Source organism: Punica granatum, chromosome 8 (genome assembly GCF_007655135.1).
Source record: "Punica granatum isolate Tunisia-2019 chromosome 8, ASM765513v2, whole genome shotgun sequence".
NCBI lineage: Eukaryota > Viridiplantae > Streptophyta > Magnoliopsida > Myrtales > Lythraceae > Punica > Punica granatum.
In genome coordinates this window covers 2,872,206-3,006,644 of record NC_045134.1, presented here as the reverse complement: position 1 = coordinate 3,006,644, position 134,439 = coordinate 2,872,206, and the positions used below count along the sequence as shown (strand labels likewise).

General features: G+C 39.3%; 24 protein-coding genes, 1 long non-coding RNA gene, 3 other non-coding genes and 2 pseudogenes across 43 annotated transcripts; 16 read left to right on the top strand and 14 right to left on the bottom strand.

The window, feature by feature from the left end:
- Positions 1–36: 36 nt before the first annotated feature.
- On the bottom strand, positions 37–2,256 carry LOC116188611 (adenine/guanine permease AZG1). The gene has a single exon (XM_031518074.1). It carries the CDS (start codon positions 2,063–2,065, stop codon positions 305–307), a length of 1,761 nt encoding a protein of 586 aa, XP_031373934.1. The 5' UTR covers positions 2,066–2,256; the 3' UTR covers positions 37–304.
- Positions 2,257–16,873: 14,617 nt separating this feature from the next.
- On the top strand, positions 16,874–17,906 carry LOC116187319. The gene has a single exon (XM_031515973.1). It carries the CDS (start codon positions 17,021–17,023, stop codon positions 17,720–17,722), a length of 702 nt encoding a protein of 233 aa, XP_031371833.1. The 5' UTR covers positions 16,874–17,020; the 3' UTR covers positions 17,723–17,906.
- A 4,589-nt stretch (positions 17,907–22,495) lies between these two features.
- LOC116189082 (LOB domain-containing protein 15-like) lies at positions 22,496–23,721 on the top strand. The gene is made up of 2 exons (XM_031518608.1): positions 22,496–22,833; positions 23,297–23,721. The coding sequence occupies exons 1-2, from the start codon at positions 22,588–22,590 to the stop codon at positions 23,693–23,695; spliced, it is 645 nt and encodes a 214-aa protein (XP_031374468.1). The 5' UTR covers positions 22,496–22,587; the 3' UTR covers positions 23,696–23,721.
- A 639-nt stretch (positions 23,722–24,360) lies between these two features.
- On the bottom strand, positions 24,361–26,702 carry LOC116189030. Of its 6 annotated transcripts, none has more exons than XM_031518515.1 (6): positions 26,558–26,702; positions 26,298–26,406; positions 25,796–26,209; positions 25,385–25,480; positions 25,058–25,117; positions 24,361–24,941 (listed from the first exon to the last, which is right to left on the bottom strand). In XM_031518515.1, exons 2-6 carry the CDS (start codon positions 26,361–26,363, stop codon positions 24,717–24,719), a joined length of 861 nt encoding a protein of 286 aa, XP_031374375.1. In that variant the 5' UTR covers positions 26,364–26,406; positions 26,558–26,702; the 3' UTR covers positions 24,361–24,716. The 6 variants fall into 6 exon arrangements, with proteins under 6 accessions (XP_031374375.1, XP_031374377.1, XP_031374376.1 ...); XM_031518517.1 differs by having other exon boundaries at positions 26,298–26,400; positions 26,558–26,658; XM_031518516.1 differs by having other exon boundaries at positions 26,474–26,624.
- Positions 26,703–27,242: 540 nt separating this feature from the next.
- Positions 27,243–29,537, bottom strand: LOC116189031 (serine/arginine repetitive matrix protein 1-like). Of its 2 annotated transcripts, none has more exons than XM_031518523.1 (4): positions 29,045–29,537; positions 28,460–28,559; positions 27,966–28,029; positions 27,243–27,618 (listed from the first exon to the last, which is right to left on the bottom strand). In XM_031518523.1, the coding sequence occupies exons 1-4, from the start codon at positions 29,358–29,360 to the stop codon at positions 27,478–27,480; spliced, it is 621 nt and encodes a 206-aa protein (XP_031374383.1). In that variant the 5' UTR covers positions 29,361–29,537; the 3' UTR covers positions 27,243–27,477. The 2 variants fall into 2 exon arrangements, with proteins under 2 accessions (XP_031374383.1, XP_031374382.1); XM_031518522.1 differs by having other exon boundaries at positions 28,460–28,592; positions 29,045–29,532.
- A 5,000-nt stretch (positions 29,538–34,537) lies between these two features.
- LOC116216090 (BTB/POZ domain-containing protein At3g56230-like) lies at positions 34,538–36,624 on the top strand. Its single transcript, XM_031552017.1, has 3 exons — positions 34,538–34,920; positions 35,485–35,658; positions 35,895–36,624. The coding sequence occupies exons 1-3, from the start codon at positions 34,750–34,752 to the stop codon at positions 36,411–36,413; spliced, it is 864 nt and encodes a 287-aa protein (XP_031407877.1). The 5' UTR covers positions 34,538–34,749; the 3' UTR covers positions 36,414–36,624.
- Positions 36,625–36,647: 23 nt separating this feature from the next.
- LOC116216091 lies at positions 36,648–38,257 on the bottom strand. 3 transcript variants are annotated; one of them, XM_031552021.1, is made up of 5 exons: positions 38,091–38,257; positions 37,799–38,006; positions 37,412–37,540; positions 37,116–37,291; positions 36,648–36,956 (listed from the first exon to the last, which is right to left on the bottom strand). In XM_031552021.1, exons 1-5 carry the CDS (start codon positions 38,138–38,140, stop codon positions 36,932–36,934), a joined length of 588 nt encoding a protein of 195 aa, XP_031407881.1. In that variant the 5' UTR covers positions 38,141–38,257; the 3' UTR covers positions 36,648–36,931. The 3 variants fall into 3 exon arrangements, with proteins under 3 accessions (XP_031407881.1, XP_031407880.1, XP_031407878.1); XM_031552020.1 differs by having other exon boundaries at positions 37,121–37,288; positions 38,091–38,239; XM_031552018.1 differs by having other exon boundaries at positions 37,121–37,291; positions 38,091–38,235.
- Positions 38,258–47,445: 9,188 nt separating this feature from the next.
- Positions 47,446–51,251, top strand: LOC116189309 (ribosome biogenesis protein NOP53). Of its 2 annotated transcripts, none has more exons than XM_031518912.1 (11): positions 47,446–47,666; positions 49,138–49,310; positions 49,381–49,423; positions 49,510–49,535; positions 49,694–49,771; positions 49,857–49,967; positions 50,050–50,258; positions 50,355–50,477; positions 50,564–50,630; positions 50,734–50,813; positions 50,902–51,251. In XM_031518912.1, the coding sequence occupies exons 1-11, from the start codon at positions 47,498–47,500 to the stop codon at positions 50,906–50,908; spliced, it is 1,086 nt and encodes a 361-aa protein (XP_031374772.1). In that variant the 5' UTR covers positions 47,446–47,497; the 3' UTR covers positions 50,909–51,251. The 2 variants fall into 2 exon arrangements, with proteins under 2 accessions (XP_031374772.1, XP_031374771.1); XM_031518911.1 differs by having other exon boundaries at positions 49,691–49,771.
- Positions 47,864–47,975, top strand: LOC116189687. Its single transcript, XR_004152458.1, has one exon. It is a non-coding gene; the product is annotated as a small nucleolar RNA snoR100 (small nucleolar RNA).
- On the top strand, positions 48,455–48,568 carry LOC116189688. Its single transcript, XR_004152459.1, has one exon. It is a non-coding gene; the product is annotated as a small nucleolar RNA snoR100 (small nucleolar RNA).
- LOC116189689 lies at positions 48,893–49,003 on the top strand. Its single transcript, XR_004152460.1, has one exon. It is a non-coding gene; the product is annotated as a small nucleolar RNA snoR100 (small nucleolar RNA).
- Positions 51,252–54,942: 3,691 nt separating the features above from the next.
- Positions 54,943–56,013, top strand: LOC116189464 (wound-induced protein 1). The gene is made up of 2 exons (XM_031519139.1): positions 54,943–55,384; positions 55,503–56,013. Exons 1-2 carry the CDS (start codon positions 55,226–55,228, stop codon positions 55,722–55,724), a joined length of 381 nt encoding a protein of 126 aa, XP_031374999.1. The 5' UTR covers positions 54,943–55,225; the 3' UTR covers positions 55,725–56,013.
- A 942-nt stretch (positions 56,014–56,955) lies between these two features.
- On the top strand, positions 56,956–58,145 carry LOC116189463. 2 transcript variants are annotated; one of them, XM_031519138.1, is made up of 3 exons: positions 56,956–57,417; positions 57,722–57,791; positions 57,859–58,145. In XM_031519138.1, the coding sequence occupies exons 1-3, from the start codon at positions 57,025–57,027 to the stop codon at positions 57,879–57,881; spliced, it is 486 nt and encodes a 161-aa protein (XP_031374998.1). In that variant the 5' UTR covers positions 56,956–57,024; the 3' UTR covers positions 57,882–58,145. The 2 variants fall into 2 exon arrangements, with proteins under 2 accessions (XP_031374998.1, XP_031374997.1); XM_031519137.1 differs by having other exon boundaries at positions 56,959–57,417; positions 57,902–58,145.
- LOC116189467 lies at positions 58,137–58,984 on the bottom strand. The gene is made up of 2 exons (XR_004152405.1): positions 58,462–58,984; positions 58,137–58,374 (listed from the first exon to the last, which is right to left on the bottom strand). It is a non-coding gene; the product is annotated as an uncharacterized LOC116189467 (long non-coding RNA).
- Positions 58,985–59,041: 57 nt separating this feature from the next.
- LOC116189465 lies at positions 59,042–60,507 on the top strand (annotated as a pseudogene).
- A 43-nt stretch (positions 60,508–60,550) lies between these two features.
- On the bottom strand, positions 60,551–62,942 carry LOC116189461 (staphylococcal-like nuclease CAN2). The gene is made up of 9 exons (XM_031519131.1): positions 62,610–62,942; positions 62,287–62,342; positions 62,094–62,208; positions 61,889–61,999; positions 61,598–61,785; positions 61,390–61,449; positions 61,122–61,281; positions 60,880–60,948; positions 60,551–60,792 (listed from the first exon to the last, which is right to left on the bottom strand). The coding sequence occupies exons 1-9, from the start codon at positions 62,760–62,762 to the stop codon at positions 60,694–60,696; spliced, it is 1,011 nt and encodes a 336-aa protein (XP_031374991.1). The 5' UTR covers positions 62,763–62,942; the 3' UTR covers positions 60,551–60,693.
- A 1,836-nt stretch (positions 62,943–64,778) lies between these two features.
- Positions 64,779–66,335, top strand: LOC116189462 (arogenate dehydrogenase 1, chloroplastic-like). 4 transcript variants are annotated; one of them, XM_031519134.1, is made up of 5 exons: positions 64,779–65,238; positions 65,355–65,523; positions 65,620–65,893; positions 65,959–66,031; positions 66,152–66,335. In XM_031519134.1, exons 1-4 carry the CDS (start codon positions 65,057–65,059, stop codon positions 65,997–65,999), a joined length of 666 nt encoding a protein of 221 aa, XP_031374994.1. In that variant the 5' UTR covers positions 64,779–65,056; the 3' UTR covers positions 66,000–66,031; positions 66,152–66,335. The 4 variants fall into 4 exon arrangements, with proteins under 4 accessions (XP_031374994.1, XP_031374993.1, XP_031374996.1 ...); XM_031519133.1 differs by having other exon boundaries at positions 64,780–65,238; positions 66,119–66,335; XM_031519136.1 differs by having other exon boundaries at positions 64,961–65,238; positions 65,962–66,031; positions 66,152–66,330.
- LOC116189460 (staphylococcal-like nuclease CAN2) lies at positions 66,307–68,815 on the bottom strand. Its single transcript, XM_031519130.1, has 9 exons — positions 68,558–68,815; positions 68,231–68,286; positions 68,038–68,152; positions 67,833–67,943; positions 67,542–67,729; positions 67,333–67,392; positions 67,065–67,224; positions 66,823–66,891; positions 66,307–66,735 (listed from the first exon to the last, which is right to left on the bottom strand). Exons 1-9 carry the CDS (start codon positions 68,798–68,800, stop codon positions 66,637–66,639), a joined length of 1,101 nt encoding a protein of 366 aa, XP_031374990.1. The 5' UTR covers positions 68,801–68,815; the 3' UTR covers positions 66,307–66,636.
- A 2,302-nt stretch (positions 68,816–71,117) lies between these two features.
- On the top strand, positions 71,118–72,869 carry LOC116188572 (annotated as a pseudogene).
- LOC116188569 (staphylococcal-like nuclease CAN2) lies at positions 72,657–75,428 on the bottom strand. Its single transcript, XM_031518016.1, has 9 exons — positions 75,099–75,428; positions 74,795–74,850; positions 74,602–74,716; positions 74,397–74,507; positions 74,107–74,294; positions 73,899–73,958; positions 73,631–73,790; positions 73,158–73,226; positions 72,657–73,070 (listed from the first exon to the last, which is right to left on the bottom strand). The coding sequence occupies exons 1-9, from the start codon at positions 75,246–75,248 to the stop codon at positions 72,972–72,974; spliced, it is 1,008 nt and encodes a 335-aa protein (XP_031373876.1). The 5' UTR covers positions 75,249–75,428; the 3' UTR covers positions 72,657–72,971.
- A 1,171-nt stretch (positions 75,429–76,599) lies between these two features.
- LOC116188568 (arogenate dehydrogenase 1, chloroplastic-like) lies at positions 76,600–78,601 on the top strand. Its single transcript, XM_031518015.1, has 7 exons — positions 76,600–77,083; positions 77,179–77,347; positions 77,445–77,600; positions 77,688–77,770; positions 77,838–77,907; positions 78,029–78,103; positions 78,186–78,601. The coding sequence occupies exons 1-7, from the start codon at positions 76,746–76,748 to the stop codon at positions 78,294–78,296; spliced, it is 1,002 nt and encodes a 333-aa protein (XP_031373875.1). The 5' UTR covers positions 76,600–76,745; the 3' UTR covers positions 78,297–78,601.
- LOC116188566 (protein RETICULATA-RELATED 5, chloroplastic-like) lies at positions 78,346–81,801 on the bottom strand. Its single transcript, XM_031518013.1, has 7 exons — positions 80,906–81,801; positions 80,519–80,648; positions 79,878–80,408; positions 79,669–79,776; positions 79,037–79,585; positions 78,844–78,957; positions 78,346–78,734 (listed from the first exon to the last, which is right to left on the bottom strand). Exons 1-7 carry the CDS (start codon positions 81,577–81,579, stop codon positions 78,588–78,590), a joined length of 2,253 nt encoding a protein of 750 aa, XP_031373873.1. The 5' UTR covers positions 81,580–81,801; the 3' UTR covers positions 78,346–78,587.
- Positions 81,802–82,041: 240 nt separating this feature from the next.
- Positions 82,042–85,962, bottom strand: LOC116188570 (biotin carboxyl carrier protein of acetyl-CoA carboxylase). 2 transcript variants are annotated; one of them, XM_031518018.1, is made up of 9 exons: positions 85,726–85,962; positions 84,970–85,176; positions 84,532–84,599; positions 83,855–83,908; positions 83,426–83,689; positions 83,293–83,355; positions 82,686–82,754; positions 82,557–82,602; positions 82,042–82,395 (listed from the first exon to the last, which is right to left on the bottom strand). In XM_031518018.1, exons 1-9 carry the CDS (start codon positions 85,754–85,756, stop codon positions 82,334–82,336), a joined length of 864 nt encoding a protein of 287 aa, XP_031373878.1. In that variant the 5' UTR covers positions 85,757–85,962; the 3' UTR covers positions 82,042–82,333. The 2 variants fall into 2 exon arrangements, with proteins under 2 accessions (XP_031373878.1, XP_031373877.1); XM_031518017.1 differs by having other exon boundaries at positions 84,532–84,608; positions 85,726–85,961.
- A 1,050-nt stretch (positions 85,963–87,012) lies between these two features.
- LOC116188567 lies at positions 87,013–88,858 on the bottom strand. The gene is made up of 2 exons (XM_031518014.1): positions 87,941–88,858; positions 87,013–87,842 (listed from the first exon to the last, which is right to left on the bottom strand). The coding sequence occupies exons 1-2, from the start codon at positions 88,852–88,854 to the stop codon at positions 87,203–87,205; spliced, it is 1,554 nt and encodes a 517-aa protein (XP_031373874.1). The 5' UTR covers positions 88,855–88,858; the 3' UTR covers positions 87,013–87,202.
- A 10,159-nt stretch (positions 88,859–99,017) lies between these two features.
- Positions 99,018–102,677, top strand: LOC116189420 (laccase-12-like). 2 transcript variants are annotated; one of them, XM_031519074.1, is made up of 6 exons: positions 99,018–99,211; positions 99,599–99,750; positions 100,368–100,612; positions 100,832–100,960; positions 101,047–102,003; positions 102,175–102,677. In XM_031519074.1, exons 1-6 carry the CDS (start codon positions 99,095–99,097, stop codon positions 102,303–102,305), a joined length of 1,731 nt encoding a protein of 576 aa, XP_031374934.1. In that variant the 5' UTR covers positions 99,018–99,094; the 3' UTR covers positions 102,306–102,677. The 2 variants fall into 2 exon arrangements, with proteins under 2 accessions (XP_031374934.1, XP_031374936.1); XM_031519076.1 differs by having other exon boundaries at positions 99,020–99,113.
- Positions 102,678–102,761: 84 nt separating this feature from the next.
- On the bottom strand, positions 102,762–105,985 carry LOC116187804 (cation/H(+) antiporter 15-like). Its single transcript, XM_031516744.1, has 3 exons — positions 105,770–105,985; positions 104,335–105,357; positions 102,762–104,284 (listed from the first exon to the last, which is right to left on the bottom strand). Exons 1-3 carry the CDS (start codon positions 105,983–105,985, stop codon positions 103,181–103,183), a joined length of 2,343 nt encoding a protein of 780 aa, XP_031372604.1. The 3' UTR covers positions 102,762–103,180.
- A 5,906-nt stretch (positions 105,986–111,891) lies between these two features.
- Positions 111,892–114,745, bottom strand: LOC116187803 (cation/H(+) antiporter 15-like). The gene is made up of 3 exons (XM_031516743.1): positions 114,530–114,745; positions 113,086–114,069; positions 111,892–112,992 (listed from the first exon to the last, which is right to left on the bottom strand). The coding sequence occupies exons 1-3, from the start codon at positions 114,743–114,745 to the stop codon at positions 111,892–111,894; spliced, it is 2,301 nt and encodes a 766-aa protein (XP_031372603.1).
- A 1,310-nt stretch (positions 114,746–116,055) lies between these two features.
- Positions 116,056–119,405, bottom strand: LOC116187801 (cation/H(+) antiporter 15-like). The gene is made up of 3 exons (XM_031516741.1): positions 119,172–119,405; positions 117,929–118,918; positions 116,056–117,804 (listed from the first exon to the last, which is right to left on the bottom strand). The coding sequence occupies exons 1-3, from the start codon at positions 119,403–119,405 to the stop codon at positions 116,683–116,685; spliced, it is 2,346 nt and encodes a 781-aa protein (XP_031372601.1). The 3' UTR covers positions 116,056–116,682.
- A 1,808-nt stretch (positions 119,406–121,213) lies between these two features.
- LOC116187042 (chorismate mutase 2) lies at positions 121,214–123,534 on the top strand. The gene is made up of 6 exons (XM_031515621.1): positions 121,214–121,594; positions 122,041–122,269; positions 122,354–122,440; positions 122,537–122,680; positions 122,853–122,945; positions 123,126–123,534. Exons 2-6 carry the CDS (start codon positions 122,060–122,062, stop codon positions 123,360–123,362), a joined length of 771 nt encoding a protein of 256 aa, XP_031371481.1. The 5' UTR covers positions 121,214–121,594; positions 122,041–122,059; the 3' UTR covers positions 123,363–123,534.
- A 1,990-nt stretch (positions 123,535–125,524) lies between these two features.
- On the top strand, positions 125,525–131,495 carry LOC116187641 (SNF2 domain-containing protein CLASSY 2-like). The gene is made up of 7 exons (XM_031516501.1): positions 125,525–125,885; positions 126,903–126,983; positions 127,070–127,293; positions 127,380–128,852; positions 128,951–129,097; positions 129,210–131,129; positions 131,232–131,495. The coding sequence occupies exons 2-6, from the start codon at positions 126,932–126,934 to the stop codon at positions 131,115–131,117; spliced, it is 3,804 nt and encodes a 1,267-aa protein (XP_031372361.1). The 5' UTR covers positions 125,525–125,885; positions 126,903–126,931; the 3' UTR covers positions 131,118–131,129; positions 131,232–131,495.
- The last annotated feature ends 2,944 nt before the right edge of the window (positions 131,496–134,439 follow it).

The following is a 134,439-nucleotide window of genomic DNA, read 5'->3' as shown; positions in this document are numbered from 1 at the left end:
GCCTTTTCAATCATATTAACCAAAAAAAAAAATCCATCAAACAAGAAAGGGTGAAAGATGCAAATAGTGAATTAAAGAAAAAAGAAGAGCTACATATATGACACGAGAAATTCTTTAAAAAAATGGACTTATTTACATCTCGATAGCCTGTTTACGAATTAATCCTTCTTCTCTAATCGCCCCATAATTTCATCAAAAAATCACAAGAACTTGAATACACCAACAGTCGAATTAATACCGAAAATCAAAGCTGTATCCTACACTGTCGTTCCAATATGATGCAGAGAGCTGCCAATCGAGTCCGTCATGGTTGATTCAGCGGAATAGCCGGTTTCGCACTCCCGTCCTCGATCGAATCAGGATGGGCATCCCGGTTGACCACGCCGCTCCTCCTTTTGAATAATCCGAAGCGGCCTAGGAATTCCTCTCCCCAGTCCCATAGGTGCAGGACAATGTAAGTCCCGATTCCGCCAATAAGCCCGTAGGCTATGGAATAGCTAAGCGGCATAAGGATTAGAGTAACAAACGCCGGAATAGCTTGCCTCATGTCGTCCCACTCAATCTCCACCACGGCCTTCATCATCAGCACCCCGACCAACACGAGGGGCGGCCCGACCGCCCAGGCCGGGATTGACGCCAGCAGCGGCGTAATGAAGAAGGCCAGGAAAAAGTAGCACGCCACAGTGATGGCCGTCAGCCCTGTCCTTCCGCCCTCCCTGATCCCCGTCGACGACTCGATGAAGGCCGTCACCGGCGATGTCCCGAGGAGCGATCCCACCACTATTGAGGACGCGTCCGACATGAAGGCAAAGTACTGCCCCTCGAAGTCCCCACTGGGGCTCGCGAACCCTGCGAACCGCGCCATTGAATAGAGCGTCCCCGTAGTGTCGAGGATGTCCACGTAGAGGAACGTTATGAGAGCTTCCCAGAAGGACCCCTTCCCAATGCTCGCGAAGCTAAGGGCGCCTGCCGTCTTCTCGATCGTGTGGATGTCCACGACCTTCTTGAAGTACGCGTATGCAGAATTCCCCGATTCCGTGTTCGGGAATGCCGTGACAGAAGTGTTGCGGAACCATGAGACCGCGGTGACAAACACGATGCCGTAAATCATAGCGCCCTTGATGTTCTTTACTAAGCAGTAGGCTATGATCACGAAGCCTACGATCCCGAGCCAGAGCGTCGGGCTCTCCATACGATCCTTGAGGCAGAGGATGTCTCCTGAGACAGTCCCGCCAGGGATCAGGCTTACGGTTCCATTGGCAGCGGCGATCACGGGTGCTAGTGAGGCCCGGGATGAACTCGGGCAGCCCCCTAGGGTGACTAGAGTTGAAGAGCTGTAACCGATCAGCCCGATCCCCTCGCTGTTCTGCAGCCCAATGAAGGCCAGGAACAGCCCGATGCCAGCCGATGAGCTGATCCGGACAGGTTTTGGGATGAGCTTCGCAAGCTTCGCCCGGAGACCAACCGCGGAGATTAGAAGAAAGAGTAGGCCTTCTATGAACACAGCCGCAAGGGCGCTCTGATACGAGATGCTGCCGGACCCGTGATACCCGACCACGGTGTAGGCAAAATAAGCGTTCGTGCCCATCCCGGGGGCAAGGGCGAGGGGAAGGTTAGCAAAGGTGCCCATGATGATGCACCCGATGAGGGACGAGGCCACGGTGGCGACTATCAGGTCCTTTCGGACCCGGTCGAGGCAGGCTTCATAGCCCGGGTTGACCGGATTGAACTTGCACGACACATCGGGCTGGGTGACCGAGAGGCCAGGACCGGTGCAGTTCGAGACCGCTATGGACGGGTCAGAGCAGAGCGGAACGCAGTCGGAGACAGAGCAGGGGCCCCCGGAGTCGGCGAGGATGGAGGCATTCACAGCGAGGATGTACGCCATGGTGAGGAAGGTGGCAGTCCCGGCCCTCAGCTCTGTCGTGAAGGTGCTACCGCGCTCCGAAAGCTTGAACCGCTTCCCCACCCAACTGTCCACCACGTATGAGTTGAGTCGGGTAACCACCGTCGGCCTCTCCGGCCGTGGTGGTTGAGGCAGCTGAGACTCCACCTCCATGACCATATGGGGGAGGCTGGGGGATTGGGTTTATGGGGGGGCGATGGGAACAATTTTAATGGGTCGGTATAGTTTTGGACTTTCTTATTTTTTCTTGTAGGGGTTATGTGAATATATAAATGGAAGAAAGAAATCTGGGATACATGGAAGGGAGATTCTAAGGGGAATGGGAGGATCCGTTCTATAAATATATGTGAGAAAAAGTATCTTATTCGGGACTTGATGTTCTTTGGCTCGTCAATTATGTCCTTAACATCAATTATATCTTTAACAATATATATAATTAATAATTAATAATTAGTAATATATATTAGCTTTGCGGGAAAAAAAAAATCCTAGTGTCAAGTGGGATCGTTTTAATCTCATAAGACCAAAGAAGGTTTTTCAGATGATTCTACATCATCATGTTTGTCGGAATTCACTACAATTTCATTAAATGTATATTAACCACATTGGCAATATATGACATAATTTTTTAGGAATAATAAGATTTTATTTGATTTCTTCTCACCATGTATGAGGACGTAAAAATATACTACGAGGAGACAAATTTTGACCGCGGTATATTAGGATTTCGTATATTAGGTTTGAGTGTTTCGACTTCAGAACAAAACATGATCAGTGCTCGTCATCCTTGTCTCCGACAATGCAATATTATTTAAATTTTTGGGTCACGAGATTGCGAAACTTCCTATATAAAATGCAGCCGCAGCTAAATAACATTGCTATCGGATATTCTATATCATATGGGATATGTGACTGTCTTGGGTGATTTTCATGTGGTAGGGTGTTTTTCATGTGGTAATAAATAATAAAATAGGATCACTTGAATTTTTTGGAAATTAATATGAATATATGTATATATAGTATTCTTTGAGGCACTTAGCTACAAAACGCATTGAAGAAACGTAATCATCTTGATTTTTTGGACACAACCGTCATTGACTGGGTATGAACTTAACTGGTCCGACTATAATGCAATTTTCCATCTCAATTTATTTTCATGCTTTGTCACTGAAATTTTGCGTTCCTATTATTTGCTCTCACGCACACTTTACACGCTCGCAAGATCTATTTTGTATTTTTCTTCCAATCTCGATTTTGACTTTTACGAAAGATTTTTTTAGATATATGGAAATTTTTAAAATGGAAGAACAAATAGGAGTGGGATCTATATCTATCTATCTATCTACGTATAAATATATATATATATATATACACATATGTATATATATGAAGGCATGATCAAGGTGAGCCCGGTCAGATGGCTACAGAACACTCCGTTTTTAAATGGAATTTTTTTTTCGGTATTTTGAGTTCTTTTAATAAAATAACTTTTAAAATATATAAATATAGATTTTGTGGGACCGTTCATTATATTATCGCTTTTTAAGTTTTTCTAAAAAAGAATTTTAAAAATTTTAATTTTTTAAAGATAAAATAAAGATAAAATCAAATTATCATGTCCTTGTACTTCCTAAGCTTTTATAGGTATGAGATACAATATTACTGTACGATATAATAAATAAAGCTCATATTTTAAGATTGATAATAAAGATAATGAATTTGTGAGTATATTTTTATAGATATATGAATGAATCATATCTATCTATAAAATAAATTAGAATGTAATTTTTAAATTTTACATGATACTTTTTTTTTATGATACCATATAAGGAGAAAGTACTACTCACATAAATAATTGCTTATTCAATTCTCAAATTCAATTCTCTAAGAATACAACCACCACACGCATGCATCTACCACTAAACGCAAAGGTGAGTTATTCAATTGTTATTGTTTCATGTCAAATTCCTTCCTCATGCAATTAAATTTATACAAGTAGATGTTGTGCTTGAAATTTTTTTCTTTCATTCTTATGGATTTATGAAACTTTTTTCATGTAAAGAATAAGCATATGGCCAAGGAATTAGGGATTGGCTCCATCATTCTCTTCAGGTGTGTCCGCTAATCATGAGGATTAATTAGTGGAAGTTTTTTGTATCCTTCTGATGTTGAAGAACTGTTAAAAGATAAACAAACAACACTGACATTCAGAAAAAAAAGCAGTTCTATAATTTTTCCTTTGACCAGTGCTCTCTTTGATTGTCCACATGCTCAATCTCATCTTATTAATTTATTTTTTCACTTTTATAATATTTTTTATTTTTTATTTCATTATTAATTCATTTGTAGGGTCAATTTCATCTCAATTGTTATTTACTTGGTTTTTTATTTTTTTAGAAAACGAATTTTATTTCTATTTTAATTTTTTTTAAACATATATATACATATTTTGTGACTGATTGTCATTTTTTCGAGTTTTGAGCTTTTTTAAAAAACGAATTTTAATGTTTTTAAAACATATAGACATAAATTTATTTTTTATAGATATGATTTTTTTATATATTTGTTCTTCAAAAATAAGTCAAATCATATTTTTGTTATAGATAATATGATATGATGCACTATTGTATTATATTATATATGATACACTAGCAATAGCGGATGTACCACATAATCTTCACCGATATGATTTTGAAAAATATTGCTATCATTATATTTCTTTAATTTCTTGCACGCGCACAGGTTTATTTTAGTTACGTCCATAGGTAGACTTTTGGAGGTGAATTCTTCAACCTTTTACTTTTTTCTCATAGCAAACTTTTGTAAAATTTTTGGATTTTTTTCAAATTTATGTATGTAATTTCAGAGTCAAGTTTTGATAATGTTGAATATAAAAATCCATGCTACCATGATTGGAGCTTTCCTTTTAATCTTAAAAATGTTGGATTTTTTAGGACATATATTGAGTTTTTTATGTAATTTTTTTCATTTTCTTATTTGAAAATTAAATTATCATTCGTCTTAATATGTCTAATAATATACCATAATTGATTGTAAACTATTATTTTTAAAAAATTGCATATTTTATATCATAAAACTAACAAAGAAAAGAACACGTCTTATCCCATGAAACTCACGGACTCCATGACTAGTTTTACAATAGAATCAAACAAGAAAAAATAGAAGTGGTTGCAACATGAGATTTTAGCTTAAATAAGAGTATAAGATAAAATATACTATTAACCTAATTGGGCATTTAATATGAAATAATCCATGTGGATTATTGGGAATCTAATTTTAATTTCTCTAAACCCACCAGATTACAATATTTGACTAAAATAGATTACTGTAATTTCTATTCCACTTAGCTCGTAATATACTTTCTCAGATTACCAGTAATATATAACATTACCCGTTCATACCAAACATGATAATGAACATTACCACTATTTTCGTTTTTTTTTTTGGTAAAAACATTACTACTAATTTTAAAAGTGAGAATCTAAAGTAATATAAAAAAGTAATGCACCAAACTCCACTTATAACTTGCTTTTACCAAGTACCTTTAATTTTAGGTAATAAAGTTTTAATCTTGGAAATGGAAAAATGAAATTTGTTATTATTTAAAAAAGAATTGATGGAAGGTTATTTACGCTTCGTAAATTTATAATAAATAAATAAATTCCTGTGACTTGATCAAAAATGAAATGTGAATGAAGAATAGATATTAGTGTAGTGGCACAAAACATCAAATTGGAATCAAGAGATCCTTATTCTTACCGGTGGGACTATGTGCTCCTTTATTTCAATGTCTCTCAATAGTCCTTTTTCAAGACATATATTGAGTTCATCTTTTATGAAAATTTTTTCCTTTTCTTTTTTGTGAAATTAAATTATCATTAGTCTTAGTATGTCTAGTAATATACTGTTATTGATTGTAAACTATTATTTCTAAAAATTCGTGTATTTTGTATAATAAAACTGACGAAGAAAAGAACACGTCTAATCCCATAAAATGCGCAGACTCCATGACTAGTTTTACGATAATATCAAACAATAAAAAAATAAAAGTGGTTACAACATGAGATTTTGGCATAAATAAGAGTATAAGATAAAATAACCTATTGACCTAATTGGGCATTTGGCAGGAGATAATCCACGTGGATTATTGTGAATCTGATTTTAAAATCTCTAAGCCCTCCTGATTACTATGTTTTGCTAAATAGATTACTGTAATTACTGTTCCACTAAACTGGTGATATACCTTCTCAGATTACCAGTAATATATAACATTACCCGTTCATACCAAACATGGTAATATCACTATTTTGTCTTTTTTAATAAAAACATTACCACTAATTTTAAAAGTGAGAATCTATCTTAATGAGAATCTAAATTACCAGTAATTTCAAAAAGTAATGCACCAAACACCACCTAGAACTTGCTTTACCAAGTACCTTTTGTTTTCGGTAATAAAGTTCTAATCTTGGAAATGAAAAAATGAAATTTGCAATTATTTGGGATCTAATTAATGGAAAGTTAATTACGTTTCGTAAATTTACTAAAAATAAATAAATGGCTTGATCAAAAAATGAAATGTGATTGAAGAATTTTTATTATTGCAGTGGCATAAGACGTCGATTCAGAATCAAGAGGTCCTGAGTTTGATTATCACGAGTGAGACTATGTGCTCCTTTATTTCAATTTCTCTCGTATCCTTATATTAGATTTCTGAACTTTCATCGTAATGAAAAGAAAATAAAATGTGAATTTTAAAATTTTAATGAAAGTCAAAGACCCAATTATTCAATGCCTTTACTTTTATACGTGCAATGGATGTCAACTTTGGCCAATTTGTATTTTCTTTTGGTTTGAATTTTGGCACTTTGCCGACTAATCCCTTCCCTTTGCTCAAAGTACGGCTAAGGGATGAATTGTGAACAGAATCAATCGAGGGCTTTGGCGACTGCTTACAGCCTGCAATTAGTTGCAAACATTGAAAATATGTAATTTTTTTCGGCGAATTCAAAATATGTAATTAAGGGGACACATATGGACAAACAGAAATTTTTCCTTATAATTAATTAATTAATCAAATCCGCAAAAATCAAAGTCCAACCTAGCGATAGTTTCATCCATTTTGTCTCCTCCAATTCGTCTCCACAGCTGGTGACGATTAATTTTTATAACATGTGATAATATTTCCTCATTGCACTGATTAATATCTTGTGAATTCAGTCTTACAATGTAGTACTGGAGTACTGACATGCACGATAACTTATCATTAAGAATAAGCAATAAACTCGATTCGGATATATTCGGAATCGATTTGTGCAGTCACATTTGAGGGTGGAGCATTTGTTGTTCTCGGTGTTAAATTTTTTTTTTTCGGTGTACACCATGTTATCTTGAAGTCTGATAGATCTCGACTAATCCAGCTCGAGCCAAGTCGATCCATTAAATGTTAAAAAATTTTCAATCATGAATTTTTTCTATTAACAAAATCAAAACTTAAAAATTTATTTAAGTGGAGCGAACCAACCTTTATTGGTTTTTAAATGCTTTTCAACCTACCACGAAAATATTTAAAAAATAATAATAAGAAGAAAATAATTTCTAATGTCGCACAGTCTCCAAGTTGGGATTAATTAAATGAAAAATAAAACATTATGAGTAGTAATCGTCTTTTTTTTTTAATTTTATAAATAAAAAGGATCGAGGCAACCAATATAATAATTTTAAATGGGCATGGGCTCAAATCTCGAAGCGGAATGTCCAATTTGCATCACAATTACACTAACAGTCAAGAATCTGGAATCGTCACCGAGATTAATCGTCCTCAAGTCCATGGTGAGTGTATTAGTGCTGCAAGTGCATTTGACAAGTAAATCTTCCCTCCTTATTTTTTTATCTCAAATTTCTTAGGAGACTTGAATCCTTAATCCAAAAATTTCAGCGCGTTACGAAGTAAATTACCACCTGATTAGTGTGATTAGTGACGGTCACATAATCGGAGACCTATATCCATTTTCTTACTTATGTGTGGTTTCTTTTATTTCATTCGTGTTCCCTTTTCAACTACCCCCATTTTTTTTATTGACAAATTTCACATGTATATTCTGGGGTGGTGGCTCCCCACCGTGAAAATTTGATCAATTGCATAGGAAAAAGAATAATTCTGCAAAAATTATATTTTGATTTCAACCGAAAGGAAAAAAAAATATTATCTTGAGAATCCATTGCCATGCACAGGGCAGTGAAATTCTTGTTCTTTACCCTCTTTTCGTGGATCTGGTAACAGATTTCCTCGTTTTTCTCTGAAACGTTATTGGTTCTTTAATTACTATTCTAGACCCCAAGTTCAATGTATTTCGTAGAGGAAAGGGCACGATATTTAATTCAAATTCATTGATGATAGGCAGAATAGAACATAAGTAGTGATTCGTAGTTGTACATGATCGAATATCTGAATCACTTCCTTTCTTTTCCCAGAGTTGTATCTGATTCATCGGAGATGTGTTAAATAATTAAGAAATTATCCCCGAACATGACTACCGGGAACATTGAAAAGATTATCGTTCGGCACACTAAGAAACAATCCAGTCCGATCAGATCGTTGGTTACATATCAAATTTTTGGTAGGAGAAAGCGTTAGATGTAATCATTAAATCGTACGTGGGGTGGTCAAGTGATGAATTCAAAAACTTTTCTTGAAATGAAGATCATTTAATGAGACAGATATGGAGTTATGATCGGGTAGGAACTTCACGGGATCTTGTGGTGCTTCTTACTAGAATAGACATATGGGTACCTACGTACTCCATTTCATTCAATGCCTCATCTACTTGATTTGATTGTAAGAAAATGATTCATCGGCCACAAAAATAATATCTATTACACATCGGACGCCTATTCGTTTATTTAACTATTTTCTTTTATATATAGTGTTTTTCTTGATGACTCATTAGTCATTAATGACGATGAGCAAAAATAATAATAAGAAAAAACTTGCAACAATAAATAATTTTACCCAAACGATAATATAGGTTAGTTAATCACATCCTTATCTGCTTCGTATTGTATTTGAACGCATATGTCACTATATAATTCATTTGGGACGATAAACCAAAAGTATATATGAAATTTAGTAAACTATACTTTAGAGTTTGTTAATTAGTATCAATTGAATAATGATATTTCCATGATCCTCTTATCAGTGAATAGTAGGGAAAATTAGCATTTCCTAATCAAATTTAAGTTATACATGTATTTGTACAAATAACACGCTCCCAATTTACCCTAATAAGCGTTATTATATTATCTTTTTTTGCATGAAAGAAAATTTATTATTTATTTTTGGTATGTATCATGATATTCCTAAGTTCAAAGGGCCCCGACTAATTCAATTCGAGACAAGTCAGCCCATTAAGGGACAAAACTCTCTCAATCAAGAATTTCTCAATTTATAAGATTTGAACCCGATATTCATTTAAGATAAATAAATATCGAACAGTTTGAACTAATTTTTATCGGTGAAAATTTATTATTTTTAACGTAAAAAAACAGCTGTTAAGGGAATTTTCTTTTTCCTTTTCCCAAAATATCAATGCAATTTTTTTAGTGGTTTTTTAGGTGGAAAAAAATTCTTACTTCAGGGTCTGCAGTGGTTCTGGCAATTTGGCACAAATGTAAAAGCTTTCTGTACGGGAACTTTATTGGGGGCATAAAGTCATAAGATATACATCTCCAAATTTTCCTTTAAGGTGATTACGACAAGCGCACAAGTACTCAAAAGATCCCAGTTGGATCCATCAAATCCCTCCCCAAAAATATTTCTTTCTTTATGTTTTACGATTGGTCTTCACCAATTTAGTAGGCTGGTTAACTAAAATAACATGGCCAGCCGCTCCTCATCATCCCATCCCATGGACATCTTTCCATATAAAACGTAGCACAGAATAATAAACATGTCTATATATGTGTGTGTGCACGCACTCATAAAATGTTATAAAGATATATTAGCATGCATGTTCGAGTAGCCATATATATATATATATATGTGTGTGTGTGTGTGTTTTAATCTATAGGGCATTCGGAATCGGCCCATGCATGTACCGAGTTCGTGAACGGAAAACGACGACGATCACCTGGCCCAGGGCTTGGAAATGCGAAACAACCAATAGGCTTTTTGTAACAAGGGATGGGCAAATGCGCACGAACTGATCCGATGGTTGGAGGTTGTTCTCGATGGGTCCCATGAAAGTATCTCGATTCCTATAATTAGGCCATTGTTGGGGTTACAGGAGACGTAAATGTCTTGTAAAGGGTTTGGCAAAGGTTTTAAGGTTGGACCCCCCATGTCTTCCCAACTTGCAGTAATGCTGCCACGCTTCATTTGTTTAATTCAATTTAACTTTTGGGGGGAGATCAAGTCCTTTGCACGATCTAGAGCTGCTCCTTAACCAATGACCTAGACACATATTTTATTATTCCCTTAATCATGATTAAGGGTCTCGCTGAATAAATCAATAACTTTTGGCAAAAGTTGGAAAGGGGAGTGCAACTCAATCAGTACCCAATATTTTGGAGGATAAATACCAAACTATCCGGATTTAATTCTCACCCGATATTCATCTCAAAATCTAACATTAAATCATTATCTAACATTGATCATTTAAACAGCATAATGTACTGAAAAATATTTTCTCGGTATATTCGATATGATACTATTGCGGCCCGGTTGAACTCTCTCTTAGTTTGGTTGAGTTAGTGAATAGTTTCATCGTCTTCTTCGATCACTTAGGTAGTCGTTGCTGCTGCTTCAGGAAATCAATGGTGTCGCTGACTACAATGCCACCGGGCCCGTTTGTGGTGTCGACCTAGCTGTTCATGACTGCTTTTGTTTCCCATGTCTAGCTTCCTGTGGATCCGATTTGCCTGAAAACAACGTTTTCAATAATGGATACAAATAAAGTAAGAAGAATTTCATGTTCATGACACACATTGCCCAACGCGAGGATGGGAAGGGAACTGTGCGTGCTATATTTGCATTATAAATATTCGCAAAAACACTAAAAGCAGTAGTACGTTATAGTCAGAGTTAAATCGATATCCGAATGGAGAATAATTTTAATCAATAAATGACTAAGTATTGTCTCGTGTTCTCGCCGAAAAAGTAAAGGAGTGGGGAGTGGGATTGAGATTGAGATAAGAGAGAGTGGTCTCTCTTTTGTTTCTTTATATGTAGAGTTAGAAAGCTGTGGACAAAGGAAAGAAATGCATGCATGGGGTGCTTTTTTTTCAGGGGTAAGTGAAAGCTGATGTGAGAGGCAAAGTACAATAAGTTTGCCCTGATCAAGTTGGGTTTCAATTCCCTCCATTCCATCGATCAGTCACTTGCTGGTTCTATTCTATTCTATTCGGGGCATGAATTTATTTTAATTTATTTTCTTTTTTTAAAAAACATTTTTCTTACGCGGGGAGGCCCCTATCCATTTCCATATGCTCTATTATCTTCTTCCGCAATTGCTTGGCACGAGCCCAATTGATTTTTGAGGTGGAGACTTCATTCCTTTTTAACCCTCTTTAAGGTTGCTTTTTTCCTTTGTCCCTCTCATGATAAAGGGGGTGCCTTTGCCCATGTGTCCTTCCCTTGTGGATGGCACGTTTAACAACATACAAGATGTTTTGATTCAATGAGCATTTGCATATATGTTTGGCATAGATTCTATTTTGCACCCGAGTTCAATAATTAGTTGGATGCTCTCCATGCGACGTTATACGAGCCTTATCCAAACGAGTCAAAATCAAAATATCTACGCCTTGCATTATTTTTCTGAAGCGAGATGTACTGTCACGATTATGAATTATTTCCATATAATAAACTAGTGCAATAATAAAAATAAGAAAAGTAAGCACTTTCATGATACGTTAATTAATATCCTGTAAAAGAGGTTATTTTGAAAATCGGTATTGTCCACTGACGAAGTTGAATTTGCCGTGTGCAAGGAAATTGAGAATCGGATTAAAGCATGAGAATCAAATGGCATTATTGGGTACTGCAATGCCCAAGTAGCTGTCGACTTTTAACTCAAAGTTCATGTCCATTACTCAACCTTCACTGTCAGAAAATTGTGCAAGAAAGATCGCATAAAAGATTAGGAATCTGCCGTTTGATGTGAATGTATGCAAGTGAAATGGACAGTCACAGCATCTTTTAAGGGCATGTCAACAACAAAGTATATGGATGTCGTTAAATTCAGAGGCTTATCCACATGGATATTTACAAAATATATAATTAATATAATATTTTGATATAAATGTCACTGTAGCAAACTAGAGCATTCATATTTGGCCTTAGCTAAGAGCCAAGTGGATGCATGGAAACTCAAAACCTCTCTCACTCTCTCTTTTCTTTTTGTGTTTCTCTTTTTTGTTTGCAAGTTAGTGAGAACAGTAGCAGACACCAAATGATTAGATTCATTGTATTATGAGAGATTACATTAATTGACTTACAAGTCATTGTCATCTATTGGGATGTGAAGGTTCTTTGGCGATGATTGATTTCATTGGCAAAGTCGGGGGCCCTCTCTTCTAATTAATTATTCATAAATAAATTTCTAACACTCTCGGAAATAACGTTTTTCATACACACAATGATGAAATGCAAGATACTTATTATATATAAAAAAAAAAGATGAAATGAAAAGACATGAAATAGTATACGTATGTTTTGAACCGAGCGATAAATCTTGATAATTAATTTCCTTGCCTTCTTGGATTGGAAAACAATGCAAGGGGGATGAGATTTTCTTCCATTCGTCTGCACTCTTTTAACATGAATGAGACAATGGGAGAACGATTTCAATTCCCTTTTGCCCTTTTCTTTTACCTTTTCTAATTGCTATTGATGTGCGTGTCTTGTGGGTTCCCTTTGGTATTTTAGCATTTTGTGTCCAGGTGGGATACATTACCAATTAGTCACCAAGTTTCTGATTTGGACTATTGATTTGGAATTGGGAACCCATGGAAGATAAGAGAGAGATTGGAGACATAAAATCCAAGAAAGTTGAAACCAAAGGAGCAGTTGAAGATAAACCCCCCTGTGATTGAAGTGTTCGAGCAAGCCGAGCTTCTAGTAGCGCGCGCATCCCCCATATGTTGAATAGTCCGACATCAAAGTGTCGATGCAATACTTAAGACTTTTGATATTTTTCTTTGCAACAATACATACTGCCTTCGACTATTTTCATAGTTGTGAACCATTTTTCTAGGAGAGGAGGTAATATTGTCATGGCTGAGTGCAACGTATATGCATAGGCCTAAGTTTACAAGTAGAGGCCCAATTAAACTAATTAGGCCCGGCCCAATTGAACTAATTAGGCCCGGCCCAACAATGCCAATGGTAGCCCAATCAAGCTAGAAGGAAAACGGATTAACAGAAATTCTAACACGAGATTGAGTGGACAATCTCTTGAACCCCTAAATTAACAATATCGTCAATTATTCACCCAAAAAAAAATATCGTTGATTTTTTTGCACTACGGAGCTCATTTTTATTTAGTTCGACTCTTGTTCGGGTAAGATATGTTCAATATGATAACATACCGTTAATTAATTTGAATCATCTACCGTTCAAAATTACGAATAAGAGCCTTACACGTCCTTATGAGATAATGCAATTGTAAGAACTTCCCTCTAGCTCAAAGTTAGTACTAGCAATCATATGTCAGAGGAATTATTATCTGTTGTGTTCTATATTTAATAAAATGGACGATCAACTTCTGAGTCCTGATGAGTATAGTTTGATAAGATTTTCAATTTTTCTTTAAACTTTATATTTTGGCAGATGTTTGGCCAATGATGGAGATTTGTTTAATTATGCATTGTGGAAGGAACACGTTGATACAAAAAGACTTTGAATCTCATTGGAGACAATATTGAATCAGACGCTGCATATGACATGTAGTTTTTTCACGTGCCATCATCTTCTTCCCCCGTTTATTCCGCAGCAAGACCTGGCCTCTGGATAGCTTAAAGAACCAGCAAATTCCTCCCATTATTAATCCTTCCAATTATGTTATAAATGCACATGATTAGATCGATGTACGTATCGCCGGATATAAGGAAAGAAACCCGAAATAGAAAACAAAGAAAATCGAAACAGAAGATGAAACACATCTTAGCTATATTGATCTTTGTGGAATTCCGAAACATGTGCAGGTAAAAGTAGGTACATGTCTAGCCAGTGTGACACTTAATCTTGTCGTGCCATGACGACATTTTCTTGTTTGTTGGGTACGTACACGGCCACAAGGAATCGATCTAATAACGACCATAGACGATGAGACTTACCGGTGGGACGATGGGCCGGGTTGAAGTAATTGCCCCGACCAAATCTCTCTGATCCATCCGTGCAGACTTTTATGAGCCTCCTTAAGTTTGCTGCACTTTAATTGCACCCGAAAATGGTTAGAAATTGAGCCCAGAAATTATTCAAGAAATTACCCGCAGAAAGGGGAAACAGATCGGTACTTACCTAATTGCCGGCGACAAATTAAACAAAGGCCGTCTTCTTCTTCCATGAACCCCGCGGCCTTGTCATGCGCAGTCCCTAATGAGATAGGTTCTGCTCTCCGATTATCGATATCTCTTTCTAAGCACAGTAGATCAAACATCGAGTCCCCTATTCAAAAATGCTTCTAGTGAGTTTCAAACTTCTGTGTGATATTAAAGTCTGCCAGTATGAATCTGCTATGATATGTCAAACATCTTGTACCTTATAATTTATAGATGTAAATTTATACCATAGGCTTCGCTGGGGGACGTCGAGAGTACGAGCTCGTATTAAAAGCACATCTATATATAAGTAAAATTTACTTGGGTGCATAATAAATGAGATTGGGTGCACAAGAAATGCTTAGAATAAAATTTTAAAAATAGATAATAATTAAATATTTTTAGAAAATGTAATTAATGTATCTAAATGTCCGGCTCACTATATAATGATTATCATAAAATTAAATGAATATGAAAAAACCTAAAAAGCAAAGGTTATAATTAAAAGTATTAATAAATGCAATTAAATGTACATAAATCTCTTACTAAATACAATTGAGAGAAATTTTTCGTTTAATATTTTAATTATATATAGGTGATAAATGTATATAAATAGTTAACTTACCGATATTATAAAAATTGAGCCTAACTTATAAAAATTTTGATATTATTCTGAAAATTAATGAAGTATATATATAATTTTTCATAAAAACTAAATATATATATATATATGTATGAACATATTGAAAAGTAAAATTTTAAAAATATGAACAAAAATAATCAACAAAGACAATAATTAAATATTTTTAATAAATGCAATTAATGTATCTAAATCTCTAGCTCACTATATAATAATTAAAATAAAATTAGAAGAATAATGAAAAAATTTTAAAAACAAAGATAATAATTAAAATTATTTAATAAGTGTAATTAAATGTACATAAATCTCTTACTAAATACAATTAAGAGAAAGTTTTTGTTGTAATATTTTAAGTATATGTATCACTTACGAAAATTAATGAAGCATATATATAATTTACCATAAAAAATAAACATATATATGTATGAGCATATTGAAAAGTAAAATTTGACGTGTTAAAAATAAAAATCATGAATCAAAGAAATTACCTTTAATAAATTCTAAAATACTAAGAAATATATTTAAAGGATATTAAAAAATAGAGTTAATATACATATAAAAAAAAATATAATATCTCATTATATATAGAACAATAACAATCCTTATACACGAAAGAAGATTATATAAACTGAATAAATGATATTATATAGAAAAATAAAAATCTTTATCCAGAAGGAAGATTCCATAAATTTAAAGTAATATAAAAGAATAAAAATATATAAAATAAATAAATAAATATAACACAAGCTAATATTGTGAAAAAAATTAAATAAATTCATAAGATATAATAAAAATGTTTATTATAAAATGACATTGCATCATTCAAAAGCATTCACACAACTCTATTAAAACTTATTTTTGAGAATTGATTATTGAGATTTTTTATTTTCAATAATAATAACTAAATGAATATTTTAAACTGTGATAACTATTACTCATAAAAAATATAAATATATGAACACAAACTCATGCAATACACAAGATTGGATGCTAGTACAAGTGAATGTACACTTATTGGTTTCATTTTTATGGAGTCATGGACCACACGCATGCATCTCATTTATTGTCCGCAAGATACTCCAAGTTTAATTAGCTTAGGACGATCTAGTTTTGATCTCATCCCCAGCCCCCAACTGTTTTCCCCATATTATTACACCGCAACACCTAGGAATTTTATTTAACCCGGAGCTTAGCATGTTGATGCCGCAGTCGCTTCCTATGACTTTCTCGACACGACTCGAATTCAGTGACTATGAGAACGACATGGTGTGTGCAGATTCCTTTTACCGTATGAAAAACCTAGCAGGACTGTCATAGAAAACATTTATAAATTCCGTGAAACTGCTTCGCATAACCCGGCTGGGTCGAGTATATGTCAAATTTAATATCTATGAAGTTCTATAGCTAAGCTAAGCATTTTCCCGTTAAGTTTCCTTATTTCCAGTAATGAATATTGAATATTTCCGCATATTTGATTGAAAGTGCTATTCCCAACAAGTCACGTAATGAGATGCCCAAACAATGTGCCATATAACCATAAATTAATCCCCGGAAACTTCTACCCGCCCCCCACCCCAGTAGTAACATGACTCAATATCACCATATAAGCCTTTTTTTTATAAGGACATACAGTATTCTGATCTCTGTGTGAGCGTCAATCTGACATAATCATGAGATGCTTCTAGTGAGCTTATAATATCTACACTGACTATTGAAAATTTAATTTCCCATTGAATCACTGCTCATTATTTTAGATTTCTTTATTTAATAATTTCAAACAAACAGCTTCATCACCGGATCTTGATCTTTGACTCCATTAGCTCTTCTTCTTCTTCTTCTTATTCTACTACTACTTCTCCTTCCTCCTCTGGATCTCTGCAAAGTCTCAGCTAAGTCCCGAGAAGAACAGAAAAACAATGCAGCGCAGCAATGGCAGAAGGCAGCAGCTCCCTCGAAACGTTGACGACAAGGTCTTCTCCAGGCAGCTGACGAAAGAGTCCTCGGCCGCCAACACCTCCTCCCGCATATTCTACTATGGCGGTGCAGCCGGCTCTGTTCCCTTCCGGTGGGAGTCCAGCCCTGGAACCCCGAAGCACCCCTCGTCCTCCTGCACATCCCTCATCCCTTCCCTCACTCCTCCCCCTTCCTACCATGCGAAAATCTTGAGTACAACTCCAGACTCCGGGTGGAGAAGCAAGCCAAAGGTCGTAAGGGCGATCCTCTCAAAGCTCAGCATGCTGCCTGCTTCCCCGAGGCGGTCCTGCCACATTTCCCCTGCGTCCTCGGTATCCTCCTCCTCTTCCTCATCCTCTTCCATATGGTCATTATCGTCTCCCTCGAGGCTTCGTCGTGGCGGCCAGGGTGAGAACTTGTCATGGAAGAGATTTCCTCTCAAGTTCGAGCTGGAAGACAATGAGATGGAGGTTGTCAACAGGCACCAGGAGGAGGAAGACGAGCTGGATGAATATTTCAGGCCTCCGTCTCCGACTTCTACATTGAGTTTTCGCACCAGGAGGAGCAACTCGACCAGTACCGGAAGTCGGTTTCGAGGGTGCTACCCGGTGAAGAGTGTGCGCAACAGGCTCTTCTCCATCATAGGGCACCAAGGCAGTGTATAGCGGCCTTACCAAGTTCGAGTTTACAAGGGAGATGGATTACTCGTATGCGATCAAGACGGTTTGATAATCCTTAATATGTGTTCCTATATTCCCGTGATATTTAGGCCATGTTACATGTGATCAATGCAAGTCACTGATTGAAACGTCTATTTCAATGAATGTTCACCTTGTTATCCCCCTCTCATTTTGTTCTATATCTTACGTATTGCAAATGAGGTTAATTCTATTTTCGTTTTGGGTTGAACATGAATTTGATGTGCCAAGTTGCAGGGAAATCAATTATTATTTTCCAGACTTACAATTTACTGCGTCCAAATTTTCTAGGTAACAGTATGCAAAACTTCCTAGCTACCAGTCCATGTCGAACTATTGAACATTCCAGCTGGAACAACTCCAACCTACAGAATCATTTCGCGAAAAATAAAGACTCGCGCTCTCCTGAAGTAATTACTAGAAGCTGACATAAGCTGGCCGTATATAAGATAGAAATCACCCGACTATAACTATGAAGCCTCCAAGATGTTAATAGAATTGGTTAGGAGTGATGAACAATTAATGCCACTGGCCCTAAACAAAGAAAGCGAAGGCTCCAACTAATCTATGTTCGAGCCAAGTTAGTTCACTAAAGGGTTAAATTGTACCATTTGTTTAATTTCATCATTTACAAGACTTGAACTCGAGATTTTCCTTATGAAAAAGGGCGCATTGAACCACTTAAAACAACTTCCTTAGCAGACTTCCCCCCCTTTAGTTCTTTGTCTCTGTCAGCGAATGAGAAATGGGTATATGGATAGCTGGTGTAAGGAATTGCACTGTTTGATTCTGATGTTAGGCATTGAACATTAATATTCCATGTGGTCTATCACGCGACACATATGCCCCATATCATAGGGTGGCGTCGCGTAATCGCACGATCTCAGTTAAGAGAACTACGCACAAATTTATATCTTTGAGTATGCGGGGCATGTATTGAATGTTGCAAGAGCACTTGCATCCTACCTACCCATCGGAGCGGTCCATATCTCTTCACATTTATACCTCGTTACCAGACCCTAATAGTACGCAAGAGCTGATCGGGTTCAATTTTTGTCAGATCCAGCTAGAGTTGGTCCGACCTAAATCTCATGGAGAATCTTATGATAAACTAGCAAAACAAAAGAGTTGCTATTCAATTCACCAAAAAAAAAAAGGAGTTGCTGAATTCTTTTAATAATTCACTGCATTATTTTTCATTATATTCTTGCATATATTGGGCCAATATTTCCAAACATGCCAGCCCAAATGTTTTTTTACAAAAGCTCAGCCCGATTATCAAGCCCAGTGCAGTCCAATAAACTTGTACATCAAACTTGCCTAAATCAGGCAAGATCTTCTGACGAGATAGATGGCGATGTCGATAGGCAGATGGACTTGGAGCTTCAAGATCTTGACAAAACCCTAAGCTATTTTAATTGATTGGAAAATAATATATAAACAGCTAGGTACCCTACCATGCCCACATTTGAGATGAGACATTTATATAAAAGGTACATTATGATTATTATGAGATAAAGAAACATTCTTATTGTCGTAGTTAGACCGGTCAAAAAGGCGCCAATATCAAATATTTCTGTCATTTCAGTCGACGGCGCATTGTTATCCGCCAACCAGGAGGGAAATCAAATGGAGAATTAAGTTCATACGGTAAGATAACTAGATTTGATTTGGGAAAAAAACAGAAAGTATTCGTGCAAAGTGCAGTAAAACCGTTCCACGTCATGCGTTTTGTAAAGTTCCACTAAGACTATAAGTAATTCAATACATCTTCAACTCCAAAACCTACAAAAAAAAATAGAATGGTAAATCTAATCACCTTCTATATTGAGGATTTTTTTTTGAAAAATAAATTTGATGTGGGATTAACGACTCTCGACCGGATCTATGCAATCATATGTATCGACTGTGCAGGGTTTTGAAAGGAAGAACATGAATGTCGACCAATTATGCAGCAGAAGTCTAATTTTAGGTTTGTTGGAGGCAAACTTAAGTCATTGACTGCATGTATCGTATCCTATGATTGCGTTCACTGTTCAGGAGGTCAAGGAGAGAGCGAAAGCAACAGTGCGGCTTATTGGCCACAAAATACGGGTCAAACAAGAAAAACCAGGGGAATGTATTGGGCCCCAACCAAGGCAAAATCTTTTTATAATTTTTTTTTTCGGTGGTAATCTTTTTCACAATTTGAATGAACTCATGAATACTGCGGTTCCATTCTCACTAGCAACCGCATGTAAAACTTATTTTCTTTATTTTTTGTTCTTTTTCTTGTAAACAATCACTAAATCATTTATAAGTTTTGTTGGGAAAAAATGAGAAAAACGAAAATTCGCTCCGTTTGATTTCAGAGTCGCGGTTTAAAATTTTAACTTTAACTTTAACTCAATACACTACACAACAAAACATACTTTTTCAAAGTCAAATTGATGGGCTCCATATATTATTTAATATACAATCACATACACTACCCAATACACTACACAACAAAACTGGTGGGGTCCACAGGCCCTATATTTTTTTTGTCTTTTTCCATAATCAAAATCAAAGTTACAAATTCAAAACTTTAACTCTAAACCCACTGTTAATAACATAAGTAAATCAATTTTATCTGAACTTATATAAAAAAAAGCTGTCATATCAATTAAGGAGATCCATGAGTATAGTTTGGGACGGCTGGATCTTTTCCAAACCATTACAAAACTTATTTATAGAGAAATTGCCAAATATTTTTCACCACTAAATTAATGAGCCCGTTTTTTACCCGTTAATGGACTTTTAACTATAATAAAAAAATAAATAGCAGTAAAAACAAAATGAATATTGAATCACATGAGTTTTCAAGAATAAAAGTACCAATAAATTAACATAACCATCAAAGAGTTTTATCACATCGAGTTTATCAATAACACATAAAATGAAGTCAATGCTCGTTAGTCCCCAAAAAAAAAAAGAACCAGAAAATCTTCAATACAATTTTTTATAAGTTAGAACTATTCACTAAAACAACACACGAAGAGGAGGCACGAGGTACAATAGAATATGGTAGTAAACAGTGAAGATGAACCCTAATCGGAATTGAATGTTATTAATGGTAAAATTAATGAATGATAGGGGGCATTTTAGTAATTTGAGTCTTAAAGGTTCAGGACGAGTTTAATGCAAAATATTGAATCCTTATCGCGCTCTAACGAGCAAAACCTTTTTAACTGCTTATTGGGATTATAAAAGGACTAGTTACGAACCTATTAATTACAGAAACTCATGAGCATGCCTAATATCAACATTCTTTTAAGATGGCATAACATAATTTTAAAATTACCAAAAAGTAAGAATGGATCCAGAAACAAGAAGAAATTATTCTAAGTCGTTCATCGCGTTGGGATGACGATATGCTTAACGTCAATATTACTAGGGATCAAGCAAACAAAAAGAGCTACTTTCTGATGGGACAGTAACCGAAAAAAGAAATCAGAACTGTGGAATAAAGTCAATGACTTAACTTGAAGGGTATCCTAACTATATCTATCTCCTTCTTTATATACAAAAAAAAAAAATGTTAGTCCATTGATTGATACTTCTTTATGCTCTCCCCCACGGGTGATACCATCTCGGAAATGTGAAACTTAACACGAAGTTGAAAGCATATGTATGTGTATATATAGATATATATTTTTTTGGGCAAAAATATTATATATTTATATATCGTCCAAATTGTAGCAAAAATATATCGTCCAAATTTGTAGTTTCTTACCAAATTTAGCAGATAGGAAATATTGATAAAGGAGTCAAAAATATCCGTGCGTGTGTATATATAAATTTATTTATATAATAAGACAAATCCTCATAATTTTTGCAATGCAATTGAATCCATCATCTGATGCAACTATAATTAATTTCCGAGAGCAAGGAGATAGCCAATGAATCTGAACAACTAATTACCTTGTTCAATTATATTCTTCCTCTAATTAATTAATTCTCTTGAATGTGCTGTGCTATACGGTAATGAAGATATGTAGATGGCTGACTGGTCCACTGTACCCATTAGTTTCGTATAGAACTAAAATTCCATGGTAACCTCGTAGTCTTAGACAAAATAAAATACCGTTGTAGCACACTGCTATATAAGTTTCCCTCTTGAGCTTGTTCAATATTGGGGCGTAGAATAACTACATAGTACCATCTTTGGAGCTATGATGTCCGGAGAAAGGTATAGATTTATCGAGTTACTTCTCTTTTTTTTCTTTTTTTTTTCCCTTCTCGAACTTGATCGTGTTCATATATACCTTCTTTTATTATCTCTATATCTTCTTTTCTTTTTTCGATGTCTCTTCGACTCTCTCCGAAGTTCTAAATTAATCAGTACATTCTGATTAATAATTTCGTGTTTTTATCACAAGTGTGTATGCATACAATCATCTTGATTCAAACCGTGAGGTCCTTTTTAGGCTTTTTGAATTCAAAAGGCTGAAGCCCCGCCGGCAGTATTTAACAGGGGCTTAGGTTTTTTCTTTGCTAATTATTATGTTAGGGTTTATCAAAGAGGCGAGTGCACATGGGCAGATCAACAATATATATATATATATGGTAGATACTATCGAATATCGATACAAACTGTGCATTCAGGAATGTGTAAAACATTTGTTGTGCCTGTTTTGCCTATTGTCAACTAATTAACATATGCAGTCATTATATGTATCATTTTCTAATGGCTTCAGGCTGCTTTTCTATCTAGGGAGGTCAAACAAGATGTTCATACACTGTTAACAGGTAGGAAGGTTATCAAGAGGGAGACCATCGATGCCCGTTCTCATCATCGTCATGAAGAGACGATGAGTAGGGAGCAAATGATGTTAAAGAGCGCACCTTCAGCGGCAGCGGCAAGTGGAGGAGGAGGAGGAGGAGAAACCCTAATGACGAAAACAAACACAATCACGCCTTGTGCAGCATGCAGGTTATTGAGGAGGAGGTGTGCACCAGAATGTCCTTTCTCTCCCTACTTCTCCCCAAACGAACCCCACAAATTTGCTTGCGTGCACAAAGTTTTCGGTGCCAGCAATGTCTCCAAGATGCTCATGGTATGTACAATATATATTTTGTAAACCCGAGAAGGGTTCTTTTGTGGTTATAATTGAGATGTTCAACTTCATTTTATTGATTAAGGGCATATCGATTTTATGCTCCGGGCATAGGACGGGCCTAGAACTTGGGCATGGCATAGGTGAAACCTTGACGGGCGTAGCAAATAATAATAGAATTAAACGAATTGATGTTGAAGCTCGGATAATTAAGCTTAGTATTTAACCGTTTCAGCTGTGCTTTTCTAGCTCGTTGGATTAATTGTGCTTGTATATATATATAAGCTTTGACCGTTTACTACTCGAGAATTCATGGATTGGAGTTTGTCTATCCCCAAAATGCCAACATCAAGTGACCTACTCAATCTGTGATTGATTCTCGTCATCTAGATAAAGTGGTTCTTGTTTTCAAATATACCTCTTGCGGCAATGGTTGATATATTTGATCGTGGTTTAATTTCAGGAGGTGCCTGAGGACCAACGAGCCGATACAGCCGACAGTCTCGTGTACGAAGCAACGTTGAGACTCAAAGACCCTGTGTATGGATGTGTCGGCGCAATCTCGGTTTTACAACACCAAGTTCAATGCCTAGAAACTGAACTCAATGCAGTTAGGGCTGAAATTCTCAGATACAAGCTAAGGAACGCAAGAATAATGGCTCCTCCTTCCCCTCCAACCCATGAATCTATTAATGTACCAATTTCAAGACCTTTTTCCATGGACGCGCCACCATCCGCACCACCACTACCTCCATCACTGCCGCCTGCAGCATACTCCGGTTTATCCGTCTTCACACACGCAAACACGAGCTCGTCCCAATACAGCACCGTTTCTGGAAAAAATCTAGCTTATTTCGGTTAAATTCCTATACCACTTTATTCATGTATTCATCCAAATAGATATAAAACTGAAATAATGATAGAGATTATGTATTTGTTTTGATATTGTCGATTTGAATTTTCTTAATTAATCATTTTAATTAATTATTAGGGGGATCAAATTTATCCTCTTCATCTTTTGTAGGCTTAAAAGTTGCTTATCATGTAATGCATCCGTCAACTAATACCATAAATCACTTTACTTCGTGGGTGAGCATGCATTATGCCGAGTCTGGCATGTTGGTTGTTTGTCAACGAAGCCGGCTAGAACTCAAAAGAATTAGTAGTAATCCGAGAGACGGTAAATTACTAGCCTGATGCTGTACCATTGAGCTAGCAGAGAGCTAAAGCATGGAGGACTTGTCCGTCGTGCCAGCAATTTGCCCCAGGTTCCGACACTCCAAATGTACTCGTAGTCCCGAAATTGTTGGGCCTGGTCGGCCCAAATACGTGCCGAGGTTTATAACAATTGGGCCACAGAGCAGCCCAGCAATATCGTGAAGAGCCTCCGCATTCGCAACAGTCCTGTCATCCCCAAGACGACTATCCAGGCTTTACCTTTTCAGCGCAAGTTGTTTACGATGACGGAACTTTGCTAAATGGTTGTTCGATCATCGTCAGAGAAAACAAGTACAGAAACAACCGGAGTATGAATCCAGCGCGAGTCAGGTTCGGCTGGCCAAGTTCGAGATTCCAAGGTTTAAGCTCGGAACAAATAAGATAAGTCCATGTGAATGACTTACACGCACAATTTCTATATTCGCAACTTCAATATAGCATGAAACTTCCTCAATTTATTGCAGCTATAAACTCACATCCTCCTATCTTCAGCACTGGAATGTTTACGAACAGAAGATCCCTAGTAGTTGACAATAATTGTGAAGCCGTTTCATTCCCCAAGTGCACCATTTTTTCTACGCCATTCTCTGTTGCCCGGTTTCAGCGCTCAAAACTGTGAGGGTGAGGAGAGAGTGAGGTCATAGGGGTCAGACCACAGAAAAACCTTAGAGCACGCCTTGGCGCCTATTCGGAGCCTCGAAAACACCATCCACCTCTGCGTCGTCACGGCTACCGTAGGTCTCGTACTCGTAGTCTGCATCAACATTCTCCATGGACTTTCCAAAAGCAAAAGATTTTGTCCCCATAGTTGTGAAGGGCATGAGACCGAATGCTCGAGCTGTTTTGATCTCCCTCGCAATCTTCCTCTGAGCCTTGGCACTGATGCCAGTCTACACCAAAAAAAGGCGAGAATTACAGACGACCGAGAGCAATGCACCACAAAACTGCTTCAAAAAAGTGAGATTAAGGTTTATACAATCAGATCGTTTGACTAAGAAACGATTACCTTGCTTCTTTTGATAATGATTCCAGCCTCAGTTATGAAATTTGCAAGGAATCTCACATTCTGCAAACAAATGCGACAAACAAATCCTAAGCATTGGATCATAAAGCCTGGGAACAGCAGATTCCCAATATAGTTGCCTACTGCACTCCAAAGAAGAATGTGATGGAAATGGAGTTCATAACATAAAAATCAGAACAAACACAAATTTACTCAATCATCCCTCCTATTGGGCAATAGCTATCATTTGTACTACGAGGTAATTAAGTTCGTAACTGAGACAAGCGCTGATACATTACACAGGATCATGATGACCAAACTGAAGCTTACCCTGAAATCAGCTTTCCTGAGAACTTCCCTCGTCGTAACTTCAAACTCCGGTCTTTCAGTTGGCTTGAACACTCCTGGTCGTCTGAGGTCAAGATCCTGCAGAAAGTGTGGCGAAAAGAGATATTCAACTAAGATGCCATTATATGATGTCAACGGACTAAGCCTCTAATGGCAAGAACGGGAATCCGATACATAAATAGCTTTGAGAAAATAACACACAGGAGGACATTACTTTGGTAACTCTACACCCGTAATCACTTGCAATCTGCGAATTGCCACGACATAGATCGACTAATTCCTACTTCATCCATCGTAGAAAGGTTCAGAATATCTATGTCTTTAGTCCTAACACTTTGTCCAAAATATTTGGCGTTATCGACTTCAGATTACAGAGGACTAGGCATCACTCACCTGCACATCATAAGTCATCCCGGGCTGAAAGTTCATATCCGGTCGGAACGAGTAGTCCTCCTCGTCACATTCATCAGAATTGTATTCGAAGTAAGTCGCCTCTCGCTTCAACTTATCATCCATCCCGTCGTCTAACGAGTCATAACTGTCCCCCCAATCCCACGTTCCAGAGTCCCCTTCACTGTCCACTCTCGAATCAGATCTGCCCTGGTGGAGTTGGTCAAATTTCCGGAAGAAAGCATCATTTTTGGAACCGCTTTCGGTGACATCGCCGAACATACGCCTTGTAAAGTCATTAATCGACTCCGATGAATCAGAGTTCGGCTTATCACCGTCTCTATCACCTGCCAAACAGCAAAGGATGGCAAGACACTCACACACATCGGTACAAGACATCAAATTATACAGAGAAACCTGCAGACGAAATTACACATGAATTGAAGCTGCTAACTCGAATACAATCCAAATACGTTTTTGGCAGGCAAATACGTGTTAGCAGTACCTGAATCGGCAAAGACAGAGAAATGTCTAGTAACAGGGGGACGGTGTAATTGGCGAGAAACGCCATAGCTGAGGGACCGAAGCACAGCTCGAGCCACCTTCATCTGCTTCTGCATTGGAACACATCAAGAGTGAGCCATCGTACCAACCCAGTACACCGAACTGATTAAAATCGACCTGAGCTCGAGCGGAGAGAGCTGAAGCTTAATCAAATGAAGGCTTTGCTCTGGTTGATGCGTGAAATGAGGGCAAAAGCATAACCTGTAAGAAGTGCCAGCACGGGGGAGAGACAAGACTGAAGCTAGGGTTTTGGGATGAGCGGACTGAGGAAGAAGGAGGAGACGATGCAGAGAGGTCAGGTTAATTGCAAACATGCCCCTGAGCTTTTGGTCCTATGCAATGTCTAGTTAAGGTTTGCCCTTTAGCAATTAGGCCCCCACTTTCAGCCTCAAAGTTAATTGTGAAATGCTGCAAACTACTGCCCCAAATCATAGACCGTCGGATAAAAAATCCTCCCTTCTTCAGTACCTATACTTTCATATTTAGTTCAATTGCATCACTTTTCGAGGGAATAAATTGCATCATCTATAACTAGTGGTTCTTCTTTTCATGTATTCGAACTCAAAGTATTCACTATGATGACCAAAGCGTTATGATTTGTTCAGCAACTACTGTGGAGTAGACTTTACTCGAACCGGGTTCATCCTCGAAATATCAATCAAGTCAACATTTCAATGGCTGCCAAATTCAGTCAAAGGAGAGGTTTTCCAGAAAAAAGGTGTTAGTAAAGTACTTCGAGAAGACCCCGTCTTGTGCACATTATAATCCTGAGCAACCGACCGACTACGGGCACCAAAAATAGCTTCAATGGCATCAAGATGCCAATTAACATACAGGTATTTGAGCAAATAGACACAGCAAAACAAGTCACTGATTGCTTCGGAAGCCACCAGAAATGTTACGAACTAGCTTTTACTATTGGAATGAGCCGCAAAAGTTTACTCTTCTTGTCCAAGATGAACTATATGCATCTCATTTACATCTCGGCATTAAGTAAAGTGTCTAGGACTTCAGCACTGATGTTAGAATCTAGCTACCATATCTGCTATGAGTTGTTAATGTACACTGGGTGTTGACATCTTATATATAGTGGGATAAGGTGATCCTTCACCAGAGGAAACTCACTCCAAAGCTGCAATTGAGTCTACCTCCTCCTCTGGCAGTTCGAATGCATCAATCTCTGCATAATACGATCTCTGCTGCTGGATATAGTCTTCGAAGGCCTTCTTGGAATCATCCTCTTCTCGTTTGCAGTGCTGCTTCTGCAGAAACCCAACAGAAGATTATAATAAAATTCCAAGCAAGTCTGAGTAAAGAGGCAACAGACCAAATAAAGCCAATACTGTGGATATGATCAATAACTGTGTATGCACATTGACAACTTTGCTTCGTGTGGGCCAGAATTAATCTTACTTCTCAAATCGAAAATGGTAATGACTGAGGGAAGCTCTAGTAACAGAGACAACAGTCCTTTACTACTTGTGGTCTATGCTACAAAGGCCATTCATCAATATTCAAAACTGTTGGATTTCAAGCTCGATGGATTCCACACAGTGGATGAGGTCCAACAAGGGCTAAATTTTATCGGTAACTAATCTTCCATACATACCCTTTTCTTGGGCAAAGCACATGATTTGGATATACTGCCCTCTTCACCTTGATCAAGCTTGTCACTGTTGAGAAGGCAAGGACAATTAGTGACAATCATTAAACAAGTAACACAAGAACAGATAGTGTACAATATAACTCGGCACAAGAGGTTCAGAGCACTAATCACAACTATCGACATATAGATGTTCTGAGAGATCATAATCACCCAGTAGAAAAGCAGCGGAATGATTTTCCACACGAATAAGTAAATCATATGTCAACAGACCAAATTCAGATCCTCAAGAACTACAAATTTCACCTCGATGACCATGACATTTCCATATTATCTCTATAAGTTAGCTGCACGTTAACAGGCACTACATCATGCCGGGGGCAAGTGCATAGAGTAGCTGTGACGCAATTATTCAGACAACAGTTCTTGCATCAAACATCTTGATCTGAGGATAATGAGAAAATTAAAACCATAGCAGGAAGATCAGTATGATAATTTACCCCGTTCTCCTATTCCTTTTTGTAAGAGAGCTGCTCACAGGCACCATAGCTGTCTTCCCTTCGGTCCTAGCGTTTTGCACAGCTCGACCTTGAATCTGAGCTGCATGAGGGTCAAATGTTTTACACTCTCGCCCTATACAAGCAACCCATTATCTCATAGTTAGTAATGGTAATTGGGCAATCCATGTCCGGCTCAATACAAACTAGAATTCATACATGCATATGTTTTGAACAACATCCTAATGAACTTAGCTCCCTGAAAGTGATGAACGCCGGTAAAGCGTTATGGCATAATGACACCCATCAGAATCAGAGCCAAAAGAAAATTACCAAACAATCCGGACAATGCCATGAGATCAACAGTCAGAGGATCGAGGCATGGAACAATTATGTCATCAGAGCTACAATTCTATCACCAGTTTTGAGTGGAAGCTCCAAAAAATTACTAAACTTAGAAGATGCAACATTTGCCCACAATTGATCATACCCATTGAAGTAAAACGAGCTGAAAAGGAAGCTCCATCATACCAGAAGAAAGTACGAACTAAAAGAGGAGGAATCTCAGTTTTGCAATCAGCTAATCACCAGAAGCAGAAGCGGATTTGGTGGGAGGCCGAGGAGGTACGGCGGAAGCGGCAGCAACAGGGGAGGGGCTAGGGTTCCGAGCTCTGGTCTTGCTGGTTTTGCTGCAGAGCCGCGAATTGGAGTGGGGGACCGAGAAATCGGGCTTCGGTTGTGGCTTGAGAACAGACGCCGTATAAGAAGAAGAGGACTGGGAGGAGTTGCGAGCGGTGTTGGTGCAGTCGGAGAGGGGCTTCCTCATTCTGCGGCTGCTACCGCCCCCGCCATTGCCGGGAAGAAGCAGTGGCCCCATTCTCCTCCGGACTTCTTCCATTTCCATGAACACGAGAGAGAGAGATGTGTGAGAGCAGAGAGTAACTAATTGTGGAGAGAGGAGAAGGGGTGTGAGGGAGAAGCCATTGGCGTGAGTCTTTTGGCGCCAAATTCTGGTGACAGTACGTACGGCTTCTTCTGGACGGTTCGTGGCGAGATGGCCATCAACAAAATTAAATAAATAAATAATGAAAAATAGATCCATATGGACAGGTCTATAAAGGAAAACCGGCGGTGCCTTAATCGTTAGATCAACGCGTAGTGGTGCATTCCACGTTGATTCAACGGCCTTGAGGTGACCATCAAAGATGATAGTTTAGTGATTACAAATTTATTTTGATGTGATTTGGTAATTTTAAGGTTTTAAGTTCGAATTTTTTTTAAACGTCCATATCAAAATATTTATTAAAAGTGTGATTTTCGCTTATGCTTGGGGACGTGGGACTTTGTTAATTATACTGGGCTTTTAATAGGCGGGCAAAATTGCTATGGCTACTGCCATCATATTTACACATAAAAAAAAAATTTCCTCGGTATAATTACATTGGTTGATATAGAAGATGTTTCTGGAATGTCGTGAAGATTATAACATATCTTATCGAGAGAATTATGAAGACGAATATACAATAGAAGTGGATAATAAAATTAGCAACGGGGAATCTAAGTCCGTCGACCATCTCAAATTCAAATAAATTAATCGTGAGGCTGGTGCATTGCATAGGAGGTTTTACCAATTTAAAAAAATTATAATTAAAAATTAAAAAGAAAAAGTACTGAAAAAATCAAAAGCGAAATAAAAATAATAAAATAAACAAACAACCTTAACGTGCAGTGATAAAAGAGCTTACTTTCTGAGAACTTGTATATAGAGGTATTAATACATTTCGAGATATGAAGCTCGCATCACTAATTTTAAAAAATAATATGAAAAATAAAAAAACTAAAGAAAAATAAAGAGATGAAAAATTTCGATAAACATGAGGATAAATTTAATCAACTCAATGACATTTAGAGTTATACATAATTTCAAGAGCTCACGTCTAGCCGTAGACGTACTCTTTGAGAGCGGAATATGCTTTTATATATGTGTGTGATAATTCATACTTATAACTATCATTCAAAATAAGAAAAAAAATATGCTTTGACTTTTTTAAGTGAACAAATCTAATTTATTTTTTGAAAAGAAAATATAATTTATATATATAATCTATTTTTAAAAATAGATATCCGTAAAAACTATATGCTTTTTCTTACTACGTGTATATATATATATATATATATTGAAAGTTGTCCACAATCATCATATATTAACATATTTTATATTATGTATGAATATATACTAATATATATACTTATTTTGATGTTAATATTTATTTATGAAATATTAATTTTTATTTTAAAATTTTGAGATTATTAAATAATATATGTCAATACTTCTAAAAAAATGTTTTCATTTATTTCAAATACATTATGTTATATAGATTATAAAAATTAAAGAATCAAGAAATTGAATTTTATGATGAGATATCTTTAAAAAATAATTTTTAATGAAAATAATTCTGAAAAATAAAAAATTCAAAAAATTTAGAAAATTTCGTATATATATAAAAAATATTATCTAATCTATTTTTAAAAAATAATATAATTCATAGATGGTTTTTCCTATTATATATACTACAAGTTGTTTGCATAACCATATATTAATATATCTATAGTCTGTATGAATATAAAATAATATATACTTAATTTGATGAAATATTATTTTTGATTTTTAAAAAATTCAAGATTATTAAATAATATATAGATTACAAAAATTTTAAAAAAATCAAGAAATAATATTTTATGATGAGACATCTTTCTAAAGATTTTTTTTATTAAGAATAATTTCTAAAATTAAAAAATTCTAAAAAACCTAGAAAGTTCCATTTAGAAAATAAGTATTGCATTCAACGGAGATCACCGTATTGTTCAAAAAAATTTATGGTTTATTAATAAGATATTATTTCAGAAGATTTTGTTGCTAATTTTATAATTTAGTATAATTTAAAAATTTTAGAAAACCCAAAAAATAAGAAAATTTTATTTAGAAATGGAGCGTTCTAAGGCCATTTGGAATGAAATATTAACTTTCATATTAGAAAATTCAGGATTGTTAAATAATATATAAATTATAAGAATTAAAGAAATCAAGAAATTAGATTTTATGATGAGATATCTTTTATTAAAAATAATTCCGAAAATTAAAAATGAATTAAAAACCAAGGAAGTCCATTTAGAAAATTCATACTGCCTTCAATTGGAGATCATTGTAGTATCTAAAGGATTTTATGGTATTTTCGGTTTTTTTAATGGAATATTATTTCAGTGTTGCTAATTTTACTAGAAATTCAGGATTATAAAATAACATCTAAATTATAGAAATTAAAGAAATTGAGAAATTAGATTTTATGATGAAATATTTCTTTAACTTTTTTTTATTAAAAATAATTTCGAAAATTTAAAATATTTAAATACTGGGAAAGTCCATTTAGAAATTTCATATTGCTTTCAATTGGAGATACTAAAAGATTTTATGGTATTTTTTATTTTTAAAATGGTATATTATTTTTGAAGATTTTGTTGCTACTTTTATAATCAAAGATAATTTAAAATTTTAAAAACTCAAAAAATCGAGAAAATTCCATTCATAAACGGTGCTTTTTGAAGCCATTCGACCGAGCCCACGTCGCATCTTGCTTTCATATATATTAGTCGTGAAACACGTGCGTTGCACGAGATAGTTTCCACTGATTTGAAAAATAATATAATTAAAAATTAAAAATAAAAATTAATTAGGAATTAAAAGTGAAACAAAATAATAAAATAAATAAACAACATTTACGTTTAGTGGTAGAAGGGTAGCAATATCTTCGCGTTTCTGAGAACTTGTGTATAAGGGTAATAATATATTTCGAGCGATGAAACTCATCTCATCAATATTGAAAAAGAAGATGAAAAAAGCAAAAAATTAGAGAAAAATAAAGGAACGAAATTTTTCTGATAAAAATTAGAGAAAATTAAAGTATAAATTTAATCAACTCATTGCATCTAAAGAGAGATAGAGTTTCAAGAGCTCGCGTTTAGTTGTAAACATATTATTTGATAGTTGAATATGCTCTTATTTATGTGTGCGATAATTCATATTTATAACTATCATGCAAAATATAGATAAAATATAATCTAATTTATTTTCTTTTTTTCAATGAATAAAGCTGATTTGCTTTCTGAAAAGAAAATATAATTTATATATCTATAAATATTATCTAATCTAATTTTAAAAATAGATATCTGCAAAAACATATAATTCGTATGTACTTTTTCTTACTATATATATTAAAAGCTGTCCACATAGCAATATATTAACATATTTTATATTATGTATGAATATATACTAATATATATTTACTTATCTTGAAGTTAATATTTATTTGTGAAATATTAACTTTTATTTTAAAATTATTTGAGATGATTAAACAATATCTATACATATAATAAAATCTTCTCATTTATTTCAAACATATTATGTTAAAAAATTCAAGAAATTAAATTAATATATTAATATATTTCAAAAAATCAAGAGAATTTAATTCAAAAACAAAGGATTTTAATGCCATCATGGATGAAATATTAACTTTTATATTAAAAAATTCAAGATTGTTAAATAATATATAAGTTATAAGAATTAAAGAAACCAACAAATCATATTTTTTGATAAGATATTTTTTTTAAAAATATTATTAAAAATAATTCGGAAAATTTAAAAAAATTAATTTTTTTAAAAAAATCTAGAACGTTCATTTAGAAAAATCATATTGTGATCACTATAAAATCCAAAAAAAATTTATGGTATTTTCAATTTTTAAAATGGAAAATTATTTCATAAGATTTTGTTGCTAATTTTATAATAAATAATAAATTAAAATTTTAAAAACTCAAAAAACCGAAAAAATTTCATTTAGAAACAAAATATTATGATGTCATACCACCCCATAGCTTGTTTTCATATATATATATGTGTGTGTATGTGTGCGCGCACGCGTGTGGATATATAGATATAGATTATGCTGGATCAATTTTACTAGACGTCGATACAATTATATATAGGCCTACGACTATAGAATATTCATAGTGTCTCATAAAAATTCATCAAAAGCATATCGTCTCATTAAAGCCCCTCATGGTGTCATTCATTCACATCATTATTGGATTCCCGCACGTATGCACTTCTTTACCAGCACAAGCATGATCGGACTCATCAGAGATGGAGCCTTGATCTGTTTCGATTATATCTCGATTATCCTGAAAAGACATTATCCAGAGAAAACCTATCCGCACCAATGAAGATCACCTATTCATCATGTTGCTCCAGATTAAGTCAATTCTTGGATATTAAGTTCGCATGGAACGGTATCAGAACACGTACTCTTCAGTTCTGTATAGATGATCTCGTGATTAAAGTGTAGTACGTGAACGAAGGAGAATGGTGCAGAAAGGTTGTCGCCGAAAAGTACAGAGTGCCCTTGAACCATGTATATGTATATCATTTGGTGGATCTCTTTGTTAGGTCCCCACATCAACAAACGAAGGAGAATGACCAAATTAAGCAGCTGGGAGGGTGCTTGCATTGTAGATATAAGCTGTTGTGAGGTTGGAAAGTCATTTTCTTTTCCCTACCTTCCTCAAAATATTCTTCGCTATAATTAACACCATAATATTCCCCCTTTTGGGGTGCATTATTCAATTGAAAAGAAGCCAAAAGGCATACTCTAAAGTAAACAGACACACACCAACCACCTCCCAAATTGTTTTTCCACAACACATATGCTGCATTGACAACATTGACCCTTGCACCAATATCTTCAATTGATCTTCCAAACAACAAATTATGCAGCCGAGAAGGGTTTTTTTTGTCAATCCACCTCCTAATAATGCAGATGTAGCGCAATTGACAAATTACGAGCTTCACGTGGGCAAACTTTACCAGCAATGTAAGAGTATGGATCTATTACAAGTATCCCGTGGTCATGATCAAATCGATGCTTGAGAAGAAGTTAGTTTCGACTCATAACATATTGAAACCATCTCATAAACTGACCAGTGTACATAACCTCATGATTGATGACAATTATAGAAGTTGCTTCAAGAACTTAAAAAAAAAAAAGTGAGCTAGGTGAGGTTCTAACGAACCCCTTAGCATTAAAAAAAACCACATGAATAGTATACTATTTAACAAATGAATCATAACGTGCGAGTTGAGTTGTGAAGAGGAAACCTTTCAGCTTCTCTTCTTTCTCCTTTTTCCTTCTTCTTCTTCAAAATCTTTGCAGGAAAGATCAAGAAGGTCGATTAAACAGAGTATGGACTGCACAATCTGCAGTTCGTTTCCGATGATCATAAGACCCCCGAGGAACACGATATGTGGAGCTTGCTTCGAAGGAATCAAGTGTGCATTGGCTCTCGTAAGCAGCTCCGAATTAGAATCAAGACTGGCAGACCGAAAGTTGAGCAACCTCACCGCTCCAAATAAGGCAAGCCTGACTGCCCGAGCCCTTCTGTTATTCCACATCCCTCATTTGATTCCTCTCTCTTTAGCTCATCATTCATTTGGTACGTATTTCATCAATGCCGATTTTATAAGCCTTTGAGATGTGATCAGCAATTCAGTGATATTACGAGTCTCTCAATATATGTTATTGTGCCGACACGGCAGATTTTCTGGCACGAAATTAGAGAAATGGTTGCAGCAAAAGTCACTTGCAGCAGAGATATGGGCATGTTCTTACTATTTTTTTTTATGATATTTCCTAATTTGGAACCTCCAAAGGGTTCGTTCCGACCTCCTCGACGTCCTAGTGACCAACCTGGGTCCGTCCTAGTTGTTGGCGGACCACGATGCATCACTTGAGTTGTTAATGGCCTATGTTTAGATTATGAACCAGGGAAGTCGATCGGCGGTCTCAATAGGTCCTAATTTGGAAACATTGGGTGGGCCCAAATCAATTTCGTTATGTGCCTAGTACTCAATCTTGAAAGCCCAAAAAGGATTTTTAGGCTATCTCCACTTGTAATGTTGATGTATTATTCAATTTTAGGGACTTGGAGATCTTGTGGAATGGATAAAGTACATGAAGAATGTAGAACGTGAGCTGAACGAGAGGATTTGCTTTCTTGCGGGGTCTCTTACGGCCTTCGCTGATCAAATCCACACGGATATACTCATCAAGCCAGGCGATGGCTCATCTATATCCACCCATAGAAGCATACTGGTGAGATTCTATATACTTGCACGATCGATGTAAATCATCTGTACAGCGATATTATTTGATAATACTGCGAGATTCATGCAGACTTATCAATTAGCTGCTCGAAATGTGATATCGGATTTTAGTTTATGATAAGTGTCGCACCCCTAATTACTCAGCATCTGAATATTACTTAAATTGTACGATTCATATATTCATGTAATCATTTTTGGCGAATGGCAAATTTGGATTTGACACAGGCAACAAGATCAGGAATCTTCAAGAACATGCTTGACTCGGACATATGCAAGGCTCCTCCACAGGACAGCACCATTCCAATCCCGGAACTCACCCATGACGAGCTCGAGTCCCTGTTGGAATTCCTCTACACGGGAGACTTACCTCCCGAGAAGATTGAAAAACATGCCTATCCCCTCTCCCTTGCCGCCCACAAGTTTGAGATCCTGTACCTGGAGAAGTTCTGTGAGCGCCACATGCTCCGGTCTTTAAACGTGAACTCCGCCCTCGATGTGCTGGAGATATCGGACATATGTTTGAACCAGAAGATGAAGGAGAGGGTGCTGGGATTTATAGTTCGGAACTTCGAGGAGGTTGCCTTCTCGGAGAAGTATGAAACATTTTGTAGCAAGAATCCCCATTTGAGTGTTCAGATTACTAGGGCTACCTTAGCTGAGGCAAGGAGCAACAGGCGGCCGAGCGGTGAAGTTTGCTCGCCCAAAGTTGTGGGTCGGGATCATGGCGGCGTGTTCAGAATCTGAGATGTGGAATAAGTAGTTTAAGGGAGTGAGAATACAAAATAGGACTGGTTTAATGTTTGTATCGGTAAATTATATGAAAGAGGCTGAGATTTTACTTTGGCACCATTTTGAATGGCTGCATTTCCTTACCATATTTGGGTTCCAAACTCTGAAACGGACCGACTATATGTATTTTCAACGATTCAACATAGTAAAATTTTTGCTTGTTAAATATAGGTAACAAGGTTTCCAATATACGCTATCCAACTTTCTCCTTTATTAATCCGAATAAGCCTGATCTCTTACACTCGGGATAATTTCTCCTCTAAACGTATAACCGTAAACAAACTTTCAGAAGGTTGGATCTTCCTGATCAACTGCATTGACAAAACCCTTGATTGGAACTGATACTTCGAGACCAATCGATGATGAAGGTGACTGTACATATAGATGGCCATCGAACTTTTAATCTTGATCATCGTTACTCACACCCCAGCTCCGGATTGCCTGTACTACTGCGCTTCGAACTGTTTGCGAATCTATACTTCCATCTCCTTCTTCATTCTGTAAAATAAAAATCGTCATTCAATTAAAGCTATAGCAAATCCCTAGATGTCCATTGATAATCTCTGATAGCTAGGTATATATGTATATATTATGAATGTTCTAATTTATGTATATATAGTGAGTGATATCGTGATTAGGGATGGTATATTGGTGAACCTTACTTCTGCAATCACTTGTAGTTGGAAGCTCTCCATACAAGAAACCCTAGCTTCGAGGACATTGAGGCCAAGTTCTTCGAAAGATTCCAAGACCGAACACAGCAGGACCTGACTGCTTATCTCTGAAATTACAGTGATTAGAAAACCCTTCTCGAGGGTTTCTACTGTTACCTGCTGCAGTAACATATAACAAACATGATGATGCATATATCCATATATAATCAACATCGGAAACAAGCAAAATTCACTAATTAATCAACAGGTTGATGATAACCAGGATGACAAATTGAGTACCACTGGCAAAGATGACTGGTTATAGCTCGAGTGTTGTGCTGTAGATGTATCTTGGTCGAGGCTTTCGACTCTGTGCTGCAACTCTTGAATGTATCTGGATGCGTCGAGGACGACTGAAGCCTCGTTCAGCTGCCAAATGGATCGCCGACTATACATTAAACCTAAACTCGCAGGATTCTGTAATCAATGGTCTACAGTGACTAAACTCAAAGTACGCAAGGGAAGACGCTGGAAAGATGACGGAAAACATGTGTTTGGAATTAACTAAGATTCGATAGATGTAATCGCACTCCAAGCTAGCGCCGGAAAGAAAGAAGGGAACCATCGATATATCTCTATACATATAAATGGGGAGAGAGAGAGAGAGAGAGAGAGAAGAATTAGTACTGCATGTGAATGAGTGATGGAACGAAGGAGTTGGAGCTTCTCATGCAGTTCTGCTGCTTTCTTATCATTATTCTTATTCTTCTTCTCCTTGTTCTTCTTCCCTTCTGATGATGATGAAGTCACCATTTTCACTTTTCTCTTTATCACAAGCCTCACTTTTGGGGGGAGCTCTTGAATGCTTTCCTTGCTATATAATGATAACCTTTTCCTGTGTTTCCACATGACTGCTCTGTCAGTTTCTTTCACAAGATTACATATACAATGCAAGCTGCTAGGTTGGCAATGAGATTACCATAACGCCCTTCTCATGCATATTCCAAGCACGCAGGCCTGTATCGACATGTACCAACTATATATGTCGGTTATAAGAGAGATAGATGGGAGCAAAAGGGAAATGTGAGCTAAATAAAATGTTACAAGAAGTCTTACTAAAGAGAAATAATTCCGATCCAAAACCTTTTGATTTTTAGGTGATGACATCTACCACTGCATGCACCTCTTTTTTTGTTTTATATATTTTTTATGATGAGTGATGAAAATGACCTTTTAAAACAATATTGGAAATGGTCCAAAGGCCATCGTTTTCCCTGAATCTATGGACTCATGGCAGACAGCTTAGCAGAGATGAATTAGAACCGGCCATGAGTAATAAAAGAAAGAAAAAGATCCGACATACTTTACAAACACATATAATTTGATGATTCGTCGGGTTCAACATGCCATATATCGAATTCAAAACAATAATACATGCATGTATGTCCCATCACTAGCTGATGAAGAGACCACATGTGTTCCGTGGCCAAAAGAATCTCATATCGGATAGATCTATATAAAAGAGACATGATATTTGTAAAACGTGTAACATCCTAAATTCTTTAAACGTCATAATTAGAGGAAAGAAAGCGGAGATCATTGAAAGAAGGATCACATGAAAGCAGTTCGTCTGAAAACAAGAGGTTATATGGGACGAACTCTTACAATATTATTTTCTTTTATCCTTTTATTAGGAATATGAGCCTCCTTGATATTCCGTATCTGGAAGAAAATAAATTAAGAAGGTTCACGATGGGTAAAAGTGAAAAGGAAGAAAAGAATGGTGTGGGCAAGGTGGAATGTATATAGAAGCTGGGAATCAAGTAGAAAAAGAGAGCTCGCGATGAACGATTAAGCAAGGGGAATGGTGAGGAGGGAATTTGTCCATCGAAAAGAGTGAAGAGAAAAAGAGAATGCAACAAAATTATTTGCCTTTATATTAGTTGTAATTTTGGAATGACTCCAAGCATTCCTCACGGGAGGCCCCTTATTGTTCTACATAATATATATATATATATATATGTATTATATCTCATCTCACACGTACCACTTTGTCATCAAACGTATTCTCTCTCTCGTCTAAGAATGAAAATGTAGCACGGGAAAAGCCTCTCGAGCTCGAGTTATATGGCACCGAACTCTAATCAGTCTTCAGATAAGAAAAGATCCGACACGCATTTAATGTCGTAGTACCTAACGTGGCAAAGCGAGGGCAACAAACATGGGCCAATCATGCTATAATAGCAAATATTGGGGCGGAGCGAGTACGTGGAGTGAGTTCTCATCGCGAACCACCTGCCTATGTACGATTTGGATTCCGAAAAAGAGATTGATCGTCACGGGGATCGTTGCAATGATCAGAGAGATAAGAGTTGCCTGAAATGAGATTCTGAATAACGTCTTATTAGCTATGGGGTTGCTTCCTTAGCTATACATATATATTGTCGACATTCAACAAGGACAAATTATACGTACAACCCCCCCACAGAAATCACGTGTCTGCCCATTCGATCATTGCAATCAAACAATTCTCTCCATATATTTCTCACACCTTCCCTTTGCTTAGACACACTGATATTCTTGTCCCTTTGCCTGTCCTTCCATGCATGAAATATTTTCATATATCCCTTCTCATTTATTCTCAAAAAATTTTATTGCGTTGTCTCTGTGTTCTAGTAATTGGTATGAAAATGTTTCGAAACATAACAATAATTCGACCATAAGATAATTTCACAGGTCCAAACAATTTGAGCAGTCTTTATATATGTGTGTGTGTATATATATATATATATATCACAAGGGGATTTATGGAGCAACCATAATGTTTATCATATATATTTTATATTGAATAAACTTATCAAAAAAAATTTATATTGAATAAATCTTAGTCCATTTAGTAATTAATTCTTGCCCAGAAATTTTGAATCAAACAGTACAGTTGTTTCATGATATGATATATATAAATTACATATATATATATATATATATGTATATGTGAGAGCTCTATACATAAGCTCACGTGAGTTCTTCTTCGGGAAGTACATTCACGTGCAAAAGTGGGCATCGATGCATACAAAATTCCATAAATGTCTAAAGTTTCCTATATGATAAGTGTGTGGTCGTCTTGTTATGCGTGTATATAAGAATCAACAGATCGAACAGATGTTTCTATTATTTTGAAATTTGAGATAAACGAAGCTTTGTACGTATGATATTACTGCAAGTTAAGGACCCACGCCTAAATAACTAAAGTGTTAATTAGGGCAAGAAAATATATTTGATTACAGTGTAATCAGTGAATTTTTTCCCTCTAATTTCTTTATAAGAAAGGTTCAAGATTTAATACAATGAAATGAAAAATTAAATAAAAGAGTACAATCAGTTCCATTAACAACAACCAAATATAAAACTTCTTGATTTTTAGGCGAGCACAAGTATGTCACCGTCTTACCTTGCTTTCACTTTTTTTTCCCTGTAATTTTAATCCATGGATTTTGTAAAAACAATATGTATGCTATCGTCACTTATATTAACCTTAAAAATTTCATCTAAACGAAACTGGAAGACGGTCTTCATTTGCTAATCTTAAAGTTTCTTTTAGGCAAGTTTGTGACTTCAATAGTCCAATCTTTTTGGTTGAGTTGCAAGTGTTTTTATTATTATTTTTTTCCCTTCTTTCGGAAAGAGGATCCCACTCATGAGAATCAACCTTTTGATCTTTTAGTTCTGCTTTAAAGACTACCGCTACTGTATTAAACTCCAATTTTCAGATAAATCTATCCTAAGAGGAGATGTGAAGTATTATTTTCAGAATATGGTTGATCATTAGAAAACGTACTAGTGTTCCAAATTGTACGTAGAGATTCAAAACTTACTATAGTTTTGGGAGCAGATAGAGAAAGGGGGTCTCCCTATTTGTTTTCCAATCAGCTTGTAGTAGTAGTATTCTGATTATGGGTGTGCAGATGAATGGTGTTACTATGAATTTTTTTTGCGATTGCGGTGACGAGCCCAACCATTTAGTACCTGGTATAGTTATGGTCCAAATCGAATATTCTACAGTGAGATTTGGACGCAGCATGGTTATGCTCGTGAGAGTTGTTTTACCAATCTCCCCCAAACTCTTTTTACTTATCAAAGCAAAAGTGGTTGGTTATGAGATGAGTTGAGTGTGGTTTTGGTCCCTAAAAGATTTCAAAGCCTTGGGTTCAGTCCCTAAAAAAAATTTGCCATTGTTTTCGTCCCTCAATATCGATTCCGTCTTCTGTTTTAGTCCTCCCGTCATCTTTCGCATGCCAACCGTGACGGAAATCTCACGTGGTGGATGACATGGATTTAACGTCGTTAACCACCCTGCAAAATTGACAAAAACGGCGTCGTCGTCTTCGTCGATCGAAGGCTGCCCTAAACGACGTCGTTCCCCCCTCTTACTCAACAACATAAACGGTGCGTTGAATGCCCCTTGAACCTAGAATCCCTAATTGCGATTTTGCTCCCCCAAATTCGAAACCCTAACCGCAATTGCAAATCTAGTGCAGAGGAAGAAAGAGGTTCGAGGCTTTGAAGGAAGAAATTCGAGGCTGGGCAATCGATTTAAGGTTCAATCGCAAAGGAGCACCTAGAATTACCCAACAATCGGAAGAAGTACGAGGCTTTGGAGGAAGAAATTGGAGACTGTTCACTCGAAATCACAACTCAATCGAAGAGGAAGGAAGAAATTCAGGTGAGGGAAAGAAGCCTTAATCATTTGCCACTCCAATTACAATTCAATTGCAGAGGAAAGAGATGAACAAAGATCAGAAATCGAGTGTGAGCTGTCATTCCAATTGCAGTACCAGCATCTCCGGAGCTGGGTCGATTCTTTGTTATTGTGGACAAAGAGCACGTCGGATGATCTCAAAGACCATTGCAAATCCTGATCGACCATTTTATAGGTGTCCTTTATGGAAGGATGAAGCTCATACCTGCGGTTATTTTCAGTGGAAAGACCAGCTTGACACTTCTTCAGTTGAAGTCCAACTTCAGAGGAATGTGTTGTTGTTAAAAAACAGGATTGTGGAGTGTGAGAGTCAATTGAAGAAGCTGGCTCGACTGTGGTGGATTTTAACGATTGTAGTGTGTGTGTTGGTAGTGAGGATAGCTATTTTCTGAGCTTCCTCTCAGTCGGCTGAGCTTGTTGATTGTGAGGATTGCTGTGGGTGGTCCTGAGCTTGGTTATGGATGGATTGTGGGTAGTTTTAATTAGCTAGGATATGTTGGATTGATATGGTACTGTTAAAGCAATGAGTTGGAAGTTTTTTGCAAGTTGCTATCCAACTCAGCCCTGTGTATGACTTGGCCTATATTGATGTTGGTTAGTGAAATTCGTTTGCCATCAGTTCTTGTCCATTTGTCCATCTTCATTTGCATTTTTCATCCGTTTAGCATATGCAATTTGATTTCACTGCTCTAGAACATGCATACTACTATGGAATTTGCATTTGGATTTTACCTGACTGTATAGCAAATGCAAGCACAATACAATTTCCACAAAAGTCTCTATACCATATGAAACTTGTAACCAGTATACCAAATGAAACTTGCAATCAATATACTAACTTGCAAGATGTAAACCATATATACCATAAAAACTGACATTATCGAGTGACCATTCATTAACATTCTTGTCTATACAAAAATGTATCAAAATCTTCTCTATACAAAAGGTATCAAAAGCCAATGGCCACAATGTCACCTAACATTATCAAAAATATTCACAAACCACAGTATTCTCTATACAAAATGGACTACTTCTTTCGCTTCCTTGAATTCTTTTTTGGCTTGTTTGCTTGCTTCTTAGATTCGCTGGGTCCTGAGATAACATGAGCATTAGAGGGGCCACTAGCCAAATGCTGACACATCGATGGTGACATTCCCTGCAAAGTTCATTAGCACAAGCACAACAAAGATCAATAGCTTGAACTTACACAAGCACTAAAAGCACAAGCACATCACTGAGCACATGAAAACACACCAGCACAGGCAGATGAGCACAATAAAACACACCAGCACAGGCATATGAGCACACTAAACAAAATAGTAAGGGAAGAACCATCACTAAGCACATAAAAACACACCAGCACAGGCAGATGAGCACACTAAAACACACCAGCACAAACAGATGAGCACACTAAAACACACCAGCACAAGCACAGGCACATAAGAACAATAACCCACCTCTACAATTGAATGCTGAGTCTGATTTGGTGAAATTGACGTTGGTGCACCATTGTCAACTGTTTTTGTTGTTGATTTTCTCATACTTGATCTGATTGCTAGCTCCTGAGGTCTCCTTGGTTCTGGATGAGTCATGCTAGGCTGAGAAATGTTGTCTACTTCTTGAGACATCATCTCTGGCTGCTGGACCACACTTGATGCCACTCCCTAAAGGCAATAGTTTGTCAATTTCACATATCAACAGTACAAATGGGGAAAATATGCAGTTGAAAGTCAGTATACCTGCAATTCTTCTCCTGTAACTCGAGTCTCAGAGGGTAAAGCTGAGGCATTTTAGGGGCTGGTATCAGTCCTAGCCTTCTTCCTTTGCTTATCATTCGATACTGTACCCTTGCATCTCTTCACATTGTGTCCTTTCTCACCACACCTTCCACATTGTATTTCATTGTACTTCCTTTTAGACTTATATGGGTTTTGAAGCACATCATTAACCTTGGACCTTTTCTTTTTTGGACGACCACCACCCTTGGCAAATCTTGGAGCCTCAACAGGTTCTGCACCTGACTTAATCCATTGATCTTCACCTCTTAGTGGAGCAATATACGGAATATAAATCCTCTCCCATGTTTCCTTAGAATAACATGGATTGATGTGCTTCTCTGCATCAATGCCAACCGAGTGCATACATGCTACTGCATGCTTACAAGGGATCCCACACAAATCTCATTCTCTACATGAACAGGTCGACATTTTCAAGTCAACAACATGCTGATGGTTGTTGCTGTATATATGTTGCACCTGAAACCTTGCAAGCTCAGGGTCTCCAGCCCAAAGAGCATGCCATTTGTGACTATCCCTCTTTGCTATTTCTAACTTAGACTGTGCAGTTGGTGTGATTGGACCTTTGTATCTTGCAATTTGATTCCTACTATAGTTCATCTTCCTCATTAAATATAACCTGATCTCTTCCAACATGTTGATGATAGGTCTTGCTCGATACTTTACTATAGCAGCATTAAACTGCCCAGACATGTTATTGCACAGGTTTTGGTTCTTGGTATGTACTTTGAAGGCTGCCCTGGTCCAGCTATGCTTGTTTAACAACCCGAGATATTCATAGGCTTCCTCACTGATACATCTAAACATCTAAGCTCCTCAAAATACCTTTCAAACTCTCCCATGGTATTTGATCTAGCACACTGCCATAGCTTTTTCCTAAGATCTACACGGTGCCAATTTTTCCATACATTTGCTTCTAGATGTTTCACACAAAACCTGTGAATTATGTCTGGGCATAATTCCTTAATTGTCTACCTAAGGCCCTGTGAAAGAAAATTTGGAGAAAAATATTTAGATCCATACAGGAAGATATGGAAAATGAAAATGCAATATAAAACAAAATATAATTACCATTTGCATGTCTGATATAAATTCCCAACCATGTTCCTTTGGATCTCCAATGTCTTCAAGTAGCCTTCTCAAGAACCAACTCCAACTGTCTTTAGTCTCCTGTTCCACAACTCCATATGCTATTACATAGAATGCGTGGTTCGGATCCTGTGTGACAGCAGCTAGCAAGGTGCCTCCATAATAGCCCTTTAAGAAGCACCCATCTAACCCTATCAGTGATCTGCACCCAGCTAGTAACCCCCTTTTACTGGCATCAAAGCATATGTACATCCTATCAAAAATGGGAGGGAAGCTCAAGTCTGGTCTCTCTACCCCAATTACTGCACTGGAACCTGGGTTGCTTGCTATAATCTCTCCACAGTAGTCCCTTAATCTGCCATATTGCTTCTCTTCACTTCCTTCAACTTGTTTTTTTGCAATTCGTAAGGCATTGTATATCTTCCATTCACCAACTTTAATGGAGAATACCTCAGATAAATATTTATATGCATCCCCTGTAGTCATATTAGGCATCCTTCTCAGTTGGTTTACCAGTTTCTCAGCAATCCATTTGCTGTCTGCTTGCTTATTCTTCAACTTCCTGGAGCAACTGTGATTGGGAATCAACTTCTTCAGCTGAAAAGCACCATATGGTTCTGACCAAGAACAGAAAGCCTCCCACTCATAGCCAAGTTGACACTTGAATCTACACCTGACCTTATCATTCTTCTTCATAACCACTTCCCTCCCAATTGAAATTGTATAATCTTTCACAGCCTTTTTGAAAACTTGCAAGCTAGGAAATAACATATCTAGTGCAAGCTGTACTTGACCATATTCTGCATTCTCGTGAAAGAAAGCAGGCCTCTCATCAGATTCATCATCGCTTCCCTTCAAGTTTTGCAAGTCTTCAGAGTGATACTCGGTTTCCTCTACAAATTCATCAGTACCTTGATGATCAGATGGTTCTTCCCTTACTGTTCTGCTCAGTGCATTGCAAGGTCTCCATTTAGGTCTTCTCACACGAGAAGATTCAGCCCTGTTAGTTCCTTCCCCACCATGTTCCCTTGCTTCTTCCCCTGTTTCTTCCCCTGCGAATATAATTGGAACTTCCCCTGCTTCTTGAACTGGAACTTCCACTGCAGCTTCAACTTCCACTACAGCTTCCACTGTTTTGTCCACTGCTGCACCCCCTCCACCTTCCCCTGCATCACAATCATCGCCAGTACAGTCATCATGTTCATCCCCATCTTGCCCTGGTACCCATGCATCATCTGAATCATCTAAACCATCAGACTCAAGCTCCAGTGCATCTTCATCTCGTTCTTCATCTTCACTGTCATCTTCATCAGAAACTACAAATTGCATAACTTGATTTGCAAGTTCTGCTGCAACAATCTCTTCTTCATTTTGGATGAAGAAAAACTCGATTTCTCTGACATTTCTAACTGATGCATATAGTGTATGAGCATCTTGGTCTGTCTCAAAATCCCTCAGCCCTTCATGCACTTCTAAACCGGGAACCAACCACAAGATCTTCTTTGGTTTTCTATATCCATGCTCAACATATAAGTTTTCAATGGTGGGTTTTGATACTAGGTCAATATCTACATCCCCCCATACATCAATTTCTCCACCAACATATTGCACGCGGGGTTCAGAGATTAACTCACCCCCATGGTGAAAAATCAACGTGTACAAGTCCCCATCCATTATCTGTACATGTATTAAAAAAAAAAGAACATCACTGTTGCTTAGAACTAAAAGCAGTGAACCACATAACGGTGGACAAGAAGAAGGGACCACAGATAAAAAGTGACGACAAGAACCAAGAAGGGGATAATAACAAAGAGCAGTGAACACAAATGGGACGACAAGAAGGGACCACAGCAGACAACAAATTGGAAGTTTCCCACTGGCATTCGACAACATTTGCTTCACAACCGTACGGGACAACAACCAAAGTCGGCTTTTTTGCCATTCCCAAATATTCCAACTGCCATTCAACAACAAAAAGTGAAAAGGGGAAGGAATTTTCACTGACCGACCGATGCCAACAAACGGAAATTGCTTCGATCGAGTATACTGTTGTTGAAACTTCGCCTCTTCAATGTGCGAATAGCAAATCTTCCGCCCAATTTCAACTCACCCAAATCGATTTGTACAACGGTTATAGCATTTGGGGCTCTTGGTTTGACCTAGAAGTCCGAACGACAACATCAGAGAGTGATTTTGGCGGGAATGGATGCATCGGCTTGGGTTTTTGGGAGACCTTCGACTGAGGAAGACGACGACGCCGTTTTTTGGCAATTTGGGGGTGTTTAACGGCGTTACGTCCAGGTCATTTGCCTCGTGAGATTTCCGTCACGGTTGGCACGCGAAAGATGACGGGAGGACTAAAACATAAGACGGAATGGATATTGAGGGACGAAAACAATGGCAAATTTTTTTTAGGGACTGAACCCAAGGTTTTGGAATCTTTTAGGGACCAAAACCACACTCAACTCTTATGAGATATTAAACAATGGCAATAGAAGAGTTATTATGGAGAAGGGCTTTTCCCACACCATCGGCCCATTTGTTCTTGCTACAGCCCAAATACGTGTCCATCGCCTTTATCACGGGCCTCACGTTGGCCCAATTTCATCAAGGAGCCCTAACTTCTTCTTTTTTTTTATTGGTCTGGAAACCCTAATTCCATTGGCACGATATAAAGCTCTGAGCCACCATCGCGCTTCACTACTCGCACACCCGAGAGACTGAAAGAGAGTAGAGGAGAAGATGGGGAAGAGAGCGAAGAGCTCGAGGAAGGGGAAGAAGGCATGGAGGGCGAACATCAGCACCGAGGACATCGATGACTTCTACGAGAATTCCACCAAGGACGCCCTCACCGGCGGCTCCGTCGCTGATCACGCCAACGACTCCCTCTTCTTCGTCGATAAGTCCCGAGGTATCGATTGCTCCTCATTTCAGCTTGTCGGTTGTGAGACATTGAAGTTGTGAAAGAAAGTTCGCCTTTTTAGCTTTTGAACTTTGAACTGAGCTCGTTGGGGTATCAAAAATGGAGCTTTCTTGACTTGTAGTTTGGTTAAAGAAAACACCAGCATGGATCCCGTGTACAATAAGCCGATGCTCTGGATGTATGTTGAATGAAGGAAGCATGGTAATGTGCACGGATATTCTGTTCTTGGGTCAACATGTCTGCTCTCTCTGATGCTTTATTGGCTTTGATTTGAGGGCCTGGTTGCGACCTACATTCTAATGTGAAATCCTTGTAAAATGTACGGTGTAGTAGATAGAGAACATGGTAACATACGTTTGTTTTTAGTCTTAGCAGTGCTTATGTATGTGTTAAGTGATATATTTAATAATAATTAGATAAAAAGCAAAAATCTAATAGTTATGTTCTGTTTACATGATTTGTTAGTATTGATATTGAGCTTTTGGGTGACATTTGCGCTCCTTGGTATATTTTCAGTCACTTCCTTGAACTTGATATATTTTCAGTTACTTCCTTGAGCTTTCTGGTATATTTTGCTCTGAAGGAGCAGGAAAGAGCTTCCTTTAAGATTACCAACATGAACTGCTGTACCTTGTCTGCTCCACTTATGCCATTTACTCGTAGTTGTTTATCCAGTTTGTTGATAACATTCTGTGAATGCCCTGTAACTCTCTGATCCTTTATATGAGTTAAAAGTATAAGAATCTGTGTTCAATAAGCCGATGCTCTGGAATTGTAGATGAATGAAGCATGGTAATGTGCACAAAAAATGAACCTTGCGGGTTAACATGTCTGTCCTCTCTGATGCCCTTTGAGGCTCTGATTTGAGGACCTGGTTACAACCTACATCTTTTGTGACTCTTTTGTAGTTATCATGGTTTTTTTCAAATGTACTCTGAAGGAACATGTTAATCTACATTAATCTTTGGGCGAAACTGGTCACTTTATTTTGTATTTTGGTATCCAGGAAATGATGTATAAGGAATTTTAGTTACAATGGTTACTGTAGAATCAATTATGAATTAGAGTGATATTATCAGGTGTAATTAATGTGGCTCTGGCTCCCTTGGAGCGCTTACTTGGTTTTCTTAAATTTATTAGTTTGAAATTTTTGTTTGTGCTGGAACCCAACTCTGCATTCTGCGTACAATAAGCCGATGCTCTGGATATTTGTTCGATGAAGGAAGCATGGTAATGTGCGCAAAGATTGAATTTCAGGTTAACATGTCTGCTCTCTGTGATGCCTTTCGCGCTATGATCTGAGGGCCTGGTTCATACCTATATTTATTTATCCTACACCTTACTAAGAAATATTTAAACTTTCCTTTGATTAATTATGTTGATATTGTGTGCTGCCCAGCTTTTACTATTTTTTGCCTAGATGGGTATGGTTTTGACCTATACTGGTTCTGTTGATTAGATCTCTCTGTGAAGCGAAAAATTGAGAAGCACAGAGATAAGGTGCTCCGCTATGAGAGTGCGCTGCAGAAGAACCCTTTTGTTCAAGCAGTTCCATCTTCAATTAGAAAGAAATCCAAGACAGAAAGGGAAGCTGGATCCAAGTTCAAAGAAAATACTCAAGAAGGTGTCGAGGTTGGCTGTTCACTAGAGAAGTTCTCTCTTTAATATTGAGCGGCACTGATTCTTTCTTGTTTTGTCTCAGAATTTTCCTGTTATGGATTCTTCCATGGTTGATCTGTGGGAAGGTAATTGAAATTTTCATTGCTTTTCGTCCTCTCCATCTGTTTACTGGAGCTGTGTCTCATGCTGGTTGAATATGACAATCTTTCAGGTGAAAATGAAGGCAAGGGCAAAAAGGTAAAACAATTTGCCCCTAACATGTGGTGTTCTCTATATGTGTTTGAATCTAAAAACAGGAACCCTCCTCATTTTACATTTTAATTAATGTGTACTGTAACATTTCTTTGCTTTGTTGGACTGTGCTGATATGATTACAATCTGCTTTTTGTTAGAAGTCCAAGCCTTCAATTATACCTGCTGTGGAAGTTGAGCCTTCAGGCTGCTCATTTAATCCCTCATCTGAAAGTCACCAAGTAAATCTCGACCCCTCTTGATCTCTTTAAAGTTCCACGTCATATGGAATATCTATACTAAATATTTTCTTCTGAATGAATGTAGGATGTTTTGGCTTGTGCTGTAGCTGATGAAATGCAGAAAATCTATAAGGACGAATTGGGACCTGAACCTGTTCCAGTGACTGTGGTGGGTAAAGCTATTGATGAGGAAGAGGTAATTCCTTCTACAATTGCAGTTTTTGATACCTTTTATGCCTTATAAGATGGTAACTAATTATTGCTTTTTACTTTCATAGATGTACTTCCTAGATGCAGATGATGGAAGTGATGTTGAGGAGACTCCAGATAATGAAAATGATGAGGGTAATGTGCCTCCTGAGAAGAAGTCTTTGAAATTGAAGCGGATTACTCGAGTTGAGTTGAACAAGAGGGCTAGACGGAAGGCGCTATTGAAGAAGGAAGCTGAAATGAAAAAAGTAGAGCAACTTTCAAAAGAAATTGACAGGTATTTAACTGCTTGCGTACCCTGTGTAAGCTCCTGCTTCTTTGTTTCAACGAGCATGTGTTTTGAGAAAATCTCTATATGTTCTTTGGGCAACAGCATATCTGATATAATGCAAGAAATTGCAAAAGACGATGAAGAGAAGCAGAAAAGGCACCTTAGACGGATTGTTGCAAAGCAGGAGAGACTAAAACAATGCCCACCGCGTCTAGGAAAGCACAAGTATGATTGAAGCTAGTCTCCCTATTTTTTCTAGAAAAATGTTTTTGCTGTAGGATAGCAGATTTTTACTTTGTACTCCATTGCAGATATGAACCTGCTCCTATGCAAGTCCTTTTATCCGAAGAAATCACAGGATCACTACGCCAGCTTAAGGTGTGCTGATTGCTCAATCCTGAGAACCACTTTCAAGTTCAGTTGCTCTGTTAATTATCCATACCAATGTTTAGATTATAACCTATTTACTTGGGGGATGAAGGGCTGCTGCACCTTGGCCAAAGATCGGTTTAAAAGCCTCGAGAAGAGAGGACTTATTGTCCCTACAGCCAAGCGTAGAAGGTTGTCTCGTTTTCACCATGCGTCATTGCTGACTGTTTCTCCTGGGCAAAGCACACATTAACAATCTCATTCTCATTTTATTCTGCAGAAGCTAGTAAGCGGCTGTACGTGAGCTTCAAGCTTTTTGACACAAGTGATCTCAACCACAGAATTCCAAGTAAAAACACTGGGGGTTGTCTCAACAGGCTGAAGTTACCGTAGGAGCTTTTGAATGAGAGACTTGAAGTTGCCCGGCGGTGGAAAGAGATGGATTAACCAGATTAGGCTATGTATATTTAATTATTTATTATCGGAGTTAATCCTTGTTTTTTTTTTTTTTGACAAGGGAGGCATATGGCTTATACCGGCTCCCAGTTTTGTCCACATCGTGATACTACACCTTTGTGTATATTAATTACGACCAGTACTAATAAAATCCACTTCGAGGTTTTGATGCTATCGGTCCATGAACGTATCACATGATTAATCATTCAGTTGATTAAATCCAAGTTATGAGGATCGCCGAGTGCCTGGAATTAACCTAGGTTTGATTTCTCCATAGGTAAAATGAAAGTAATAACACTAGTTCTTTTAGCCGGCAGACCTGACTAGGCTTGATAAAAAACTCCGTTCTTTCAAGTTGATTGTTTAAAGCATACTTTTCCTCGGGAATGGATTCAATTGGCATCAGCCTGGCCCCGCTGGTCCAAAACGTAATGCCTCACTGGCGGATAAGGTGAAGTTTCGGATTAAGTATGGATACGTCGAAGTATCGATGGTGTTTCGAGGTTAAATGTGACTGAGTTGGATCCATCTTGGCAACTGCCACTTGGATTTGGATACATCGGTGGACAATTATTGGGAGAAGGTGTCCAGTCATGAACCGGTCAGCTTCAGAGAGATGATCCGTCGCCCAACTGGGCTGGATCAGATAGATGACTTCATTCAGCCACTACTGCTGTGTGAATAGTTGTTGGTTTTGATATGAGAAGACGACATCACATTTGCATAGTGGATCACTTGTCCTTATTGTCGACCACTTGATTTTACCCTTGTCGTGTCCTCTAGGGTCGACATCTTCGATATAGTTTACGTTTGACAAGGAAACAATTGGCCACTGAAGTTGAAACGACCTCCTTTTGTCGTCTGCCTCCTCAGAGCTGGCACCCATTTCCAAGCATCTGTCTTTCCATCTACATTCTTCCTCGTCCTCTTCATGGTATATTAAAGCAAATGCTTCATTATTTGATCATGGTATGGATTGAATCGAAGATGGTATGATGTTCTGCATCGAAGCGAATCCGTACTGTGGATCCCTATTATAGCATGTTTGATCAATTGTTTTCTTAAGCATCCGTTATAGGCGGCGGCCGGGCTAAATATTAGGTGAAAAATTACGAGCCTACGAGGACATGCGAGGGGAGTCCATTATTCTCAAAAGTCAACAAGTGAGCTTAGTTTGTTACCGGGCCAACTAGTGCCAACCCCGATGCCATCGCCTCCATCTTTATTATTCCGAATTAAGTTGAGGCCTCGAGGTCCCAATTAATTTGGGCTCTTTCCGAAGTCAAAATGAATCACCTTTTCCGAAAGTACTACATTTTTATCAAGCTAGAAAGATCGTTAACTTCATGAACCGGACGATGGGCCGCGAGTGTATATATATAATATATATATATATATATATATTCACACCCCCAGGATGGAGTGGTATCGGCAAAGTATTATGTCGGAATCCTGTCCTATCCTATATAATGTTATGGCAGGCATGTCCTACATTTTTTAACAATCCTCTTGAGACAAAATAAAATATTACACATTTTCAACATTTCCGAGACGGACATATAGCCTTGAAAAGCTCTGTTTGCGCCACGTGTAGTGACCATGCACGTGAACACCTGTCTTGGATAACAATAACATGGTTAAGAGTGTCGACTCAGAGATGTATTGCATGCACATAAAAAATTTGATGCACGAATCATATGAAATAATTAACGATATATTACAGATCGATTTATAATATGCTTTTAATGGCACGTGTACCCAGCATATATGAATAAATACAAGATGAGGACGTCGAAAAATAATCGAGAAAGAAATTACCCATATCCTTTCTCTTAATTATCCAAAATTATCATCCGGTAATATATGTTTGGAAAGTTGATGAGAAGGGAGATAAAACCCATATTTAATATGTGCAATTAATTCCACCGAAAAAATATATGTGTGCGATTAATACAGTTATTACTCATTATGTGTAGAATTATCCGAAAGCAATCATTTGGGCAACCAATTACAAACCTCGGAGGTCCGTCGAATTCATGCATGACGCAAGCACACGCGTTTATCTAGGGTTTGGTCAAAATGAGGCGGCCTGACTTATTAGATCCCCCATTCACCTCTGGCGGGTCCCCCCACTTCCTAACACTTTTGACTTTTTGACCGAAGTTTGTCACAGATTTAATGGCGGTTGATCCCTATTACTATGAGATATATAATATAGATATAGATCAAATCATGAGTCAACTATAAAAGAAAAGCCCCCGCATTTTTTCCCTGAAAAACAAAACATGGTAACTCCAAAAAAAAAAATTCTGTAAGCATCGCGTTTTAAAAAAAAATTATATATTAATATATATATATATATATGTTATTAAAAGCAATTTACTAGTCTAATTTCTATCACTTCAAAAATCTCTTCTATTATCTCCATCACTATTTATTTTTAAGAAACAACAAATTTTATGAAGTTTAAAAATTTCAAAATGATTTTCTGAACATATATGAGAATCCTAAAATTGGAGCAAGGAGGCCGAGAATAATCTCGTACAAGTGAAAAGCGTTTAATTCTCTATACCAAACTTTTACCTGCCATTGACTTTAATTTCATCTAACTGCTCCTAATTACTTGGTAAAAAAGAGGATAATCCTCCATATCTAAGTAAGAACTGGTCTATATTCCAGTTTGGACTTGATAGAACTCCTTTCTCAATGGAGGTTGCATCTCTTAAATTCTTCTGGATTTACATGGGTTTAATAATATTAACAAATAATTCGCGTTCTCACCGTGAGTTTTCTAATTGAATGATTTAACTTTCAACTCAAAAATTCGAGCTAATAAATTATGAGACTCAATTTCATACAAACCATTATATTTTCTTTTATACTTTCGATATGGGATTAGCCTTGTTCAATTGATTTTTATATTCTCAATACTCGCCCTCATGTTGTACCGCGTGGTCTTTCTCACGATTTTGCCTATATATGCCACATAAACCTTAAACTCTCGCCCTCAATAACTTACATTGAGCTAGTCGCTCCTCTCTTCTAGACTTGAACCTTAACTACCTCAAGGTGGACTTTTTCTTCCACACTCGGGTGAGGGGATCAACTACTACGAGCGGGATTCTATTTCCGACTCGAACTTCACTGACGTGGTGTGAGCTCTTGCTCATACGCGCCCCTATGATCATTACCATGAGCTCTAATACCATCTAAAATTATACTGAATTTACATGGACTTTGACTCAACTTTTAACTCAAAAGTTCGAACTAATAAATTGTGAGATCTAATTCTATATAAATCATTTTATTTTCTTTTATGCTTTCGATTTGGAATTAGCTTTTCCCAATTGACTTTTATATTCCCAACAGCATCGAAATTCATCACTAAACCACTGTATTGACAAAAGAAGAGGGACGAAGCACCATTCTCGATCCGTAAATCAGTTCTTGATCCACGGACAAATCTGGCATTCGAGACCTAATTTTATATTTCGATACAACTTGTTGAGGTTATTAATCTCACATAGAAAAGATAAAACAAAATTCATTGATTTATATGAGATTTGGGTCAGTAAATCAAATGTCGATCAACACATACATACAAGTTCATGGCATATTCTGAAAATTCTATCAAAAGTTTTGGACGTTATACTTAGGTGAAGCCTCCCCCGGTCTAAGCCTACCCGTGAAACGAAATTGAACACACTGGCCCCACTTCTGATTCCAAATGACGGAAATACCCCTGCTTAGGCCACGTGGCGAGCTGTATTCACTCTGGCGGTAAGTGTTTACCCTGAGCCCCGGTTGCAGCGGATCGAAGAACTCCCGCCACAGCCTATGTCTATATATATATATATCTCGGTCGGACCTTCGTCAAATCCTGAGCGAAGACCCATTGCTCTCCTCTTCCTCCTCTACCACTACTTCCCACATTTTTCCCACAGACACTCTCACTCCCCGCGCGTGGGCTCACTCTCTCTACCCGGAAAGAACTGGCTAACACTGGCGGGGAAGCTCTGGAGGAAGGAGAAAGGGTGGTCCGCACCCTATACGAGGCCCTACGGTCGCAGGACGTAGCCACCGTGCAGCGGATCCTCGCCCCCGACCTCGAGTGGTGGTTCCACGGCCCGCCCTCCCACCAGTTCTTGATGCGCCTCCTCACCGGGTCCTCATCGACCGAGAGCTTCGAGTTCGTCCCCGACTCCATCACCTCCTTCGGGTCCACCATCCTCTCCGAGGGCTGCGATCCTAGCCGCTCGATATCCTGGGTCCACGCCTGGACGGTCTCCGATGGGATAATCACACAGGTGCGTGTGCCATCGAGCCCATCGATTCATTGTTATATCATGCTTCAATTATGGAAACAATCACAATGTACAAAATTATAATAAAGTGTGAACCATTAATTAATATGTACTAATGCAGGTGAGGGAGTACTTCAACACGTCCCTTACAGTGACAAGGTTCGGCGAGGCCTCAAAGTCGAGCCGCTCATCGTCCTCACCATCGGAATTCGCAGCGTCTTCGGCTTCCTCGACGGCCGGGATCAAATCCGTGGCATCTCTCCGCAAGTGCCCGTCCGTGTGGGAGAGCAGCCTATCGGACCGGGTCGGGAAGTCCGTGCCCGGTCTAGTCCTGGCGATATAATCGTCTCCGGCCGACGCTTCTACAATAGTATTGAATAAATCCTGCTTGCGTGGCGGGTCGTGATTGGTTCCTGCTCCTGCTGCTGCATGGGCTGACGTGTTCTCTCTTTTTTTTTTGGGGGTCGTTGTTAAGTGTGTGCTTTTTTGTTTGGTTGCGGGGACGGAGCTATCCGTGATGTGGATAGGTGTGGCGTCCAGTCCGGATTTATTTGTCCTTGTCCTTGTGTGGAGCCGCCTCTGGGCGACAATGGTAATAAAATCATGCACCCATCAGTGCCTTCTTATGAGTAGTATGAATCCTATCCTCCACGAGATTCTTTTGGTTCAATCACAAAAAGAAAAAAGCGACAAGAAAATAACCCATCGGAAAAATTATTCTCGGCTCAATTGAGTATTCTAAAACCAAATAACTATAATCATACAACTCCACCTCTCAAGCGGAGGGGAGACGGGTCGCGGGCGATCTAGTCGACACCGAAACTCTCTGGGGGATAATATGGATTGAAAATTTGCACCCGGGACGTAGCGCTGCGAGATGGACCATTAGTCCAAATTGAACAGTTTTGTTCATTTAGGACCTAAAAAGGGAAACCTCTGAGCCATGGAGGGATGATGCAGGAAGGGAGACAGCGACCATTCCAGATTGTGGAAGCTCGTGCCATGCTATCCACACTCCTCTTATTAATTTTATTAATAATTAATTATATATATATAATATAATTAAAAAAAAACCTTATCATGAAATTGTGGTCACAGGTTCCCAAATTTCCAGGAAAACTTGGGCCACCTCAAGTAAATGCAAAGAGAGTCCAGCCCAAGGATGGGCTCGACTAGTTCCAGGTCCCGTACTCGAAGGAGCGTGCAAAAGTTAAAAACGTTCTTTTAGATCGATGGAATGAGCTGTCAGGTTTTTCTCGACATCGGCCGTATCTTGGTTAGAAAGGCCATTCACGACTTAAGTTCTGCAGAGCTATATGTTCGTGAACGCGCCGAAGCCGTAACAATCTCTTATTCCGGGATGTGGTTATATGACCACATATGAATTGAAGTTAGGAGTGGCTATTGAGCTCATTCTTGGCATAAAATGTGAAAAGTTTCCTCTGTGGAAGTAGGGATAGCTCCGTTCAACATTTTCTTTGGGCTTCATAGGCCCAATTTCTCAGTGAACGTGGGGGCCCATTTCACAATAATCCGGCCCATTTAGTGACGGAAGGAAACAGATAAAGAGGAAGATTGAAGGAAAGGGTGAGCTCTGCAGCTGCAGGGTACGTACAGTTACAGAGGAGAAAGCTTCCATTTTCATGGGAAAATCAATCTCTTCGTCTGTCAGGCTTCAAGGACTCACCCGCATCTTCTCCTCCTCGACCGATAAGCTCCACCGCCAATCCCCCAGGCAGGCGAAGCCGCCCCGGGTCGAGCCCCGCAAGAGCTCCAGGCCCGCCGGGGCCCTGCAGAAGCAAATCTTGAACCAGCCGGCGAAGAAGGAGTCCACCACCATGAAGGGGGCCGGTACCGCGGCCTCCCCAGACCCGGACGGCGTGGGCCGGTCCAAGCTGTCCCAAGTGGTGTCGGACTGCGTGCGGCGGTGGTTCCTCGACACCCTGAAGGAGGCCAAGGCCGGAAACAGCGGAATGCAGGTCCTGGTCGGTCAGATGTACAACAGCGGCTATGGCGTCGCCAAGGACCCCCAGAAGGTTGAATGACTGATCTTTTCTTTAATTGCGGGACTTTTTTTCGTGTTGTTGCTACGTTGCGAAATGCCGTCGTAGACTCGGTCTTGTTCTTGTTGGCATCTTGAGTTAGTGATGGTCTATAAATGAGGGGAATTGGTGTTCAATCATGCTATTGTTCAGCTGAATCTTGTCATTTTGTGTACTTTCCGTCTCAGTCCAGTGGTTCCCTTTAACTCTAGGGATGATCTCCGGGATGGTTAATCCAATCAGCGATGTTGAGTTCTTGAAAATTGTCTGAGTACGTGCTGCATTTTTGTCGATGAAGGGGCGTGCTTGGATTAATAAAGCTTTGAAGAATCGGTCTTCGGGCTGGAAAGTAGGCGAGAAACAACCTGGTAACCATCCCTTTCTATCTCTTGCATTTCTCATCCTCAAAAGTGAGTTTGTCCGTGACCAATGCAGGTTATTCACTTCACTACTCTTGATGTCGTGGGGTTTCCTTTAGGTTATAATGCGAGTGACTCAGACTCAGATGTGAAGGGCGACGCCGACTAGGCTCAAATCGCGATATTCGAGCAGATGGAGTTTTGTCTTATGGTAATTGATTCTAAGTTCTGTGGACAGAGGAAGACGTGTTGTTATGTTACTCAGCCTTTCTTGTTTGAGTCTATGATTGATCGCGGAATGGAATGAACCAAAATTGGTTGCAAACAATGTAAAGAGGAATAATACTTGTTGAATTTCCGCCACTCCCATGGTTCTTCGGGGTTCCTCGAAGCCCACAACCCCAGTCTCTTTGCTCGCGCCTCCTTCTCCCACTGATATTTTCATGGATATTAGACGAACATCAGTAAACATTTTGTTATACAAAGTGGAAAAATTGATTAGAATCAGTAAATTTTTCCGCCACTCCCATGGTTCTTCGGGGTTCCTCGAAGCCCACAACCCCAGTCTCTTTGCTCGCGCCTCCTTCTCCCACTGATATTTTCATGGATATTAGACGAACATCAGTAAACATTTTGTTATACAAAGTGGAAAAATTGATTAGAATCAGTAAATTTTTACCTTGGTAAATTCAGCGCGTTGGTCATATGCTACATAATGCCATGCCATCCCTTTCTTGAGCATCATTTCCTGTTATTTGTAGAACAACAATTGCATATTTATAAGAACTATGACAATAACCGAAGACGTCCTCGAAGTGGATGAATAGATACAAAATTGATACCAAAATTGTTCCCATAGTTTTAAGCCAGGTTTAGTCTAGGGCAAAAGTATGAGTTTGCCCTCATTCATTCCCAATTTTCCAGCCGTCATAAGTTCTCTCATTAAGTCAGTCAAACAAGCCATACCCTCACATCGAAACACACTCATCTCCCAAGTACTTCGCAATTTATCACCTCTACGACTTGAATAAAAGCTCATTATATATTTTCACTGTACTAGGCCTATGAACTTTCTTTATAATAATAAAAAATAAAAAAGCTCATCGTATATGAGACCACCCCAAATTTACGGGGTGAAATAATTTACTATACATCAGGCCGGATGAATTTCTTGAATCCTAATTTAATGGATCATGTTTCCATAAGATCCTTTTTTTTCTCCTTCCTGCCCTCTTAAACATCCATCCATCCATCCATCCATCGCAACCTCCTCCCAGAGCCATGTCTTCATCTTCCACCACCACTAACTCATCATCGAGAGCCCTGAGAATCTGAATAATCGGGTTCGGCCCCATTCGCCCAATTCCTGTCGAAGACCATAACCAAGCAATGCCACCAGCTGCAAGCTACTTCAAGGACCGACCACTCCAGGCTCTGTGCCCGTAGGGGCATCGCATTCTTCAGGGAATAAAGGGGGCCCCGTTTGTGTAAAAGCAAAAGTACCGTAAGTTTTACGTTCGTACCGAAGAGACTGAGATTCGTTGAGCTCTGAATAAGTTCGGTCGAACAAAATGATGCAGTGATGTGGGTGAGTTTCTGGAATCGGGTAACGACGTGATAATGATCTGCAAGTCGATTTTATCCCCGTCGGAAGTTCTGAAAACGATTCCGTTCCACCGCCTCAGAAGGCCAACTCTGTTTGTTGATGTTCTTTCGGTGAAAGAGTACCCCAGAGCATCTCTCCTGCAAGTAATATAGTTTTTCTCCATAGCTGATGCTTTATCAATGCTACCGATGCTCTCGGTGTCATGTTCGAAATAACTTGCTCCTTTCATCGTGAAACTAGGTCGTGCCAGAGGCTTCAGATATTCTTTGCACTCACCCGATGTTCGGTCCTGAGAGCGGGAAAGACGGCTGGGAAGGTCTCAACTTCATGTACGAAAGAGTCCGTGTAAGGGACCATGAAACCTGCTCGAGCTGCCTGCAGATTTTCAAGAAAGAGGTACGAGTTTTCCCGATTCATTTATAACTTGGTCTAGGAAGAGAGGTGTCGAGCACTGAATTTGGGTAATCACTGGAAACATCTCAGGGATGCAGGATGCTCGAAATGTCCTGCCAGAAACACGATAAGCTCCCAGCTCAGAGCCAATTCATCGCCCACACTATCAGCAGGTCTCGATCCTTCACGACTTAGTGAATATCCTATGATAAATGAAAATTTACCTTCTTCGTTACAGCAGGGTCTTGGCAGAAATGGATGTCGACTCCACAGATATAGATACCAAGGGCTTCGAAAGTCTCGTCCAGCTGGTGAGTGCAATTCGGTTCTTTAACGACTGCGCTCGTCCAATTCTCCATTTTCGTCTGCTGCATAGCGTAACCGTGGGGCCTGGACAGGATTAATCTGATCGGCATTTCCAAAATATGCAGAAAAGAGGCTCAGTAAGAGACAGCTTCGATCTGTTTTCCGGATTGTTCATCCATAATTGGTTTGCCAAGCAAGAGGTATCGAACTTTTTTACAATCATTCAATTTTGCACAAAAGATATGAAGTATGCGCTTGGGTCACTAATAAAAAGGATTTATATTTAATTTTATATGTAAACTCGTTGAGCTCGTGAGCTCAACGAGTCAAGTACTATTGAGCTTGTGCTCGGCTTGCTCAAATAAAAAGCTCGACTCGAGCTTGGCTGGAGCTCAACAAGGCCGAGCTGAGTTCAAGTTATCATCGAGTCGATCCCGAATAGCTCACGAATGACTCATCTCACTTACACCCCTAATTGGGATCAAGACTGGTATATAATACAAAAGCCAAATAAACACATCCACTCGTTGCTTTTAAAGCCCTATCTTGGGTGATGTTATGTTACATATTTTTTCTGAATGCCATTGCTTGAAACTAAAGAATTAACTATGCCGCTTCTCGTTTATTTTTCCGCCACTCCCATGGTTCTTCGGGGTTCCTCGAAGCCCACAACCCCAGTCTCTTTGCTCGCGCCTCCTTCTCCCACTGATATTTTCGTGGATATTTGACAAACATCAGAAAACATTTTGTTATAAAAAGTGGAAAAATTGATTAGAATCAGTAAATTTTTACCTTGGCAAATTCAGCGCGTTGGTCATATGCTACATAATGCCATGCCATCCCTTTCTTGAGCATCATTTCCTGTTATTTGTACAACAACAATTGCATATTTATAAGAACTACGACAGTAACCGAAGTCATCCTCGAAGTGGATCGAATAGATACAAAATTGATATCAAAAGTGTTCCCATAGTTTTAAACCTGCAATACAACAATCCCAAGGCACTTTGGGTCTGGGAAGGGAAACATAGTACCTGAACAAAAATTCCATTGCAGTACACGTCCCCAACACATCGACCATATTGATCTTGTCCGTACGCGAGAACTGTCAACATCTTGCCCTGAACTATACTCCTGAGCTCCTCTGTTGCTTCTTTGCCGTGAGGCATCAAACCCTCTGGTGCATCGATTCCCCTATTCCCCCCTTCACAAGCCATTAGAATTTGCATCTCCACTGGACCAACAACTCGACACCAAAAGTGCATCATTACAAAATCAGGGAAGGAAATAAATTCCTTTTACCTTAAACGGATCCGGTACTTCCGGGCAAGGACTTCCTCGCCATTTTGGAGGTAGATTACTCTGGGTGTGGCACAGGTTTATGATGGGAGCCATGAGTGCAAGGTTAGAGAGTAATAAGGTGAAAATTACGCAGGTGAACCCAACCCTACTTTGTTTTTTGATTGCTCACTTAGAAGAGTGGTCAAAAAGGTTTTAAGATTTCATCCACCTGTATCCAGAGTTGATAATTGTCTGGTGGAGCGCATCAGCACGAGCATAGTCTCGGACAGCACGGGCAGCTGATCTCTCGACGGCAGCAATTTGCACATCTTGTGGAACTGAGCATGACTCACGCGGGTCTGAGGTGCTGACGTAAACCGATATTGTGTCTCCATCTGCTACAGCCTTTGGATCGACCTAATCAATATGGCGTTCCCAACGGAAACACTGGATCAAACTCAAATGAAACCATCTAAGATCATTAATGAGCACATTAGCCATAGTTTTTTTTGGGATTAACCGGTAGTGTCTGGAACTGGAACTGCACTCTGTGTGGCAACGAGGCAGGGACCTCAACTGAGGTTTCGACGAGCGTGTGCGGGAGAGGAAGACCATAGAAAGTCAATAAACCCTGTAAGATGAGAACAATTGGCAACTTCATACTTCTATTAGTTTATCTATTTCCATTAGCAATTCAAAGACAAACTTGGATTGATATAATTAACCTCAACATCAGCTTTCTGATGCCACTTTAATGTGTTAATGATGAGCCTCGAGGCCTCTTCAGGTGTTCGTGGTGGGGGCTGAGCTTCCTTCCATGCCTCTAACAGCTTTCGGCACCTTCATTTTAGTTGCAAGATAACTTCAAATTACTTAAATGGGATATAAGAATTGATCAATTTGTTGTCGGATAATTACCACTTGGCTTGAGCTTTCCTGGATGAGACCACATGGCTGCTTAGCCCAGCAGGAACCTTAAACCATCAAAAAATTTCTTAAACACATCAGGGCACGGAAACATTTTGTTGCTTCGTCCTCTTAAACTTTGCCCATTCTCTCAGTCTAGCCTAGAGCGCCAAACGGCAACAATGGAAAAAATATTCTATTTCGATCGTATAATCGGAACCCTCCAACTTTGAAGTTCACAGCTCACAAGTAGCAATCTTTGATTGAATCAATGTTCTCCACGAAAAGGAAAGGAAGGAAGGGGAATGGGAAGAATTGATGATATCCATAATTACTTGGGAGGTGATCTCGAAGTTGAAGAGATCGTGGGCGAGGGCAGAGACGCCCACGGTGGAAGCCGAAACTCCGTGGGGACCAAGGGAGCCGGAGTCCCCCTCGGCCGAGGGCTTGCAGCATTGCCCGTACAGGAACCTCAGAGCGTTCCCCATTCTTGATCCTCCGTCGCCGGGAAGAGGGAATCTGACCTGGTGCTTCTTCTTCTTCTTCTTCTTCTTCTCTGGGATTAGCTTTCCGGGAAGATAAGTTTAATTAAGAATGAAGAAGCCAAAAGCAAGCAGAGGAAAGGAAAGCAATTGGTGGTTTCATTGTTTCATGACTCCTTCCTCTGCTTTGACTTTCGGCAGATGGATTGTAAACTTGCAGTTAATTAAAACGTCTACACGTCTCGTGTCGTATTGTGATTATGCAGATTATTTCACCCAATTCGATGAAGGCCACATTTTCACTTTTCACTTGGGCAATTTCCATCCTCCCATCGAGGAAACTATCAATTTCGTCTTATGACTTATGCATATTACATCAATCGAGCCTCCGATAAAATATTATATTAATTTGATCTGTGATCATATTAATTTGATCTCTAATTACATCAATTTCATCCATGATCACATCATTTTAGCCACTGGATATATCAATTTTTGTCTTTGATCATATCAATGAACCATAAAGTTTTCTCTCTTTAAAATACGGGAATAAATTCTTATGAAGTCAATATTTATCCGAAAAATTTATATAGGCAGATTCCTCATATCGTAAGGAAGTTACAATACTTGACGGCTCCTAATTTTATTGCACGGTTTGAAAGATATAGCCCTTCGAAATTTCTACATTGTGAGTGAAAATCGAATTTTAACAGCATTTTTCTAACTTATTTCTCTACTTTTTGGCTCGAAATTTGATCCTAAATAGTAGTGCTATGTATAAGCTTTCTATAGTCTCTAAGAACAAGAGAATCAGATATCCGAGCAATGAGAACGAATGCTCCAAAGTCGATTTGGAAACAAGAGTAGTAAAAAGGAGGGAGAGACCGGATAGACCTATTTGATGTAAATAATTGATGTTAACAAGGACCAAAATAATGTGATCAAGGAAAAACTGAATTGATGTGATCAAAGACGGAATCGATGTGCCTGAAGACTAAATTGATTTGATCATAGACCGGATTGATGTGATATTTTTTTCTTAGGAACCCCATTGATGCAATTTGAATAAGTATACAGACGAAATTGATAATTTACACTCCTTCCATCAGCAAAAATCATTGTGTTAAAATTCCGGAATTATATTAAAATTTTAGTTGGCCATTGAGAAATGTACATAAGTTAATCATGAGTCTTCCGATAGATAATTCAATATCTACGAGATCTTGATCATTGCAGCAACTCGAAAACTCGGCATAGCCTATGGCAAACATTTGGCTCAGGTCAGATCTCATGCCAATTAGTCTAAGCCAGGTTTAGTCTACGGCAAAAGTAGGGGTGATCGGTTTCGGATACCCTGTATTTTTCATAATACCCGGATCCTACCCCGTAAAAGACAGGTTTCAAGATTTTGGAACCAGATCCTACCCTATTAAATAATGGAACTGGAACCTACCCGGAACCTATATTATATTACAGTTTCCGGATACCCTGTTGGAACTTGTAAATTTTTTTATCTCGCTAAATTAAATTGAAAATGTCATATCGGTAATCACGCCAAAATATCAACAAAATTTAGATTAATCTATAATAATGAAATAATAATAAGTCTCATCAATCCATCGACAAAATTATATATCCATAATACGATCTCACACAACAAAGTGCTTATGTTCTGATTCATTAGAGGAGACAATAGCTTTACCTTTTTTTTTTAATAAATAACCGGTTCCGAGTATCCTGTAGACAAGAACCGGAACCGAAACCGATTTTCACAGGTTCCTAATTTTAATACCCGAAATTTACTCTATTTTCAATACTAACTACCCGGACTCTACTTGTTAGGGTAGTTTCCGACTGATTCCGAGTATACCCGGTACTCGTGCACATCCCTAGGCAAAAGTATGAGTTTGCCCTCATTCATTCCCAATTTTCTAGCCGTCATAAGTTCTCTCATTAAGTCAGTCAAACAAGCCATACCCTCACATCGAAACACACTAATCTCCCAAGTACTTCGCAATTTATCACCTCTACTGCTTGAATAAAAGCTCATCATATACTTTCAATGTACTACGCCTATGAACTTTCCTTATAACGAAATAAAAAATAAAAAAAACTCATCATATACGAGACCATCCCAAATTTACGGGGTGAAATAATTTACTATATATCAGGTCGGATGAATTTCTTGAATCGTAATTTAATGGATCGTGTTTCCATAAGATCCTTTTTTTTTCTCCTTCCTGCCCTCTTAAACATCCATCCATCCATCCATCCATCCATCGCAACCTCCTCCCAGAGCCATGTCTTCTTCTTCCACCACCACTAACTCACCATCGAGAGCCCTGAGAATCGGAATAATCGGGTTCGGCCCGTTCGCCCAATTCCTGTTGAAGACCAAAACCAAGCAATGCCACCAGCTGCAAGCTACTTCAAGGACCGACCACTCCAGGCTCTGTGCCCGTATGGGCATCGCATTCTTCAGGTAATAAAGGGGGCCCCGTTTGTGTAAAAGCAAAAGTACCGTAAGTTTTACGTTCGTACCGAAGAGACTGAGATTCGTTGAGCTCTGAATAAGTTCGGTCGAACAAAATGATGCAGTGATGTGGGTGAGTTTCTGGAATCGGGTAACGACGTGATAATGATCTGCAAGTCGATTTTATCCCCGTCGGAAGTTCTGAAAACGATTCCGTTCCACCGCCTCAGAAGGCCAAATCTGTTTGTTGATGCTCTTTCGGTGAAAGAGTACCCCAGAGCATCTCTCCTGCAAGTAATATAGCTTTCCTCCATAGCTGATGCTTTATCAATGCTCCCGATGCACTCGGTTTTATGTTCGAAATAACTTCTCCTTTCATCACGAAACTAGGTCGTGCCAGAGGATTCAGATATTCTTTGCACTCACCCGATGTTCGGTCCTGAGAGCGGGAAAGACGGCTGGGAAGGTCTCAACTTCATGTACGAAAGAGTCCGTGTAAGGGACCATGAAACCTGCTCGAGCTGCCTGCAGATTTTCAAGAAAGAGGCACTGAATTTGGGTAATCACTGGAAACATCTCAGGGATGCAGGATGCTTGAAATGTCCTGCCAGAAACTCGATAAGCTCGCAGCTCGGAGCCAATTCATCGCCCACACAATCAGCAGGTCTCGATCCTTCACGACTTAGTGAATATCCTATGATAAATGAAAATTTACCTTCTTCGTTACAGCAGGGTCTTGGCAGAAATGGATGTCGACTCAACAGATATAGATACCAAGGGCTTCGAAAGTCTCGTCCAGTTGGTGAGTGCAATTCGGTTCTTTAACGACTGCGCTCGTCCAATTCTCCATTTTCGTCTGCTGCATAACGTAACCGTGGGGCCTGGACAGGATTAATCTGATCGGCATTTCCAACAAATGCAGAAAAGAGGCTCAGTAAGAGACAGCTTCGATCTGTTTTCCAGATTGTTCATCCATAATCGGTTTGCCAAGCAAGAGGTATCGAACTTATCTGGTATCGAACTTTTCTACAATCATTCAATTTTTGCACAAAAGATATGAAGTATGCGCTTGGGTCATTAATAAAAAGGATTTATATTTAATTTTACATGTAAACTCGTTCAGCTCGTGAGCTCAACGTGTCAAGTACTATTGAGCTTGTGCTCGGCTTGCTCAAATAAAAAGCTCGACTCGAGCTTGGCTGGAGCTCAACAAGGCCGAGCAGAGTTCAAGTTATCATCGAGTCGATCCTGAATAGCTCACGAGTGACTCATCTCACTTACACCCCTAATTGGGATCAATACATACAAAAGCCAAACAAATACATCCACTCGTAGCTTCTAAAGCCCTTCTTGGGTGATGTTATGTTACATCTTTTTTTCTGAATGCCATTGCTTGAACCTAAAGAACTATGTCGCGTCTCGTTTATTTTTCCGCCACTCCCATGGTTCATCGGGGTTCCTCGAAGCCCACAACCCCAGTCTCTTTGCTCGCGCCTCCTTCTCCCACTGATATGTTCGTGGATATTTGACAAACATCAGTAAACATTTTGTTATAAAAAGGGGAAAAATTGATTAGAATCAGTAAATTTTTACCTTGGCAAATTCAGCGCGTTGGTCATATGCTACATAATGCCATGCCATCCCTTTCTTGAGCATCATTTCCTGTTATTTGCAGAACAACAATTGCATATTTATAAGAACTATGACAATAACCGAAGACGTCCTCGAAGTGGATCGGATAGATAAAAAATTGATACCAAAAGTGTTCCCATAGTTTTAAACCTGCAATATAACAATCCCAAGGCCCTTTGGGTCTGGGAAGGGAAACATAGTACCTGAACAAAAATTCCATTGCAGTACACGTCCCCAACACATCGACCATATTGATCTTGTCCGTACGCGAGAACTGTCAACATCTTGCCCTGAACTATACTCCTGAGCTCCTCTGTTGCTTCTTTGCCGTGAGGCATCAAACCCTCTGGTGCATCAATTCCCCTATTCCCTCCTTCACAAGCCATTAGAACTTGCATCTCCACTGGACCAACAACTCGACACCAAAAGTGCATCATTACAAAATCAGGGAAGGAAATAAATTTCTTTTACCTTAAACGGATCCGGTACTTCCGGGCAAGGACTTCCTCACCGTTTTGGAGATGGATTACTCTGGGTGTGGCACCGGTTTATGATAGGAGCCATGAGTGCAAGGTTAGAGAGTAATAAGGTGAAAATTACGCAGGTGAACCCAACGCTACTTTGTTTTTTGATTGCTCACTTAGAAGTGTGGTAAAAAAGGTCTTAAGATTTTCATCCACCTGTATCCAGAGTTGATAATTGTCTGGTGGAGCGCATCAGCACGAGCATTGTCTCGGACAGCACGGGCATCTGATCTCTCGACGGCAGCAATTTGCACATCTTGTGGAAATGAGCATGACTCACGCGGGTCTGCGGTGCTGACGTAAACCGATATTGTGTCTCCATCTGCTACAGCCTTTGGATCGACCTAATCAATATGGCGTTCCCAACGGAAACACTGGATCAAACTCAAATGAAACCATCTAAGATCATTAATGAGCACATTAGCCATAGTTTTTTTTGGGATTAACCGGTAGTGTCTGGAACTGGAACTGCACTCCATGTGGCAACGAGGCAGGGACCTCGACTGAGGTTTCGACGAGCGTGTGCGGGAGAGGAAGACCATAGAAAGCCAATAAACCCTGTGAGATGAGAACAAGTGGCAACTTCATACTTCTATTAGTTTATCTATTTCCATTAGCAATTCAAAGACAAACTGGGACTGATATAATTAACCTCAACATCAGCTTCCTGATGCCACTTTAATGTGTTAATGATGAGCCTCGAGGCCTCTTCAGGTGTTCGTGGTGGGGGCTTAGCTACCTTCCAGGCCTCTAACAGCTCTCCGTACCTTCATTTTAGTTGCAAGATAACTTCAAATTACTTAAAAAGGATACAAGATTTGAACAATTTGTCGTCGGATAATTACCAGTTGGCTTGAGCTTGCCTGGATGAGACCACGTGGCTGCTTAGCCCAGCAGGAACCTTAAACCATCAAAAAATTTCTTAAACACATGAGTGCACGGAAAACATTTTGTTGCTTCGTCCTCTTAAACTTTGCGCACTCTTTCAGTCTAGCCTAGATCGCCAAACGGCAACAATGGAAAAATCTTCTATTTAGATGGGATGGATAATCGGAACCCTCCAACTTTGGAGTTCAGAGCTCACAAGTAGCAATCTTTAATTGAATCAATGGTCTCCATGAAAAGAAAAGAAAGGAAGGGGGATGGGAAGAGTTGATGGTATCAACAATTACTTGGGAGGTGATCTCGAAGTTGAAGAGATCGTGGGCGAGGGCAGAGACGCCCACGGTGGAAACCGAGACTCCGTGGGGACCGAGGGGCACGTTCCCCATTCTTGATCCTCCACCTGATGCCTCTTCTTCTTCTTCTTCTTCTTCTATGGGAGGATTAGCTTTCTGGGAAGATAGTTTAACTAAGAAAGAAGAAGGAAAAGGAAGCAGAGGAAAGGAAAGCAATTGCTGGTTTCTTCTCTGCATGGACTTTCGGTAGATAAGACTGCAAAGTAGTTTTTTTTTTTTTTTCGGTTACCACAGAAACCACATATCTTAATAAAAAAATAAATAAAAATTTAAATAAAGGGACATAGATAGTCCAGAATCGAACCTGAAATTTCTAAATTACTGAGCGAGGGTGTTAATCACTGCACCACATCCCTTTTTCGACTGCAAGCTAGTCTTGGCCTTTTTTGTTTTTTTTTTCCTCTGCGCAGTTAATTAAGACGAGCAAATGCTTACACGCCACGCGTCATGTTGTGGTTGGCCTATCTGTCGCCGCCGACATTTGCACTTTTCACTTGGGTAATTTCCATCCATCCATCTATCGAGAAAACGATGAATCAATTTTCATCCTTCATTTATACAAAGTTACATTAATTGGGTCCCTGCAAAGAATGTTATACCAATTTAATTTCTGATCACATTAATTTGGTACCTGATTACTTCAATTTTGTCCCTAGTCTCATTAATTTAGTCCTTAATCATATCAATTTTGTCATTATTCACTTCAATTCAGTCATTCCTTGATCTCATCAATTTAATCTCCGCTTGACCACATGAATTCAATCTTTCCTTGATAACATCATTTGGTCATTATTAACATCAATTTTTTATGTTAAAAAAGTCTATCTAATTTCTTGTTTCTTTTTACTACTCTTGTCTGAATCGATTTTGGAGCATTCGTTTTCATTATTTAGACCTCCGATTCTAGTGTTCTTGGTGGCTATAGAAAGCTTATGCATAGCACTACTATTTAGGATTAAGTTTCGAGCCAAAAAATAAAGAAACAAGTTAGAAAAAAAATGCGGTTAAAATTTGATTTTTACTCACAAGGCAAAAATTTCGAAAAGCGATATCTCTCAAACCGTGCAATAAAATTACGAGCCTTCAAGTGTTGTAACTTCCTTACGATATGTGGAATTTATCTATATAATTTTTTTGAAGAATATTGACTTTATAAGAATTTGTTCATGTATTTTAGAGAGAGAAAGCTTTGTGGTTCATTAATGGCAAATTCTTATAAAGTCAATATTGTCCAAAAATTTATATAGACAGATTCCTTATATTGTAATGAAGCTACACTACCTGATGGCTCTTAATTTCATTGCACAGCTTGAGAGATACCGCTTTTCGAAATTTCTGCATTGTGAGTGAAAACCGAATTTTAATCGTATTTTTTAACTTCTTTCTTTACTTTTTGACCCGAAACTTGATCCTAAATAGTAGTGTTATGCATAAGCTTTCTATAGCCACCAAGAATACTAGAATCAGAGGTCTAAACAATGAGAACGAATACTCCAAAATTGATTCAGAGACAAAAGTAGTAAAAAGAAGAGAGACAAATGTACCTTTTTTTATGTAAATAATTGATATTAACAATGACCAATATGATGTTATCAAGGAAAAACTAAATTGATGTGACTAAGCGGAGAGACTAAATTGATGTGACAATGGATTAAATTGATGTGATCAAGGACGAAATTGATGTGATAATAGATCAAATTGATATGATCATTGACCGAATTAGTGTAATATTTTTTCGAGGAACTTGATCGATGCAACTTGCATAAGTATATGGACGAAATTGATCGTTTACTCTCCATCCAACAACAAAAATCATTATGTTAAAATTCCGAAATTATATTAAAAATTTATTTAGCCATTGAGAAAATGTACAGAAGTTAATCATGAGTTTTCAAATAGATAATTCAATATCTACGAGATCTTGATCACTGCAGCAACTCAAAAACTCGGCATAGCCCATGGCCAACATTTGGCTCAGGTCAGATCTCATGCCAGTAAAAAATTGTCCTAGTGGGCATCATTACGATTCACCTAGCTAATTTGCAAAGACAAAATATTTGGGACACCCAAAATATTTTCGTGAGATTTGAATAAAAAATAAATATAAATACATTAAGAATTTAAGATAGTTGTTAGAGACATGAGTAGTGATGACTTTCGCTGATTTAATACGTATTAGAGGTTCGATTTTTGGCAAACTCTGGACCTTCAAATCACTCGTGATCCATTTTATGATGCTTTACCCACTCGCCGAAACATAATTATGCCAAATTATGATTACGGAATGAAAGTGCGGCAAGAATCTCGAAAAGGTTTGTGTACGGCGCTATAGAACGAACCACATGATCTAGTCTAAGCTATGTCTGGTCTAGTCTAGGGCAAAAGAATGAGTCTTGCCCTCATTCATTCCCAATTTTCCAGCCGTCATAAGCTCTCTCATTGAGTCAGTCAATCAAGCCATGCCCTCACATGGAAAACACATGCTATCTCCCAAGTACTTCGCAATTTATTACCTCTGTGACTTGAATAAAAGCTCATCGTATACGAGACGACCACAAATTTACGGGATGAAATAATTTCATATACATCGCATTGCATAAATTTTATGAATAGTAATCTAATCGATCGTGCTTCGGTAAGAAATTTTTTTTTTTATAAGGACGATATCGTTTATTCTTAGTCAAAGCAAAACCAAAGGGAACCAAATAAATGGACTATTCGCCCTCTTCTCTCCTTCCTGCCCCCTTGAACATCCATCCATCCATCGCAACCTCCTCCCAGAGCCATGTCTTCATCTTCCACCACCACTAACTCATCGTCGAGAGCCCTGAGAATCGGAATAATCGGGTTCGGCCCCGTTCGCCCAATTCCTGTCGAAGACCATAACCAAGCAATGCCACCAGCTGCAAGCTACTTCGAGGACCGACCACTCCAGGCTCTGTGCCCGTATGGGCATCGCATTCTTCAGGTAATAAAGGGGGCCCCGTTTGTGTAAAAGCAAAAGTACCGTAAGTTTTACGTTCGTACCGAAGAGACTGAGATTCGTTGAGCTCTGAATAAGTTCGGTCGAACAAAATGATGCAGTGATGTGGGTGAGTTTCTGGAATCGGGTAACGATGTGATAATGATCTGCAAGTCGATTTTATCCCTGTCGGAAGTTCTGAAAACGATTCCGTTCCACCGCCTCAGAAGGCCAAATCTGTTTGTTGATGCTCTTTCGGTGAAAGAGTACCCCAGAGCATCTCTCCTGCAAGTAATATAGCTTTCCTCCATAGCTGATGCTTTATCAATGCTCCCGATGCACTCGGTTTTATGTTCGAAATAACTTCTCCTTTCATCACGAAACTAGGTCGTGCCAGAGGATTCAGATATTCTTTGCACTCACCCGATGTTCGGTCCTGAGAGCGGGAAAGACGGCTGGGAAGGTCTCAACTTCATGTACGAAAGAGTCCGTGTAAGGGACCATGAAACCTGCTCGAGCACTGAATATGGGTAATCACTGGAAACATCTCAGGGATGCAGGATGCTTGAAATGTCCTGCCAGAAACACGATAAGCTCGCAGCTCGGAGCCAATTCATCGCCCACACTATCAGCAGGTCTCGATCCTTCACGACTTAGTGAATATCCTATGATAAATGAAAATTTACCTTCTTCGTTACAGCAGGGTCTTGGCAGAAATGGATGTCGACTCGACAGATATAGATACCAAGGGCTTCGAAAGTCTCGTCCAGTTGGTGAGTGCAATTCGGTCCTTTAACGACTGCGCTCGTCCAATTCTCCATTTTCCTCTGCTGCATAACGTAACCGTGGGGCCTGGACAGGATTAATCTGATCGGCATTTCCAACATATGCAGAAAAGAGGCTCAGTAAGAGACAGCTTCGATCTGTTTTCCAGATTGTTCAGCCATAATCGGTTTGCCAAGCAAGAGGTATCGAACTTATCTGGTATCGAACTTTTCTACAATCATTCAATTTTGCACAAAAGATATGAAGTATGCGCTTGGGTCATTAATAAAAAGGATTTATATTTAATTTTACATGTAAACTCGTTCAGCTCGTGAGCTCAACGAGTCAAGTACTATTGAGCTTGTGCTCGGCTTGCTCAAATAAAAAGCTTGACTCGAGCTTGGCTGGAGCTCAACAAGGCCGAGCAGAGTTCAAGTTATCATCGAGTCGATCCCGAATAGCTCACGAGTGACTCGTCTCACTTACACCCCTAATTGGGATCAATACCGGTATATTATACAAAAGCCAAATAAATACATCCACTCGTAGCTTCTAAAGCCCTTTCTTGGGTGATGTTATGTTACATCTCTTTTCTGAATGCCATTGCTTGAACCTAAAGAACTATGTCGCGTCTCGTTTATTTTTCCGCCACTCCCATGGTTCTTTGGGGTTCCTCGAAGCCCACAATCCCAGTCTCTTTGCTCGCGCCTCCTTCTCCCACTGATATTTTCGTGGATATTTGACAAACATCAGTAAACATTTTGTTATAAAAAGTGGAAAAATTGATTAGAATCAGTAAATTTTTACCTTGGCAAATTCAGCGCGTTGGTCATATGCTACATAATGCCATGCCATCCCTTTCTTGAGCATCATTTCCTGTTATTTGCAGAACAACAATTGCATATTTATAAGAACTATGACAATAACCCAAGTCTTCCTCGAAGTGGATCGAATAGCAAAATTGATATCGGCCTTGTTTGGTTTGTGGATGCAATTTTAAAATCACAATTCTTATTTAACTCTACCAACTACAAAACAAAATAACTCATACAAAGTCAAAGAGTGGACCCCATTTATACCACTTTTTTTTCACAACAAAATAATATAACTCATACAAAGTCAAAAGATGAGTCTCATTTATACCACTCTTTTTCAAAATCAAAATCTGATTTTAAAATCCTACTATGAAACCAAACGCAGCACAAAAGTGTTCCCATAGTTTTAAACCTGCAATATACCAATCCCAAGGCCCTTTGGGTCTGGGAAGGGAAACATAGTACCTGAACAAAAATTCCATTGCAGTACACGTCCCCAACACATCGACCATATTGATCTTGTCCGTACGCGAGAACTGTCAACATCTTGCCCTGAACTATACTCCTGAGCTCCTCTGTTGCTTCTTTGCCGTGAGGCATCAAACCCTCTGGTGCATCGATTCCCCTATTCCCCCCTTCACAAGCCATTAGAATTTGCATCTCCACTGGACCAACAACTCGACACCAAAAGTGCATCATTACAAAATCAGGGAAGGAAATAGATTTATTTTACCTTAAACGGATCCGGTACTTCCGGGCAAGGACTTCCTCGCCATTTTGGAGATGGATTACCCTGGGTGTGGCACCGGTTTATGATAGGAGCCATGAGTGCAAGGTTAGAGAGTAACAAGGTGAAAATTGCGCAGGTGAACCCAACTCTACTTTGTTTTTTGATTGCTCACTTAGAAGAGTGGTCAAAAAGGTTTTAAGATTTCATCCACCTGTATCCAGAGTTGATAATTGTCTGGTGGAGCGCATCAGCACGAGCATAGTCTCGGACAGCACGGGCATCTGATCTCTCGACGGCAGCAATTTGCACATCTCGTGGAACTGAGCATGACTCACGCGGGTCTGCGGTGCTTACGTAAACCGATATTGTGTCTCCATCTGCTACGGCCTTCGGATCGACCTAATCAATATGGCGTTCCCAACGGAAACACTGGATCAAACTCAAACGAAACCATCTAAGATCATTAATGAGAACATTAGCCATAGTTTTTTTGGGATTAACCGGTAGCGTCTGGAACTGGAACTGCACTCCGTGTGGCAACGAGGCAGGGAACTCAACTGAGGTTTCGACGAACGCGTGCGGGAGAGGAAGACCATAGAAAGCCAATAAACCCTGTGAGATGAGAACAAGTGGCAACTTCATACCTCTATTAGTTTATCTATTTCCATTAGCAATTCAAAGACAAACTCGGATTGATATAATTAACCTCAACATCAGCTTTCTGATGCCACTTTAATGTGTTAATGATGAGCCTCGAGGCCTCTTCAGGTGTTCGTGGTGGGGGCTTAGCTTCCTTCCATGCCTCTAACAGCTTTCCGTACCTTCATTTTTGCCGCAAGATAACTTCAAATTACTTAAAAAGGACATAAGATTTGATCAATTTGTTGTGGGATAATTACCAGTTGGCTTGAGCTTTCCTGGATGCGACCACATGGCTGCTTAGCCCAGCAGGAACCTTAAACCATCAAAAAATTTCTTAAACAAATCAGTGTACGGAAACATTTTGTTGAATCGTCCTCTTAAACTTTGCGCACTCTCTCGGTAACAATGGAAAAATCTCCTATTTAGATGGGATGGATAATCGGAACCCTCCAACTTTGGAGTTCACAGCTCACAAGTAGCAATCTTTAATTGAATCAATGGTCTCCATGAAAAGGAAAGAAAGGAAGGGGAATGGGAAGAGTTGATGGTATCAACAATTACTTGGGAGGTGATCTCGAAGTTGAAGAGATCGCGGTCGAGTGCAGAGACGCCCACGGTGGAAGCCGAGACTCCGTGGGGACCGATTGAGCCGGAGTCCCCCTCGGCCGAGTGCTCGGATTGCCTGTATAGGGACCTCAGCACGTTCCCCATTCTTGATCCTCCACCTGATGCCTCTTCTTCTTCTTCTTCTTCTCTGGGAGGATTAGCTTTCTGGGAAGATAGTTTAACTAAGAAAGAAGAAGATAGAAGGAAGCAGAGGAAAGGAAAGCACTTGCTGGTTTCATTGCTTCATATCCCCTTCCTCTGCATGGACTTCGGCAGATAGATTGCAAACTAAGTCTTCGCCTTTTTCTTTTTTCCCTCTGCGCAGTTAATTGAAACGAGAGAATGCTTACACGCCACGTGTCATGTTGGGGTTGGCATATCTGTCGCCGCCGACAACTTTTCACTTGGGTAATTTCCATCCGTCCATCTATCGAGTAAAGGATGAATAAATTTTCGTCCATGATTTATCAATTCGATCTCGGATCACATCAATTTGATATCTCATCATATCAATTTTATCCCTAATCTCATTAATTAATCGTTAATCACATTAATTTCGTTATTAATCATATTAATTCAGTCATTCTTTGATCACATCAATTTAATCTCTTCGCTTGATCACATCAATTCAAGCTTTCCTTAATAACATCATTTTGTTCCTTTTTAACATCAATTCTTTACGTCAAAAAGGCACATTTGGTCTTTGAAAAAAATGTTATATTAATTCGGCCTTTAATCACATTAATTTGATATCTAGTCACATCAATTTTGCCCATAATCTCATCAATTTAATCCTTAGTCACATCAATTTCGTCGTTAATCACATCAATTCAGCCTTTCATTGATAAAATCATTTTGATCCTTGTTAACATCAATTCTTTACGTAAAAAAGGTCCATCTAATTTTTACTACTTTTGTCTCTGAGTCGAATTTGAAGCATCCGTTCTCATTACTCGAACCTCCAATATCTACGAGATCTTGATCATTGCAGCAACTCGAAAACTCGGCATAGCCCATGGCCAACATTTGGCTCAGGTCAGATCTCATGCCAGTAAAAAATTGTCCTAACGGGCATCATTACGAGTCGCCTAGCTAATTTGCAAAGACAAACTATTTGGGATCCCGATATATTTTCGTGAGATATGAATAAAAAATAAATATAAATTCATTAAGATAGCTGTTAGGGACATGAGTAGTGATGACTTTCGCTGATTTAATACGTATTAGAGGTTCGATTTTTGGCAGAATCTGGACCTTCAAGTCACTCGTGATACTTGACCATTCTTATCCATTTTATGATGCCTTACCCATTCACCCAAACATAATCATGCCAAATTATGATTACGGAATGAATCTTTCCAAAAGGTTTGTGTACGGCGCTGTAGACCGAACCACGTGGTCTAGTCTTAAGCTATGTCTGGCCTAGTCTAGGGCAAAAGAATGAGTCTTGTTCTCATTCATTCCCAATTTTTCAGCCGTCATAAGCTCTCTCATTTAGTCTGGCAAACAAGCCATACCCTCACATGGAAACACACACTATCTACCCAAGTACTTCGCAATTTATTACCTCTACTACTCGAATACAAGCTCATCGTATGCGAGATGACCGCAAATTTACGGGATGAAATAATTTACTATACATCGTATCGCATGAATTTCTGGAATTGTAATCGACCGTGTTTCGATAAGAATCTTTATTTTCTCCTTCCTGCCCTCTTTAAACATCCATCCATCCATCCATCGCAACCTCCTCGCAGAGCCATGTCGTCTTCTTCCACCCATAACTCATCATCGAGAGCCCTGAGAATCGGAATAATCGGTTTCGGCCCGTTCGCCCAATTCCTGTCGAAGACCATAACCAAGCAACGCCACCAGCTGCAAGCTACCTCGAGGACCGACCACTCCCAGCTCTGTGCCCGTATGGGCATCACCTTCTTCAGGTAATAAAGAAAAAGTACCGTAAGTTTTGCATTCGTCCCGAAGAGACTGAGATTCTTTGAGCTCGGAATAAGCTCGGTCGAACAAAATGTTGCAGTGATGTGGGTGAGTTTCTGGAATCCGGTAACGACGTGATAATGATCTCCACATCGATTTTATCCCTGTCGGAAGTTCTGAAAACGATTCCGTTCCACCGCCTCAGAAGGCCAACTCTGTTTGTTGATGTTCTTTCGGTGAAAGAGTACCCCAGAGCATCTCTCCTGCAAGTAATATAGTTTTTCTCCATAGCTGATGCTTTATCAATGCTACCGATGCTCTCGGTGTCATGTTCGAAATAACTTGCTCCTTTCATCGTGAAACTAGGTCGTGCCCGAGGATTCAGATATTCTTTGCACTCACCCGATGTTCGGTCCTGAGAGCGGGAAAGACGGGTGGGAAGGTCTCAACTTCATGTACGAAAGAGTCCGTGTAAGGGACCATGAAACCTGCTCGAGCTTCCTGCAGATTTTCGAGAAAGAGGTACGAGTTTTCTCGATTCATTTATAACTCGGTCTAGCAAGAGAGGTGTCGAGAACTGAATTTGGATAATCACTGGAAACATCTCAGGGATGCAGGATGCTTGAAATGTCCTGCGAGAAACACGATAAGCTCGCAGCTCGGAGCCAATTCATCGCCCACACCATCGGCAGGTCTCTCTCCTTCACCACTTAGTTAATATTCTATGATACACAAAATTTACCTCCTTCGTTACAGCAGAGTCTTGGCAGAAATGGACGTCGACTCGACAGATATAGATACCAAGGGCTTCGAAAGTCTCGTCCAGTTGGTGAGTGCAATTCGGTCCTTTAACGACTGCGCTCATCCAATTCTCCATTTTCCTCTGCTGCATAACGTAACCTTGCGGCCTGGACAGGATTAATCTGATCGGTATTTTCCAACATATGCAGAAAAGAGGCACAGAAAGAGACAGCTTCGATCTGTTTTCCGGATTGTTCATCCATAATCGGTTTGCCAAGCAAGAGGTATCAAACTTTTCTACAATCATTGAATTTTTATATCTTAGTTCAGATCGAAGGCCGGTTATACCAGCAAACTGTTATGCAGCTGGAGAATCTCGGACTCACATTTGGAAAGATCAAAGAGAGGCTACTGCAGAGGATGGAAGAGGTGGAGACCACAAATCCGGCAGAGAATTCGACAAGAGATGAGAACTAATAGACAAGATACTCCAGAAAACAATTCTTACATGGCGGATGAATCGCGATTTAGGGCCATAAGAGTTTATTATTTGACTGAGTAGAGTGGATGAGGTTCATGGTAAGCTCTGTACACATTGAATACATTCTATTTCATAATCACTTCGGTTGAATGCTGTATGTATTCAGTATGCTGGCATTTGGCAAAATTTGGAAGAACGATCTCTTCATAGATGTACATCTGTGAGACCAAAAAGGACTCAAGAAAAAATTAGTCTGATGTTGTAAACTTGAGTCTTATTATGACACCTCACTTGTTCTTGATTTCTTCGTTGTTCGCTTCTTCTGTTGTACTGCATGGAAGTGTAGCTGGAGTTGGAGGTTCAGATGTCTGATAATTGGGCTCCACGCTCTTCCTTGTTTGCAGGCCCGTGAATCGGGCAAGATCAACCCATTGCTGCCATAACGGAAATAGATTGAAATCAAACTAAAATCTGGCTAAGATAATAATAGATGAAACTAAAACATCAAAGGTTAGGTTGGCCAAACTAGTATCATATACTGACCTGAGTTCCCCAGTAGGAATTGACTGTCCGAGCAATAAAGGACAGCATGTTTACGAACAAAGTTTGAGAAGAGAACTCTTCTGCGATTCTATGCTCCACCACGCCCGCAATAATCTGCAAGGAAGATTTCTCACACTCAGATATCATATGAACACCAAGACAATGCTGTATGTTACTGCGTTGTAAACTTTACCTGGTACCGGAGGTTCGCTGATATTCCAAGAAAGGATGCATACACGAGTGCTGTCTTAAGAATTGGCGATCTTTTATTCAGCTGTTTGGCGACTAAATTGGGATTCACGAAATTCCTTACTGCGTATAAGGAATTAGAGGCAGCCACAGCCCCGATACTGGAAATAAATCCGACTGAGGCAAGTTTGACACCACCAAAAATTACTGACGCGATCCTATGGCTCAGATTCCAGTCCCTGCCAGCAAGATTCTTCTGGAATGCGTTATCGGGGATCGAACCCAAGAGCCCACGCAAAGCTTCCATGCTATTAGGAGAACTTGTTTCATCAGCATACGAGAGGAAGGAGAGCGTCGGGGCAGGGAGCCACACAGTGAAGAAGTCGACCACTGAGCCTCGTAAAGTGTCAGTTATAACATAGTCGAGTTCTTCGAAGAAGTTCTCTTTACGTCTTTCATACTGTGCTAAGAGTGTGGTTGTTATCGATATTGCTTCTTCTATGGCTAGTCTGTGCAGAAATTTAGGGTCTGCCAGTAATCTCTCTCGAAAGCCCTGCATCAGTTTGGCAATTGGGTTTCAACTATTATGATAGTCTGAACAAATTACCGGTTCAAGTCAGTAACTGAAAAGCCTACCTGAAATCGATGAGTGAGCTCGGAAATGAGAGGATATTGCTCGAGATCGAAGAAGTTCTGCAGAACTTCTGGAGATACTAGACCACGATCAAGTCCCTGCTGAAGGTCCTGAGGATCATATAGTGAGAGATTTAGAAGTTAAATCTCAAGAAATTCGGCTGGTAAAACTTTGACAAAATGGATGCTGAAACTTATCTGGGACAACTAACCTGGGGTAAAGCATCCCGCCTCCTGCCTGCTGCGTTCATAACACGGGCAATTTCAGCACGATCAAAGCAATTTCTACTGCAGGGTCGAGCGGCCGAGTACCAAAGAAAATCTGAAACAGGGGCCTCTCCCTCCCTTTTGATGTACTGCCTTTCAGGGTCGAGCAATATAACAGCTTGATTCTTCTTCTGCATCTTTTTTGAGATCCTTGCAGGCAGCCCCATGCCCCTTGATCCGTATGCGACGTGGCTTGCTCCAGTGACCACGACTAGCATCCCATTGGGTCCTACCTCGTTTATTGCCTGTAAGATTATTTGGGACATGGTGTACTCCTCAACCACCCGAGATTGTACCGACAAATATGAGCTGGGGCCAAAAGGAACAAGCTGATTTAAAGGGTTTATGTCGACTGATGATCTGCGCGAGATGGAAGTGAAGCCTGAAATGAAGCCCGAGCCTGCAGGGGGGGCATATATTTTTCGCTCTGCCTTGGAGAGCCCACGGACTCCTTCAGCTTGAACAGTTCTCAAGATCTAGTAATACGGAAGAGATTAAAATGGGAATCCTCAACAACCAGAAAGACGAGAAACACTTGAAGAGCAAACAATTCCCCTAATCAAAGTGCACAATTATAATGCCTTACCTTGAGAGGAGTTCCGCAGGCAACAATTCGAACTCCATTATCACGACAGTAACTCAGTAGAGGCTTGTACTCTTGCCACCGCTGAGGAGGCCAATGCGACGTGAAAGACTTCAAGGTTTCCCCGTCGATCCTGCCATTGGGAAGAATACACAAAGCTTCATCTCTCAGCAGCTGATGGTAGAGGAACACATTTAGCTCTAATGCGCAACTCGTGCAAGTTCGGTGTATCAGTGGTTCTCGAACTCACAAAGCAGTTCAGGAATCAGGATTGATCTATCAAACCGAAATGCCACATTGAAAAATACTAACTTAAAGAAAGAATGCTTCAGTTCATCAATTGAAAGAGAAGGAGAAGGCCCAACAGAGGTCGGAGAAGAAAGGACTGACCTTTTATCGATGAACTGATTGAGCTGCTCCTGCAGGTCACAGGGGAAGGCCTCCAAGGCCAGGGAGATCGACCGCTCGGCCTCGACGCACCGCTTCCTTAGATTCTTGACAATCTCGAGCTCCAGCTCCTTGTCGTCTTTAATGGGGACCTGCTCCGCCTCCCCCAAGTATACGACCCTCGCGTTCATCAGCTTCTCCCACACCTTGCTCTTGTCCTTCCCAACCGCCATAGGCTCCCCTATCACCGTGGCATCGTAAATCCTCGAGCTGACCACCTCTTCCTCCTCCACAGCCGCCGGAGAAGCAGGACCGGTTGCAGCAGGCGAAGGAGCCGCCGGCGGCTGAGGAGTGGCAGCAGAAGGTGCCTTCTCCTCAGCTGCTCCCGACACTGCGGACTGGACCACACTCGCGGCAGCCGCCAAGAGCGGGGTGATCAGCGCGCTCCGCCTGGTAGTGGCCAGGCCCCGGCCGGTCCCATCCGATGGCACGTTCTCTTCGGGGAGACTCCGGTGGCAGGAGACGGAGAGCGGGTAAAGGCGGCGGGTGGATGAGGATGAGCCGCCGGGAAGGCGGGTCAACGGGTGAACAGAGCCACGGCGGGCGGCAGTGGAGGAGACGAAACCAACTAGTGGCTTAGAGGCGACCGCCCCGTCGAGGCGGTGGTGGGGCTGCATGGCAAATGAGCCGGGCGGACTGAGCTGACCTGACCGGCCGATCCCGAAAATGGAGCGAATTCTGTCTTTTGTATTTTTTTTTTAATTTCTTTTTCTATGTGGAGAAATTATCTTTTTATTAGTGGATAGAATTTCCGATGACGACCGGTATGACACTGCATGCAGATGTCTGAGGCGGAACCGTGTCGACTTGTCGGGACGGGGAACACACATACTTCGTGGTCGTAGTTTATCCCTTAGTTCCATATATCCGATCGTCCGAATCCAATCTTTTTGTCTCTCATCGATTCTCTTCACCCTAATAATAGGAAATATTTGGTCTGATCAAATTCGTTACAGTCGTTCATCATTTCTTACCGGAATACAACACTGGTAATCAGAGAGAGGTGAAAATTTTGCAGCATATGAATTTACGCTGGACCAATCAATGAGCGGATGCCATTTAAAACGGCCCGGTCCAAATAACACCATCGAAATCGGGATGAAATTGAATGCATAGGGGAAAACAGACTCGAACGCATAATAATGCGTGCTTTTGTTATTCCGGTAACTTGACTTATAGCAAACTAGGACTTGACTAGGTATTACTATCAAGTGCACATCACCCGAACACCGATGTCTCTTGACTAATTCAAACATGCAATAGCAGCAGAATGATGTAAAAGAATAATTGCGTCACCAGAAGAACAAATTGTATCATCAGAGCCCTTCAAGAACGAGAGAACGGAATTTAACTTATGAGAGGAGCAGCAGCTCACTGGATGCCATGGAAGGATGGCAAGACGGCGATAAGAGGATCTCCGTAACCCACAGGTTCTGCAGTCAAAACACATCAAAGTATCTGTCAAGATTCTTGCACTCCTTTGATCCAATTCTGACTGCCTTGCTTGATTGTTAAAAGTATGTATGAAAGATTTAGGCTGTGCCATGATATATATATATCATTATACAGATAAAAATGGAGCTGCAGATCATACCTCCATCATCAATTAGGAGCTTGAGGACTTCTCCGGAGACATCCGACTGCTCAATGCACAAGAAAGGATTATTGTCAAGTGCCTAACGATGTGGAGATGCGAAGCCAGATTAAAAACAAAAGAACGTACCTTAACAGGAAGCTCTGCTCCAAACTGATCCAACCAACCTATGACTTGTCCTTCCTTGATTACATCACCCTGTCACAGCGACTTAGTAAGTTTCAACACTACAAGCACATAAATGCCCCACGGTAAAATTACGGTCTATGCTTTCCTCATACAATATATATCTTGACGAATTGTGTTAAAAGGGCTATCTAGAACTAGCATATCGGCTAAAGTTGTGTATAAAAGGTCAAACATTCTCAATGAAGCATGTATGGATGAAGCGGCTCAAGACAAACAGAATGCTGCTGAAAACAACCCAATAGAAAGAGTGCGGCACACTTATTTAGCATGAAGTAATTACAATAATCTCTCTACTGACCAGAAAAGAAATTCAACCATTATCTTGACAAAGGAAAAAGAATTTCAACGGTTCACACATAGAAGCTCACTTACTAAAACTATGCGCTATTAACATATATTAAAGAAGATATTTGGAAAGTAAATTCTTAAATTAGACATGCCAAAGAGGGCAAATTAGATAAAATGGTAAATGAGGAAGATTTTCCCACTCAATATAAATGGAGCAATAATGAGGACATCGAGTAGGACGAACTAATGGAGTGTGTACCTCTTTGCAACTAGGCGGTTGCTTCTTCCCTTTCAATGTTCTGCCCCTTCTAAATGAGCCAACCTGAAGGGAATCATGAGGTTAATGGTAAACCAAAGAAATATGCAAACTATCAAGGTGCAGGTGGACCCACCGTAGGAGAAGATACTAAGACATAGCCACTGGCTCCCGACGCCTCCAATGCCGCCAATCTTGAGGATTTTCCAAATGACACATTGGTAAAGGGAGAAGTCTTTTCTGAAGCAGGCTTTGGTGGTGCTGCAGGTGGTGGGGCCGAAGAGCCTGACTTATCCATTGGTTCACTCGGAATAGGGGGCGGTACTGAAGGTGACACAACTGGGATTGGAGATTTTGCTGCCCCTACATTCCGCTTCACATGCATCTCAAATTCTCCAATCTAGGAAAAGGGACAGAAGAAGCTAAATGCATCAGGACGGTACTTAATCATCTAGGTGAAATGAAACCATCAAATTAATAACTTCTACCCATTTACGACCATATACTGGCAGTGCAAGGTTGACAAATAACAGAATCTAAGGAATAAGGGGCAATAATCATTTACCTTGAGTTTAAGTTCTGCAACCTCCGTCTCATCACAGACTTCCAATAACAAGGCCTACAATAGAGTGACAGAATAAAGAGCATAAATATCATGTTCTATAGTAGGAAAGGAAGATAAAAGCTGGATGAAAGACCGTAAGACTATATCAGCATAATCTAAAAGCCGAAATTAAACTCAGACTGCCTATATAATAGCCCAACAAATAACAGTAGGCAAATCAGAAGATTAGGAAAAAGGCTGATTCAAGGATGTAGAGAACAGTTCAATGACAAATATTTCATGTTTATTCAACTATAAAGCTAGTATCAGCTAAGTAATACCAACAGTTGAAATGCAATTATGTTCTAATTCTAGAGTATAACTAAAATACCAAATCTGAGATTTATCATCCTAAGGCTGTTAAGCATGAAACATTAGAAAATATATGAACAACTTGCTCTGACTCTTGATTTAAGGCATTGCCTAACTTCGAAGTGATTCTCATGAAGTTGATGAAAACACAATATCAAGACCTCAAAAGATCACGACCTTAGGATAAAAGGGATAGAATCAATAAACATATGTCATATAATAAAAGAAATAGACAGAATACCTCCATCTAAGGAATTTAGGTGCTAATACATAAACAGCATGTGGAAGATGAAAAAGGAAACAATGACAGACTCTTAAAAGCACACCTCAAATCCAGCCGGAAAAGTTGCACTTTGCAGAGCATTGTTCTCCTTTGAGTCGTTTGTGGTGCTGTCTGCTGGAACTGTCACATAGTCACACTCAACTTATAGAATGCGAGCGCGATGAACTGTTCAAACTATACTACAATAAAAGCATATACCGTAATGACACCAGACATGAAGATACAATTAGTGCTTCATATACAAAGACGATGGCAGCTTTTTCAATTAAAATTTTCTTTACTATAATAAGTGTTGTATGACAACAAGTGCAACATGGTTTACAAAGTTCAAAAATCATGTAAGTAGTGCCGAGTGTATCCATTTAAAAGTTCTTAAAACTGTATCAGAATAGAATGTATTTATAAATGGAATAAGGGGTGCAGCCGTGCGTTGGTTCAGAGGAGGTTGTTTCTCAATCAGTAAATGAGAAATGAGTCTCACCGCTAGAGTTTGCTGCTGCAACAGCATCAGATGCCTTCACAGATGATGTTACCACTGCATTCCTCCTCTTGGGGGAGCAGAAGATGTTTCCTGCAACCTTCAAACGTCGAATGTCAAATTTGCTACCAGCGGACCAACTGCAGTGCACAGGGACCACGCCGGCCCTTTCGGGCAGAGACCGTGCATGGGACAAGGTGGTCACAGAGTCTACAAAGCACAAAATTTCCATCAGTGCAATTGAAAATCCACAGGGCCAATCTTTATCGTTGTTGCTATGACAATATCAAGCTTATGCTGTTATGGAACGTTGAAGAAGATGGAAAATTTCTCCTTTTCTCTTTTTTTATTTTATTTTATTTTATATGGAAAATTCAAAAAATTTCACCATAACAGACAACTTAACGAGCTCAAGTTAATAAGAATCGAAGTATCATCATCATATCACTTAAAGGCTCCTATTGCACCAACAATTGAGCTGAAGATCTCCATGTCTATCTAACAAGCCAAGCTCGTCCTCAACCACCGTGCAGCTAAGCGACGTTAAGAGCTCAATCCACGTGATCCGAGCTACAAACCATCTCCATCACTGAGATAGCAGAGAGAGCAAAGCATTGCGAGCATCTGATCTATCATGCTACCGCCGTCACCTCAAGAGACAGGGCTCAAATCTCTACTTACGGACCGCATTGCTAAAGTCTAAGCTCCACACAACACGAGAAATGAAAGTGAGAGAGCTCGGGAGAGTGATATACGTACAGTGGAAGGATCGGAGAGCAGACGACTCCATGGAGGGGACCGAGGCCGGCGAGCTGCTATGGCGGAGACGGAGGCGGAGGCGGAGGCGGAGGAGGGAGCGACCGGCCGGAAGTGATGGAGGAGAGGTTGGTGGAGAACTTATAGGGGGATTGGATCGGGAGTTTGGTTTGGCGCAGGTGGGGGAGTTGGAGTGGGAAGGGCGCCTTCGAAATGTCCGCCTCCCTCATCAGTTTCTCCGTTCCCATAACTTCTCCGCTGCTCCCTGCTAACATGCGCCGGTGCACCCAACGCGCCGCACCCGCCTTCTTACGTGGCGCGATGACGGGGCGTCTTTGTTTCATGGGCTGGGCCTCCTGGGCCGGGCCTGTCTTTTGAGCCCATATCCACATCAACGTAGTAATCAACCATAAAAATATGACTTTTTAATAGGAAAAATCATTAATATTAAACTGCATGAATTTAAATTATCTTCATGTAATATATAAAATTCGGGACGAAACTCTAAATCGTGCCAGATAAAGGAGGCCTTATATTGAGTTTACCCCTCTCATCCCAACCAATTGACGAATGACATTTTTCACATATTAGAACTAATTATCTATATATAATAATAACAAATTTATTGATGCCTTGATTAGTTAAGTTATAACACGCAATATTCCTAGCTTGTTTGAGCTCACAAGTGTGCTTATTTCAAATTTCAATCTACTTTAACTTCTTAAAGCTGCAATGCATTAAATCTACGACGGGTCTATATATCCACTGCCTTACTAGCTAATCCAACCTTTTTATAAGTGAATGGACAAAAATATACTCTAAATTCTTAAGATATTGATCTCTATGATGATAGATAATAACTTAGGAATTCTTCTTATCTTGCTTTAATTAGTTCTTTTTTCTATAATTTCCCTAATCAACCCCTTAATTAGCTCTCTTTTCACTCTTGGTCTTCTTCCTCTCCTCATTTTGTTTTTTTGTTTTTCCCCCCTTAACTTGCATTCCTATAAATTATAGTCATGACAAAAAAATATTATATTTAAATTATTGTTAAAATTACTAGAATCAATCCTCAGTAATAACAATATTCGTTTGTGTTTAGTTTAACAATAGTTGAAGAAACAACAATTGGATTAGCTAATAGTACAACTATGCAATATCATTTTTTTCTTTTGATAAGTACGAGAAGATTTTCATTAAGAAGAGTTGAGAGAATGATTTAAAGGGATTTTTCCATATAGAATGGAATTATCGACGTGCTCTATTACCGTAGATAATAAATGGAGCGTATTAGCCATATGAAAATGGAAATAGTTCTAACCATAAATACAAACAAAATTAAAGCAAATACAAACCTTATTTATATCTATACATATATCCTCGTGATTTTTTATCAGTTCGCTTCGCCTTGGATTAAACATCCCAAATTGAGTTCATGTTATGAGTGACGGCTCACGTTTGGGTTTCGAGTCTGAGCTAATTAAGCAATGGTAAGATTGAGGACTTCCCTAAACTCCAGCCTCCTAGTCTCACTATAGAATGTCTTGTGCTTATTAGGCCAGTAAGTTAGCCAAATCCACCCTCTAATCTCCCACTCCATTGTCCTTCCTATGGCACCTTTGTCCACCTTCCACCTCACTCCATTGCCGTACTCGTCTCCAGCAAAGATCACCCCTCCCTGCCTCGTGAACGGCCGATAGGCGCTTGAGTACCTGTCCCTGAACCATGCCTTAGGGTTCAACAGTGCGAACCTCGAGGGCTTGGAGGAGAATACCTCTCTCCCGTCCATGCTATCATGGAGAAACCAGTTGAAGTTTGCACTGTATCCGTGCACCGACTCCTCAAACTTCCATGGCTTGAGGCTCACCGTCGTGGTCTCTCCAGCTGAAACCTTGATCCCCAGGTAGGAGTTCGGGGGTTCGAAGCCGGCCTCGATGGCTTTCTCATACTCAAACTCTCTTGCTGGGTTTTCGGAAGATTTGCCCACCGAGACACTGAGGATATTGGTTTGGACGAGTGGAGTTAGTTGCAAGGAGATTCGAGAAGGAAAGTGCTTCTCGGCCGCTCCTTCTCCCTTTTCTTCCATGAGCGCCTTGGTTACGAGCTGAGTAATGTCGCATCTATATAGACAGAAACCAGCATGTAATCAATATTGAAACATCACATCTAAAGCATCTTGGCGCATTAACTAGATGTTGATAATGAAACTAATCTCAACCTGATGTTATCAGTGTTCACAACTACGTCAAGCCAGTTCTGTTGTTTTAGGACTCTATAGTTGAATTGGATCACCCCTTCGAGCTGGTGGTAGTTTAGGGAGAAAAGAAGCCGTTCATCCGGCGGAGAGTGGGTCGAATTCACAGTGTCCATGGCGATCACCGGGCAGTAGAGGTGAACTTTCCACAGCCCAAAAGTCGAAAGAGAGTAAGAGAACAACGAGGATGGAGTTCTAATGGTGTGATTACTCGCTTGGATCTCAAGAATCCAATTTGTTATCGCTAGGTTGATGGACCGCATCCACTGCTCTTCCAAATTAGACCCTAACAATTTCATGAGAACCTTGGTGGCATTTCTCGACCTGCAGTTGGCCAAGTGGTTCTTGAGGCTATTGAGGCATGATGATCGAAGATCCATTGGAGCCTCGTAGATGCAGACGAGGAGCACAAGGGTGAGGAATGCGAGGTTGAAGATCTCCTTAAAGTTGGAATCAAGTTCGGGTTTCGGGACCCTGAGGCCGTAGGAATTGCCAGTACGGCATGGGTTACCGTTGTAGTGGAGCACATCTTCGACGAAGTTGACAGAGAGGCTGGGAAAGGTCTCCTCGCCGAGTAACTTTGATGACCTCGAGTCAGTTTTGTAGTGTTTCGAGGTCCAGAGAGCCACTGGGATCAGGCTGAACTCCACGTTGATTGAGAACACAATGGTCGGGGATGACGACTGAAGGACCGGGTCGGCTCGGGTGACGGACAGGTTGAGAGATGGGGATTGGGAGGAAGATGAGGAAGAGCATATGAACAAGGACAAGGACTTGGACTTCCATTGAGAGATGGAGGGGAGGTTTTGGAACCAGCAGAGGATGTCAGGAAAGCAACAAGAGGCCATTGTTGAAGGATTTTGAAAGATGATCTTCATCTTAGTTTCATATATAGAGTCTTGCAATAGCATATAATGTTGTAGTAATCTTCATGATAATTGTAAGGCCAAAACAAAATTAACTAGAAAAAGAAAAATAGAAGGTCAAAGGAAGAATATAGTTTGGTGGAATCTAATCCCAAGGAATTACTTTTGATTGAGGAAAGCAGACTCAAATGAAAAGAGAGAGATTCCTGAGAGGATATAATATAAATGCAATCCCTCATCTTTTACTTTGTTTTTTTTTTCTTTTTCCAGTGCATAATCTGAAATCGAAAAGCGAGTGGATCTCGACTAATTCAATTCGAGTCTAGTCAATTCACTAAGAAAATAAAGCTCTTTCAGTATTATTTTTTTCTATTTACGAGACTCAAATCTTAGATCTTACATAAAAAGAATGAGTGCTGAACTATTTAAACTGATCAATGTTAGTGTGTGTATATATATATAATTAAATAATGTCCGAATGAAATTCAATCTCACAAAATTAAGTTTGACAACATTTTGTAATATTAAGGTAACATCGCTGAAACGAAAAAAGAGGACAACACCTTTCTAAGGCTAATACTTGAGCAATGTTATTTGTAATACTTTGCTATGAACTTTTTTTTTAATATTTAAAAGGGGTCAGAAGAGTGGCCGATATAGCAATCCTTAGGGCGTCCTTTGCATTGCACTATATGCCAAGCAAGTTATCTACAACAGTTTTACTAATCCAGTTTGAGAATACATGGTTTGTATGTGAGTTCGAGAAAATTGAATGACATTGTCATTAGTTCGATCTCTTGGATAGTGACTTCTTTTTTTAATAAGTCTCATGCATAGTGACTTCTTAGAGCGAATTTGGTAATTGAATTAATTAGTCCATCTTTTTTTTTTGGGTTATAATAGAAGCTCAATTGTTTAGTACAATGAAATAGAGATCTTAATAATTGATAGAGGAATACTTAAGTATCAAAATTAAATCTCTTAGTTACTAGGCGATAACAACTAATTAGTCTTTCTTCGCTTCTAAATTAAGCTTGATAAAAGCCTCCTGCCGAAAAATAAAAAGCTTGATAAATGCCCTTTCTAGGTCTTTGTCTACATACATATAATTTCAATTTACACGTGCTAAAACCATAAAAGAAAAGGAAATGTATGCCCAGATAAATAAAATAAAATAACATACTTTTATAATAATTTTTTTCTCCTTCTCATTACAAGAAGGCGCTTGTGCATATTAGAGAGTACGTATGTAAAAATGAAATAGATTGGAAAAAATTTCACTCATAAGATTTCGATCCAAAACCTCTTACATCTAAAGTCGAGGACCGGTGACTGTGAACTTAACCTCATATCTCTAATTAATGAAATCATCAACTATCAATTATAATATATAAAAGCTGAAAGTACGAAGTAGACACGCTATCTAAGCTCGGTTAAGAAATCCATAACTTCACATTGTGTGTCTTTACAATTCCAATAATTGAACTTTGCCATATTCTTGGTCGGATCAGGTTCCACGAATTGTTCCTGATTAGTCATCATTTTTCGTACATATTAATCAATAATTAAAGTTTTTTCTTAAAAAATAAAAAATTTACTTGATATTGCAAAGAGCATCTCGAGATATAACTTTCTATACATAATTTAATTATTTACGTACCAAAAATCATATAAATATATCTAGCATTCACAAAACAAATAGAATAAAATTAAGTTTGTCGATCATCTTTCTACCCTAGAAAATTCTCACCAACCGCCCTAATCTTAACTGCTCATTTCAACGTGTTAAAAATTTAGGGGATTTTTACGCTATATATCCCATGGTATCATATATTTTTCAAATCTATTTTATACTTTAAAAATTACCCAAAAAAGACTTATGATTTACATATTGTTCAAAATCTGTCACGTCATCAATTTCTCCGTCAATGAAACATAATTGGGCTCCAAACCTATCCCATGGTTTTAATTTTTTTTCTCAAATCAATCATGGGCAAAGGGCCATAGTAGCAAGTATGAGCCCACTTACATTTTACGTCAATAACTCCATTAAATGTTGACGAAAAAATTAACGCTATGATAGATTTGGAATCAGATGTAAACCATAGATCTTTCTGGATAATTTTTAAATCATGCAATAGATTTGAGAAAAAGGGTGATATGATGGGATACATGGCGTAATAACCTCAATATTTAATTATATATACAAATACTATTGTCTTTACATCTTGAAATTGATTTATATTTAATTAAGTAAATTATTTTTTAGCTTATATATTTATATATATATATATATATATCAAGTGCAATCATCTTTTATTATCTATATGTTTTAAAAAGAAGTATTTCCTTTTAAGTTAAAATATGTCAATTCTAATTACAAGTAAACTAATACATATTCTTTGCATTTTTTTTTGTTTCAAGTGAGGTCCATAGGACTGGTACAATAAAATAGAAATCTTAATAGTTACTATATTATCTTTGCATTATTAATTTTATTAATATGTGTATAACTTTTAAAGATATAATTTGAGTAATTATTCGCACCAAATTTCCCGGGCAATGCATGGGTCATTGCCTAGTTTAACTTTTTTTTTTTTTAATTACAGTGATTGCCTAGTTTATATAAAACATATTAAAGTGGAAGAGCAAAATCGTGGGAGTTCAATTTGAGAATTCTCAGCTCCTTATAAGATGTCATTAATTGCTCGAATCATTCAATTTGATGACCCTTAACTCCACGTGAATTGATCTTTTATTTTTATTTAAATAAATTTCTAATATATTTTATTGGTGTTATATTCAACAAATGTTAAAAAATTTGTTTAGATTATTTGCAAGTAATAATATATAATATTTTTTTTTAAAATTAAAAATTTCCTCGATAATCGGAAAGAACTAATCCAAATACGTGAAGTGCTTCAAGTTCAATGTGCTAAATTTTTTATAAATACCCGACAAAATTCATTTTAACCATCATCTTCCTATTTGCTATGCTTTTTTCCAAGCAATTATTCATATTATAAGATTACGGTATCTCTAGAATCATATTGTTCGCTTTATATGTTTAGAGGATGTGTTTATTTATTGTAATCACGATTTTACTTATGTGGCAGCTTTTTTTACATTTTTTTTATATTCATTTGTAAGTCACATGTGTTGATTATCTATTTTGCAATGCGTGATGATCAATTAGTCTATCCATATAAAAGCAAAAGAGCGAAATCATGGAGCTCCATTTGAGAACTCTCAATTCTTTATAAGATGTTCTCGATTGTTCGAATCACTCCATTTGATAATCATCGGCTCCACGTGAATTGATATTTCATTTTTAGTTAAATGAATTTATACTATATTTTATTGATATTATATTCAACAAATGTTAAAAATTTATCTATATTATTTGCATGTAATAATTATCTGTACGGGTCCAGAAAGTCTGTTCCTCATTTTCTTGTTTTAGTCATTGTTTATAGGGCGGCTAGATAATCTTTGTTAAGAGCATATATCCATACTACATATAGAAATTATGGTCCAAAAATATTACGTTTACGTGACAGAATGGACAAATAATCATTCATGTAGGGTCTAAGATGATTGTGTAGAGTATTGGAATATCATGAAATCTAAAGTTGGCCAATATATATTTGCTTAATTGATAACGTGCACTATTTTCAAGAGTTGACGTACGTGTAAATCAGGTATAATGCGAAAGAAACGTGTAAAGATTTTTAGTGATGAAATGCTGTAAATGCAATCAGCGTCGACACTATCGAAGGTACAGAATATATATATATATTAAGTTGGTATCGAGCTCTTCCGAACATAGACACAATACGGAGAAGGGAATGTTGAAAATAATTCAGTGTGAATAAAGACTGAAGAGAGGAAACCCATGGTCGTCTAAAAGAGGTCGAGATAATCACGATTATTTCAGCCAAGTGTTTCGACCCAAGAAGGGATTAGGATTAGATAAGAATAATTAATCAAACATTGCATATATATATATATATATATATATATATCCCAAGGGGTTCGGCTTGGGAGAAAGAAAGATCATATGTTTACATCCTATCCCAAGTTTGAATTCCCTCGGGGCCAGTCTATACGGCCTTTGGTCTATTTATCCAGTTCTGTAAACTTTATAGGCCTATGTATGGGAGTTTTGGAATTAATCAGGCGAAGTCAGGATACTTGACGATTGAGAAAATAAATAAATAAAATATATATATATATATATATATATGTATTTTGATCAGAAGGACTTTCTTTTTCCCTTTTGTAGATTCATTTTCTGTTTTCTTAACAAGCCTTCTAGGACCAGGAAGACTACTTCTAGATCTATCGTCTCTCTCATTTTTCTGCTGATTTTCCACCCAATATCATATGGCACCTCAATACCACGTACATAAGTTTGTGTTGGATACGGAGAATGATAACAAAATGGAATGGAACGAAATGAAATTTCCATATTGATTTCTACCCAATATTTAGACCATTACAAGAGCCAAAAGCCTCAAGAACTGGCCAATCAAATACAAATTCTTAAATTAAATGGGATACCGAGATTTCGAGCATATTTTAAGTTCCACTAAGCTGTTGAGACATCTTAGATTATTCTTTCCTTGAAAACGAATCATGGATTGGGTCAACATGTACATGTTTGCAGCAATAATTAATCAATTAGATGGAACGAAAGTGCGTTTCAAACCATCTTAGACATGACCATTTTCTCTTGTTATTAGGTTAGAGAATATTTACTGTAAGCTTTTTCAGACAAAATGAGCTTAATTTGAATTCTATCAATCCTCACCTTTTGCTTTGTTTACATTTGGGCGTAAAGCATAAGCTTTTGGACAATTACAGGATTCCTCCTTGGCCAATACGAGTGAATTGAGCGCTCTGACACTTTGATTGGTGCTACTTTAAGTATATAAAAGCGTGTGTACATCTAATATGAGATGACGGGAATGGACAACGTCGAGATTGGAACGAGACGTAGAGGACCATACTGGAAAGATGTTAAATTTACAGGCTGACTTTTGTGTAATTTAAATCCAAAACTTTGATTAAAACTCTAATCTTCCGTTAAGTTATGATTTAGCCATTGTTTTGGGCATCAGAGTCGGGCCTTATTATTATTAATGGGCCTCTGCACTGAGAGTCCAATCACCAGACTGTTTTCAAAGCTTCGAAGCCCATTGAGACGGATGTTAATTGGTGATAGTGGATCCACCATTTACTTTGTGATGACTTTTTCAAAATGTGGAAAAATCTGTATTTACGTAATAATTTTAAAAAAATCATCGTGTCGTCCTTTTTCAAGAAGAATAATGAGACAAATGTGGTCCTAAATGATGGTTAATGAGGCAATATATGAGTGGCCTATATGAGAATGGGATCAATTAATTGTAAAGTAATTATCGTTGTCTGGTCTAATTCATGCTCGACACAATCAATGCAATGACTTTGGCATGGTGTAAATATATCATAATATCTCCATATCCACCTCTATTTTAGTTAACCACATTAAACCGGCATTCGAGGCTAACACATGGTCATTATGATGCAATTAGCTGGGAATTGGTCTTTCTTCTTTTCCTGGCCCTTTTTTGGTAAACATAACATAGCATCCATATGTCTTTCAGCCGACCATCAATTAAATTAAAAGTGCCGATAAAAATCAAAGTTACTCATTATTAAAAATAAACGTTATATAGTCCTAACCCAAAAAAAAAAAGGTTATATAGTCGAGCTAAATATATGAGAAATTTGTAGAAGGGGAAAAATTGACCAAATTGATCCAGACAAACGTTTCAAGTTCGTGTTGAAAAATTGAGGCCACTTAACGTTTTAGGTTAGTTAAAATTGAAACATACTCAACTTTTTAGATAGCTAAGGCAGCAAATGGTTTGTTGCCAACCCCAAGTAGATTTCTTCATTCTTGTTGTTTCTGTTGCATGATATTTACGAAATCCTCACCATCCAATATTAACTAGCTCTTGCTTTTAATAACCAAATTACTTTTTTCGGATGATGTCACGATGCATCTTTAACTTATTGGTCAAGTCTATAACTCTTGCTGGGGTATTGGTTGGGCGTATGACGTGCTTCTGGTGGATTTGGAACCATTGTATTGCTACAATAAATAAAGTCCGCCTAGTTTATCATCCGCATTACATTTCGTAATTTTAGCAGTGATTTCCTTTTTTTCTTTTCTTTTCGGTTTGCCTTACCTGGTACTCGAGGACACAATGGATTATGACTGATACAGGTTTCAGCCGAGATTGTCGGCCCATTGAATGGTAAAGCACTCGCAAATGTGAATTTTCTCTATTCACAATATTCGAACCGGGGACTTTATATAAAGGAAACATGCACTAAACTACCTCAGTCAATTCACATTGGTTAGCTAGCAATGACTTCTTTAATCAAGACAGTCTTTTTCTCATAGAAGTTTCCTAACCTAACTCGATGAAAACTATGATTATTGAAAATGAAGGTCGTTGAACGGAAGAAAAAGGTTATAACATATTAACTATCAGTTGGAGAAAATAAGGGGGAGAAAGAAAAAGGGATGAATGGACAATTAAGGGAAAACTACTTCCGCTCTGCGATCAATTTTCTGTTCTTTATGTATCAGTCCAATATCATTAACGAGTTGTTAATGTGTTGAAATAAGTTGCCATATTTGTCTTGGAAGATTGTGTATGAAGTCAACATGACAAATTTCAACAACTCCCTCCCTTTCTCTTTCGTAATCCCTCTCCTCGCTTTCAACAAATCTAATTAACTGACATGGACCCTCTGTCGAGTTCGATGTATCCATTTGCATTATAATCCTCCCTAGCGAGCTATAGTCCCATGCTGTATCGACATTGTTCGACATGAATCTTACATCTTTAAGATACTATGTGATCGAGAAGAGCTACCTTTGAAAGACGTTACTTCCCCTAGCTATTCCTCGGGTACATATGCAGTCTCATCGGTCGTCTTTTGTCATTTTGATGATGATTAGGTATGAATGTCTTTCGGATATAATGAGAGAGAAAATATAATAGTTTGATAGGTGAAGATTAGCTTGAGCTATGCATTAAAAAAATAATAATTAAGTAAAATCAAAGGGGAGAGATGATCATTGGCAGATGGCAATAAATGAGTAATTAGTTGTTTTGACCCATTTAACCATTATATATTTACAATCATAGATAATATTGAATTAAAAATATATAAATCACATCGTATATAATAAAACTAAATTTTATCATTTTCTATTCACCGAATTTTTTTTTTATCGCTTTTGCACACACACATGTATATGTACTCTCTTTAAGTTGTCATCAGGGACCTTCCGGTCGTATTCTATTTTAGGGCATCCTTTTAAGCAACGTCGAGCCTCATCGCCCCAATCAAACCCCGAAAACGATGAAGTTTTACGTGGGAACAACTTTCCATAAGGCTTCTAGCTAGTCCTATATATAATTATGTCCATTGGTTCTTTTTTCCTTGTCCTTTTACATGATGAGATGAGACTCCTATTTGCAACTCTTCGTCTTTCTTCTTCCTCATAGGACGCAATTATGATGCTGATCGTCGGTAAACTCCGTGTCTCCGCACACATGTTTCATCATCATGTGGATCCTTGACCGTTTGATTTCCACTTCCATACTTCACGGATGAAAATTTCTCCAATTCGATCGCAATCAATTAAATAAGCAATTTCCAAATATTTAATGTAAGCTGTTAATTAACGAACTCGCATGAATATCAAATTAAATACCCCGATATGACAATGCAGTATCATGACTTCGCATGGTTCTTGAATTGCATATATCATTCAAATAGAATATTTGCAGATGATAAGAGTCAACATATGTCTTTTGATTTTTTTTTTTTGGGCTGAACTATAATTGTGCATTAGTCAAGACGTCTTTATTAGTAGTTCGTATATAATGTAATCCTCCATGAGTCTACTTATATGGTCGTTATTCAGCAAAACAGGCTACCTAATTTTGCTATAAATTCATAATTATTCCATACTTTCTACTTTTGAGTGTAGGTTTAGCTAAATTTTTTGCTCAAAAAAAAAAAAGGAAAAGAAGAAGAAGTCCAGTTGTCTAATCGAATGCACGCGTCTAGTTTTGTAATAATTAATATTAATGTGATCCTCGTTCTATATATAATTTCTTCACTTTCGTCAACTTAATTGATGGATTACTACAAAGACTTTTGCTCACTGGCTCTTTCACCCACTCAAGAACCTTGCATGAACTCATGTTAGGTCCGGTCTGTTGTCGGTGGATTTTTAATTTCTTAAATTTACAAATTTGACAAAGACTTATGAATTTCTTGAAGACTTTGAGGCCTCGAATTCATGATGAATGGAAGAAATTACAAATCGGCCGTGAGATTCAGTCATTTGAAGCATATACAATTCCATAGCATGCGATGTAGGTTCTCAGTTACAAGTCGCGTGAGCATATGGTTTTCTTGGCGCATTGCGTCTTCTTACGGCCTTTAATTAAGTTCGGGCCGGGGGACGACCCATGGAACTAAAATATAAATGATAAATAGTTAACAAAGGATGATAGAAAAGAATCGAATTGGATATACAAGTTTGCCTCGATTAATGCAGAAAAAAGAGAAGAACATCCCTGCCGACGGAATTACCTAACATATATTCCCTTAAATAAGAACTAATTCCTTCTTCAAGCAAATAACCAACCCTTAAAGGCTCTTTCAATTTCATTTTCAACATTAATTTCTAGAGTCCAGTCAAAATGGAACTAAACAAATATAAAAGACATTTTCAATCTCTACCCGCTGTTAATTAGACTTTAATATATGCATGCAAGCTCATAGGCATTGCATTCCCGCGTGGTTGTTCGAGAAGTGAGCACCAAATCGCGGCGATACAAGTTTACGTGCATTTTACGCTAACAAATCCACGCACAGGGCGACTGGCAAGTTAAGTGCAAACATCTTGATAAGCACCCGGAGCATATAGTTAATGTTTATAATTTCACCGAATGGTGGTAAGCATTATTCGCATATTCAATCCACGTAAAGATTAATCTAGCCTGCGGAAAATACAATTATTACCTATCAAAAAAAGTTTTCTAGATCACTCCGTTTCATCTCGAGCCAATTAATTAATCCCATGCATATTTGGACGCATTGGATGTCCTGACCACCAATTAAGGGCAGCATTCCCTCATTTTGTGTTTAGGCATGTTTTCCTTCAAGATAGTAGAAATTCGTAACAATTGATGATTCAAATTTGGAATTAATGCTGGATCATATTACTATGGTTTTGACTAAGATGCTATCAGTCATTATGCCTCGTCTTTTTTCTTTTTCTGGAATACAACATAAGCCGTGGGCCTAACATGGGAGAGTGTAAAGAAAAATATGTGAAAATACGGAATCCTCAGTCCCACTAATGAGAATTAAATCCTAATTCTTTATATTCTAATAATAAGAATTAAATTCAAATTCTTTTTATTCCAATTCAGGAGTGAGTATCATTACACCAAATTCCCTTTCTCGAATATTCTGTTAGTGGACATGCTTGCTTCCTCTTTCAAGAAATTCGTATGTAGGAACTGCAATCATGCATGGAAAGCTTTACAGGGAATACATTTAACAAACAGGGAGTGCGTTATAACTGATATTGATTAATTTATATTTTCGCACAATTGGTTAGCTGATAATATGATGAATGGGCGAAGAATTAATTTCTACCACGAAAATCGGCCTTTTAAGACTGACATAATAAGAGCCATCGAATGAATAATGTTGTGAATATCTTACTAGGTCATATGTGCATGTGATGATTTATATCCTGCATATATTAATTAATCGTGCCTATGATTATGATGATTTGCTGAAATATATAAAGGTCTTTCCTAGAAAGTGAGTGACTTGCAAATGAAGTTACCATGAAATTTACTCAATTTTTTTTTATGAGTTATCTCACTGTTTTCTGACAGCCCAGTTGGGTGCAACAAACTACTGTGTGTGCCAAAAATCTACGAAACCAAACATTAGATTATCATTAACCTAATCTGCCAACCTCTGTAAAATGAAAACCCCCCCCCCCCCCCCCCCCCCCCCCCCCCCCCCCCCCCCCTCTCTGTGATTTGAAGTTCCTATAAATTAAAGACCATGCCCTTCTGATCTGATTATCTTCTCATAACACATAATCGTTCTTTTCCACTCATAAACCTCTCCAGAATCCAAGTTGGGGGATATGGAAGGTCTTGAGAAGAGTAAGATGTCCGTCCTCTTAGGCATCGTATTTCTTCTTTTCGTGGCTCATTCTTCGGCATTCCCGGCATACTCGAAAGTTCACAATCACAACTTTGTTGTATGGCTTCTATTCCCCCGCTCTCTCATCCCATATCTTCACTTGTAATCGCGTTGCACGTTTTTTATTAGTTGATGATGTATTCGTCTTGGAGGTCTTCTCACTGATTTGTACCCTCTAAAAGTTGTTGTAGTTCGACCAGTTAACTCTCGAATGTGCAATATCAATGCTCTTATGAGTGTTACCAATACATTACCTAGGATGAATGAGATTAATCTTGATTCGCCACAGTGTAGAATTCTATCATCGACATGTAGTTCTTGACTTTGAGTAGGGTACGCAGTGAAGTTCATAAACATTCTGATCATAGTTTTCCTTTTTTTTTTTTCCCCTGAGAATTTTCTGATGATCGATATATTGTTTTGGATCACCTATATGAATGTGTAGGTTGAAGCAACACCAGTGAAGAGGCTGTGCAAGAGCCACAACATAATCACAGTGAACGGGCAATACCCGGGGCCTACTTTGGAGGTTAATGATGGGGACTCACTCGAGGTCAATGTCGTTAACAAGTCTCCTTACAATGTCACCATCCACTGGTACGTTATACGTGTCAATTACTTATAGGCATTAACTTCCATCAGAGGTTCTTTAAAAAGGATTAATTGCGTAGACCAATCGGAGAGCATCACGTGATGGGTTATCATCGATAATAAAATAATAAAAAACTTGTTAAAATTGTTATTTAACAATAAACTTATTTTTAATTATTATAATAAGCTAAGGTATCTGCTAAATGACATAAAACTAGCTATTTTATAAGAAATTTATTATTTTGAATACAACATCACTCGTATTGAAATAATAAGAATCTTATGGCGCGTTTGGTTTCAGAATTAAAATAATTTTGATTTTGATTGTGGAAAAGGACGAATGATTGTGTAATGTGTTGAGTTAAAGTTAAAGTTAAAATTTTTCACTTAAGAAATGTGTATTTTGTTGTGTAGTGTGTTAAGTTAAAGTTAAAGTTAAATTTTTTGTGATTTTAACTGTGAAATCAAACGGAGCATTATTACTTTTTAGAGGATCCTTAAAAACTCACTTTTTATGAGCATCTTGACCTAGACACTCCCTTAGTTATATATATTATGCTGATTTATTAATTAAACTCACACGACATGCACATGGTCAAAATAATTAATTTGCATTGATGCAGGCACGGGATCCGGCAGATGAGGACCCCGTGGGCTGACGGACCGGAATTCGTGACCCAGTGCCCAATCCGGCCCGGTGGGAGCTACACATACAGGTTCACCATCCAGGGACAAGAAGGCACGCTCTGGTGGCACGCTCACAGTTCCTGGCTCCGAGCCTCGGTCTACGGTGCCCTTGTCATCTACCCGAAGCAAGGATCTTCCTACCCATTCCCCAAGCCTAAGCGTGAAGTCCCTATACTTCTTGGTAATCATCACGGGATTGATTGATATCCATGATATTTCAATAAAGGAAGTAAGAAGAATAATTGTTTGGCGGCAAATTCTCCGGTTCCTTACCAGAAGCGTGATTTATTCCCTTGGGGCTGGCCCTTTGGTTTCGATCTTTTATGAATTTCTCTTATTAAGATATATAATATTTATGATGATACAATGATATATGATGACCGCGACGATGATGATGTAGGCGAATGGTGGAATGCTAATCCCATAGATGTCATAAGAGAGGCGACTCGCACTGGCGGGTCGCCTAACGTTTCAGATGCATACACCATCAATGGTCAGCCTGGCGACCTTTACAATTGCTCCAGCAATGGTAAATAATGGCACAAAAATTACGATCAATTCATTGTACAATGTGTAATTGAACTGTGCGAGCATGATTGACAACGCTATCAACAGGTACGACTGTGATTCCAATAGACTCCGGTGAGACCAGCCTACTCCGAGTCATCAACGCTGCACTCAACCAGGAGCTTTTCTTCAGCGTGGCGCAGCACAAACTCACTGTAGTAGGAGCTGATGCCTCATACCTGAAGCCCTTCTCGACCTCAGTCATCATGGTAGGGCCAGGCCAGACCACGGATGTCCTGATCACGGCCGACCAGCCTCCTGCCCGGTATTACATTGCTGCCAAGCCATACCAGAGCGCGCAGGGCGCCCCATTTGACAACACCACCACCACTGCTATACTTGAATATGGATCCCCCTCGTGCTCGGGCCAGTGTGCCTTGAAAAAGCCCGTAATGCCGAACCTTCCGGCCTTCAATGACACGTCCACGGCCACCTCCTTCTCTCAGAGCTTGAGGAGCCTTAGAAAAGTCCCTGTTCCTATTGGAATTGATGAGAACCTGTTTTTCACCGTGGGTTTGGGCCTCAACAAATGCCCACCAAACTTCAGTTCCTCCCAGTGCCAGGGCCCGAATGGCACTCGCTTTACGGCGAGTATGAACAATGTGTCCTTCGTGCTCCCTTCCAACTTCTCGATCCTGCAGGCCCATCACCAGGGCATCCCCAATGTATTCACGACTGATTTTCCCGCCAACCCACCAGTTAAGTTTGATTACACCGGGAACGTGAGCCGGTCCCTGTGGCAACCAATTCCAGGGACTCGAGTTTACAAGTTGAGGTATGGGTCAGAGGTGCAAATAGTTCTGCAGGGGACCAATATTCAGACAGCTGAGAATCACCCAATTCACCTCCACGGATATGATTTCTATATCATTGCTGAGGGCTTCGGGAACTTTGACCCCAAGAAGGATTCATCCAAGTTTAATCTCGTCGATCCACCGATGAGGAACACAGTTGGAGTCCCGGTGAATGGATGGGCAGTGATCAGATTTGTTGCTGACAATCCAGGTAAAAAACATTTCATTATAAATCGTCTTGTGATTTGCATTGATATCTTTGAAATGCTTCATCATTTGGAAAGTTTTCCAATCAACTCAAATCACAGGATCCGATATATACTCGAATTATCAAGCACAATTTTAGATCTCACAATCATTCTTGTTCATGGACTTGGAACAGGTGTTTGGATAATGCACTGTCACTTGGATGTTCACATATCATGGGGCTTGGCAATGGCATTCCTCGTCGAAAATGGTGTTGGAGAATTGCAGTCTATAGAGCCTCCTCCATCGGATTTACCTCTTTGTTAGCTAAAATCAGTATGTTTTGCATAAAAAATACATAGACCCGGGCTTTATAGATGGAGAGAAACTGAGCCACCGAATAACAATTGGCAACTTTGATCAACTCCTCAGTCGGATGAGATAGGATCTAAGTTCAGGTAGAAATTCATATTAAGGGATTTGTTCGTATAATTGTTCTTTGATAGACAAGTGGTGCTTCTGAGTGTACGAAGAAGCCCATACATTTGATATGTTGTGTATTAGATTCTTGCATCGTCCATTAGATGTACGTTATCTCTTAACCAATTGGAAGAGATCAGCATACGTAAAGGCTCTGTTTGGTCGTCTGATTCTGTAAATCTCTGTTCCATCAGAAAAACTCCGAACGTATTTTCAAAATGGAGTAAGTATAACCATTTCGGGTACGTGGTAATCTATGGAAATTCTTGAGAAATCAAGATTTAACACCAAGTAATATCATGCTGGACTAAGACTTGTGGGAGATGCAAATACGAAGGGCTTCAAAAATTCCGAGATTTGAAATTGACGAGGGAATTACTGACTAGACAGAATTTTCTCGATCTTGAGCAGAATAACTAGGGTCCTAGTTGAGCCAGGAGACCCGAGGATTGCCTCGTGAGATAGGAACAGAGCATTTCCAGACATTTGATTGGAAATCGGACGTATCCGTCAACTGATAGCTGTATAAGTATGCGTCCTCGACCATTGCAAGCTTTACAAGGCTCCCGTCCTTTACCAACTACGATGACCTTCTCACCCATAGGTTATGAAGAGTTAGGTAAAGAATCGCTGGTAGACCTTCTCGCCCATAAGTTCTGAAGAGTTAAAGAATCGCTCGGAGAGTCTCTTTGCCTTTGGAGTTAAGTCGGAGCTAATGAACTCTAGCTATACGAACGATGTTGCATCACCAAAATGGAAGTCTCCCCTCCACATAAGTCTTCTGATGCGAGCATATCACCAATAACTCCGAGCTCTGGATGCTCGGTGAAACTGAGCATCTCTTCCCTGAATATCGGTCTGCTCCCTGGTCGACGACCCAAAATCACGAGGTCATAATTTAGTTCCAGAGACTTGACTATGTTCACTACATGTACGTTGTCCTCTGCTTCCACTTCACAATGGACCGCGCTCATATTGTTGGCGTTCTTGATCTTGAATTCTTTGATAACTTCATCATCGAGCTTTTTTTGGTCTTCATGGTCATTATTGGCACACAAAGAATTTAGGAGGATCCGGATTACTGTTATATGGATCCCCTCACGACCCGAAGCTCTGGTGCCATATGCCAGTGCCTCTCGATCATCTGGCCCTCCGAGGAATATTACGGCTACATTAAAGAGAGAGTTGCTATATCTAGCCCGGTGATGAAAGCCATTATCTACAAGTATCCCAACTGTGCAAGGAGCTGAAGCCTGTATGTTTGGATTTAAACTACGTAGGTATGTGACCTCTCTAACATCATCCTGTTGCCTTTTCTGGAAGGGGACAACTATAAGATGCGCAGCCTGACCTCGAGCCAGGTTACCGATGTTCTCATGCATGCTTTTGTATGGTGCAATGATGGTAAATGGCTTTACGGTCACCGTGCCATCTGAACTTCTAGAATAATTATTAAAAGCGCGCATTATGTGGTCTGTGCTCTTGGTCCTATGCATCTTCTTATGCTTGCCATAAGGGACAACAAGGGGGACGGCGCGGCCAACAAGCTCGACCAGGTGCACCACATATGCGCATATTGGGCTAAATGGCGTGGGGTTCGAAGCTTCTAGTAGAGTAATGATGCTATGCACATTTTCTTCGCCGTGAACACATGAAACCACGCGCAACTCCGAACTGTGCAAACTTTTCTGGATCAATTCCGAGTCTCTTGTTGGAAGTATACTCATACGGTCCTGATGCTTCAAGATATCGAGCAGAGGCACCGAGAGTGCTGTAATCACCAAGTTTGCTAACACCATTACCGTGTATGACTGGTCATCTAAAACCTGAAAGGTTCAAACGAGTTTTAAATATGTATGGCGAAATAGATTAAGACAGAGAGTGTATAAGACACACAAACATAATTACAGATTACCTTCCGTTCTCTCCAGCGACGAAGAAAGATGAGTTCGGCTACCCCCCGGACGTTTAGAAGAAGGCCGAGCATGGAAGCCTGTCGAATCCGAAGCTTGTAGTATACAGCTGCTGGTAGGAAAGCACCAATGAACTTGAACAAGGTGACAAAAGCTGAGAGGGCCAGGGCTATGAGGGTACCTTTCCAGTCTTGTATCGAATAGATGTCCGTGTGTAAGCCGACATTAAGGTAAAACAGGGGCAAGAGAATCTCCATGGTAAAGATCTCGGACTTATCAACTAAGGTCGTACCTAAGGGTGGTCCTTTTGGTATCGCTAGTCCGAAAAGCATAGTTCCAAGGAAAACTAACCCGACGGAGTTGGTTATGAACAGCGAGTGGAGGGTTCCGAGAAGTATTATGGAGATGTAGACTTCACTCACTGGCCTCCCCTCCGGGGTTCTCGAGGCAACCCTGAGCAGGGTCAGCCGCACCGGGAAGAACAGTATTATGAGAACCAGGACGGACAATAATATAAAAAAGCCTTCGCGTAATTCTCCATTTTGGAGTACCATCGCAATTGGCAAGGATGCCCATGAAAGGACCTCGTTCACAGCCGAGGAAGTGAGTGCAATCTGCCCTACGTCAGAACTCAGCAGGTTGAGCTCATCCAGGACGGGGACCACGTTTGGAAAGTGTGTCAGGATGAAGGAACAGGCCATGACCGGGGCTTTTCCGTTCATTGCATTCAGTACTTGCGGCGCTAGGCCATACAGAATGAAGCTGACTAAGGCGGGAAGTATTATGTTCACGAACCCGATACCCAAGCCAATCTTCGAGGTCCTCAGGGTCATGGGCGCATCCATTTTCACCATGGTCAGGAACAAGAAGTATGTGAGGCCGAGATTGCTCGTCACATCCAGCAGTATGCGATCTCTCCCCGTGAACATTAAGCTCAAATATCGCTTGTTGTGTCCCAATACGGTAGGCCCCAAGAAAATTCCTCCCTGGGTTAATACATATGTAAGTAAATATTCTTACACATATTCTTTTTTTTTTTTGCCGATAGAAGAAATTAATATGCATGGTTTTAAAAGTTAAGCGATGAGTCATGTTAAACTAGAGACGGAAAATCTCACTGGTAATTAGATGCAAATCTGAAAAGCTACTCCACAGAGATTATCAATCTCGATGATTATCTGAAGCTTATAAAGCGAGTTACAATAAAAGAAGAAGAAGCAAGTCCTAGATATCTTCCTTCACATGAAGAAAAATGAAAAACGAAAAAACCTCCTGGAAATTTCAAGAACAGAAATGGCCGACCCTTATCAGGAGTGAATGACAACAAGACGAAAGGAATAACACGACGTGTGATCATCCTTTATTCCGAATGTGACAAGAGTGGTGTCAGAAACTTACTAGTAGACTGCAGACGAATCTCGGCTGCCTCAGGGGCTTGAGAAGGAAGTAGATGGCATGAGAAGCAATCTGAGCTAAAGCTATCAGGGCAATGAAGGAAGGAAAACTGTGCTTCAGAGGGTCATCTCCATACAAGATCCCCGCAGAGTGGATGTGCTCCTCCTCATTGATGCAAGTAAATGTCAGGTTGTTTATTATAGATGGCACGCCATCCATTTCCCTGTCCTTCTTCAAAGAACTCGACGCGCAACTTCACATGACCAGCCCCTGATCAACTCTCTGGAATGATTGAACACACACTGTTCAATCTCCACTCAAGGAGACTCTGCTCAAGCCCGAATCTCGAGTCTACTCGATATGTGGACGAGGAGAAGTCGGGTGGGGGTTTTACAAGAGAATCGAGATTGCCCATTTTTTTTAGTTATTTTTCTACTGTAAATATCGGTAGTTCAAAGTTGATGATTTCGAATTGGAGACAGGTATGTATTTGTTAGGGAAATGTCGAGAGGAGCAGCAAATTTAAAGGGGGGAACAATCAGAAAGTCAACTATGACAGGACATCCTGAATAAATCCTAAAATGGGTCTATGGTATGTTTATGCAGATCAATGATGCCATTTTTGGAAATTTTTGCCAAATTAGATTTTAATTTTGAACTTTGAACTTTGACCAGAACATCTAATTTTCTATTCAAATTAAATATGAGCTGTCCCTTTGTTGAATAGAACAACAGATTTGCATCATTGGTTCCTCCGGTCTTTTCGGGGAATAGGTGCTTCTAGGTGATACGACTGCGTTCTACCTAGCTAGAGGATACACGATGCTCGGAGATAGAATGCTGGATCCTTCATGCACTTCTAAATTCTTGGGATATATATATATATATATCTGTGTGTGTGTGTATACATATATATCCACACACACACACTAGTGATAGTAACTAGCGCCTCTAGCCGCGAGTTAACTTCACTAAAGGATTAGATCTTAAGTTATTAATTATATTGCAATGAATAAAAAATTGTTATAATCTTTTTATTCCTATATCTTTATTCACAGCAAAGTCTTTTTGAATACTTTGAATTTATCAATAGTCGATTTCGTATACATTGTGCAATGGTAAAATGACGACATTGAATAAATTAAATAGATTTCTTTTAACAAAACTAGATAGGAATAGATAACTGAGTAAAGAAAGAACAACATACAAAAAAAAAGGATTTATTAATTGTAGGAATTTGCATTGATGCAGTTCTTACATGAAGAAAATTATGCTGATTTATCATAAAAAAAATATTCTATTAATTTGTTTAAAATATCATACATAAGTATGTTAAAAAACTTTTCATTTTAAGTAGGTTGACGCATATTATTGTTATTTTATATAAATATTTTCATCTCTTTTAGTGAATTCATAAATTCATAATTGTGTGGTTAACATTTTATTTCCTTAGTTATTATATTAAAGTGTAATAGTGAACAGAGAACGGAGGCGAAATCATAGTCAAAATGCACCTTTTGTTTTAGAAAGACAAATAATCATATAATTGTGTTAAAAAATAAATTTATTTGTATGTAAATGTGCAAATAATTTCACGATAATCCGTTATCATTAATATGTTTAATTTAGAATTTATTATATTTAAGGTCATCATCCATAACATTATCGCCAACATTCAATTAGAAAAATAAATGGAAGATAAAAATAAATTATGGAAAAATATTAGAGTCAAAGTGAAATAACCTTTAATATCCGATCTTCCAAAATTACGAGAGTAATATCTTTCACAATTTTTTCTTAATGAGTAATATTTCACACAATTTTATCTACTAAAAAAAAAGGGTAAATTACAAAAAAAAACCCAAATTTTATAAAATGTCTCAGTTTTGTCATAAATTTTGTTTTGTAACAAAAAAACCATAAGTTTTCTAAAATGTCTCAAAAATGACATCCGTTATAACTTCTGTCAATTTTTGCCTACGTGTGACCTACGTGGACTGTTAAAGGGACCCACCATCAGCAGCAAAAATTGACGGAAGTTATAACGGAGGTCATTATTGAGACATTTTAGAAAACTTATGGTTTTTTTTGTTACAAAACAAAATTTAAGACAAAACTGAGACTTTTTACAAAACTTGGGTTTTTTTTTATAATTTGCCCAAAAAAATATATTGGAGAACGGATTATGAAAGAAAATGTGAAATTTGGCTCTCATTGGGATTTCTCAACTAAAAAAGCGTATCTTCTTATAACTCTCATTTATTACTAGTTGATGACCCGCGTGTTACGCGGGCACAATCGAATAATTTTTTGTTGCAATTAATTTAAATAATTTTACACATTATGCAAAAATAAAATTTAGTTAAAACCGAATGAATTATATCAGGGATATCAATAATTAAGAAAAATCATTCATACCGACTAAATAAAAACGATATTTTTACTTGAACATCAACTGGACTATAACATGCATCAATGAATTCTAATTTCATTGGAAACAATAAATTATTAATAATTTAATATTGATTAATAAAATAATATAGTTAGCCAAACATGCAAGTAACATTTTTATCAAGGAAAATCACATCAAAATTGATAATTTCGTTACTTTTTCCGGTCCAAATTCTTTTATACATGATAAACCATTGTACCACCTCAAAATCTATCAAGTTATAGATTAAAACATAAATTATAAAGAAAAACTTTCATGAAAATATAGTAGTTCTAAGCAAATAATAAATGCACCAAAGAAAGTAACATCCAATTAAAAGATAACATCCTAAACAAATTATTTTTATAAAAAAAAATTCACTATCTTACTCCCATCTTATTTCCTTCAACTCTGATAATGTTTTTCTATTGAACAATATGAGTTCCTCAGTTGATTGTAAGGATGGATTTGCTTCTAATTTCTCCATACGATTTCCTTTATCCAAGTACCTATTTAAGTTATTAAGCAAAATAATAAATAAATAAAAATGAGTTATAAATCAAATTTTAACAATAATGCAAAAGATTATTGAAGTAATTAAGAATATAAACTACAGAAAGCAAATCTCTATATATTAGAATAATATAATGTATTCATTATATTTAGCATATATAGGCGTATATCCCCAGATATTGGGACAATTCTTGGGTTCCGCGGCCAAATATTCAATCGCGGGCCCTCAACAAAATATTTTCGTACTCAAGGATAATGTTTTGTATAAGGAGAATAACGTTTTGTACAAAACATCAGCTAACTAATTCGTGCATGCAGTCGACTGATTATTTTATATGAAACATTATTCTCCTTATACGAAACCTTATTCTTAAACACGAAAACATTTTGTATAAGGGCCCTCGACGGAATATTTAGCCACATGACCTAAGAATTTTCCCAGATATTGTCACATCATCAGACTACTTTATTAGCATATATATATATATAATATTAGAAAGTCCTTTAATGGAAAATTATGAATATATTATTTCAAATTACATAGATAATACATTACCTTTTCAATAATTGCTCAGTTTTCGGAATTTGTAGACTGGTGCACAATTTGGTGGTTGTAGATGTGGAAAGGGTGTATTTTCCTATAATTTTTTTAAATAAAGAAGTAATTTTGGAGAAACAATATGAAGGATTAATATTTATTCAAATTAATTTGATCATTTATTTCGAAATTCCTTCACGATCGTTGATGTAATAATGATGAAGAAATGTTCCAAGTTCTCATGCAAGAAAATTTGTTCAATTTGTTTCGTCGTGAGCTCCCATAGTGTTACCTATCTTTTCATCCTTAGAATATTAATTTTATGAATTTGAATTAATTATACCACGAATATAAATCATTCATCAATTAAATAAAAAATAATTAAGTAAAAAAATATCCGAGGAGTAGTAGCTCAATATCATTTTTGTGAGTAAGGTCAGTTGCAGTATTAACTTTCCTATGTCTCCAATTGCGCACAACTTACCAATAACATTTGTAGGAAAAAATATGAGATATAATGTAAATATAAAAAAACTAAGACTATAACGATTACCGCAAAAGTATTGATTTACCTGTCACTTGAATGTTCATGTCATTGTATCTACTTTTTACTACTTGTATATCAACAAACTCAAACTTGTGTCGGTCGATGGGTAATTGATCTTCTTGCAACTCGGTCACTGACGTTACAAGTAAGAATAATATCTTTATATTTGCATCTCCTGACAAGTATCTCGATGAGGTAGTATTTATCTTGAAATTCTTGATTATGTATAAACCTTCTTCATGAAGTAACGATCTGGACAAATCAATCTGAGACTTTCTTATGCTTGCATTCTCTAACGAACCCTAATTTCATTAGAAACAATAATAATTAAATACATAATCAAGTTTTGTATTTCAAAATATTATAATTAGCCAAAAATATCAAAATATACCTCTTCATCAAGGAAAATCATGTCAAGACTTATGACTTCATTAGTCCTTGTGTTCACAGCAACCCACAATATTGTCAATCTCACTCTAATTGTCCATGTGTCTTTCTCTGGGCACAATTCTTTTATTATGTAATAAATCATTATAGCGTTTCAAAATCTGCAATATTATATATTAAAAAGATAAGTAAATGAAAAGTAAAAAATTCAAGTATGTTCAACGTGAACATGATTTTAGTCTTTTTTAGACACGTAATTAATCAAATTTAACGGGAAAGGGAAATCATAGTTACCTTTGCTTGCACTATCTTCCAAAGTATAAGAACCTGATATGGTTGACTACCTAGGACTTTGGCTTTCACAAAAAGAAAAATCTCCTTTCGCCTGCCTCTCCTAGTTCAATTCATGTTGTAGGTGTATATATATATACTTACACAAATGGCACAATATAAAGGGCAATATAAACAAAAAATATTATATAAATGAGAATTTGATTGTGATTAATATTGTAAGAATATATTTGTCCATAATGCAAAGGGAAACTCTATAAATATTATAGTCTCTTGTTAATATTGGTTTCAAACTCTATATTTTATTACAATATATATGAATGGCAGCTCGACTACTACAATACATAAAATTTCCTGAATAACAACAATATATTATATATATTATGTTGGGTTATATGCAAATAATATATATTCTACTATGTAATTATGATAAAAAAATTTCTTAATACATAAGTGATGACATGGCAAAGCGAGAAAACTTCATTTCTTATATGTGACGGAGTGAGCATTTTTATATATATATATATGTATAATATATATACATACAAACTCTCGTTTAGTGTGCATATATATGTTTAGGTTCAATAAAATAATGTAATACCAATATTTGAATGTACTTCTATGCATTCCTAGAAACCTTTCCGACTTGCACGGCCCTCATGGAGGACTGTTAATGGAAAGGAGAGATTGAATAGTGGAATGAGTACATTCCGAAACAATGACTCCCAAAAGGCCGAGAATAACTAGCGAGGTACATTTTCCCGATTCTTCCTCCGTTTGTTCCTGACTTCCGACCCATGGCAATGTCACCTAGTGCCGCGTAATATGCGAGTACACACAATATCTTCTCCTCGTTCCGAGGAATATTTCTGTTTGCTTACATTGTCATTGTTCCTGTTTATCCTTAATTACAAAAGTTAAGCTACTATCGATCCCAACAAATTCCCTGCCTTGCCCGGTCGGTCACTCCTCTAAAGCGCATTCAGCAAGTCCTTCGCCTGCCTCTCATCATCAAATGAGCAAAAAGGGGGAAGGAGAGGGAGGGGGTGGGTTGGTGTGGGGTGGTGTGGTGGTGGGTTGTGGGCGGGGCTAGAAAATGCGACAGGCTCTTGGGCAGCACGTGATTTGACATGCCCCGGCTGAATCAGTTCGATTAATTGTCGACTGCACGCGGCAATCTCAAAGTATGGAGAATTGGACATAACTGTCAAGCAATGGATGTATCAGTATGTGCCCTCGACCATTGCAAGCTTTGATAGGTTCCTGTCTTCGACCAACAAGGATGACCTCCAAGATTAATGAGATCATCAGGAAGATGCGATAGCTGTTCCATCTCGCCCATAGGTTGTGAAGAGTTAAAGTTAAGAACCACTCAGAAAGTCTCTTCGTCTTTGGAGTTATGTCGGAGCTAATGAAGTCTAGCTATACGAATGATGTCGCATCACCAATATGGAAGTCTCCTCTCCGCATAAGTCTTCTGATGCGAGCATATCACCAATAACTCCAAGCTCCGGATGCTCGGTGAAACTGAGCATCTCTTCACTGAATATCGGTCTACTCCCTGGTCGACGACCCAAAATCACGAGGTCATAATTTAGTTCCAGAGACTTGACTATGTTCACTACATGTACGCTGTCCTCCCCCTCCAGTTCCTGGTAGACTGCTCGCACATTGTTGACATTCTTGATCTTGAATTCTTCGAGAACTGCATCATCAAGCTTTTTTTGGCATTCAGCGTCATTATTGGTACTCAAAGAATTTAGGAGGATCTGGATTACTGTTATTTGGATCCCCTTACGACCCGAAATTCTGGTGCCATATGCCAGTGCCTCTCGATCATCTGGTCCTCCGAGGAATATCACGGCTACATTAAAGAGAGAGTTGCTATATCTAGCACGGTGATGAAAGCCCTTGTCTACAAGTATCCCGACTGTGCAAGGAGCAGATGCTTGCATGTTCGAATTTAAACTACGTAGGTACGTGACCTCTCTAACATCATCGCGTCTTTTCCAGAACGGGACAACTATAAGATGTGCAGCCTGATCCCGAGCCAGGTTACCAATGTTCTCATGCATGCTTTTGTATGGCGCAATGATGGTAAAAGGCTTTACGATCACCATACCATCTGAACTCCTAGAGTAATTATCAAAAGCGCGCATTATGTGGTCTGAGCTCAGTGACCTAAGCATCGTCTTATGCTTGCTGTAAGGGACAACAAGGGGGACTGCACGGCCAACAAGCTCGACCAGGTGCACCACATATGCACATATTGGGTTAAACGGCGTGGGGTTAGAAGCTTCTAGGAGAGTGATGATGCTATGCACATTTTCTTCACCATGCACACAAGAAACCACCCGGAACTCTGAACTGTGCAAACTTTTCTGGATCGCTTTGGAGTTTCTCATTGGAAGTGTACTCATACGGTCCTGATGCTTCAAGATGTCGAGCAGAGGCACTGAGACTGCTGTAATCACCAAGTTTATTAACACCATTATTGTGTATGACTGGTCATCTACAACCTGAAAGGTTCAAACGAGTTTTAAATATATATGTATAACGAAATAGATTAAGAAATAGAGCATATAAGACACACAAATATAATTACAGACTACCTCCCGTTCTTTCGAGCGACGAAGAAAGATGAGTTCGATTACCCCCCGGACGTTAAGAAGAAGACCGAGCATGAAAGCCTGTCGAATCCGAACCTTGTAGTATATGACTGCTGGCAGGAAAGCACCCATGAACTTGAACAAGGTGACAAAAGCGGAGAGGACCAAGGCTATGAAGGCACCTTTCCAGTCTTGTATCGAATAGATGTTCGTGTGTAGGCCGACATAGAGATAAAAAAGGGGCATGAGAAACTCCATGATAAAGACCTCGGACTTATCGACTAATGTCGTAGCCAAAGGCGGTCCTTTTGGTATCGCTAGTCCGAACATTATGCCTCCAACGAGAATTAACCCAACTGAGTTGGTTATGAATGCCGCAATGAGGGCTCCAAGAAGTATCATTGAGACGTAGACTTCACTCACTGGTCTCCCCTCTGGGGTCCTCGAGACAACACGGAGCAGAGCCAGCCGCAGCATGAAGAACAATATTATGAGAACAACTGAGGATAATAAAATACAAAAGCCTTCGAGTAAATTTCCAGTTTGGAATACCATCGCGACCGGCAAGGATGACCACACAAGGATCTCGTTCACAACCGAGGCAGTGACTGCGAGCTGCCCCACCTCGGAGCTCAGGAGGTCAAGCTCTTCCAGGACGTGAACCACGTTCGGAAAATGTGTCAGGATGAAGGATGAGGCCATGACCGGGACCTCTCCATTCATTGCATTCAGTGCCTGCGGCACTAGGCCGTACAGAAAGAAGCTGCCCAAGGTGGGAAATATTATGCTCATGATCCCGACGCACCAGGCACTCTTCGAGGTCCTCAGGGTCACGGGCGTGTCCATTTTCACCATGGTCAAGAATAAGAAGTATATGAGGCCGAGATTGCTCGTCACGTCCAGCAATATGCGCTCTCTCACCGAGAACATTAAGCTCAAATACCGCTTGCCGTGTCCCAATACGCTAGGCCCCAAGAAAATGCCTCCCTGGGTTTATACATTTGTAAGTAAATCGAAATTTTACCTATAAACTGTGCACATATTCTTTCTTTTACTTGTAGAAAAATTAATGTGCAAAAAAAGAGTGTAGTGCACCTATTGACCTAGAGGTCGTAAGTTTGATAGCTAATGGGATTACTGTATCTTTCATTGTACTAGGCCTAAAAGATTAATATGCATGGATTTAACAGTTAGATAATGAGTCATGTTAAACTAGAGATGTAAAATCTAGCAGGTTATTAAAGTGAGTTATGTAAGAAAAGAAAAAGCAAGTCCTATATATCCTCTCTTCACATGAAGAAAGGAAAAATGGAAAAACCTCCCGGAAAGTTCAAGAACAGAAATGACAGCACCTTATCAGAAATGAATGACAACGAGACGAAATAAATAACACAACATGTGATCATCCATTATTCCGAACATGACAAGAGTGGCGTTAGAAACTTACTAGGAGACTGCAGACGAATCTCGGCTGCCTCAGGGGCTTGAGAAGGAAATAGATGGCATGAGAAGCAAGCTGAGCTAAAGCTATCTGGGCAATGAAGAGAGGAAAACTGTGCTTCAGAGGGTTATCTCCATACAGGATCCCTTCCGCGTGGATGTTCTCCTCATCTTTGATGCAAGTATATGTCAGGTTGTTTATTATAATGTGCATGCCCTCCATTTCTCTCTTCTTTCTTCAAAGAACTCGCGTGACTTTACGGGACCTGCTTCCGATCAACTCTCTAGAATGATTGAACAAGCAATGTTCAATCTCCACTCAAGGAGGCTCTGCTCAAGCATGAATCTCGAGTCCACTTGATATGTGGATGGGGAGAACTCGGGCGGGGGTTTTGCAAGAGAATCGGGAGTGCCCATTTTTTTAGTTATGTTTTCCAACTGTAAATATTGATCGTTGGAAGCTGATGATTTCAAATAGGAGACAGGTATGTGTTTGTTAGGGAAATGCTGAGAGGAGCAGCAAATTTAGAGGGGAGAACAATCAGAAAGTCAACTATGACAGAACATCCCGAACAAATCCTAAAATGGGGCTATGATATGTTTTGACTTGGGCCGGACATCAATGACGCGTTTTTTGGATATTTTTCTTAATTAGATTTTATTTTTAACTTTGGACTTTGACCCGGAAGATCCAGTTTTCTATTCAAATTAAATATGAGCTGTCCCTTCTATTGAACAGAACAACAGATTGATGGTACTTATCTTCTTCTCTAATCTAAATTGTTTTTGGAAACCGAAAAATTGGTTTATTATTACTTAGGCGCTAAGTTTCTCGTTTTCGTATTACATTTATTAGATCAAGGAGAACTCAACCTAAAAAAGATAAAGAAACAAGTAAGGAGAACAAACTGAAACTGGCTTCGAATTTCCCCCACCGAAGGGACCATTGTAGTGCACCTGCAGAAACATGGGAATTCCTGAACTTTATCTGTCCAAGAACATTGAAACATTTTGAATAAATCGGACTGCTAGAACTCCCGGAATTGATCCCTCCAAGTTCCTCGCCCAATCCCAGGCGATCTACTCTGGACCATCCATTGGTTTGCTGGGATGGTTCAAGAGCCCCACAAAATGTAGGATAACCTATTAACGCCCTGCGAGGACAATGTCCCATCATTCTGCAAGATGACTTATTTAAGACGACTTGATGGCAATTCCTCTAGGACCTTGAGAAAGAGCGTAGTATAGCTTTGGAGACCCCTGTGGCTGTTGGTGGTCCTCAGAATTGCAATATTGCAGCCAATAGATCTGGAGATGTATAATTAACTGTTCTGCAATTGGTTCCTCTGGTCTTTTCAGGGAATAGGTGCTTCTAGGTGATACGACTGTGTTCTACCTAGAAGATACACGATGCTCGGAGTTAGAATGCTGGATTTTTCATCTACTTCTATGCATTCCTAGAAACTTTACTGACATGCACAGCCCTTGTTCTTAAGCCGGCCCTTATGGAGGACTGTTAATGGAAAGGAGAGATTGAGATTGAGATGATCATGGAGATTTGTCTTATGATTTCATTGTTCTACAATTCGTACATAAGCCATCAAGGATACAATAAACTGCCTATCTTTTAAGGTAGCCAAATGGTGTAATCGATGCATTCCAAAGCAAGATTCCCAGAAAACTGGGACGAACTAGCAACCCACATTCCTGATTCTTCCTCCCTTTGTTCCTCACTTCCTGTTCTTCTGAGCGGTGTTTCTCTTTGCTTACATTGTCATTGTTCCTGTTTCTCCTTAATTACAAAAGTTAGCTACAATTCCAACAAATCCCCTACCTTGCCCGGTCGGTAACTCCTGTAAAGTCTATCCGTCAATTGCTTCACCTGCCTCTCATCATCTAATGAACAATGGAAAAGAGAAAAAGGCAAAAAAGGTGTGTGGGGGGGAGGGAGGGGTGATTTATAATGTACAGGTTCTTGAGCAGCGTGAGCTTTGACAGGCCCTGGCTGAATCAATTCAACTGGTTATCGACTGAGTGCGGCCACCTCCAAATTATGGAGAATCCATCATCAAGTAAGATGACGAGCATGTAATGGATGTTTCGTGCTGCCAATAAGTTTGTCAGCTAAGGAACCGGTGCAAAGGTTGCTCTGTCTTTTGCTTAAGCCCATGAATTCTCGCGGCAGGAGCAATGCTGCATAACTAATATAGAAGTGGCATGTCCACGGCAGTCATTCGATACGAGAAGATCACCAATAACTCCGAGCTCTGGGTTCTCGCTAAAATGGATCATCCCTTCACTAAATAATGATCTGCTCATGGGTCGACGGCCTAGAATTAAAAGGTCACAGTCCAGCTCCAGTGACTTGATTATGTTAATTACTTCTATGCCATCCTCTGCCACTATTGCCCGGTAGGTCACACGTGTTTGTTTACTGTCCGTCATTTTAAATTCTTCAAGAATTGAAGCATCGAGCTTCTCTTGACCTTCATCATCATCCTCATAACTCCCATGATTTAGGATGATCTGGATCATCGTCATGTGGATCCCTTCACGGCCCAAAATTCTGGCAGCAAATGCCAGCGCCTCCCTGTCATCTGGTCCTCCGAGGAATACCACTGCCACATTATAGGAGAATTTAGTCTGCCTAGTGTAACGAGGAAAGCCGTTATCTACAAGTATCCCGACTGTGGATTGTGCGAAAGCCTGCACATTGGTATTCAGGCTGCGGAGGGACGTGACTTCTCTAACATCATCGTCTTTCCTCTTCCGGAAGGGGATAATGATAATATGAGCAGCCTGATCTCGAGCCAGCTTGCAGATGTTCTCGTGCATGCTTTTGTATGAGGAGATGATGGTAAAAGGTTTTACGAGTACTCTACCATCTGAACTTCTCGAGTAATTGTCAAAAACTCGCATGATGCGGTCAGAGCTGTAGGACCTAATCATCTTCTTGTTCTTGCTGTATGGGATGACTATTGGGGCGGCTCGGCCAGCAAGCTCAGCAAGGTGCGCTATGGACGCACATATCGGGCTACTGGACGTTGGGTTGGAAGCCTCCAGAAGAGTGATGGTGCTATTCACATTTTCTTCTTCGTGTATACATGAAAGCACCCGTAACTCCCTGCCATGCGAACTTTTCTGAATTGCTGTCAAGTCTTTCGCCACAAATGCACTGACATTATCTTGAGGCTTGTATAGGAGTTCGATCATAGGCACAATGATCGCAGTAATCAACAAGTTCGCCAGCACCATTGCTGTGTGACCTTCTTCGTCGATGACCTGCGAGGTTGAAACGAAAAAAGTTCAGGATTACAACTTAAATGAACCCACAGGAGAAGCCAGAGATCGAGACAAACAGAGCAGGAGAAATATATATCTAACTGCTTGATGCGCTGCTCATTACCATGCCCTCTCTCCACCGACGAATCACGATGATTTCGATCACACCGCGGAAGTTAAGAATAAGCCCCAGCACAAAAGCATGCTGAACCCGAATATTGTAGTACATGGTTGCTGGTAGGAAAGCACCCATCAACTTCAAAAATGCAGTCAATATGGCGAGAAGCATGAGTATGAATGCACCCTTCCAGTCTTTTAGTGAAGAAATGTCGGTGTGGATGCCGACGTAAAGATAGAACAGGGGCATGAGAAACTCCATGATGAAGACCTCAGACTTGTCGACCAATGTTGCAGCCAGGGGCGGTCCATTTGGTATCACTAACCCTAATAGGATAGATCCCGAGAGAAATAGCCCGATTGAGTCGGTAAAGGCAGCCATGAACATGGCCCCAAGAAGTATCCCAGAGATGTGGATTTCATCTACAGGCCTCCCATCTGGGGTTTCTGAGATAATGTAGAACAGGATCGGACGCACCATGAAGAAGGTGAAGGATATGACGAAGACTGCGGACAGTAAAATCAAAAAGGATTGGAGTAAATTCCCAGATCGGATGATCATCCCGAGCAGTGCAGCCGTCAATGCAAAGATATCGTTCACGGCTGATGCGGAGAGTGAGAGCTGGCCTAGATCCGAGCTCAGAAGGTTGAGCTCGTCCAGGACATGGGCAACGTTGGGGAAACGGGAGAGGGTGAAGGTCGCAATCATGAGAGGCGCATTGCTGTGCATCTGAGAGAGCAGGGTTTTACCCCCCCAGACAAGCAGGCAGCACACAAATAAGAGGGGCAAGACCATGCATGCGATCCCGATGCCCCAGGCACTCTTCGATGACCTCAGGGTCCGGGACGTGTCCATTTTCACCATGGTGAGGAACAAGAAGTAGATCACGCCGAGGTTGCTCGTCACGTCCAGTAGTATCTTCTGCCTCGTTGAGAACATCATTCTCAGGTACGACTTGGTGCGTCCGAGCACAGTGGGCCCTAAGAAAATGCCTGCCTGGTTTCATATATAAATTTCAAATTTGAGTATATACATACATGCCCGGTTCCATAAAACTGAACCGAGTTTATTTGGTTTGAATATATACGACTATGAGACCAAGTACACAACTAGACTGCGCAATCTTTCATGATATAATTCCCCGTTTCAAGAAATAAAAATTCCTAATAATGGAAGTTAAACCGTCCAGTTTCATTCCGCTTCCTTTGTTCTGCACTGAAAGTGAAAGAGCAGTGAGGAAATCACTTACCAGGAGACTGCAGACAAACTTCGGTTGCCTCAGGGGCTTGAGAAGGAGATAGATCACCTGTGAGGTAATCTGGCAAAGGGCTACCAGAACTAAGAACACCGGAAAACTATGGTTCAGAGGATTATCCCCGACGAGTAGCCCTCCCAAATCCTTTTCCTTCTCGTTGAACATGCAGATATACGTCTTGTTGTGCCATAAGATCTCCAACCCCAACTCTCCTAGTTGTCCGTCCATCACTTCCAATGATCGGTAGCAAGGAAACTCTCAGTTTCAGCTCGACGAACGTCTGTCAGCTGAAGCAAACGGCCGAAGTCCACCTGAAGCTCAGCGCTCCGTGGGACTGGGATGGGAGAGAGAGAGGAGAAGTTCGGTCGGAAAATGTTGCACGAGAATTGCCCGTGAGAGCCCATTTTTCTTTTTGCATGATTCAATAACTGCAATTTGTTATGGCCCGAAAAAATTAACTTCATTTGGTTGTAGGAAATTTATGATCGATATATTTAGAGGGGGCAGGTATGTAATCGTTAAGGAAATGCTGAGAAGAGGCAGCGATTCAATTAGCTATTTGTGGAGGGGAGTAGTAATTGGAAACATGATCAGTTACTGAACGTTCCGAATTTTGTTATGAAATGGGTAAAAGGCAGGTTTGTTAGTTTGAGCCCAGCTATGAAACTTCAATAAACAATCAAATCACATCATGCGGGTGATCTCAGCATATTGACTGTAGCTAATCCTTTTCGAGCATCAACAAGGCTTTAGTTTTGGCCTTCGAGGTCCAATTTTCATACTTAATATTTTCCCATAAGGGAAATTTCAACATGACTTCGAGTCATGGTGACATACTTGGTACATTAGTTTAAGTGTTTAGAACTTTGACTATTTGAAGATAAGTGGAGTTGAGTTAAACTTTGTTGCGAAAACAAACACACCCTAAACATTAATACCAAAATACTAACATGTAAAAGTAATAAACACTTGTACTGAAAGTATTAATACATGTTACCGTGACTTCGAGTCATGATATGATCCCAAACAATTGTATTAAAGAACTATTTGATAGAGGAACTATAGGAACCCATAATGGCTATATTATTTGGTTACAAAGGAGATCCGTGGATTCAGAAGACGATATATAAGGATGGAAAACATAAAATACGGGTAATCTCACTAATACAAATCGAATTGAGAATCTTTTGATCTTATATTTAAGGCGATGTCATTCAACTAAACATTTCTCTTTTTTGGTTTTTTTTTTTGGATGAAGCAGAGTGCTTGTAGGCTATATTAAATCATTGGTGAACATTCGGGTCTCTCCTCTTTGAAAACATCGAAGCAGAAATATAATCAGGATCTCTGGAGAAATTGTCGGACGAAGGGCACTTATTTAAATGACAGAAGACACCATAAACAATGGTTTTAGTGCAGTGTCACTCGCCTATGATCTCAAACTAAGAAATTATGAATTTTATTCTCATAAGTAGGACTTTATATATACGGGAATATTAGTCACATATCCCTTGCACTTACAATTTTCCCAATGATTCCGAGTTATCTTTTCCTTTTGCAATAATGGTTCGAGCAGGGTTGATCCATTACCGATGAATCTTTCTCAGTTGTGAATCCAGGACTTTATCTAAGAAAAATGGGCCCGAACCATTTGAATAAATTTGCTATGGTTATTTTAATGATTTTTTTTTTATGATTGGTGGGCAATTCTTGAGTCCAATGGCTGAATATTCAAGTTGGGCTGTGTACGAAAAGTTATTCTCCTCATACGAAATGTTATTCTTCATGTACGAAAACATTTCGTACAAAGTTGATTGATTTGTACATATAGTAGACTGATTGTTTTGTACGAAACGTTATTATCATTGTACGAAACATTATTCTCTAAATACGAAAATATTTCATACGGGACGCAATGACTGACTATTTAGCCGCTGGACACAAGAACTTTCCTAATAATGGTTTTATTAGGAAGGAAAGAAACAATGCCATTGCCGCACGTTTGGATGACCTAACGAGGAAGACAATAAATTACAGGGGAATCTTGCGCTACCAATACACGGAATAAAGAAATCCTTCTTCCCCCTCCGCGCCGCACGTCGTTCCCACTTCCTCGCCTTCCCTTCCCATTGTGCTCGTGACTCTTTCAAGCTGTCCTGTTCCTGTCCTGTACCCTGCCTTTCCTTAATTACTAAGTTGGTTGATTCCGATCGGCCCCTTCTCTGACCAGTATAATATAGGGAGACTTTGACATCCAGCCAGCGGTACTCCCTCAATTTATATCATCTCATCATCAATTCCCTCACCTGCCTTATCATCATCATTACCTGGAAATCGCAAGCTCTCCCGGATTCTGGCCTGCTCTGCTCTGCTTTGCTCTTTGGCTCCTCGGCGAGCTGCGATAATCGTGGAAAGAGGTAAGCCCTTTCCTCCATTCCATCACTTGGGTAATTCAGAATCCGTGTCCTTTCCGCATTGCGGATGGTTATATTCAAGTATCGAGTCGGTTGTCGGTGTACTATGATGTTTGAAGTTTTTGGTCTATGCCCCTGTCGGGGCTGAGCATTTGAAAGATCTCCATAAGCTGGTATTTTTTTTTACCGGGATTGGGATCAATCACCTGAACTCAGTTTCAAGTCTTTAGGATGAAGCTTCAGATCCCTGGTAGAAGACGAACGGCATTTCATTTCCGTTTCGCTGTCACCGAATTTCTAACTATCAAACAGTAAATCAAATCCGGAAATATCATTTTCGATTGACGCTATTCTCATCTCTACTTCATTCCTTTTCCATGCATCCAACAGGCTATCGGGCCATTTCCGAACTAATGTAGTAATGAAAGTTTTCATTTTGCTCCTGCCAGCTTAGAGTTTATAATTGAAATGGCCAAGGAAGCCTCTGCCACTATGACGCTCGAGACAGTGAGAGACTCCTTGAGCGCACAGGAAGACACGATCATATACAGTCTCATAGACAGAGTTAATTATCCTCTGAACTCCAAGACGTACGATCAGTCAGCCTCCCTAATTCCAGGATTTGCCGGCTCCTTGGTCGAATATGTCGTTAAGGAAACAGAAGCAGTTCATGCTAAGGTACAGTGTAATTTTCTTCCCTTTCTGTTATGATTCCGCATTATGCCAGGCAAGGCTTAGACTTTAGTTCATTCGATGAAACAGTGCGGAAGATATGAAAGCCCCACAGAGCATCCTTTCTTCCCAGAGAATATACCGGCATCAGTGGTCCCAGTTCACGAGTATCCAAAGGCAATTCTTCATAGAACACCATCTTCTTTCTGCATTTTATCCTAAACGTGTTTAGTCTCCTTGCTAAAGATGTTTAAGGATTATCTTTGCTTGCAGATTTTGCATCCTGTTGCTTCTTCTATTAATATAAACAAGAGAATATGGGATATCTACTTCAACAAGCTGCTTCCATTGATCGCTGCCCCAGGAGATGACGGAAACTACGCATCCACTGCTGCTAGCGACCTCAAGTGTTTACAGGTAGCATTTCCTTTTAGTCTTAGGAAGAACCGGAAACATTCTCGATGATGTTCAGTGCAGACAGAATATGTTATCTTGCTATGTTTATATAGGACAAAAGATAATTAGGCATATGTGTTCTGGAGATCCCCTTGTTAATCCTATATAACGGAATGATTTTGTGCTTCTGCAGGCTCTGTCCAGAAGAATTCACTACGGGAAATTCGTGGCAGAGATTAAGTTTACAGATAGCCCGCAGGATTACGAGCCTTTGGTTCGTGTGCAGGTATAGCAACTTCTATATAACTAGTGCAACCAAAGTTCCTCAGCGTCTCTTAACGGTATTTCGGAGGGAAAAATTGCTTCCCCCCCCCCCCCCCCCCCCCCCCCCCCCCCCCCCCCCCCCCCCCCCCGCATACATTTTCTTGCCCATTGGTTGCTCAAATAGTTTGTTGTGGTCGACCAGTTTCAGGATTCGGATGCCCTGATGAATCTCTTGACATTCAAAAAAGTCGAGGAGATGGTCAAGAGGAGGGTGGAGAAGAAGGCGGCTGTGTTCGGGCAACGAGTTGGACTCGACGACTCCAAGCCCGACCAGAAGCCCAAGATCGACCCGGCCATCGTCTCGCGTCTCTATGACGAATGGGTCATGCCCCTAACCAAGCTTGTGGAGGTCGAGTACCTCCTTCGACGCCTAGATTGAGATGAACCTCCAGCCCAGAGAGCATATGGTTTCCCATGGCCCAGAGAACCCATCCATTTGCTAGTGGGCCGGGCAAAGAAGATGAAATCGTGTTGGCCTTTGCGTGTAATGTGTTATTTGTTCTTCTTCATTGTTCTCAATGGTCACAACATGCGTTTGAGTCTCAAATTCATATTGAATTTCCAGAAAACGACGTCTACAACAACGTCGAGCAACCCAACGTAGACGGTTGAAATTAATTAGTACTACTGTCTCACGAGTTGAACGGGCACTAATTAAGATACGTTAGATATAAGGAATGGTCAGATGATTTTGGGATTTTAGCGTAATTATTTGGTATTTTCAGATTTTCACATTTGAAATAGGAAAGAGGTTAATACAATCGAATGACGGCGATATATATTGTCACGACATGGTTGAAAAGATGCACCATCTTTAGTGTTCTTTATGATTTAACTAAAGAAAAAGAAAAAGTAGATTCCTTCCTTGAAAAGCCTTTCGATAGAATAAGTATGCATAGGTCGGTCTTGACAGTAGCAGTTGCTGGGTGATATTCCCGCATACTAACGTAAACATTCCATCACAAAGTAAGCCAGGACCGAAGTGAGTACGAAGTCGCATCGGAAAGTATGCGAAGACGAATTCCCGTCCGTGGAAGTTAAATCATTCGGGTTCACAAGAGCAAATAGGATAAGTTATATGGCAGTGGACATTGCTGTATTTAACTATCTCCTCATGGTAAGTCATTTCCTCACCTTCCCCTCTAAGTTCTAAGTTAATTTAACCTGCCCAGAAAGGAGAGGACAATCCCCATACTTTCTGTTTTATGGACATCAGAAAAGCGAATTCATGAATTTCTGTTTTCCGGAGCATATGGAAAGTTAGATATAGATAAATTAAATTATTAAATTAAGAATTAAAAAAAAGTCAAAAAAGAGAACGGACAAGGTCAATAGAGAGAGAGAGAGAGAGAATCTAATGGCATTCTGACTGAGTCGCAGAGATGACAGGCACAGTAAACGGTGACAGTAAAGTAAACAGCTCCCAAGTTTTCTCTCTCTATAAAACCCTAAACAACAAGGACACGAGCAACCCCTTCCTTCCCTAACAACCAACCCGCCATATATCATCAGAGTTAGTTCCTCCACATTAATCATCTGACCTCCCCCCACCAAACAAACATTACATCACCTCCCACGAAGATACAAAAGTACAACCTTAAATCGAGGAAAAAGATGTATCTAAATTTAATAAGGGGTAGAAAGATGATACGATGAAAATAATGATAAACGTCGTAACTCTGCGATGGATTCAGTATGTCAACAGATGCATACAAAACAGTAAAATTATAAGAGGTCATTTTCAAATCGGTGATGATTAACGAGGATGATCTTGATTTCATCACAAAAAGTTAGTTGTCCATGTGAGGATACAAATTCATCAAATACTCATCATGAGCTCACCACGCTCCGCGTTATGTGTTTTAAAGACGAACGACCCCCACATTGATTTTCTGGATTTCGAACCCGCGACCTCCAAGATTTCCCTGAACTTTGATACTATTTCACCGCGAAATGGCGAAATCTGTGCAAGAGCACAGATTCATCAAGTACTCATCTTGGGCTCTATGAGGGAAATTTTACATGCGGGAAGAAAGGTTTTAGATCGTCTCATTCTCATTGTTCGCTAAGACCGTTTCTAAACCATATGAATTGCATTGAATGAATGTGTTTCATTTTGAGGCACTTTAGCGGGTCCGGAAAAAGACAAATGCATCCTTTGTTTTGTTCAATTTTCTGCATACTTCATCCTCACGAAGTTCAAGCCCGTCTAAACTGAATCCGATCCGTTCATGGCCGTGTTTTATCCAGTTTGATCATTTCCTTTCTATCAATAAATTCATCGTTACATGTTATGCAGATGATCAAGTCGTGTCAGAATTACCGTACCATGTTTTCTCAAGGCTCATTTCAGTCTTACAAAGCGAAGGACCTGCCCCTTAAGAAGGAAGTCAATTTCCTACTCAAATTGGTCAAATGCGCTATGCATATAACACGACCTAATTCCAAAACTTCCCAAACAATTAATGAAAAATAAAGGAAAATTTGGAAGAATAAGAGAGGAAGACAAAAGAAAAGGGCCAAAAGAAATGAGAAAAACAGAGCTTCTCAGGCCCCAAAGCCACTTTTCCTCTCTTCCCTTTTCTCCCATTTTCCCATATTTCTCTCTCTCTCTCGCCCTCTCTCTCTCTTCTCTGTTCAATCTTCTTCCCTCTCCCATTCATTAATCATAAATCACTCTGCTTTCTGCTGCACAGAATTCAATAATGACAGGTGCATAGATTTCTCCCCCTTGCCCTGTCCTTGTCTCCCCCCAGTCCTCTCTCTCCCTCCCTACCCTCACTCACTCTCTTCACTGTCCTGCCCCCCGCCCCCCTCTGCTCAGGCTCTCCGATCACCGGAATCTTCCATGCCCCTCCAGCTGACCTGTTCCCGGCAAGCTTCCCTCGGCTCCGATGCTTCTGTAATGCATTCTTCTGCATCTGCTCTGTTCTTGAAGTTTTGGTCTTTTGGGTTCTGAATTAGCCTCAATCCTCTTCCTGTCCCAAGAACTCTATATGTGTTTGTCGCTGCAACTTCTGGGTTTATCTGATTGTTTTGATATACCATGTTCTTGATGTCTGATTGTTGCTTCTTCTTTTTTTTTTTGTATTTTAATCTGTCATGATTTTTAATTCAATGGCCTCTCTTTGCTGCTTGCATTGGTTCAATGGATTGGTATCTGCTGTGAGTTCTTTTTGTTCTTCATATTTTCCCCTGTGCCTGTTGGATAAATCATCGTTTGTTCAAGCCAGATAGTACTATACGCTCCTCTCAAATGGACTTGGTGTGGGAAATCTTTGAGTGTATTAATCTACGTTTACCTGTGATATTAGCTGATCACAGTCCTTGATTCTCATCTAATTTGTGAAACTTCGATGAAAACATAGGCTCAGGTGTAATGTCGAAGTCTTAAGCACGTCAGTGGTGCAAAAACAGGCTCAAGTTTCAGTTTCTGTTAGCTTTGGCTAATGCGATTTTCTGGTGATCTGAAAGTTTTTAGGATTGTTTGATCAGTGCATTTGTTGCTATAACGTCTGATCAAGATCCTTTCCATTTACTAGAAGATATATTAATTGTGCTGTTCATGAGGTTCGACCTGAAATGGAGAGGATCCTGATCACTTTTAATTTGCCTATGTCGATGTGGAAAATCCTATTAGGTATCCGTGCTATCACTCTAGGAACTCAAATCCATCACTAACTAACAAAAAAAAAAAATCGGAGTATTTATTTGTACGGATCTTGAAATTTAAAGAAGGTAAAACTAAAATGTAGCACTTCCTTTTCTGTATTTGATGAATTATTACCAAGCCAGCAAATCAGATGTGCATAACTTTTCGCTAGTATTCTTATAATACCATTTATGGACAAATCTTTCTTTCAATTTGGCAATACCTCTTTAGCAAATGAGCTGAGTCGACTTTTTGTTTGGTATTCAGGGGATTTTGATTCATTATCATAGTAAAAAATGGGAAACAGAAGGAATTTATACCAGTCCAAGCACCCGTTTGGTGCCTACCGTAAGTGCTGCATCTTTTATTTGGTGAATTAAGAAACTATCCTGTTTATAGCAGCGTCTTCTAATGAACTTTCTCTGTATGATTAGCTTTCGAGGCCCTTTGGTCGGGCTGCTGGTTGCCTGTGGAGCTAATAAGAATCGCCCACGGGTACATTAATATCTCTTCTGTGGATGGTCGGCACGCCCATGAGAACTGTGGGCCCACCACCAGTCTCCGAATAAGATCTCGTCGAGCCACCTCTTCTGACTGCATCTGTTTCTTGAGGCCCGGCATTGATGTATGCGTGCTTTCAGGGGAAAGTTCAAAACCCGTAAGTCTTTTTGTTCCTTTACCCTTCATAACTGTGTAGTATAGGCTGTTTCCAGCAGGCTGATTGTTTTCCTTAAATTTATGCAGGTCTCGGTTGATGCTAGAATAAGCTCTGTACAGAGGAGGCCTCATGAGTCAAGATGCTCGTGCAAATTTTACGTGAAGTTGTATGTTTCTCAACGTCCACTCGGGTCAGATCGTGGGGTTCTAAGTAAGGAGACCATCATGATGGGAATTGATAGTATCTCAATCCTACAAAGGCTCGAGCCTCCTCAGATTGAAAGCCAGCTCCACCGATGGGCAACTTCCGAGGACACCACTTCTCTGCCAAGAACTAAAATTTTGACTGGAAAATTTTTGTCTGACATTTCTTGGTTGCTTGTGGCATCTGCTATGAAGCGGGTCTCCTTTGATATAGGGTCGGTGAATGAGAAGATTGTGTATCAAATCTCTGGTAGTGGTGATTCGTTGAAGACCGTGAATTTTAAGATAGACAATAATATTATGGTACCAGTCATGTTCGAGCATGCTCCCGAGGAAGAGACCAATCACGAGGAGGTTGAGCCTGATGAGTCTGAGCCGAGCCCGCAGACGTTATCGGAAGTGGTGGAGTTGAGGAGATCGAAGCGGCGGAACATTCAGCCCGAGCGGTTCTTGGGTTGTGATGTATCGAAGTTGCAGATCAACCCCTATCGGTCAGGGCTGCTAAAGAATGATAAGTGGAAGCAGGAAATAAACGAGGATGATGAGTTGTCTCTTCCTCTCTCTGTTCTCTTTGGCAAACGTAGGAGAGGGCGATCTGGTGACCTTAGGGAACGTAAAAGGCGGTGCTTGTCTGAGTCTGGGAGTCCTGTTGGGGCTGATAAGGCGACGGAGGAAAAAGAAGGGGGTGATGACGATGATAATATCACGATCAATCGTCTTAGAAAGCCAGGGAGTGGTCGAAAGAGGGGGCGTAAAAGTAAGCTTCATATTGTGCCCATGGAAACAGACAACGGTCTCATGTCTTTGGGTCAATATAACTCGCAAACCAAAACTAACAAGGTAAGAGATCGGTCAGGAGAGAGCAGTGGCGGCGGCGGTGGAAGTGGGTCTACTTATTCTTTTGCATATTACACTTCGGAACGGACCCTTACAGAAGGGGGCAAGAGCCGTCGGGATTTGGAAGACATGGACTTTGGCCAGAGCTGGGTGAGGAACGCTTTTGATAAGAAAGCAGACCGTAGGAAATACTATAGATTCCCACCAAAGAGGGAGTTCATGAACGAGGAGCGGATCTACGGGCAGAGGACCCTGAGTGCAGGCTTGTACAAGGATCTGATTAATTCTTACATGAAGAGCATTGACTCGACCAAGATTAAGGATGAGGTGCCGCTGATCGACCAATGGAAAGAGTTTCAATCCAGAAGTAAAGCATCGCATCGGAAGCAAGTGAGACTGGGTCCCATCGTAAACGAGGCAGAAGAGGAAGAGGAGGAGGAAGAGGAGTCGGAGTTGGATGTGTTGTGGAGAGAGATGGAGCTCTGCATGACGTCTTCGTACCTCTTCGAAGACAATGAGGTACGCGTTGTAGGATAGCATTAAGATATACTCAGACTTTTCCAAATGTTTTAAAGTCTGTTTGTTTGATTCATGATTAGTGAAACTTTGCGATGCAGGGTCCGAGGGCGGATACATCCAATGAGTACATGGAGAAGGCGATGAATGTTTGCCCGCATGACTTCAAATTGGATGAGGAAATCGGGATATATTGTAAACTTTGTGGTGCTGTGAGCATTGAAGTTAAGGATATCTCGCCTGATTTTGTAAGTACCGGTTATACAAACTTCCCTATACTTACATGGTCACTCATTTCCTCGGAAAACCAACTTATCCTTTTTCTTTTTCCCTGTTTTGTTGGTTTATTTGTCTCTCTAGATCCAAACTACGTATGGGACGACAGAAAATAAAGTCCACAATGGAGAAACAGAACAGGAGCAAGCCGAGGATGAGGGCTTAGACATCTCCTACAATAGTGCGGCCTCTGACATGGATCTCTCGGAAGAGAACAGGAACGTGTGGACCCTGATTCCCGATGTTGGCAAGAAACTCCACCTACATCAGAAAAAGGCCTTTGAGTTTCTCTGGAAGAATGTTGCTGGTTCACTGATCCCAGCAGATATGGACTCGACTGGCAAGAAAACTGGTGGTTGCGTTGTTTCCCATTCCCCCGGAGCAGGGAAAACATTCCTCATCATCGCATTCCTTGTAAGCTACTTGAAACTTTTTCCTGGGAAACGCCCTCTTGTGCTCGCCCCAAAAACGACTCTGTACACTTGGCACAAGGAGTTCGTGAAATGGCAAATCCCCATTCCTGTATATCTGATCCATGGGCGAAGAAGCTACCGAGTCTTTAGGCAAGACACGATGGAATTTGAAGGGCTGCCCAAACCCGGACAAGATGTTATGCACGTTTTGGATTGCCTTGAGAAGATTCAAAAGTGGCACGCCCAACCTAGTGTTCTCGTGATGGGTTATACTTCGTTTTTGACCCTGATGCGCGAGGACTCAAAGTTTGCTCACAGAAAACACATGGCCAAGGTCCTCAGGGAGAGCCCCGGTATACTGATTTTGGATGAGGGACACAATCCAAGGAGCACGAAGTCAAGGCTCCGGAAGGTTCTGATGAAGGTTGAGACCGATCTGAGGATTTTGCTGTCGGGGACTCTGTTCCAGAACAACTTCTGTGAGTACTTCAACACGCTCTGCCTCGCGAGGCCGATGTTTGTCAATGAGGTGCTGAAGGAACTGGACCCTAAGTTCAAGAGGAAGCGCAAGAAGAAAGCCCAGAACCTTCTCGAGGCCAGGGCGAGGAAGTTCTTTATAGATAACATCGGGAAGAAGATTGACTCGAGCAATGGAGAAGAGAGAATGCAGGGGCTTAACATGCTGAGGAACATGACAAGCGGGTTTATTGATGTCTATGAGGGTGGAAACTCTGATATACTCCCAGGTTTACAGAGTTATACTCTGCTGATGAATCCAACTGACATTCAATTGCAAGTTCTCCTAAAGCTTCACCGGATTATGTCTCAGTATCATGGGTACCCTCTGGAGCTTGAGCTCTTGATCACGCTCGGGTCGATCCACCCCTGGTTGGTTAAAACCGCATGCTGTGCGAACAAGTTCTTCAGCTCGGCTGAGTTATCTGAGCTAGACAAGCACAAATTTGACATCAAGAAGGGGTCAAAAGTGAAGTTTGTCCTGAGTCTTGTGTATCGGGTTTTCCGGAAGGAGAAGACACTGATATTCTGCCACAACATCGCCCCGATCAACCTCTTCCTCGAGCTCTTCGAGAACATCTTCGGATGGAAAAAGGGGAAAGAAGTCCTCGTCCTCTCAGGGGACTTGGAACTGTTTGAGCGTGGCCGAGTGATGGACACATTTGAGGAGCCGGGGAGCCCATCACGGGTCCTAATTGCCTCTATTACAGCCTGTGCTGAGGGAATCAGCCTCACTGCAGCCTCTCGGGTGATTCTATTGGATTCAGAGTGGAACCCATCAAAGACCAAACAGGCCATAGCCAGGGCCTTCCGGCCTGGTCAGCAGAAGGTGGTGTACGTGTACCAGTTACTTGCTGCAAACACTCTCGAGGAGGATAAGTATAGAAGGACCACTTGGAAGGAGTGGGTCTCGTGCATGATTTTTAGCGAGGCATTCGTGGAGGATCCATCTTGCTGGCAGGCCCAGAAGATCGAGGACGAGATCTTGAGAGAGATGGTTGAGGAGGATCGGTCCAAGTCCATTCACATGATCATGAAGAACGAGAAAGCCTCAACCAGTTGATCATATAATAAGGTAAGCAGGCCTGGCCACCCGAGACAACTACTGCTTCTTTTTGTTTCTTAACTTCAATATACAGTTGATGAGAATCTTTGTGTTTATGTTTCTGTTCTGCAGGTCGAAGACCGAATGGACTTGTAAAGCTCTTGTGGCGCAGTAAGTTAATGTTGTATTTTAGGCCGCTAAGGGACCCTTTGCGACCGATTGTTGTAGAATATGCAGCAGTAAGCGAATGATATTGCTGCTGGAGGCATTTGAGAAATGATATATAGGTTATTTCAGTGGAACAGTGTAGTTGATGTATGAGATGTAAAATAAGACTGCTATACCTTGGAAGCTTCATGCCTTGTTTGGTTTCATAGTGTTATTTTAGAATTACAATTCTAACTTAATTTTACCCACTACAAAACAAAATAATTCATACAAAGTCAATAGTGGACCCCATTTATACCACTTTTTCCACAACAAAACAACATAACTCATACAAAGTCAAAGGGTGGACCCCATTTATACCACTCTTTTTTAAAATCAAAAGTTGATTTTAAAATCTTACTATGAAACCAAACGCAACATCATTTTTTGACTTTGTATGAGTTATGTGATTTTGATTTTGAAAAATAGTGGTATAAATGGGACCTACCCTTTGACTTTGTATGAATTATTTTGTTTTGTTGTGAGTATAATTTTATTTTGTTGTGGATAAAATTAAGTTAAAGTAAGATTTTATGCTCCATTTGGTTTCGCAGTTAAAATCACAAAAATTTTAACTTTAATTTTAACTCAACACACTACACAACAAAAATACACATTTTCTAAGTCAAAAATTTTAACTTTAACTTTAACTCAACACACTATACAATCATTTATTTTTTTCCACAATCAAAATTAAAATTACTTTAACTCTGAAACCAAACGCACCATTAATCTTTCGTTCTTTGGCATGCCATATATTTGCCAGGTCAATTCGGTTTCAAAAATCTATTCAATCTGGACTAATGCACATCCCAGACAGAATTAGCGAGACGGAACTGGGCGTGCTTGGAAAGAGAATCTCGAATGATCATGAGCTGGAATCGATCAATTTCCATGAAGGTAATATCGCAGTCTATATTACTCGTGCTACACGGGCTATCAATCGTGTCTATTTCCTGCAATTTTATTAGCACCATAGAGTCATAGACAAAGGATTTTTTTTTTTATACCAACGTGGGTTGGTTTAAGTGGTTCAGGCTTGTTCCACTTAAATAACATTTCGAGTTCGAGTCTATTGGAAGGAGAAAATTCAGATTTTGAGAGTTTAACTCCTCAGTAGGTCAACATGTCTCGAACTGGATTAATAATTCTTATAGAGGTCACATTGGGGAAAAAAAAAAGGACTTTGTTTTCTTTTTCTTTTTTGTCTCAATCAATATAATAGTGACTTGGACTGAAACTTGTTAATCTTGAAATTGGGCTAGGCCATTAATCAGCCGGCCTAATTTATTGGGCTAAAATATATGAAAAGGAACTCCTTTTATTTCATTCGATCTTTTGTTTTATTTTTGGTGCTTAATTAGAGTAACCAGATGTACTGGTAATGATGCCATATCAAAGCATTAGCAAAAAAATTACTATATAATCCCAACTTGATCAGTAAACAAGCGTCACCGGACATCACATCCTAGTTTCATCCATCCTAATATCACGCCAAATTACACCCCTCCCATCAGCTTTTCTAACCCGTAGATCAACTTTTCTAACCCATAATAGAGATTCACGTATATTGCAAGATGATGCATATTGCATATGCGTGTCGCATGTACTGTTGATAGTATTAATCCCATATAGAAAAAATGTAAGAATATTCATGGATTTATATGATGATATGATATCTCTATTTATCAGATTGAGCTTTTAAAAGAATATTGATACAAGCTCGTACAAGCCCATGGAAAATTAAGATGGTATCAGAGTTAGACCTAGATTCCACGCCAACGCGCTGATTATGCGACACTTTGCATCTACGCTCACGCTAAGGATCCTTAGATCTTACATTGAAAATATATAAAGATAATCCTAGATTTATAAGGAGGTTAAGCCTCTCATCTTAAATAATTAAAATTAATATGTACATGAACATGACATTCTCCAAATTGAATGGATATATGTATATCTATACTAAATATAAAAGTACAAGCTCGTTAATTTGTTTCTCCACATTTTACTTCCTAAAATACCATTATATTTATTCTGATATTCCAATAATGCCCTTCACGTATCTTAAAGCAACCCATTCCGTATTCTACGTGCATTTTCAGTTCTAAAAAGACATACTGTTGTTTCTTCTGGCGGATAAAATAAAAATATGACCTGTTTTATTTCTCTATTTTCCTGTTTTATTTTTCTTTTTTCCGAAATTACTGTTGACTTAAGTTTTTTTTTTTTCCCCTGGTAGATGTCTTTATTTATTTTTTCTAATGGACGGCTTCTACCAATAGGCACCCTCTACCTCGCGAGCATTCCCCCGTGCAACCGCTGCCACCATTTGCCTTAACCGTTGAATTATCGGTCCCCCTCTCCTTTTTGTAAGTCGCTGCTTCTATACGCCGTCCCTCGCAGACGCCTTCCCAATCCCGCCAAGGCCACCCGCTTCGCTATTGCAATCGTCGCCCTTCCCGCTACTTGTTACTCCTATTCGAGCCGCAGACCCCTTCCACCATCTCACTGGTTTCTAGCCCTCGGCTCGACCTCGACCGAATAAGTCTCTTAGGCGAACTGGGCTTTGCATTGTCTTCAAAGCCGTTACACCTTCCTAGGCATTTTGAGACCACCATGCCATTTTTCTTCTCTTCTCCTTTCTTTTGTTCTTTCCTAATGCAATTTGAGAGCAACTTCACCTTCCAATTGATTGTCATGCAATTAGAACAGGATAAGCACACCCCCCCTTCCCACTCCCTCTTATAGAGGCCCTTCCAATTGGTGCTAGTGGGCGAAGACTATTTACCCCTTCACCTGCCACCACGCTCCATCCCTCTCCGCATGAAGTCTTTTGACTAACCCGGCTACTGTCTACGTAAGTCCTTGATACTCACTTTTCCATTTTACATATATGCGGATTCAATGAAATTACATTTCAGTTTGACTATTTGATTGAACATTTGGTGACTGTGTATTAGCTTCCCGACTCTAAGTGCCTGATTTAATGCTGAATTTCTATTGTGACATGATAATTGTCGAACACGTAGTTGAACCGTGGCGCAAATTTTTTTTATTCCGATTACAAAGGAGGCTCATGATCAAGAAGCATAGATAGAAGAGGGAATATACAAGGGCACGAAGAGTTTGG

Coding starts and splice junctions, on each gene's coding strand:
- LOC116188611 (XM_031518074.1), bottom strand. CDS start 2,065: ATGGTCATGGAGGTGGAGTCTCAGCTGCCTCAACCACCACGGCCGGAG.
- LOC116187319 (XM_031515973.1), top strand. CDS start 17,021: ATGCAGCGCAGCAATGGCAGAAGGCAGCAGCTCCCTCGAAACGTTGAC.
- LOC116189082 (XM_031518608.1), top strand. CDS start 22,588: ATGAGTAGGGAGCAAATGATGTTAAAGAGCGCACCTTCAGCGGCAGCG. Junction 22,834..23,296: donor ATGTCTCCAAGATGCTCATG/GTATGTACAATA, acceptor GTTTAATTTCAG/GAGGTGCCTGAGGACCAACG.
- LOC116189030 (XM_031518515.1), bottom strand. CDS start 26,363: ATGGCGTTTCTCGCCAATTACACCGTCCCCCTGTTACTAGACATTTCT. Junction 25,481..25,795: donor GGATGACTTATGATGTGCAG/GTGAGTGATGCC, acceptor CACTTTCTGCAG/GATCTTGACCTCAGACGACC. Junction 25,118..25,384: donor TCAGGAAAGCTGATTTCAGG/GTAAGCTTCAGT, acceptor ATTTGTTTGCAG/AATGTGAGATTCCTTGCAAA.
- LOC116189031 (XM_031518522.1), bottom strand. CDS start 29,360: ATGGAAATGGAAGAAGTCCGGAGGAGAATGGGGCCACTGCTTCTTCCC. Junction 28,593..29,044: donor CAAATCCGCTTCTGCTTCTG/GTGATTAGCTGA, acceptor TTGCTTGTATAG/GGCGAGAGTGTAAAACATTT. Junction 27,619..27,965: donor GTGCTTTGCCCAAGAAAAGG/GTATGTATGGAA, acceptor GGGTTTCTGCAG/AAGCAGCACTGCAAACGAGA.
- LOC116216090 (XM_031552017.1), top strand. CDS start 34,750: ATGGACTGCACAATCTGCAGTTCGTTTCCGATGATCATAAGACCCCCG. Junction 34,921..35,484: donor ACCTCACCGCTCCAAATAAG/GCAAGCCTGACT, acceptor ATTCAATTTTAG/GGACTTGGAGATCTTGTGGA. Junction 35,659..35,894: donor CCACCCATAGAAGCATACTG/GTGAGATTCTAT, acceptor GATTTGACACAG/GCAACAAGATCAGGAATCTT.
- LOC116216091 (XM_031552018.1), bottom strand. CDS start 38,140: ATGTCGATACAGGCCTGCGTGCTTGGAATATGCATGAGAAGGGCGTTA. Junction 37,292..37,411: donor ACCAGTCATCTTTGCCAGTG/GTACTCAATTTG, acceptor ATGTTACTGCAG/CAGGTAACAGTAGAAACCCT. Junction 36,957..37,120: donor AACTACAAGTGATTGCAGAA/GTAAGGTTCACC, acceptor TTTATTTTACAG/AATGAAGAAGGAGATGGAAG.
- LOC116189309 (XM_031518911.1), top strand. CDS start 47,498: ATGGGGAAGAGAGCGAAGAGCTCGAGGAAGGGGAAGAAGGCATGGAGG. Junction 49,424..49,509: donor CATGGTTGATCTGTGGGAAG/GTAATTGAAATT, acceptor ACAATCTTTCAG/GTGAAAATGAAGGCAAGGGC. Junction 49,772..49,856: donor CCTCATCTGAAAGTCACCAA/GTAAATCTCGAC, acceptor GAATGAATGTAG/GATGTTTTGGCTTGTGCTGT.
- LOC116189464 (XM_031519139.1), top strand. CDS start 55,226: ATGCGCCTCCTCACCGGGTCCTCATCGACCGAGAGCTTCGAGTTCGTC. Junction 55,385..55,502: donor CCGATGGGATAATCACACAG/GTGCGTGTGCCA, acceptor GTACTAATGCAG/GTGAGGGAGTACTTCAACAC.
- LOC116189463 (XM_031519137.1), top strand. CDS start 57,025: ATGGGAAAATCAATCTCTTCGTCTGTCAGGCTTCAAGGACTCACCCGC. Junction 57,418..57,721: donor TCGCCAAGGACCCCCAGAAG/GTTGAATGACTG, acceptor TTGTCGATGAAG/GGGCGTGCTTGGATTAATAA. Junction 57,792..57,901: donor AGTAGGCGAGAAACAACCTG/GTAACCATCCCT, acceptor GGTTTCCTTTAG/GTTATAATGCGAGTGACTCA.
- LOC116189461 (XM_031519131.1), bottom strand. CDS start 62,762: ATGGGGAACGCTCTGAGGTTCCTGTACGGGCAATGCTGCAAGCCCTCG. Junction 62,343..62,609: donor ACTTCGAGATCACCTCCCAA/GTAATTATGGAT, acceptor TGATGGTTTAAG/GTTCCTGCTGGGCTAAGCAG. Junction 60,793..60,879: donor AACGCGCTGAATTTGCCAAG/GTAAAAATTTAC, acceptor CGAAAATATCAG/TGGGAGAAGGAGGCGCGAGC.
- LOC116189462 (XM_031519134.1), top strand. CDS start 65,057: ATGTCTTCTTCTTCCACCACCACTAACTCACCATCGAGAGCCCTGAGA. Junction 65,524..65,619: donor CCAGAGCATCTCTCCTGCAA/GTAATATAGCTT, acceptor TCACGAAACTAG/GTCGTGCCAGAGGATTCAGA. Junction 65,894..65,958: donor ATCGCCCACACAATCAGCAG/GTCTCGATCCTT, acceptor TCTTCGTTACAG/CAGGGTCTTGGCAGAAATGG.
- LOC116189460 (XM_031519130.1), bottom strand. CDS start 68,800: ATGCAGAGAAGAAACCAGCAATTGCTTTCCTTTCCTCTGCTTCCTTTT. Junction 67,730..67,832: donor TCCAGTTCCAGACACTACCG/GTTAATCCCAAA, acceptor CATATTGATTAG/GTCGATCCAAAGGCTGTAGC. Junction 66,736..66,822: donor AACGCGCTGAATTTGCCAAG/GTAAAAATTTAC, acceptor CGAACATATCAG/TGGGAGAAGGAGGCGCGAGC.
- LOC116188569 (XM_031518016.1), bottom strand. CDS start 75,248: ATGGGGAACGTGCTGAGGTCCCTATACAGGCAATCCGAGCACTCGGCC. Junction 74,508..74,601: donor ATCAGAAAGCTGATGTTGAG/GTTAATTATATC, acceptor CTCATCTCACAG/GGTTTATTGGCTTTCTATGG. Junction 73,959..74,106: donor ATTATCAACTCTGGATACAG/GTGGATGAAATC, acceptor TGCCACACCCAG/GGTAATCCATCTCCAAAATG.
- LOC116188568 (XM_031518015.1), top strand. CDS start 76,746: ATGACCGCAAATTTACGGGATGAAATAATTTACTATACATCGTATCGC. Junction 77,601..77,687: donor TGCAGATTTTCGAGAAAGAG/GTACGAGTTTTC, acceptor GAAACATCTCAG/GGATGCAGGATGCTTGAAAT. Junction 78,104..78,185: donor ATCGGTTTGCCAAGCAAGAG/GTATCAAACTTT, acceptor ACTGTTATGCAG/CTGGAGAATCTCGGACTCAC.
- LOC116188566 (XM_031518013.1), bottom strand. CDS start 81,579: ATGCAGCCCCACCACCGCCTCGACGGGGCGGTCGCCTCTAAGCCACTA. Junction 79,777..79,877: donor GGCGGGATGCTTTACCCCAG/GTTAGTTGTCCC, acceptor TATGATCCTCAG/GACCTTCAGCAGGGACTTGA. Junction 78,735..78,843: donor ATTCCTACTGGGGAACTCAG/GTCAGTATATGA, acceptor CCGTTATGGCAG/CAATGGGTTGATCTTGCCCG.
- LOC116188570 (XM_031518017.1), bottom strand. CDS start 85,756: ATGGAGTCGTCTGCTCTCCGATCCTTCCACT. Junction 85,177..85,725: donor TGCTCTCCGATCCTTCCACT/GTACGTATATCA, acceptor TGTGCTTTGTAG/ACTCTGTGACCACCTTGTCC. Junction 83,690..83,854: donor TTGCAGAACTTAAACTCAAG/GTAAATGATTAT, acceptor CCCTTTTCCTAG/ATTGGAGAATTTGAGATGCA.
- LOC116188567 (XM_031518014.1), bottom strand. CDS start 88,854: ATGAAGATCATCTTTCAAAATCCTTCAACAATGGCCTCTTGTTGCTTT. Junction 87,843..87,940: donor GTGAACACTGATAACATCAG/GTTGAGATTAGT, acceptor CTGTCTATATAG/ATGCGACATTACTCAGCTCG.
- LOC116189420 (XM_031519074.1), top strand. CDS start 99,095: ATGGAAGGTCTTGAGAAGAGTAAGATGTCCGTCCTCTTAGGCATCGTA. Junction 99,751..100,367: donor TACAATGTCACCATCCACTG/GTACGTTATACG, acceptor GCATTGATGCAG/GCACGGGATCCGGCAGATGA. Junction 100,961..101,046: donor TTACAATTGCTCCAGCAATG/GTAAATAATGGC, acceptor CGCTATCAACAG/GTACGACTGTGATTCCAATA.
- LOC116187804 (XM_031516744.1), bottom strand. CDS start 105,985: ATGGATGGCGTGCCATCTATAATAAACAACCTGACATTTACTTGCATC. Junction 105,358..105,769: donor GATTCGTCTGCAGTCTACTA/GTAAGTTTCTGA, acceptor GTATTAACCCAG/GGAGGAATTTTCTTGGGGCC. Junction 104,285..104,334: donor GTGTGTCTTATACACTCTCT/GTCTTAATCTAT, acceptor TGAACCTTTCAG/GTTTTAGATGACCAGTCATA.
- LOC116187803 (XM_031516743.1), bottom strand. CDS start 114,745: ATGGAGGGCATGCACATTATAATAAACAACCTGACATATACTTGCATC. Junction 114,070..114,529: donor GATTCGTCTGCAGTCTCCTA/GTAAGTTTCTAA, acceptor GTATAAACCCAG/GGAGGCATTTTCTTGGGGCC. Junction 112,993..113,085: donor GTCGCTCGAAAGAACGGGAG/GTAGTCTGTAAT, acceptor TGAACCTTTCAG/GTTGTAGATGACCAGTCATA.
- LOC116187801 (XM_031516741.1), bottom strand. CDS start 119,405: ATGGACGGACAACTAGGAGAGTTGGGGTTGGAGATCTTATGGCACAAC. Junction 118,919..119,171: donor AGTTTGTCTGCAGTCTCCTG/GTAAGTGATTTC, acceptor ATATGAAACCAG/GCAGGCATTTTCTTAGGGCC. Junction 117,805..117,928: donor GTCGGTGGAGAGAGGGCATG/GTAATGAGCAGC, acceptor TCAACCTCGCAG/GTCATCGACGAAGAAGGTCA.
- LOC116187042 (XM_031515621.1), top strand. CDS start 122,060: ATGGCCAAGGAAGCCTCTGCCACTATGACGCTCGAGACAGTGAGAGAC. Junction 122,270..122,353: donor CAGAAGCAGTTCATGCTAAG/GTACAGTGTAAT, acceptor TCGATGAAACAG/TGCGGAAGATATGAAAGCCC. Junction 122,946..123,125: donor AGCCTTTGGTTCGTGTGCAG/GTATAGCAACTT, acceptor GTGGTCGACCAG/TTTCAGGATTCGGATGCCCT.
- LOC116187641 (XM_031516501.1), top strand. CDS start 126,932: ATGGGAAACAGAAGGAATTTATACCAGTCCAAGCACCCGTTTGGTGCC. Junction 126,984..127,069: donor GCACCCGTTTGGTGCCTACC/GTAAGTGCTGCA, acceptor CTGTATGATTAG/CTTTCGAGGCCCTTTGGTCG. Junction 127,294..127,379: donor CAGGGGAAAGTTCAAAACCC/GTAAGTCTTTTT, acceptor AAATTTATGCAG/GTCTCGGTTGATGCTAGAAT.